We start from the raw sequence: 144,179 nt of genomic DNA, 5'->3' as shown, positions 1-144,179 counted from the left end.
ATTGGGTCAGTGAGTACGTTCTGCCCTAAAAAAAAGCCCAGCGATTGTATTATCTGTCATGAGTACTTTAAAAAGATTTGTGCCTCACATCTCATTACTCAGTGATGGCTTCTGATTTAGTTAACTTTTATCCAGGAGAGAAAGCCCGCATCAACAAACACCATAAGCCACCTTTCCCCATCTTGGTAATTTTATTAAAGCCTCACAAAGAGCGTCACATCACTGAAGATCATTTGTTTTCAACAAAAATGTCACCGCTGCACAGGGAAGAACAATGGGGTCACGAGGCCCTCTTCTCTCTACATTTGGGCTAAAACACTACAAACCAAACATCAGCCAAACCTAATTGAAATGTCTCAAGCTGCCTTTCTACTGAGACTTGTTTAGTTTTGGATTCAGAAGAGTTATAGTCCCACAGAAAGAGAAAAATGGGTTGCTGGGCGATTCTTCCAACAACATATCATAGTGTGAGCAAAAGAAACTGGCTCATGAATGTCAATCTCTTGGAAACCAAACTGAGCATGTGTCACTTTAAAGTGACATATAACTCAATAATCTTATCGTAACAGAACATATTGGTAACTTAGTCCTCTTCAAAGGCTGAATTGGGCAGATGAGTCCATTTGTGTTCTCTCCTTTAAATTTTACAGTCTTTTGTTATGATTGTCATAGTGTTATTTACTGGGGAAAGCTATAGCACTATTCAAAAAAGACACACTATATATTATAACAGTCTAATCCAATTAATTAGATTAATAAGAATGGTTATATTGTGCTGCTGGACTTGAGGTAATTTGCAATCAATAAGATTTCAGCAGTATTCCCTGACAAAGCTACTTTCTAACTATTAGCGGATCTCTTAAATTGCAAGAAATGTGTTTTGATTTATAAGTATCCAGGAGGTCTGGGCATTTAACATTGCACTGTGATAACCCAAGCGGTTAAAATGGTTTACGTAAGGGAGTTTCATGTCACTGTGCTCTGGGTTCATACTGATGGCCGACTGCAGAGAAAATCTGCCATTTTCATTTTGGTGTGCAACAGTGTCCACTGTACAGGAACAATGACAGGGCGGCACGGCAGCTCAGTGGTTAGCACTGCTGCCCACAGCACCAAGGACCAAAATTCAATTCCACCCTCAGGCGACTGTCTGGAGTTTGAACATTCTCCCCCTATCTTTGTGTGTTTCCTCCAGGTGCTCCGGTTTCCTCCCACAGTCCAAAGATGTGCAGGTTAGGTGGATTGGCCATGCTAAATTGCCCATAGTGTTCAGGGATGTGTAGGTTAGGTGGGTTAGCCATGGGAAATGCAGGGTTACAGGGTAGGGGGTGGGGTGCTTTTCAGAGGGTTGGTGGAGACACAGTGGTCTGAATGGCCTGTCCCCACACTGTAGGGATTCTATGAAGTGGCACTGCGGTATAACTGTAATCCTCGGAGATCATTTATACTCTAGAATTCCACTAACCATTTTATAGTTGGATCACTTATATCCAATGCTGAGAAATGTTGAATTGTTGACATGTATAAATGATTCCAATATTCAATTGTTCCTCAACCACTACAGATCGCTGTCCAATGATTGTTTTCTCAAGTGGACATGTGTAGCCATTGGCTGATAGTAGATGGAATGTTCTCTTCAGTTGAATGCCTGTTGGCAGGTGTTATCCAGTCTTATATACAAACAATGATCGCTCAGTTTATTGACTTCTGAACTATATCTTTTATATGAAGCAAAGGAGAGTTGGGGAAATCAAGAGCAAAGGGAAAAGCTATTTTAAAAACAAAGACATATAATAATATTAACTGGAAATAAACTTACTTTTAGAATGCAACTTCCTACAAGCTCTCAAACAAATTGTACTAATTTTGTTGCATAAGCAGATTCACTGAAGCTGTTAATTTGAAACAACCTTTTTCAGAACTTGACGCTGAGGACTCAAGTTACTGTGATATGCAGACACAAGTCAGTCCCTAACTTTTCCTTATTAAAGAGCAGACTACAATGCCTTGATTCTCTTCAAATGCAGCAAGATGTTACAAGGCACTTCATCGAGCTACAAGGCATACCTGGAAAAACAGACAAATTTTGCAAAGGATGTTTGTTCAAAGAGGAGAGATTTATGGGGGGTCTCAAAGAGGAAAATTTGGTGGACATGTTAAGGAATATAGGGAAAGATTTCAGAGTATGGTGCCCACGTGACAACAGGTACTGCTGTGTTAGAAAGGCCAGAATCTATCTTTGAATCTGATATGGTTTCTGGTTAAAACACCACTGCCAGAATGATTTGGTCTGAGTGTTCCCTTTTTGTTAGCCCTTGTAACATATATCATGAAGACTGAGTTCTTGTTATGACAGATATCTTGAAGTTAATTATCAATACTAACTATTTAAACTTCTGTAATATGTTTGACTTAGAGTCTGGGTTCTGCGCTTACAGATTACAGGCTACCACCATTACAATTATTATTCTTGCTATTTTTAAAAGATGTAGGTGAGGTGGTTACCTTCATCCAAAACATCACATGTCATCACATAATGCACCCGCCTTAAAGGGAAACTGCCTGTCTGGTCTGGGATGTATGCAATAATACAACACCATCAACATATATTTCACGAATGAGTGATCATTATCTTCCATGCACTAACATAAGTTCCATTGAACATAATGCAGAGAAAATTGCTTTCCAACTCTCACAGAGTTTTTCATTAGTATTAGCAAATGAAGAAAAATATATCCGTTGCTGTTTCACTGATGTGTGCTTCTCCCTGATGTGACTTGGATCTCAACAACTTGTGTGATGAGAAATGAGGATGACTCCTAAAGACCCAAAATAAGTGAATTGATCTGTGGTAGAGATTGCTGAACTTCCAAAGCTAGCTATTGGAGAGATGCATGATCAACAGTAGAAATATGAAACGCAGAAAAAATTAATTCAGTACCAACTGTAGAAAATGAGAACACAGTGGGGAAACCAATGAATAAAATACTGTGTATAATGGAAATCTGAAATAAAAAGAAAAAATACAGGGAATATTCAGCTGGTTCCCAGAATAGGCAATCTGATGAAGACTCACTGAGCTGAAACATTGACTGGTATTTTCAATTGCCTGTGGGCACCAGAACAAGAGTGTTAGAGATCTGTTGCCTCTAGGAGGTGCTGAAATTTTCAACGTAAGGTCAGAGGGAGGGAGTTAAGAATTCACTCACCTCCAATTAATGCCCATTACACTCCATAAGTTGTTCATTAAAGGGCCAAAGAGGGTGAGATGACAATGTTTAATTTGTAAACTGCCCAACATGACTGGTCGGGTGCTCAATTAAGTTCACTTTAATATGCTGAAAACCTTTCGTGACCTGGGGGTATCTTGCTCTGGATCAAGTGCTGTAGCTTTCAGTTTGCCATTTGTCCATTTGTGTGTGCAGTGAGGCTGCATTCCAATGTGCTGCCTCGTCTCTCTTGCAAGACAGCATGTTTGTGTCTGCCATTCATTCTTGTGTTCTGCAGGTAGTTCCCTGGCCACACCTAGCACCGCTAATTGGCATCAAAGCTATGTCTGGCCCAATTAGGGATTTTAGGTTTGGCATTTGAGGAGTACATGAAATGCAGTTGCTGTGAAAGGTCAGGACACAAATTATTCCTAACCCTAAGCTGGAAATCAAGCCAGTTGACTCTATTTCCTTCTAAAAACATGCTGCCGTGCCTGTTGAGTATTTCCCAGAACTTTCTGTCCTTTTGTTTTAATTCAAGTAGCATCTTCATACCCACTGGACATTCCAAAGCACTTTACAGCCAATGAAGTACCTTGGAAGTGCAGTTGCTGTTGTAGAGTAGATAAACAACAATAAAATGCTCTTCAGAGGTTTGGTGTGGACTCTTTGGGCCAAATGACCTGCTTCCACACTGTAGGGATTCAATGATTCTAAGTTGCACACAGGTTGATCCTGCAAGCAGCAATACATTAATAGTTAGGTATCCTGGTTTTGTGACACAGGATAAATAGTGACCATAGCCGTGATGGTCTTGTGGTATTATCACTGGACTATTAATCCAGATACCTATTCTGGGAACACAGGCTCAAATCCTGCCACAGCAGATGGTAGAGTTTGAATTCAATTTTTAAAGAAGTTTGGAACTATGAATTTAATGATGACCACGAAACTATTGTCGATTGTTGGAAAAAGCCACCTGGTTCACTAATGTCCTTTAGGGAAAGAAACTGCCATCCTTACCTGATCTGGCCTACATGTGACTCCAGACCCACAGCAATGTGGTTGACTCTGAGCTGCTTTCTGGGCAATTAGGGATGGACAATAAATGTTGCCTAGCCAGCGATGCCCACATACTGTTAACAAATTTTTAAAAATGCTGCTGTGGGATCTTTTATGTGCGTCTCAAAATGCAAATAGGGCCTTAGTTCAATCCCTCAATGGAAGCGTGTACTATTGCCTAGTTTCTCCACGTGTGTTAGCTTAGATTGCTATGCTGTGGTCCTTGAGTGGGATTTTAACTCACAGCCTTCTTACTCAGAGGCAAGAGCACTGTCGGTTGAGGCACAGCTGAAGTACATTTTAAAGAGAAATCAGTATTCTTTAAATATTTAGAAAAAATCCAGGTAGATGGGTTCCACATGCAGTCAAAAATCTGTTTGAACCAGTCTCAACTTATCCCACCTGGAATCAAGTTAGACACAATTAAAGTCACTTCACCCCAACATTAAATCACACCCAAATTCTACACTTTTTAGGTAGAATCCTTGAGTCATTGTGGGTTACATTACAGACAGGCAGGTGAAAATCACTTCAGCTGCTGACTTAATTAACTTACCACGACTTTCCTTAATTTTAATGAACCAAGTTAGGATTTGCCATTTGTTCTTCCCTTTTCAGTACATTTTGAATGGGGCTTAACTCTGATTCTCCTCAGAACAATCATTTTGGTCCTCATGGCACCCAACTATAATGGAAAAGCAATCAATTAGAAATTCAAAACCTTAGGATGGATAAAGAGTAATGCCAGCCAATAACTTAGTTATAAATGTTCTCATACAGAAAAGTCTACAGAGAATGGATTTTTTTGTTATGCAGAAACACGGCAGCCTGCTGGGTGTAATTGTTTGTTACATTCTAATTTCACTTAATTCCTATCTCTTGGGTTATATGCTCTGCCCTCATAATTCATTCACTTCTGATGGACAGCGTCCTTTTGGTCAATGAATATCCTCAACACTGGCATCAACTTGGCAGCGTGGAAAGTTGCCCAGGTATGTCCTGTACACAAAAAGCAGGACAAATCCAACCTGGCTAATTACCATCCTATCAGTCTACTCTTGATCATCAGTAAGGTGATGGAAGACAACAGGGACAATGCTATCAAGCAGCATCTGCTCAGCAGTAGCCTGGTCAGTGACGCCCAGTTTGGGTTTTGCCAGGACCACTCAGCTCCTGACCTCATTACAGCTTTGGTTCAAACATGGACAAAACAGCTTGAATTCTAGAGGTGAGGTTAGAGTGACAGCCCTTAACATCAGGCCTACGTTCGACTAAGTGTGACATCGAGGAGCACTAGCAAAACTGAAATGAATGGGTATCAGGGGGCAAACTCTCCGCTGACTGGAGTCATACCTGACATTTAGGAAGATGGTTGTTTTTTTTAATTAACTTGTGAGCCGCAGCATTGCTAGCTGGCCAGCATTTATTGCTTGTCCCTAGTTGCCCTTGAGAAGGTGGCAGTGAGCTGCCGAATTGGATAGCTGCAGTGCGTGTGCTGTAGGTAAATCCACAATAACCTTCGGAAGGGAATTTCAGGATTGTGACCCAGCTATGTTGAAAGAATGGTAATATATGGGAATGGCTTGGAGAGGAACTTGTAACCCACAATGACACAAGGATTCTATCAAAAACTGCAGAATTTGAGTGTGATTTAATGTTGGGGTGAAGTGACTTTAATTGTGTCTAACCTGATTCCAGGCGAGATAGATTGAGACGGGTTTAAACAGATTTTTGGCTGTATGTAGAGCGCATCTACCTGGCCTCATTCTAGATATTTAAAGAATACTGATTTCTCTCTAAAATGTGGTGCTGTTCCTATGTATCTGCTGCCCTTGTCCTTTTAGATGAAAGCTGTCATGGGTTTGGAAGGTGTTGTGTAAGAGTCTTTGGTGAATTTCTGCAGTGCACCTTATAGATAATTAACACTGCAGCTACAGAGCGTTGGTGGTGAAGGGAATGGATGTGGTGCCAAATCAAGCGGGCTGCTTTGTCCAGGATGGTGTCAAACTTTTCGCGTGTTGCTAGAGCTGCACCCATCCAGGTAAGTGGGGAGTATTCCATCACACTCCTCACTTGTGCCTTGTAGATGGTGAACAGGTTTTGAGGAGTCAGGAGGTGAGTTATTCAATACAGTATTCCTAGTCTCTGACCTGCTGTTGTAGCCACTGTGTTTATATAGTGAGTTTCTGGTTAGTTGTAATGCTCAGAATGTTGACAGTTAGGTTTCAGTGATGTAGATTGTGTTCTTTTGGAGATGTTAATTGCCTGACACTTGTGTGGCATGTGTGTTCTTGTCACTTGTCAACTCAGTCTGTATATTGTCCAGATCTTGTTGCATTTGAACATGGACTACTTCAGTATTGGAGGATTCGCAAATAGTGCTGCACGTTGTGCAATTATTGGTGAACGTCTCTACTTCTGGTCTTATGATGGACGAAAGGTCATTGATGAATTAGCTGAAGGTGTTTGGGCCTAGGAAGCTACCCTGAGGAATTCCTGCAGAGTTGTCCTGGAGCTGAGATGACTGACCTCCAAAAACCACGACCATCTTCCTTGTGTGCCAGGTATGACTCCAATCAGTGGAGAGTTTGACCCCAGATTCCCATTAATTCCAGGTTTGCTAGGGCTTCTTGATGACACACTTTGTCAAATGCAACCTTGATATCAAGGGCTGTCACTCTCACCTCAAGGGCAACCAGCAAAAGGCAATAAATGCTGGCCAGCCGGTGTCACCCATGTCCCACGTGTGAATAAATAAAACACCAGAGGCTAAGAATTGACTGGCGAGTAATTTTCATCCTGTCTCGCTAATGCTCATCCATCATCTACAAGGCACAAGTTAGGAGTGTGATGAAATGCTCTTCACTGTTTGCATGCATGAGGTTAAAAAAAAGTCAATAAACTTCTTCCATTTGTATTGCACCCGATCTGCCACATTCAACATTCACTCCCTCCACCAGGGTTTCTGAGAGGCAGCATTGTGTACCATCTACAAGAAGTACTACAACAACTCATCCAAAATCCTTTGACAAGACTGTCCAAACTCATGACCTCTACTGACAAGAAGGACAAGGGCAACAGATGCATGAGAACGCTATTGTCTGCAAGGTTTCCTCCAAGTCATGTAACATCCTGACTTTGAATTTATCACTGTTCCCATACCACTGTACATTGTCCATCAGAAGCATAGATTGACTCCAAGGGGACCTTCAAGGCAATCAACAGGCCACTGGATAATTTTGCAGAAGTGCTTTCTTGATTTTTTAACTGTGTACTTTAGGTCACAGGAACATCTCAGCCCAGCATCTTCAAAGATAGTGACGCTACCTTGTTTCTTGCTGGAGCTCACCGATGAACTAATATGGGCTAAACTACTTATGGTGGGATGCTTGAAGTCACCTTGGAAAAATGAAGAGTGGCAAAGATAGGTAATTGTACAACACGTCAAGCATGATCTTATGATGGTCATTAGGGATATGAACCAAAATAAGACAAGCATGTTGTCTTCATCCAAAATGGTGTGAAATTACATAAATTGATCGTATAGTATTTTGAATAAAATCTGCCATCAGTCATGATCGAACAAGTCTTTGTGCGCTTGGGCCAACAACTGATGAGTTTAATGCACTCCAATAAATCCTTGGAGTCTCAAGGGAGAATTGCACCAAGTTGGCATCCAGTCCCCTATATCCAGCTGCATGGTGATTGGAAAGAGTCATGCATAATAAAAATTCTTAATGAACCAACTTGACGAGAGACGAACTGGACTCTGCACGACATCACCAGTCGAATAGTAGAGGAGCCGACATGTACTGCATTTGCGATTAATTCCTAAAAGGATTTCAATTGAATGGCAAGATTCTTGGTGAGTACTGCCAGAGTACTCACAGTTTGTAGCTGCCCCGCAAATGCTGGTGAATGAATTCTGGTTTAAGATATGTACGTAGTTGTTATTCGAGAATGTGTTTGTAGAATGTAGAAATTCGAGTGGCCTTAACAAAGCATAGGAAGATCTCACTGTTCTCGGTTTGTACTTAAAGTTGGTATTTGGGTTCATTATCACTGTGCATATAAAAGGAGGACTAAGAGAGCAATGGGAATCTTTGCCTGTGAGGAATTTATATGACAAGTAGCGATATAGAGTGAGGCAAAGTTTTCAAAAACTTTTGACCTAGTAAATCTTGGAGTTCATTTGGTAATGCAAATCAACTTGAAATAACATCTAAAAGTAGGTGAGTGACTCACTAAATTGATAGGTCTCAAATTTGTTCACTGTTACACACATTCTGTTTTTTTCTCCCCAATCTTTTGATCAATAAAGTACTGGGTTTCATTATATAGGGTAGGTGTGGAATGACAGTATTTCTAAGAGTATTTTAAAGTATTTTTATTATATTTCTAAGTTGTTTCTTTTCAACTAGTACAGCTTCCTTGGCAGGCACAAGCTACTTGTATTACCTGCAGGAAAAAGCACATAATTCAATTTTCTACTTTTATTTCCAAGTATTTTTAATTGTGCTGGTGATATGTTCACCTGGATATTTATTGTGCTCTGTTGAACATCTTGAATAATGATTTAACCAGTTAATTGAGATGATGTCACTTTCAGTTACACAGCCAAAGAGTGGATATTGAAAACTGAAAGATAACAGGGCCATTTGCTGCAATATAAGTGCCTGGGGAATCCAGTGGATAATTTTATCACATTGACGACAGGTTCATACTGAGTAGCTGGCTTGCAGAAAGACAACAGATAAAACTCAATGACAGATAAGAGAACAGGCCGTCACGAATCCAAGGCTTGGTACCTGTTATTATTGTGTTTCAAACCGATCTGCAGAAAATGGTGGACCTACCATACATCTGAAAGCACAATATGTGTCTGTCTTTGTTCAAGAGGATGATAACATTGGATTGGGGGCCAGTTTAGCTCAATTGGCTGGATGGTTGCTTTGTAAAGCAGTATGATACTAACAGTGTGGGTTTGATTCCTGCATGAGCTGAAGTTACTATGAAGGCTATCCAAAACTGGACACCATAGGTTTAAGGTGAGAGGGGAAACTTTTTCATGCAGAGGGTGCTGCATGCATGGAATGAGCTGCCAGAGGAAGTATTGGAGGCAGGTACAATCACAATATTTAAAATGCATCTGGATGGGGATATGAATAGGAAAGGGTTAGATGGATATGGGCCAAATGCTGGCAAATGGGACTAGATTAATTTGGGATAACTGGTCGGCATGGATGAGTTAGACCAAAAGGGTCTGTTTCCATGCTGTACAGCTCTATGACTCTAGTACTCTCCTTCACATCTTCTCCCCTCACCTGAGGTATGATGGCCCTCAAGTTAAATCACCACCAGTCATCTCTCTCTAGTAAGAGAGCAGCCCTATGGTCTGGTAAGACTATGGTGACTTGATCTACATTACAATGAACTCTGCTGCTGACTTGAACACTCTTAGAGAATTCCTGACCCCTGCTATCCACTTAACAGGAGATCAAAATCACAATTGTTCCCTAATGCCAACTAATGAAAGGCCTACTGAAAAGAAACTGTGAGTTTGAGGAGTGCCAGAATGATAGATTTGCTGATAACATTTTGGAAACAAGTTAGCACTGTATGCTTGACTAGGTATTCTAGTAATTCAACCAAGTAAATCACCATTATTTCAAAGTAGTTTTGAGAATTGGACAGCTAAATTGGTTGAGGAATGTGTTCTGGAAGGACTACCTGATACTTGGGGGTAGGGAATCTTCTAGCCTCACCCCACATTGTGAGCTGTGATACAGTAGATTACAATGAAAGAGTTACAAGTAAAACTCTGACTCACCTGGAGATATGTTTGGAAGATATGCTCATAATGGTGTCTCCTTTAAATTGGTGCGACAGCTTTGCAGAACACTTCCACTTTGTCCTTTGGAATGATTTTAACCTTCCAGTTGCTTGCCATTGCAATAAACCACTGCTCTCCCGTGCAAACATTTTCAACCTAGGCCTGCTAATGTGTTCCAATGAAGCACAATGCAAGCTAGAGAAACAGCACCTCATTTTACACTGAGGCACTTTAAACCTCTAGATCTCAATATTGAATTCCACAATTTCAAAGCCTGACCTCTGTTTCCTCCGTTTTTCTTCCACTTTACATACACATGGACCTTGTTTTTGTCTTGATAACTTTGTTCTTAGAGGAGTGGGTCTATTTTCTCAATTCACACCTACATTTACAGCTTTCTTATATCTCTCTCTCCTTCACCACTATTAGAGTCTTTGACTCTGAGTACCCTTGCAATCTGTTCCACTTGCTCACTTTGCCTATCACAACTTTCCAGCTCTTTTCAGTTCTGAAGAAGAGTTACATCTGACTCAAAATGTTAACTCTGTTTCTCTTTCCACAGATGCTGTCAGACCTGCTGAGTTTCTCCAGCGCGTCTTGTGTTTTTTTTTTCATATTTCCAGAATTTGCAGGATTTAGCTTTAACTTCAAAGATACCACACTGGCTGTGAAGTGCTCTGGGATGAACGAAGATGTGAAAAGAATTGCGTAAATGCAAATTCCTTAAATGGAGCAGAGATTAGACCATGCTAACTCCTTAAAGAAGAAAAATAACAAGTTTTTCACTGTTTATGTATTAGTTTGTTTCAAAAGGACTTTTCATTTGTATAACATTTTTCATGGCCTCATGATCTCCCAAAGTGCTTTATAACTAATTGAGTATATTTAAATTAGTGTCACTGTTGTGAAATATGGAGAAAACAACTGGTCTTCTGTTCGAACTGAAGACTGTGTTTGAGTAATCCCAACAAATATCCCTGACAGTAGCTACTGAGCTGTGTGAATTTTGACAAAGTTAAATTCAAACAGAACTGCCAGGCACATGACTGAGAAAATCAAGAGTATGTTTGACTTAGAATTGTACAGTTTAGCTCCTCCCATAAGTCATCTGCCACAAAGCAACTGAACAATACCCCTTGCAACATTTGTGTTGAGTTTAGCTGGGATTTGATTTCCAGTTTATAATTCCTTACATACTGTTACTGCATCAAAGGAGCCATTACCAAGTTGAAAATACTGACTTTTTTTTAATCATCGGACCATTCTGAAGGCTTCTTCTGGCAAGTGCATTGGAATACTACAGCACTAAGGCCATGATCATATTGTCTTCATATTTTCATGACTCTTTATGTGGTAGCTTTCAGTTCTTCAGAGTTTTCGGGGGAAGGAGAGATGATAAAAAGAGTGCACAAAATTGGCAGCAAAAGGCATCCCAGAATTCAGAATACCTTCAACAAGTATGTAGAGTCTCAGGAGTAGGATGTGTAGAATCATAGAATAGACCATAGAATCCCTACAGTGTGGAAGCAGGCCATTTGGCCCATCAAGTCCATGCCAATCCTCCAAAGAGTACCCCTCCTGCCACCCTATCCCTGTAACTATGGCTAACTCACCTAGCCTTCACATCCCTGGACAGTATGGACAATTTAGCATGGCCAATTCACCCTAACCTGCACATCTTTGCATTGTGGGAGGAAATCGGAGCACCCAGAGGAAACCCATGCAGACACAGGGAGAATATGCAAATTCCACACAGTGGAGGCTGGAATTGAACTGGTTCCCTGGTGCTGTGAGGTAACGGTGCTAACCACTGTGCCTTATCACAGTAAAAAGTCATCAGTGCTTATTTCTCAAAGAAGTCTATCATGATCTTTGAAGATCACCTTCAATTTCTTCATCACACATGAATAGCTTGACAGTAGTTACTAGTTACCCTGACTTTTCTGAATATTCTATAAATTGAAATCCAAAATATTATTTTCTACAACATTGAGTTATCATAGTCAGATCCAACAAATACCTCCAGTCATGGTCTAGTGCTCCCTGGAGCTTACATAGGATGTTCACTTTATCACCTGTCAATTCACATGCACTGCTAGAATACATTGTACAAGCTAAACTATGAGGTATGATGATTTGAAATAAAAGATATTCTTACAGCAAAGATGTATTAAGCAGAAAAATAAACTTAAACCCATATAAGAAAAATTAATCACCCATAGTAAGTAGAGGTGTATTCCCACGAATACAAAAAAAATGGTGATCTAATTGAATTGTTGTAAAATGGGTAAAGAAATTGTTTGGGTATTTAGGGAGAAACTATTTCATCTGGTGGTGTTGTCCAGAAAAGAAAAAGAGAAGTCACCATATCATTAGAGTGAATATATTCAATGGCAATGTCAGGAGGCAATTCTTAATGCAAAGGGTGGTGGAAATTTGACATTTTCTCCTCCAAAAAGCCTCTTATATAATCTCAATTGAAAATTTCAGAAGTAACATTGATAGATTTTTGATAGGTTGTTAGGATCTTCATGGATGCAGAACAATGTGATAATTGGTGTCAAGATGCAGGTCAACAATAAAGTAATTAAATGAATTTGAAGGGCTGAATGGCCAACTTGTGTTCTTTTATTGCTTCTAAAATTACTGTATCACCTGTTTAGAATTGAATCTTCATCCCTATTTAGAATCCTTCCATTAGTTCTTCTTGCATTTTCTTGAACCTGGCTACTTTCTTCAGATGAATTAGATTAGTATTTTTTTTCATTGGTAACCAATGTGATAGCATAGATGAACATGTAGGTTTCTGAACACGTGCAATTCAGTTATCTTTACAAGATCAAAGACCAGTTAGATAATTTGGAACAATTGTCAATTTGATCACCAATGATCGACAGTGGTTGGCTGGTTATTCAAATAAATCTTTAGCATAGAATTTTAATGTTTACTGGCACTTTGAGAATTGCATTCTCCTCGCTTTACATAAATCAATTTCGTTGTCCACATATAAAAAACATGTATTTGAAAATGTAATTGGTAAGTGTTCACACCTTCGAAAACAATGGGAAAATGGTCAATAATTTAGAGCCATAGAGCCTTAGAGTCATAGAGTAATACAGCATGTAAACAGGCCCTTTGGCCCAAACTGGTCCATGCTGACCATGGTATCCACACAGTTAGTTCCAATTGCCTGCATTTGGGCCATATCCCTCTAAACCCTTCTCATCCATGTATTTATCCAAATGTTTTTTAAATGTTACTATTGTACCTGCCTCAACCACTTTCTCCGGCAGCCCATTCCATACACGCACCACTCTCTGTGTGAAAAGTTGCCCCTCAGATCTTTCTTAAATCTTTCCCCTCTCACCTTAAACCTATGCCCTCTAGTTTTCAATTCCCCATCTCTGGGAAAAAGACAATATGCATTCAGCCTATCTATACCCCTCATGATTTTATATACCTCCATAAGGTCACACCTCATTCTCCTACAATCCAAGAAATAAAGTCCTATCCTGGCCAACCTCTCCCTGTAACTCAGGCCTACTAGTCCTGGCAACATCCTCATAAATCTTCTTTGCACACTTTCCAGTTTAATTATGTCTTTCTTGTAACTGAATGACTAAAACTGTACATAATACTCAAGTGCAGCCTCACCAACGACTTATACAACAGTAACATAACATCCCAACTCCTAATCTCAATGCCTTGAACAATGAAGGCCAGCATGCTAAATGCCTTCTTCACCACACTGTCTACCTGTTGCCTTTATTCCAACTCAAACCAAAACTCAATCACCCATCATTTATTTTCTTCCAGTCTGGCAACACTTCAAGTTTGAAATTCTCATCTTATTTTTCAAAACCTTCACTGGCATCACCTTTCCCGAATGCAGTAATCTCTTCCATCAGCCCTGCAACCCTCCAAAAATATGTTCCTCTAATTCTGGCCAAATAAGCCTCACTGATTTTCAGCTTCCAGCACAAATGTCCCTGTCTCCTGTTACTGAGGCACTAAACTCCAGAATCCCGTCCTTGGTCTGTCTCACTAATTTGCTTCTCTCCTTAAAACACTCCTTAAAATTTAAACCAGCTTTTAATCACCAATCCTAATTTCTCATTACTTGACTTAGTGTAAAGTGTTGCTTGATTATACTGTTGGGAAGTTTTAATGGACATTATGCTGGATAAATGGAAGTTGTTGTTGCAAACCCTACATTTCCTTTCCATCCTTTTCCAAATTCACCTTCATCTTTGATAAATTATTTGCACCATTCTAAGGAAGAACATGGTCCTACCCCTGAAGTCCTGACTAATATTTGTCCCTACATTAACGTTGCAGAAATAGATTATTTGGCCATTAGCATGCTGTTGTTGGTAGGAGTTTGCTGTGCACATAACAGTTGCCATGTTTCCTGCATTGTAACACTGATGACCCTTCAAAAAGTACGTAATCGGCTCTACAATGCTGTGAGATGTCCAGTGGTTATGAAAAGTGCTGTTTAAATGTGGACTTTTAGCTTTGATTTAAATCAACACATTCTCTCATCTTGACCATTCTTCAAATATGGTCCTCATCACCTTTCCCTTGAAGTATGAGGGATACATGAGACAGTTGGTTTGGTCATTCATGTGTTGCATCATTGGGTCTTGCACTCATCTGCAAACACTGATCGCAAACACAAAGATACGCCCTGCCTTCTTTTACAGACAGCAAAAGCATCTCCTTAAATCCATCTTCACTACCTCCTCCAGCCCTCCCTTCAATAATAACAAGCTCATGGATTTATTTATCGCTAAGATTGAGACTGTTGAAACAGCAGTCTCTTCTCTCCATACATGTCCCTTCTCGAGCTCACTGAGCTAAACATCCTCTGAGGTGTTCCCCTGAATCTGCATTGTTTTCTAGCTTCTTTCCTAGTTCTCGACATACATACCATGGAATCATAGAATCAGTGTGGAAGCAGGCCATTCGGCCCATCAAGTCCACACCGACCGTCCATAAAGCACCCCACCCTATCCCTGTATCCCTACATTTCCCTTGGCTAATCCACCTAGACTTCACAACCCTGAACACCATGGGGAAATTTAGCATGGCTGATCCACCTAACCTGCACATGTTTGGATTCTGGGAGGAAACCGGAACGTCTGGAAGAAATCACACAGACATGGGGAGAATGTGCAAACTCCATACATACAGTCACCTGAGGGTGGAATAAGACCCAGGTCCCTGGTGCTCTGAGGCCACAGTGCTAACCACTGAGCCAAAGTGTGCCTAAGACCCATTTCCTGCTCTCATCAAACTGCTGACCACTGACCTTTCCTTCTTGGCTCAAATGTTACTGGATATTGATGACTTTATTATAGAATTATAGAATAGGATCCCTACAGTGTGGAAACAGGCACTTCGGCCCAACAAGTCCACACTGACCCTTGGAGCACCCACCCAAACCCACCCCCTATAACCCCCCTAATCTACACATCCCTGAACACGTCGCGCAATTTAACATGGCCAATCCACCTAGCCTGTACATCTTTGGTCTGTGGGAGGAAACCGGAGCACCTGGAGGAAACCCATGCAGACATGGGGAGAATGTGGAAACTCCATACAGACAGTCACCCAAGGGTGGAATCAAATCCAGGTCCCTGGTGCTGTGAGGCTGCAGTGCTAACCACTGAGGAGCCACCGTGATTTTATTGATCTCTTCATGCACTGTAGCTCAGTGGTTAGCACTGCTGCCTCACAGTGCCAGGGACCCGGGTTTGATTCCAGCCTCGGGTGACTGTCTGTGTGGAGTTTGCACATTCTCCCTTTTTCTGTGTGAATTTCCTTCGGATGTTCCAGTTTCCTCCCACAGTCCAAAGATGTGCAGGTTAGGTGGATTAGCCATGATAAATTGTCCATTGTGTTCAGGGAGGCTTAGGTTAGATGGGTTAGTCAAAGTGAATGTGGGGTTACAAGGATAGGATAAGGGGACTGGGTCTGGGAGGGATACTCTTCAGAAGATGGACTGAATGGCCTGTTTTCACACTGTAGTGATTCTGTGATTCATTGTTTGGTATGATCACCTGTCTCCTCGTATTAAAAAACAAACCTTGACCAGGTTCTTGCAAACCTATACAAAATCCTGTCTCCAAACAGACCTTCCTCTTCAGGTGTGTTCTCCTCTGTAAGTCCATCTTTCCCATGCTCCATGTTTGAATCAAGTTTCCATTGCTGTCTGACATTCTTGAACTGCCTTGGGATGTTTTATTACTTTAAAATTACTAGAAGCATTAAGGTTGTTGTTGTGATTGATGAAAACCATAGTTCAGACTTTGCTTCAGAGAGTGTTGATGCTTTGCTGTTCTACCAATTGGTATGCGATGTAATTGCTTTGGAAGACCAGCAGATAAGAGGAGATATGTAAACTCATCCGAAATAGCCGTAGAATGCCAACTGTGAAGTCAATAAGCGAAAGGCAACTGGGCTATCTAATCCAGCTTGTAATTTCTCAGTTACACTGTGGAAAAGGCAAGAAAAGCAGGTAAGCAACAGAAATTAGGGTTAGGGTTCATTTGATGCAAGTGGGGAGGAAATCTGATGGAACAGTAGGATCTGAAACATGGAGCTACTGAAAAGGCATGAGCAGCACTGACTAACAGGCAAATTGAGGGGAAAGTATGACAGTAAAGACTCAGCAATGTGGGATCAAGGCTGATGATTTTAACTTACATGTGCTTCTAATATCGATACAGAGCAGGAGGGTCATTTGTGAGCAATGGCCTGCCAGAGAACTATGAAAGTTGTACTTAATGTTTTGAGAAGGCATATGGTTAATGCACTGAAGGCTGTCTCCTTGAACATCATGCCTCCTGAGTGCAGAAAGGGTCCCAACCCAAAATGTCAACTTTCCTGCTCCTCTGATGCTGCCTGGCCCGCTGTGTTCCTTCAGCTCCACACTGTATTATCTCTGACTCCAGCATCAGCAGTTTGTGCTATCCCTCTCTGATTTACTGATTGATTGATTTATTGTCACATATACCAAAGTACAGTGAAAAGCTTTGTTTACGAGCAGTACAGTCAGATCATAGTAAGTAAGGATGTACGGATCAAAAAGACTAAGACAGAGGCGTACAGGTTACACTACACAGGACGTGCGCTAGGCGAGATCAATGTTAGTGAGATCAGCATTATTTGATGCGAAAGATTCATTCATCAGTCTAATAACAGCCAGGAAGAAACTGTTCCTGAGCCTGCTGGTGCGTGTGTTCAGGCTTATGAATCTTCTGCCTGACTGAAGAGGTTGTAGGAGGTCATTACTGGGGTGCGATGGGTCTTTGATGATGTTGACCGCCTTTCCGCGGCAGCGAGCCGTGTGGAGTCCATGGATGGAAGGTTGGCTTCCATGATGGTCTGGGCTGTGCACACCACCTTCTGTAGTTTCTTACGGTCCTGGGAAGAGCAGTTGCCGTACCAGGCCATTATGCACCCGGACAGTATGTTTTCAGTGGTGCATCTGTAGAAGTTGGTGAGGAATGTTATGGACATGCCAAATTTCCCAAGCTGCCTGAGGAACAAGAGGTATTGTTGTGCCTTCTTAACTGCCACATCTATGCGGGAAGTCCAGGACACGTTGTCAGTTATCGTCACTCCATGGAACTTGAAGATCTCCACCCTCTTAACCTCAATTCCGTTGTTGTAGATGGGGGCATGTACTCCTCCTCCCTTCTTCCTGAAGTCAATGATCAGTTCTTTAGTTTTGCCAACATTGAGAAAGATGTTGTTCTCATTGGGCCATGTCGCCAAGTCCCCTACCTCCCTTCTGTAGTTTGACTCGTCATTGTTAGATGTCCATCCCACTACAGTGGTGTCGTCAGTGAATTTGTAGATGGTGTTCACTTGGAATTTGGCAACATAGTCATGGTGCACAGGGAGTACAGTAGGGGGCTGAGGACACATCCTTGGGGGGCCTCAGTGTTGAATATCATTGTGTTCTGTCTCTTTAAATGTTTGGCATTGCTTCATTCAGTACTCTAAAAGTACCCCAGAGGACTTTGATTTAGAAGTTGGATCTGATGGTGGGAAACAGAAGCTCTACAAAAGCCAACTCTAATTCCCAAGCCTATAGAGTCAGACTGTTGAACCCATCTCTAAGCAGGTTTCAAGGTGAGCATCAGAAATAGATGTTGGAGGTACTGAACACAACTTTGAGGATACATGATGGATCAGAGCAGAATTCAGTTAGGGAAGGTGAGCAATCCAGAATCCCATGCTAATGTTCTAGGAGCATAGGTTCAAATTACACCATGGCAGATGGTGAAATGTGAATTCAATAAAAAAGAAAAAAAACAGAACTTAGAAAGAAAAGCTAGTCTAATGGTGTCCATGTGATCACTGTCAGTTGCTGTGAAAATCTATCTGGTTCACTCATGTGGGAAGGAAATCTATTGCCCTTAACTGACCTGGTCTATGACTTCAGACACACAGTGAAATGGTTGACTCTGAACTGCTCTCTGGGCTATCAGGGATGGGCAATAAATATGCCTCCCATAGGCTTTGACTAAATTTTTTAAGAATCCTGTCTTTAAATTTAACATCTGAATAGAATCCACCACAACACGGTGCACCAATACCATTTGCACTATTCTCCTCAAACACAAGGGCTTCCAGATTAGTCAACCGAGATGACTGGGAACAGTGGAAACCTGGTTCAATGTTTTGGAATGCCATCCCTCAGAATTTGGATACATAGATAAAAAGCATCAGCTCCGTCCATAAGACCATAATAAATAGGAACAGGAGCAGCCATTCAGCTCCTCAGTCCTGCTCCCACATTCCTCATTCCACAATTGATCAAGAATCTATCTATCTCAGCCCCAAATATACACCCACGGCTCTGTCTCTCTGTAGCATGGAGTTCCAAAGATATTCTTCCTTATTTCAGTCTTAAATTGGCACCCCTTAATACTGAAACTATGCTCTCTGTTCCTGGACCCTCTCATGAGGGGAAACATCCTCTCAGCATTTGCCCTGTCAAGCCCTTTAAGAATCCTTTACGTTTCAATGTGATCACCTATCATTCTTCTAAATGGCACTGGGTAGAGTCCCAACCTGTTTAGTGTTGTTTTCTTAAGACAATCCCTCAATACCAGGGAACCAGAAAAAGTACTCATCTATCCCCATTCTTTGCTTCCTTTCAGTTAGCCAATCCTCTATCCATGCTAATACATTGCCACGCACCTTTATCTTATCCAGCAGCCTTTTGTGCAGCACCTTGTCGAATGAATGCAATCACAGTTAATTCAGCAGCATTGTGTACCCTTCCCACACATAGTTACGTAACCCTGGGAAGTGTTGTGCTGGGCATCACAGAAGTAACCAAAATGAGATTGAAATGTTTGGAAGCAGTGAACAGAATTGAATTCTGAACATTTACAACAAATCTCATTGTCAAAGGGATAGAGGGCTTTGTGTGGTAAAACGCTGCCTGCAGCCTACAGAGGAAAACTTGCCCTGAAACTGTAGAGGCTGGCATTAGTCTCTCAGCATTTGGGTCTTGCTTCTATTACTGTCATCATAAATGTACACCATTTATAATTAATTATAAGCTCTGTAGGAGAGGCAAACATATTTATTATGTTATACAGATCGTAGCCAATAAGAAAATTAATGGAATCAATAAAGCAACCGGCAGCATACCAGTATTTGCCAACCTTGAAATGCAACCTGAAAGAAGCCATTCATATCAAACAAGAAAGTCCATTTGTCAACATCTTTTGTGTGACACTTGATTTTCCCCAAGCACCATATAATAAATTATTAGAATTTTACAAGCTTTTTGGGTAGTAGTGTTTGCAGTTTCTGATATGCTGTGCTTGTATAAGAATGAGTGCACATGTATTTCCTGCCAAGTAACACTTTTTTTTCTGCAAGCCATCCAAGATCTTTATCTATTATAAGTCACAACTGCTGTGTGTACAAACACTGCCTTTTTTGTTGGATTTCTTCAGATAATTCTGGCAATTACAAGGAACCAGCAAGACTGATCCGGTTATGTTAAACTGAGCAACTGATCCAGATCCAAATGAATAAAAGAAAGAGAGAGGCACAACTGACTTCAATTCAGTCATGGTCAAGAACACATTAACCCTTTATAATTCTTCCACAAACCCTACTTAGTCATTTGAATTTAATCTGAAAATTTAGCAAACCTTGACCAGCAGCTCTGACGAAGCTGACAACTAAAGTCATCCTGTATATGAGCCTAAAAGTGTAATGAACTATACTCAACTGTTTATCAATTGTGTAAAAGAAACTATATGGCAAAACCTATTGAGGATTTGCCTTGTGTCTTACCCACTATCATAGAGATGTGCTGTTACTGTCCACGGCTAAAATAATTATCCAAAATAGTTTCTGTAGTTGTCACTGTGGTACAGAGGAACTCTTTTCCCATTTTGCACCATTTTTACAAGTAGACTCTGGTTCTTTTTTCACATTCTTGCCTTGGTTTAACTTGGCAGACATCTTTCTCATTACCAGTTCACTTTGGAGTTCTGCTTCCCATGAACTTCCAGTTCCTACTATCACAGTGAACACTTAACTTGCACACCCCCATCTCTACCAACAGTTCACCCTGGCATTCTTCTTCTCAATCATCCTGTTTCATATTGGCCCTCTTCATTTCCCCTCTGATTGCAATTTTTTATATCTCTTCTCTCCTCCAGTTCACTCTGGCATTCGTTCTCTTTTGGTTTGCCAGTTTGCCAGCATTCATATTTCTTCATGAAGCTGGTTAACTCTTCTTCCATGCTCTTATCTCTCTACCTCCATCTCTGTCTTGCTCACACTCTTCTCCACACTCTAGCTCAATTAGCCGGATGGCTAGTTTGCAACACAGAGTGATGCCAACAGCACAGGTTTAATTCCTGTACTGCCTGAGGTCACCAAGAAAGTCCCGCCTTCTTGACCTCTCCCCTCACCTGAGGCATGGTCACCCTTAGGTTAAACCACGATCAGGTGCCTCTACCTTTTGAGAGAGCAGCCCTATGGACCTCTGGGACTTTATTTACTTTTACTTTATTAAATGAGGCCATGGCCTAGTGGTATTATTGCTGGACTGTTAATCCAGTAACCCAGATAACGTTCTGGGGACCTGGGTTTGAATCCCGCCAAGGCAGATGGTGGAATTTGAATTCAACAAATATCTGGAATTAAGAGTCTAATGATGACCATGAATCCATTGCCGATTGTTGGGAAAAACCCATCTGGCTCACTAATGTCCTTTAGGGAGGGAAATGCCATCCTTACCTGGTCTGGCCAACCTGTGACTCCAGACCCACAGCAATGTGGTTGACTCTTAACTGCACACTGGACAATTAGGGATGGGCAATAAATGCTGCCCAGCCTGCGACGCCCTCATCCTATGAATGAATAAAACAAAACCTGAAATAATATCTCTGGTGTAAAGTGTGATAGTTGCTGTCCTTCTCATTTATTTACGATCAAAAGAAGTTGGATGAAAAGAATTTAGTTGATGTAGCAAGTTACGATCTGGAATGCACAGTCTGTAGGGGTGATGGAAGCTTCTGCTCGTATTCCTGACGGTTTTTAAGGAAACATTTGAGAGGCTGTTGGGAAAGGTCATGGGCTGAATGACTTCTTCTGGAAAATGGTTTCTGTGGGATAAAGGGTTAGCTATACCAATGTTTTGACAATAGCTATCAATGTGCTTAAAGAGCTATGTCATGACGATATCAGGTCACATGATATGTGGAAGTTGCTTGTGAAGCCCAGTTCTGCCACGCTTATAGTTTGTGGGCAGTACTTGCTCCGGCCTTGTGTTTGACCCTTGCACTTCCAGAAGTTTGTAAAAATAATCTCTCTGGTAGAAAGTGGTGGCCAGACCCAGAAAAACATCAATAAGTTACAAGGGAAAGCCTGAAGAGAAACCCAGCAGCAACAGACAGCACCATCTGAAGGACTTCGAGGCCATTCCAATAATCAAACCATAGCGGAGATAGATAGATAGATAGAATAGATAGAATCCCTACAGTGTGGAAACTGGCCTTTCGGCCCAACAAGTCCACACCAACCCTTGGAGCATCCCACCCAGACCCATCCCCTTATAACCCACCTAAGCTACACATCCCTGAACACTACGGGCAATTTAGCTCGGCCAATCCACCTAGACTGCACATCTTTGGATTGTCGGAGGAAACCGGAGCACCTGGATGAAACCCATGCAGACATGGGGAGAATGTGCAAACTCCACACAGATAGCTGCCAGGACGGTCGAGATACCAGCAGAGACGATACTGCAAGAGTCACGGACTTCAACACAGGCGAGCAATGACCTTCCCCCAAACATATTTGCCAGGATCTCCCAGGAATTTAGGGGACCACAGAAAAACCATGTGAGGGCAGAGCAAGTGTTAGTTACTTCAAGCTAGTCAGCTTAGAGGGTGTGACATGGAAAGTGTGCCACAGCAGGCACAGGGGAAGCAGGCGGAAAAGATGCCAATCACTTTTTTTTTGGGTGGGGAAGGAAAAACCTTCTCTGGTGCCAAAGCTACCCAGCTATCAAGAAGGTGTACTGTGACTGTCCCTAAGAGAAGCCTAAACCACACAGCTTCTAGGGCCAAAAAGTACCTTAGAAAAGTCTAAAGCCGAAAATGAAATAGAGCTTGGAGATATTAAAACTATACAGCAGTTGGAGATGTTTAAATACCAGAAGGCACTGCTGAACTTTAAGTCTAGCTATTAGCAGTCACATAACATTATTAAGCCACAGATAAAGAGATTCAAACATTAGAAATGATACAATAAAACAAATTGAGCATATTGCAGTACGAGAGTGTACAAATTTTATCAGGTACATAACAGAGATTACATGAACACAAGTCCAAAGATGTTCAGGTTTGGTGGTTTGGCCATGAGGAATGCAAGGTTACTGGGATGGAGTAGGGGCTGGGTCTGGATGAGATGCTCTTCAGAGGGTCGGTGTGGAGTCGATGGGCTGAATGGCCTGCTTCCGTACTGTAGGGATTCTATGATTCTACAAGATGGGAGCATTGGCTACAAAGCAACTATCTAAAGCAGAACCATTACCCGTTGTCCTCCCTATTACTAATGAAGTTCTTGTGACAAAATAGCCCAATGATGATGTGGCACTACCAAAGAATTCTGCAGACAATAGTATTACGTAGAGTTACTACAGTTCCTGCTCCCAGAATTTGTTCAATTGTATGTAATGCGACAATCCTACTTCCTCTTGGAGATCCTGAGATCTCATTGCCTGCAGAGAAACAACCTCAATCCGAAGTCAGTGTGGCAGTCATATCGTAAGCAATGGAATAATAAATCTGTTGTAATAAATTGGCAACAAGGAGCTGGATTTTATGTCCATCACCTTTAAAATTCTTTTCTTTGTGTTAAACCACCTATATGATCTCTTCCTACCTCTCTCAAGAACCTTTTCCAGCTTACAATCCCTCACCTGAACTCTCTATTCCTCTGACCTGAATATCCCCTCTTGCATCTCCTGATGTTGAATACCATGTATTCAGTTGCTTCAGTGAGTTTTGTACTTCCTTTCTTAATCCCTCTGTATCTTCATCTCCCTCTCCTCCTAATGGTTTTTCTATTCAAAACACACTCCAAGCTTTCAATATCGCCTTCAATTTCAGCATCCATTTTCTTTAGAGACAGTAACGACTGCAGATGCTGGAAGCTAGAATCAATAAATGTGGAGCTGGAAAACCACAACAGGGCTTCGGCCTGAAACGTTGACTTTCCTGCTCTTCGGATGCTGTCTGACCTGCTGTGCTTTTCCGGCTCCACATTTATTGACTCCATTTTCTTTGGGTTCTCTGAGAATCACATGAGGATACTTTCCACATTTAAAGGAATTATATCAATGTAATGAAACTTGCCGGTTTCAGTCAGGCCACTTTGTTATGGGAAGGACCAGACAAACTGGGAAATCCATCAAAAAGAAACACTGATAGAGGATAAAGGATAGATGTTTGAATTCCCAGCTGTGTGGCAAAGGAGAAAAGCAGGATGTTAATTTACAGATGAAGAAAATAAACAAGGGGTTCCCTTGAAGATCTGGGAATAGATGTTTAACATTGTATGGTCTTGTGTCATATAGGTGAGGAAAGATGATAAGTTTGATCAATATTATATGCTGATCTCAGCAGTGAGGCATTGAACTGAATTTAAAATTACAGAGGGGACAGAGGGTGGTAAAAGTGAGTGTATAGCCCTAATTGTGATTCAGTGACATATGGATATACAGTGAGGAAAGGCTCAGCTGTGATGCCCCAGGGTCACCTAATCCAACAAGATTCAGTGACTGTGTTTACAAATGAAAAATAACCACTCCAGCAAAAGACTGGAAGGTTTGATGGTACCCATGGGACTGAATCCCCACTACGAGATGGACTATCATCACATCAGGAGGGGACAAAATTAACCAATTAACAGAGAAAAGGGAACGGCAGTGATCAGAAGGAATTGTAAATCACTCAGCAGGAGCTGATCAGATTATCATTCTGAAGGACAGTGGATGATGTCACGGTTGAAACTATTTCAATACCAGGAAGGCACTAAACCATGCCAATTCAAAACATGGTCTGAGCAGAAGGATCTGGAGTTGAGGGTAATTGAAGTCATAATGGTGTGACAAAAGGATTTTGAAATTGATTATCGGGAGCAATGAGCCTGGAAAAGACTAAGTGTGAAGTTTTATGTGGGCGAGAGAATGAATGGTGGCATTCTGGATGAGTTGTGATTTTTAGTACATAGGAGAAAGAGGCTAGGCATTTTGGTCATGAAGAGACAAATAACAACAGCAACAATTTTCATTCACATAGTGCTTTTAATGCAGAACAATATTCCGAGACACTTAGCAGAGGCGCGAAAGGGACAGAGTATTTGTACAAGGGATGGGAAAGTTGATTAAGAAGTGAATTGAAAAGGTGGGTTTTGAGAAGACTTGTAAAGTGGAAATGAATTGGGAGATGAGAATATTATTACAAAATGTTGTATTTTGGAAAGGAATATCCAAACTTATTGATTAAAGGGAATTTAAAAATGATGGGATTTAAAAATGGAATAAAATAAAGATGGTTATGGACAATGTTATGAAGATAGAAGACAGCCGCATTGGAAACAAAATGTTTGCAAGGTCCCAGCAAGATGCTGAGATTCAGCACCAGCAGACTTAAACTAAGGCAACAACCAGGAACATTAGTAGTGTTAGAGATAGATGCTCCTGAAAATATAAGGGGATCATAAAGAATGGCTTTGGTTTTCCATCATTTTTCTGGGCAAGGCTTTGAGTCAATGACAGCGGCAGGCCTCAGTTATAGTCTAACTCACCTAATGGGACCAGTGTGGTTTCAAATTGAACATCCATTTTACAATCCTACAAATTTTGCATTGCCTTTGATCGGACAGAGTGCAAAAAGGGTGCTAAAATAGAATCTGCTCTATCCCTACTGAATGGCTTAGTTTAAAATCAGGTTTCAGCGTCAGAGTGGCAGTTAAAGAGTTATCTAACTACCCAGGAAGGAAAACAGAGTTTCAAAGGTGCAACACAGTTTTCCATGGAGTCTGGTCCAAATGCTGCAATTAAGGTGATTTGCAGAAATGCAATTGTACATTGTGTACTGGCTGGCTAGCTGTAGTCATGTGACCTCTACCGATGCTGTCTGTTGTTTTTACTTTAGTTTTGAGCAGCCGTTAGACCTATTATTTGAAACACAAGGGAAAACCCATCAGCACAGCAGAGAAAAGGATGGCTGGAGATCCAAAGTACCTCGTATTCTAGTGCATCAGTGGTGCTGGGACCATCATTGTGCCAGAATGGAGAGGTTTAAAAGCACACCCAATGGGCCTCAAACCTTATCATTATGGAGATATGAATACCTGACGTGCAGCTCCAGACAGCTCGCTGGAGAAGAGGCCTCAAAGATTGAGACATTCTAACACCAAATCAGCCCGCAGCGATCTTATCATTCGTTCATTTGGTGTCAGAACCGAGAACTTGAGAGGACCCATGCCTATAAAGAAAAAAGCTAAGAACTCAAATTGGCTCCATACAAAACATTTATATATAGTGAATATAGTGATTGGAACCAGGTTGACATTGTTGACTACAAGGTCGTTGATTGGGGTTGTTAACCTGGGCCAATCAGGAAATCCCTGGCTGATCAACTTAGAGTCTCCTCAATTCAGGGGACTGACTCCGAGCTAGCTGACCACAGCCAGTATACTGTGCACAGATAAATAAAGGGTGACATGGTGATGGGATACTGGCCTCTGTGCAATTATTTCAGTTATTTAGTGTCTAGAATATTTTGCCAATACATCCGTGTTACGTGTGGATAGTGCAAACACAGTCCAATGTCACGCAGTTTTCTGAAAGTAATTACCCATTTTCTGTGGCTAGCTTCGGCTTTGTTGATCTAAAGAATAATCCTCCCAAGAAGCAACCATGTTGTCAGCATCAGTGCAGGCATTTCACAGACAGTCATTCAGGAAATGAGTTGTGAGACTTTGCAATATGTGTTCTTGCCTCATCTGTATGTTTTACCAGCTGACTTGCAGCCACAGGTCCCAAGAAGTCCATTTTGTTCCGCACAGTGTTGAGTGGTGATGACCATCCTATTTTCTCTTTGCTGTGCTTGGAAACTAAGTATTCTCCAGACACAACGAAGTGGAGAGTCTACTCTTAACCATCTGCTGGCTGCTCATCTACCACAGAAATGAATATTCCATTCCCAGCATACTGTACTGTGACCCCTTGCTTTTGTGACCCTTGACCTTTGCATTATTCACTGCTAGATCTCTGCCCAACTTCTAGGAGGCACAGCAAGAAGGTCCAGTAGGGTAGTCAAATGTACAGAATTGTCCAGGACTAAAGTTTCATTTCCTGGGCATTGTTATACACAACCCAAGAAAATAACTCATGAGGGTGTTAAAATAATTGTTCTTTTTTCCCACTTTCTCAGAACTCTTTCTTTAGATAAGACAGAAAAATAATATTGGGAAATTGGAAAAAAGATAGGTGAATAAAAGACAGAGATTATGTGGAAATGGCTTCAGGAATACATCCAAATTTAGCTTTCAGTTCACGGGGTCTCTGCTCCTCCATCCTCCATCCCTGTGCAAATACAAGATTTGGCTAAACTCTACGAACTTTTTGCATTGGGAGCAGCATTGGTGCTAACTAATGCTCTCTCACTGGAAGGCACTATCATTCTGGTGTTCATGCTTTCTCTGATGGCTTGAAAATACCTGTCAAGCCCCGGGCAACGGCCCTCCGAAGTGGTCTAATCCGACTCCTTCTTTGCCCACTCCTCCCATGGATCTCTATGTCGACTGATCCGGTTCCTCGGTTGCCTCATTGGGCTCGCTGCTGACATCTTGGAAGAATTCCTGGAGTCTCATTTGTCCAACTAATTCCCCTGTGTCTGCTGCAAGACCAATGGGGTCCATTTTGGCGGTGGGGCAGAAAGTAAGTCCTCGGCCATGAACTTTGATCTCATCTCGCTGAAGGGTGTGGTCAGACAAGTTGACGATTGATTTTCCCGTGTTGGTACCGCTGTCAACTGTGGTACCCGGGGAGACTTGGCTATTGCTGTTGGTGATGCCAAGTTTCTCCAGTTTCTTGTTCTTTGGTGTTCATGTAGGTGGTGTAGTTCCATTGCCTCGTCTGTTTGGCAGTGTCTCCTAACTATACTAGTGTATCTTGAGTACAAGCTGAGAATATGGGCTCTATCTCAATTTCAAGGTCACAGTGCTTGCTGTAGAGTTGGTGAATGAGATGATTGAGGAATTTGTGAGAGGTGCAATGGCAAAGTCCCACAGCGTAGTCAGTGCTGTAGGTCGACTTGAGTGGGCTCATTGTCTGTAGTCCTTTTGGGATTTTCTCTGCTTTCTTACATTGCTAAAAAAACTTGATGTCTGTGTTGATATGCGTGATCTTCACTTTGAGCTAGCAGTTGGTGGTGTCGATGGTAGCCGTGATGTGGAGGTGCCGGTGTTGGACTGGGGTGGACAAAGTCAGAAGTCACACAGCACCAGGTTATAGTCCAACAGGTTTATTTGAAATCACAAGCTTTTAGAGTCTTATTCTTTCTTCAGGTGTTAGTGGAATTTGTTCTTTTATTTCTAAATAAAATTTAAAAGCTTTCAAGAGCACTTGGAACATTTATCTGCTTTGGCTCTCAATAGAATTAAATGCCTACTTTTTGGGTCTGCTAGCAGAAATCTAAGAGGTTTTCCACCAGGAGCGAGCATTTGATGTTTTGGTATCAAGGTTAGTGACAGTATTCTATTCAATTCCGAACTTGCATTGATCCAGTAGGTTTCATACTTCAGTTATTTAGCTGTTGAGAGTAGTATTAGACCAGCAGTCAGTTGCATCATAGGATGACGTACAGACACATCTCCATTTTAGTATTATTCCATCCTAAAGAAGAAAGGACGCCCTTTTTTTGGATCAGGGAATTAGCCTTGGGTCTGTTGGTAGCACACTCATGAGTCAGAAAATTGTAGATTTATACCACACTCTAGGGACTTAAATGCAAAATCTAGTCAAAGTTGTTCCGATGGGAGGTTAAATTGAAGTCTTTTCCACCCTTTCAGATGGATGTAAAAAATCTCATGGCAAAGCTTTGAATAAAATCGAGGAATTAATCTCAAAATTAATCTCTTAATCGCCTAAAAACAGATCATCTGGTGATTATCTCCTTGCTGTTTGTGGGAACTGGTTCTGCGTAAATTGCCTGCCATGTCTTCCATGTTACAGCAATGTCTACACTTTAAAAGAACTTTGTTGATTGTAAAGCACTTTGAGGAGCCCTGAGGTTGTGATAGTTACAATCTGTTATAAAACCAAGTGTGTCTCTTTAACCAACAGGCAGGTACGTACAAGCCTAAGAGGAGCTTGCCAACTCAGTGAACACTGTGGGTAGAATGCTTAGGGTGGGAGAGCAGGGGAACTTTCTTAGATGGGAAGAAAAATTTCCTGGCGGAGGGTTAAACTTTTAGTATAAATTTCTCAGAATCTTTCAGGCAGCTTGATATTCCCAATCTTGGGGCCAGTTTTGCACTCATTAGCATGTCATGAATACTCATTAACACCCGAGGCTGCTGGAATTATGTTCATGGCTGTAAGTTTTGGCAAATTATCCGAAAACAGGAAACCTGACTGTTAATAAAATCAATACTGATGAAATGTGTACCTGGGCTGGTCAGACTTCTTTCTTCAAACACTGGAGTACAAACGTCTTCAGTTGCTTGCGTTGCTTTATGACCAAAGTATTTATTTGCACAACACTCATAGCATTAGGGGGTAAATTCTGACTGCGTCAAAAACTGTGAGCAAGTGAGGCGTTGACACACATGAGACGTTCCAAAGGTCTGGAGGACAGATAATGTGGTACCATTCTTCAAAAAGGGTGGTAGGGTACATCAGTGGTAGGAAAATTCCTGGGAAAGAAAATCTGAAGGACAGAATTTATCACCACTTGGAGGGACAATAATTTATCAAGGATAGTCAGCAGGGTTTTGTCAGGGGGTGATCTATTTTTCAAGGCAGTGACTGGACGCGTGGATGGTGGTAATGTAGTGGATGCAGTCTATGTTGACTTCAGCAAGGTACTTGTCAAGGTCTTGTGTGGGAGACTGAACAACGAGGTAAGAGCCCTTGGGATTCAGGGAAATTTGGCAAATCAGATTTTAAAAATGAGTTTGTGTCAGGAGGTGGAGATAATGGTCAAAGGTTGTTTTCTGACTGAAAGCCTGTATCCAGTGAGATACTGAGCATTCAATATTGGGTCCCTGTTGTTTATTGTGTACATTAATGATTTAGATATGAATGGAGGAAAGCTGTTTATTTGGTATGTTCTTGTCATCACGTGGTGTAGGAAGGAGCAATAGTTGAAATGAATATTTAAATAGGATACAAATCGTACAGACCACACTTACAGAAAATTGTAACCTTGCAATTTGTTAAGGAAATAGAATTGTCCAGTTAAGACAATGGAATTGTCCAGAAATGAAGAAAACGACATTATCCAGGGAAGAAATCTGTATACCCACTTGTATCTTTGTGTGAAAAGAAGTGAAAGAATTGTTGTGCCACATTCATGATTGGGCACAGCAGGGCATGAATGGCAAATGTCTTTACATTCACTCATGCAAATAAAAGCTACATGTATGCACTTCCCTTGAACTTTTGCTCCTTGTGGGCCACTTTTCTTATCGACATCAAAGCTGGCCAGCAATGCCGGCATTAGAATTGTTACCTGAAGTGGATACTTATGATAGCCTACAGGATCTACTTTACATTTGGGGGCTTCAAGGAGCAAGTACCCCTAGGTTCGCAACCCCATAACGATAACTCTTAAAAAAATGTGCCACATGCAGAGCACCACAGGCAGGACTTTATTGTCATTCCTTTGCCAGTTTTGTAGTAGTGCTGTCACGAGTGGGGAATAGAAAATTGGGCGGGGTAACATAGTGACAGAATATTTTTGCACTCTTTTCTGCCTCAGTGGGACTAACACCAACAGCCAGATGGCAGGTCTAGGGGAGCTGGGCAAGTGGAAATACCTAACATTAGTGGTATCTGACTGTAGCTTTACCCTGGCCACTCCTGATCCTTTTTTTTTGGGCAGAAACTCTGCCCCTTCTGTTGCACAAAATTAAGGTACCCAATGTTTTACCTAACTTCTGGATTGTTAGCACACTTTAGCTAGAACTACACTTCCCCTTCCCCTCTCCCATATTTAGACTTGGTCTATCAGTGGAATAGAAATTAAAAGCTGCCCTTACTGTAGCTTGGTATCCCCAGATTATTCCTGCCATTGGTGTGTGTGTGTTTCACAGGCTGATGTGGGATAGAATGAATGAGGATAGCCACCTTTTCTGGTCTAACTAGAAGAGTGTTTTTTAATAAACCAGAGGAAGTTTATTGTATTCCTGCAACCATTTACAGATCTCATTAGTATGAGCCAAATTAGTACGTGCAGACTGTTAGGTTCACAATAGGTTCAGATCCTACTTTACTTTTCCTCACGTCCCTGTGGTAAGTGCATTCTCCAGTCAGAATCACAGAATTGTTACAGTTGAGAAGAAGGCCATTTGGCCCATTGTTTCTGCACTAACTTTCCAGGAGAACATGTCATTTCTCTCATCTGCCTGCCTTCTCTCCCTCATCCTGCATGCTTTTCCTTTTCAGATAACAATTAAGTGACAGTTCTGTCTCCAAGGGGCTAAAGTTCTATCAAACTGATACAAACTGGAAGGTTTGCAATGACCTTCTCAGGAAGATTCTGAATTTAATCCCTGTTCTATACTGGCTTCATTGATTATTTTTTAACCTCTGATGTTACAGTGATAGTGAAAGCAGCTGAGTAGGGGCAAAATGAAAAATAACTAACCAGGGTTCCTGCTGCTAATTCTCAGCTAAGATGATAAGAAATAGGAGCTGGAGTAAGTCAATTGTGTTAATTATTATTAACCATTACATTTTAATCGTAAAACACATTAATAATATTAGTTACTAATAACTCAAACAAGTATTAACTCTTTCAGACTCTTTTGGATCCATTTATATCCTTGCTCCCACTGATAATCTTTTACCCTCATGCTGTTATGGTTAGATATTTGTTCACATGTTTACATTTACCATTACCCCATCCTCCACCCACCGAAGTCTTTGACTTTACAAATTCAGACAACCAAGAAGCTCTACTATCTCCCCCTCGCTCTGAATGTGTTCTGTTCATACCTGGAAGAATATTAGTTTGTTAGGCAGAAGGTAGTTGACTTGGACTATCTTCTTGATGGCCTGAGGGCTGACTCTCTCTCTTTGATTGAGAGGTCGTCAAACTTTTGTATTGTTTTCACAGAGTTTGTTGATGATGTACATGTATTCTTTATAGCTGTCATTGTGCTCCCTGATATACCAGGTGATTTTCTTTCCTTTGCAGCATCTTGGATCTTTGTGTGTCATTTGTCTGTTCTTCTGTGAAATTGCATGCACTACATCTACAATTTGTGTTCATGGAATTTGGTTCTCATTCAGCCTGTGGATCTGTGCTGAAGTGGATAGTCTTAATAAACATCTCGAGTATTTTGGGCTTTCTGTTTTCCTCTTAGCAAGTCAATCCAACACGTCCACTGCCTCAATTGTATTACCTGGAGATTTATTCTCATTTGATGTGGCAGCCTACAGTTTTTGGGAATTCTTGTTTCGATCGTGAAGAAGTCAGAGAAATTGCTCAAACCTCTCTCTTCCTAATCACATCAGCCTTTCACGGCAGACTTAAATTTAGAGTTGGTGGTTATTCGCTGTCTTGCAGATTCTTCCATTGTCTATCACTTCATATATGTGTTTCTTTTTGTGTATTGTAGAAGGTTCGGTCACTATCTCATTGTTTGCATGTTTTTTTTAAATCAATTGTCACTTGAAATCTGAAATCTCCAGCTTTGATAGTGCTGGGAAAACAATAGAGTCACATCTTTCCATCTCATAGAATGGCATGAAGCAATTCTTTTATTGCAATGTAACTAACCTCATACATCCTGCTCCTTTTTTTAGGTTTCTCCAATCATTTACGGACCTCAGCAAAATTATCAACCATCAATTCCTTAGCCTTTTGTTGTTTAACCTTTTCCACATTTTCAAAGAGAATGGGCTCAATGTAGTACGTTTTACTGAGAAGAGAAAATTATTAGTTGTGAAGTGCATAAAGATTTTCTAGTGTTTTCTGTCCCCCAGGTTGAAGATTAACTTGAAGAGTTACTTTAAAGCTAAGTGTGATGCCTCCTTGACAAAATGGTTGGACTTCTTTTGACTATGTTTTGTCAAACAAAGCTCTCTATCTGACAATACTGTGTCACTAGCTCCCATGTCTAACATGAAATTTCTGATTTATAAGTACCGGTATTAGACTCGGATGGACAAGGTCATAAGTTACACGACACCAGGTTATAGTGCAACATCACCTGATGAAGGAGCAACGGTCCAAAATCTTGTGATTTCAAATAAACCTGTTGGACTATAACCTGGTGGCATGGGACTTCTGTCCTTGAAATTTCTGAGATGCCCATGAACTTAAACGTCAAAATCTTTGATTTACTTCACTTAGTTCCCTTAGGAAATCAATGCATTTATTTTCTACTGGAGACTGTTTTTCCATAGTTATCTCCTTGTATGGTAGTTCTTTTTTCTTTTCAAATGGTTGTGTCCGGTGATGACACCATTTCTGAAAGTTACCTATTGTTTTACAATGGAAGTTTTTGGTTTTAAAAGTAGAACACCCTACCTCTTACAGCAGTGCTGGGCAATAAATATTAATCAAGAGGTATGCAGAACCAGTCATCTAAGTAAAATTGTGCAGTTACTTTGCTCCACAGTGTAGACAAGAAATTTTAGTACCTGTTCTCTGTCCTACCTACTGGACTGACTTATATAATATATCTTTGGGTTTAAGATTCTGTAGATTTCCTATGCAAAGTCTTTTCTCTTCTTTTAGGATTGTTTAGTTTTGTTTCCAAACCTCTCCTTCACTCACCTGCTGAATGGTTTTCTCTAAAATTAGCACTCCTTTGGGCTGTAATAAATCTGACAAAGATGCATCAGTGTTGACTAAAACATTATAGTCTTTTATGAATTCAGACTTTAAGTCTCCAGAGTGCTATCCACAAGATCGTAGACATCATTAATAAATGCATCAATGGATTCACCAGAATGCTGCATTCTTTTATTGAATCCTATCTTTTTCAGGAATTTTATTAGTCCTGAGGTTGAAATAGTTGCCAAATCTTTTAGCATCTCTATGAAGTTGTTTGATGTTTCAGTTATTCCTTGGTAAATAATAACATCGTCTGCTAGATTGCCTTTAGTGCAACATAAGTGTATTTGCTTGTTCGGCTTCTGTCTCAGTATTCGGTTCAGAAGCTATTCTGTCAAAAATTACCTTCTCCAGGATTGGGAAATTTTGTGGCCTATTTGGCCCATCTCATAAGTTATGTCTGTACTATTAGGCATTGCCAATACCATTTCTGATGCTGGGCTAAAGTGATTTGGTATTTAACTTCTTTAAAGACTTGTATTCCGTAGTAATGTCAGCTCTTTCACACTTGGCTGGACCAAAGGGTTTTCCCATGATTCATGGGTGTAATGGTTGGGAGTGGGGGGAGTGGGCGTGGGCGTGGATTCTACCTTTCACAGCTGCAATCTTCACTTTAGTGCCTTGTCTCAACTCCAGCTGCATTCTCCTTATGTCTGAAACAAAATTCTACATTCGGCCAGAATCACATACTTTCTTAAACTGCCCAATGCTAATCTACTTTAAGTAATTTTGTTCACCATTTACCTGACTCTCTGCTCCAGGAACACATGAGTTTGCTTCCGTTGCCCTGTTAATTCTATTTTCGTAGATCTACCTTGTGATACTCTCATGCTAGGGCGATGATTCGCAACCAGAGCTGCAGCTTGTGTCTTAAGTTACTGGCCTTTCAGCCTGAAATGCTGCCTCCATAAGCTTTCTCCTTTAGTCTGAGGGATTTTAACACAATCATCAATGTCCTGGTCACTTACCGCCTCAAATTAGATTCTGGACCAGTTCCCAGGCAGATAGTTCATGATACAGCCTGTACCTCAGCCTGGAAGTTGCAGATTTTTTTTCTGCTCCTGCATGATTTCCATCAGATCTGTGTCACTCTGTGAAGGATTCTTCTGTGTTGAGCATTGCCATGAGTTTTGTGGGGTTTGCCATCGCCTTCAATCAGCAGGATTGCTTTCCTTTGAAGTCTTCTTGGTCATCAAGGTGTTTTCTTTCTTCTTTTTTTCAGGAAGGCCTGAACTGTAGCTTCTCTTCCTTGGCACTTTTTGGAATGATGCTGGTTCATGTTGTCATTAAGTTGTCTAAGTTCACCATTTGGTGAATGGAGTTCCTTCAAGCCCAAAGGGATAGACAATGGGAGCGGATATCCACTTTCTGATTGAGCTAGAAGGGCCTTTTTGAATGATTATATGAAATTTATTGCACTACTCCAACTATTCCAACAGATTACATGGTTACGACCTTCATTATTAGAGAAATTGCTAGGAGCACATTAACCCCAGGTCTCTTCCTTTGTTATTTTCCCTTCTCCCCCCAAATACTTATGACACTATCACAGTGGACAGGCAGCCCTTACTGCTCTCAGCATTATGTTTTTCAGATCCATATACAATACTGGGCGTTTGGGAAGAAATGCCCTACGCAGGAAAATTGAGACTGCACCAGCTTTACTGTAGATGTCTTTCCATGGGGCTCAGGGAGCTACTTTTCAATATGTACATATAGCCCCTTCAGTTGGTATCACAGTCCTATTATTCTTCTCTCCCACTCTACCTCCTACAACGGTGCTGGCCAGTAAATAATAATCAAGTGTTGTATAGAATCAGTCACCTAGGTAAAAAGTTTCTGGTTCAAGTAGGGAGCATTGGCAAATGTATTACACCTAAAGAAAAACAGTACCAATTAGCCCTGTGGTGATTGTACATAGTGTTGCAATAAAATAATTAGAGTATTGGGGCTGATAAAGTCCCTTCACAGAAAAAAGCCCCATTGACCTAGCGGATGTTACCAGTCCATTTCTCCCAGGTCTTTCAACTATTTAAGCAGCAGACTGTATAGAGACAAGCTACAGAAACATGTTCAACTAGCAATTCAGAGAGGCTGCTGACACTGGAATTCATAGTTCTAAACTTGCCCCTGTGCTATACTACTCATTGTAAAACACTGTGTAACTCCCAGAGGATGTAAATATTTCCGATTTATTATCTGAGTCATTTTGCAGTCCCAATTCCACCTTCACTTCCAGCTTCATGCAGTTGCTAAAAGCCAAAAGCCAGCAGTAGTAGTCAGTGTCACTGTGTTTGCTGTTAGTGATAAGACAGATGAAAGCTGGTGCGTTTTTCACGTTGAGTCAAGCATGTGCAGATGTGTGGGATGTGGGCAAGGAAGAAGGAACAGCAAAGGCAGGGAACAGATTGAGAAACAAAACCTGTTCATTTGCCTGCGGTTTTGTATGAAAAAGTTAAATAAACACAAAACACGTAAGGAAATCAGGACTGCTCTGTAACAGCTTGTCTGTAGCTAGGGAAAATGGAGAAAACCTCCCAACTGCTGTCTGGCCTTGAGAGCTTGGATCCAGTTCACAGCTATATCATTTTAGTAGTTTATGACTGTTGACATAAAAAAAACTGCTGAGATTGCTTGAAGTAAAACATTCATGGTTTGTCGTGTGTAAAGCATGTGTCATTATTAACTTGGTGATTTATAATACTTTGTGAAGCCTTTGCTTTATTCTTTTGGCCTCATGCCTGTGTTAAATTTATCAAACACCTTTCTCTTCCCTGTCCTAGTTTCTTTCTCCCCCAGTATTCTCCCTTTCTGTCCTCATAACTTGTGTCAGGATATATTTCCACACGAGTGACAGTACTCCTACACCTTGCCTAAATAGATGCTTTTCAAGTTTGAATCCAGATAAGCTGGCAGCAGGTTAACCTGGTATGAGATGCATCATGGCTCAGTAAATCCTTTTCTGAGTGAATGCGTACTTTTATCGTCAAAGGATGGTGATCGAGAGGTGGAATCATTGGCTGACTTGCCTCCTTTGCCCATAGGTGTTGCAGTCAGTTTTAAGGTTTCCTGACTAAAATCAGCTAACTCAACATAGTTTGGAAGCTGGAAACTTCCTGTTTTCTACAGGAAAAAATCCTGCTTTTATTGTATTGCCGACAGTAATACCTCACAGTATTTCTTCTGCCAGGCCATCCTAGTCAATTTGTGACTTTAGACAGCAGCACTACAAGCCATGTCCACTGATCTGAAATTGTGCAAGATACAATGTTACAGAAATTTGGAGTTGTTTACTCAGTTCTGTATTGTCGGTGACTGGGTCTGACATTGTAAATATCCCGCGTACAAGCCTGGAAACATTTATGTTGCCAGTCTTTCTCATCCAATTTAGTCGTTGTCTGCAGGCCTTGCTAGCAACAGACAGAACAACTCTGTACTTCTTCCCTCCATTCCCACCATCCCCAGAAGTCAAACCTGTCGTGTTAATTCCACTCCATCATGACTAGGAAGTGGTGCCTTGGCCTGCACCTGCATTTGCTTAAATATTGGCAAAAGTGGATTGTTCACCTCAGATAGCCTTGGCATGCAGCCTGTGTCAGTTTCTGTTCTACAATCTTATGCAGGGAATATCAAAGGTATGATAACCTGGCAAAAGGAAAAGAGGATCACTTGATCATTATTTAAGAAGTATGGGCATATGTATGTCACAAAAGAACAAGATTGGATGCAATTGTGATGCTTTCAAATCTTACCTTGAAGGACTGCAGCTCTGTGCATGGATCCAGGAAGGTGGGACCATCAAGGGTTAATATACGCAGTGTAAAATTGAAAAGGAGTAAAGTGAGGAGGTAGGGTAGTCATTCCGTATAGTTATTTTATTTTTAAAGCATTTTATCTTGATATTGGCCGGTATTCCACAGTAATCTTATATCTTAAATGGTAAAAAAAAGACACAAACTTCTTGAAAGGGAGGATTAAAAGCTTCACCGACTTCACAATAAATTTCACAAGAAGGCCATAATGATGCGTTTTAATATGGTTTATAGCTCATACTAAGAAACGGACTAATAAATGTTTGGAAAATTCTTTCTCTCAGACATATGCTGCCCCTTTAATACACTGTATAGGTTCCAAATGGACTTGCCCCTTTGAACTTCCCATACGGACTGTACAATTAACTTCTCCAGATTGAATCAAAAACAGGGCTCTGTGGAGTTGACAGTCATCATCACCTTAGTCTGACATGAAGTCAGAACTGATTTAAAATTGAATGTAATTTTTCCAGATTATGAGAAAAAGTGTCAATCTAAGCATGCTGATTCGTTGCCAATCCATGTCATTTTACAGTTTAGGATGGGTTCAATGAGGTAATATGGAACAATTTATTTTATGATCAGTTTTTTTTATCCAAAAGCTAATGAAATATGCTCTTCTGTTACATCTGGTAATCCAATCTCATGAATTTTTTTTTAAATGTCCACATCCAGCTACTGAAAGACATCCAGCCCTCCTTTTGTGTCTTTTTTTATGTTTATTATACAAATGTCAACAACTAGAAAAGGGAACAGTAGCATAGTATAACCAAAGAATTGTAATCCAAAGATTTGGGGAGATGAATTCAAATTATACCATGTTAGCTCAGAAATTTAAATTTAATTAATTGTTAAAGTTGAAATAAAAAGCTGGTCTCATTCATAACAATTATTAAAACAAACACGATGTGGTAATAACCCGACTTGATTCACTAATGTCCTTCAGGAGAAGAAATATACTGTCTTTACCAGTCAAGCTGTTGTTGTAGGCAGCTCATCTCCACCTTCTTGAGAGCAATTAGGGATGGGCAGTAAATGTTCATGATCACAGCCCAAAGACCATGTTAAAAGTAGAACTGGTTTTAACTTGTGGGTGTCGTATGGGCTCTGCTGCAGAGATCAGTATAAAGAAGTGAGGGAACCCAACCATGGCTCAGAGTGCAGCAGTTTCTCCACTAAGTCAGGAAGGCATGAGCACAAAATCTAAGCTGGTATTTCAGTAAAGTACTGGGAGAAAGACTATAGTGTCAGATGTGTCATTTCTGCTTTTTTATCTGGAAGTAAAAAATCCCACTGTACTATTTGAAGAAGGGCAGGAGTGATCTCAAACGTTTAAGAAAAATTTGTTAATATTCTTTGTGTTGGCCCCTCAACAAGCACTAAAATAGAGGACAGGGTCGTTGCCACTTTGTGACTTGTGTCAGAGCTTGCTGTGGTCAAATTGACTGCCTTTTTTTGTGCATTATAACAAAGGCAGCACTTCAAAAGTATTCATTGTCTGTAAAAACACATTGTGATGCCCACCAGTTGTGTAAGGTGTTAGATCAGTCTTGCCTTCCGACTTTTAAGCTAGAATCTGCTACCTCTGAATGGAACAAATCTACCTGCATCCTCACAGCTTCATACTAGGTCTTGAATTTTAATACGTGAAGCTATTGGGAGAGTCAATTGAAGCTTATTAATAAAATGTTGCTCTCAGACATTTATTTTACAAAATTTACTGAATCACCTTTTGCAGACAGCAGGTGGGCCTCAATGAATGTAACTCAGTTTCCTTCTAGGTGTGGGTTATATGGTCTCTAGTGCAGGAATTAAGGTAAGTTAGGGAAAATGACTTTCAAAACACAATGATGCTTGAGAGTTTCAGAAACTGATATTTAGAATCTGTTTGCCATAATACCAGGGAGAATTTGGTGAATGCATTTTGCAGTGTGGTACTGAGGAAAGAAGCAGGTAGAGATTTCTATGAGCCAAACAGGAGCAAACTGGTGAATTGGAGACACAAAACAGAAAGTTAAGGAACTGACCAACAGCAGTCTATTTTACACAATTTTCACATCTAACTCTGTCAGAACACAAACTGAGAGTCAGTGAGCAGGTTATTTCTTTGCAAGTGTTGCTTGTTAGCACTGTCTATGACTCCTTCCATCATTTCTGATGATCAGTGGACCACAAGATGTACCTACACAATTTGTCATATTGTCAGGTATTGCAGCTATATAGTTATAGCTTAGCTAGGAGAACAGCTATTTGTGGAGCACAAGTTTTCAGTAGTATTGCCGGAATGTTGTCAGGGCTCATAACCTTTGCAGTATCCAGTACCTTCAGCCATTTTTTCACATCACTTGAGAGAGAATTGAATTGGTTGAATACTGGCATCAGTGATGCTGGGGACCTCAGGAGGGGGGATGGATGCCTGCCTCATTGTCCTGGACGACAAGAAGGTCTTTGACAGGATATCGCACACCTACATCTGGGATGTGCTCTCCAAAACAGATGTTGGAGAGGGAACCACAATTGGATCCAACTGATCGATACCAACAAAAGTAGTTGCAGTCTCAATCAATGAACAGGAATCAGAAAGTTTCCCAGACAGATATGGAATCAGGCAGGGCTGCCCACTCTCTCCTGCCTTTTTTGTACGTTTTACAGAGCCTTTTGCTGAACCCATCAGGAAGGATGTGAGCCTGAGAGGGGTGACTATTCCAGGCAGCGGAGGCCTGCAGGTCAAAGCCTCCCTGTACGTGGATAACATCGCCGTTTTCCGCTCAGATCCACTGTCAGCACGCAGATCCATGACGATCTGCAACCAGTTCAAACTGGCATAAAGGCAGAGTGTCAGAGTGTTGTACAGCATGGAAACAGACACTTCAGTCCAACCTGCCCATACCAATCAGGTATCCTAAACTAATCTAGTCCCATCTGCCAGCATTTGGCCCTTAATCCCTCTAATCCATGCCTATTCATGTACCTCCAGATGCCTGCAAAATGTTGAACGTGTACCAGCATCCACCACTTCTTCTGGCAGCACATTCCATACAAGCACCAGAGCAAGGAGTTTGACCTGAACCAAGTGTTGCAAACTGGCACATTCCAAAGTTCAGGACTACGTGCGGAGGGACACACTAAAGCTCGGGGCAGCTGCTGCCAAGGCACACTTGGGAAAGACCACCATTTAAGCTCTTTCTGCTGAAGTTAACTGGGGGCCCATTCAGTTATTGGACCCCCGATGTGTCAAATGCACGTAAATGTAGTCTTGTGCGAGTAAGAAATGCCTTTGGGTTGTTTGCAGGACAAAGTCCAACTCCAATATATCTTTGTCTCTTCATATGCTACTGTACAGAATCAAACTGCTCTAGTGACTATGTGTACACACATACGCAAATATAAAAAATATATTTTCAAGAATAAAGTATATTTTTGAAATTAAAACAAACTTCCAAATTTGGACCTATACAAACCTTCAGCACAGGACAACTCACCACCAAACTACAAATGATTTAGTCTTTGTCCATTGACCATGAGAAAACTGGCCTGGAATGACCAAACTAATTTTGCATACAGCTTACGGCTGTCAAGAGAGTAAACTTTCATTCCATCAAACTACGTTCAATTTAAAGCCAAATTTCAAAGGTGAAAAGACTGCTCTAAGCAATCATAAACTTACATATTATTTGCTTTTTGAATGGATTGATTAAAATAATAATGAATGTTTAATAACCAGCATATTAAAAATGCACAATATATCTGGTCAGCAGTGTGAACCAATGTTTATTTTTAACATTTTGGTCTACATGAAATGTGATTTACATGTTGCATCTGCACATGGACTGTTATGGCTGCCCCTCATGAATTCAATTCTATTTTCTTGTGTCTGAATGTAAATCAAAAATGGAACTATTGCACTGGTTTGGCTAATGCACTAACCACATCTAAATATGGGAGAAGGACAGGCCATAAATTTTACAAATGCCAGCTTTCTTAAACGAGTATTGTTTCACGAACAGATTAACCTTGGTCAAAGACATATTGCTGTACTATTAGGTTGCTTTCATATCTTTTATGATTGATGATTAACCAATGTAAGAAATGCAGGCACGCTTAATCTTTCAGTTATCTTTCAGTTAAGGTGCTATAAATGTACTTATCTTTGGGATTTCCAATCTGATAAGAGCAGCCGTTTTTCTTGAGTATTTTAAGAACCATTTAGATATATTGCTAAGCTGGTTTTACAATTTCGGTTGAACTATATGACAATTCCAATATTTGTGTTCTAAGATTGGCTGGTGACCCAAAAAAGATGGAATGAATAAAGTGAATGGGAAAATATTCAAATAAAAGCTATTGTTACCTGGTTACCTACCTTTAAACGCCCACGCTCCCTTACTGTTTAGTTATTTGTCTCCACCCTATATCCTCTAGCTGGGTGTGAGTAATCAGGCCATAATCTGATTTGAACTTGATTGTAACTATAAACTCAGTCATGACACTACAACAGGATTTATATCAAATGGGTAATCTTGGCTTCCAGTGTGGGTTCAGTAAATTGCCAAAAATGCGACTCATTTCCCAGGTTATATTAATCTGATGGACAATGGAGATCAGTGGGCAAGGTGAGAGTCCATGTCAGTGCTAATTACTGGGGACTATTTTACGTTAATTGCAAGAAGGATCTGGAAGCAGATCCGGTAAAGGCTTTCAAAATGGAAGAAGAAATCCTCAGGGTAATGGGACTATTGGATTGTTCAAACGAGCTGCAACAGATTTGATGGGCCATAAGTCCTCCCATGTGCTGAATGACCCTAGTACTATAGAGCAATGTGATATCAACACACTGTAATGTCATGACTGTATCAAAGTAAAGCACCCCATTAAAGAGATTTAAGAAGAAAGCAACCTTTGTTTTCTCACCTAATTCACCATTGTTTCCAGGATTTTGCTGTGTGTGTTATGGGCAAACCACAAACCACAGAGACATGATTAACTCGGTATGTCAAGTGGTCCAGCTACAAAAGTGGTGAAATCCCTGGTCAATTGCTTATCCGTGAAAATCTAACTGGGATTAGTTATGCTGCAAATGAAACATGGGCGTTCAGATAAATTCATTTATTGGATGGTATTGTTGGCATAAGGACAGCTCTTGATTGAAGTCCAACAGCTAACAGTGTCTTGTGGAGAGTATGTTTGTTTGTGGCTATAGCCTGTTTTGAGTGTGACCTCTCTGAAGTATTTTGGAAGTGATATGTCCATGTCAGAGATCAACTCATTGGTCCATTTCTCTCTTCCTCTCCAAATCCCTTGATACTGCATTTGACATCCCGATCTCTTAGCACTAATGCAATCTGCTAAGGACAGGATGTACTGTAAAGATTACACTGTTGCCATCTCCCACATTTGTAACTTCTAACAATGAGAAGGAATAGATTTATGAGGCCATGTGCGAACCATCAGCCCAAGTTTCCTTGTTAAGTCGCATAATATCCTGCCTCATGCATGTCATTGGCATTGGGTTAATATCCTAGAATTCTGTACCTAACACCACCATGACACAAGGGCTGCATTGTTACAACTGAGATTTAGAGTCTAAGAAAAGATCTTACCATGCCAGTTTTACCTACATCCTAAGAATAAAACCAAAAATTCTCTGCGCATTCCCCTTCAACTCACCTCTTCTGATTCCAATTTTGCCACAGTAATAAGGTAGCACAAAATTCAAGGGGATAGCTCCCCACTAGAGAAAAGATTCAGTTTCAGGGCATTTTTGATGTGATTCAAAAACATCCGAAGTATCTCCTTGCTAGCCCTGAACACAAGTTTGGAGTTTTCTGGAAGATCCTGCACAGCGGTGAGGTTGGGTACAATCTCCAAGACTTGCCTTTCATGGCGCTGAATTGATTTGAATTGACTTTATCAACCCTTAGGTCACCACTCTGCAGCTGTGAGCCACATGCTTGTTTCCAAGTGTTTGCCAAGTTAGTTGAGATAATAAACACTGGAGAGAATGAAAAGAGATGATAATAATTGAAGAGTTGTGCAGAATAAAGCAAGGAGGTTGCTTGCTGCTGGTGGAATGGTACCAGGAATAGTGAACACGGAATGAGATGTACACCACCATACTGGGTTAAAACTCTCATCCTGACCTCTTAGGTTCGTGATAATGTAGCTTTAAATGCTGGGCCGCTCAAAACCAGAGGAGGATCCAATTTAGTTACAAACTGAAGTGGGAGAGGGATGTGCTGGATGCCGAGAAACTGGGGGAATGGGAGCAGACTTCTGACAAGAACGAGGACACTGGGGAGGAGAAAGCTGCCATTGTCCATGACCAAGTTTATCTGCATTGGGTACTCCAAACCAGGGAGAATTGATTCCCCCCTTGTTCCAATAGAAGAGAACAGACCACCATGGACTGCAAATATTGATTTGTCATGATGCTGAATTCTGCTTTGCACTGTGGGACCAAGCTTCATCCTCTATTGGTTTTGTGTTGTATTCACTTTTGCTGGCTCTAAATAAAAAACCCATATTTGGATTTGACCAACTGTACACATGCACATAATGTTCTGCTCCTGGCCAATGGCAAGCTGCAAGTCTTCATTGGTGACGAGGTCTCATTGACATACGGGGTGTTCAAGATGTGATGTAGCTGCAGGCAAGTAAACTGTGTGGCTCTGGTGGTTGGACAGCAACCAGGGTGGGAGAATGGGGCTGTTTGTATGAAGGACTTCCAACCATGTCAGCGTTGTGGCATAGCCAACATGGATTTCTTGGCTTTTATGCCATGACATTGCTGGTGAGGGTTAATGCCAGATTGCCAATGCTTGCCTAGGTGCACTGCAACCTTTTAAACGTGTTTCAGGCTCAAGGGATGCCAGTTTTTTTTTGTGGATCTCGCTGAGTGTGACTTGTTTTGCTTATCGAGCGTGGCAAGATGGGGCTGGATTTGGACTGAGAGATGAAATAGTGTGGGTAGTTAATGAGACAAACTTAGTAAGATACAATGAGGCCTCATGGCAGAAATCCTTCCAAAAATATCAAAGCAGCTCAGGCTTAGCCAAAAATAGACCCGTTTCAACCCAGGGTCAAACAGAAAAAAATCAGATTGACGGACAGAGGGAGCAAGAGAGAGGGACAGAGTGACCAAAAGACAGAAGGGAGAAGAGAGAGAGAGAGGAAGAGATACAGATAGACTATGAGTGAGAGATGCTCTGAAAGTGAGAGAGAGAGAGAAACTGGAGTAATGATAAAAAGAGAGCAAGAGAGGAATTTACAGACAGTTGCAGAGAGTGAAAGACAGAAGTAGGGTGGAAATAGAGTATGAGAAAGATTTACAGATAGTCCCAGAGAATGCAAGACAGCAGGATAGAGAGAGAGAGAGAAACAGACAGTGGGAGAGAGATGGAGAGAGACAGAAGGAGGAGAGAGAAAGGCAAACAGACAAACGCAGAGAGGGTGAAAGGGGAAAAGGGAGTCAGATTCATCAAAAGATAGATTGAAGGGACTACAGAGGCAGGGAGAGAGAGAGGGACACTGTCAGATAAAGATAGAATTGATGGTATCACACTAATGTTAATACTATTCCCTCAGGATATGCAAGTAGGAAGGAAACTTTCTTGACATGAAACAAACCATTTTGACATTTCATTCATATTTCTTTCCACTGTCCATCACCTGAAACCAATAGGACTGACTGTATTAACTGATAAGCAAATTGGGGAATTGGAGTGGAGGTTGACACTGGAAAGGAGTGGTCACCAGAAATGAAGAGTTGGGTGGAATGATTGAAATCGGGAAAGTAAACACTTGCACAAAAGCAACTTGTATTTATCGAGTACCATTAAAGCAATAAAATGCCCAAGGCACGTCACAGAAGAATTATAAAATCAAATGGGACACCAGCCACATGAGGCATCATGGTGGATGACTATTAGCTTAGCTGTAGAATGTGGGAGTTAAGGGTCACCACTAGTGCCCCCACTGACTTCATCTGCGGGAAGTGCACCCAACTCCAGCTCCTCGGAAACCGCGTTAGGGAACTGGAGCTGGAGCTGGATGAACTTTGGATCATTCGGGAGGCTGAGGGGGTAATTGAGAGGAGTTACAGGGAGGTAGTCGCACCTCAGGTACAGGAAAAAGGTAGATGGGTTACAGTCAGGGGACGGAAAGGGAACAGGCAGACAGTGCAGGGAGCCCCTGTGGCTGTTCCCCTCAAAAACAAGTATACCGTTTTGGATACTGTTGAGGGGGGGGACTTACCGGGGTAAGCCATGGGGTACAGGTCTCTGGCACAGAGTCTGTCCCTGCTGCTCAGAAGCGAAGTGGGGAGAGGAGGAGAGCATTAGTCACTGGGGACTCCATAGTTAGGGGGACAGATAGGAGATTCTGTGGGAACGAGAGAGACTCACGGTTGGTGTGTTGCCTCCCAGGTGCCAGGGTCCGTGATGTCTCGGATCGTGTTTTCAGGATCCTTAAGCGGGAGGGAGAGCAGCCCCAAGTCGTGGTCCACATAGGCACCAACGACATAGGTAGGAAAAGGGATGGGGATGTAAGGCAGAAATTCAAGGAGCTAGGGTGGAAGCTTAGGGCTAGAACAAACAGAGTTGTTATCTCTGGTTTGTTACCCGTGCCACATGCTAGCGAGGCGAGGAATTGGGAGAGAGAGCAGTTGAACATATGGCTACAGGGATGGTGCAGGAGGGAGGGATTCAGATACCTGGATAATTGGGGCTCATTCTGGGGTAGGTGGGACCTCTACAAACGGGATGGTCTACACCTGAACCAGAGGGGTACCAATATCCTGTGGGGGAAATTTGCTAATGCTCTTCAGGAGGGTTTAAACTAGTTCAGCAGGGGGATGGGAACCTGAATTGTAGCTCCACTGTACAGGAGGTTGAGAGTAGTGAGGTCATGAATAAGGTTTCAAGGTTGCAGGAGTGTACCAGCAGGCAGGAAGGTGGTTTGAAGTGTGTCTACTTCAATGCCAGGAGCATCCGGAATAAGGTGGATGAACTTGCAGCATGGGTTGGTACCTGGGACTTCGATGTTGTGGCCATTTCGGAGACATGGATAGAGCAGGGACAGGAATGGTTATTGCAGGTTCCGGGGTTTAGATGTTTCAGTAAGATCAGGAAAGGTGGTAAAAGAGGGGGAGGTGTGGCATTGTTAGTCAAGGACAGTATTACGGTGGCAGAAAGGACGTTTGATGAGGACTCGTCTACTGAGGTAGTATGGGCTGAGGTTAGAAACAGGAAAGGAGAGGTCACCCTGTTGGGAGTTTTATATAGGCCTCCGAAAAGTTCCAGATATGTGGAGGAAAAGATTGCAAATATTCACTGGAAACGCTATAGTTCGAGTACTTTAGATGGGTCAGTTTTTGTCCAATGTGTGCAGGAGGGTTTCCTGACACAGTATGTAAATAGGCCAAAAAGAGGCGAAGCCACATTGGATTTGGTACTGGGTAATGAACCAGGCCAGGTGTTAGATTTGGAGGTAGGTGAGCACTTTGGTGATAGTGACCACAATTCGGTTACGTTTACTTTAGCGATGGAAAGGGATAGGTATATACAGCAGGGCAAGAGTTATAGCTGGGGGAAAGGCAATTATGAGGCGATGAGGCAAGATTTAGGATGCATAGGATGGAGAAGGAAACTGCAGGGGCTGGGCACAATTGAAATGTGGAGCTTGTTCAAGGAACAGCTACTGCGTGTCCTTGAGAAGTATATACCTGTCAGGCAGGGAGGAAATGGTCGAGCGAGGGAACCGTGGTTTACTAAAGAAGTTGAATCTCTTGTCAAGAGGAAGAAGGAGGCTTATGTAGAGATGAGGCGTGAAGGCTCAGTTAGGGCACTTGAGAATTACAAGTTAGCGAGGAAGGACCTAAAGAGAGAACTAAGAAGAGCCAGGAGAGGACATAAGAAGTCTTTAGGATCAAGGAAAACCCTAAAGCTTTCTATAGGTATGTCAGGAATAAAAGAATGACTAGAGTAAGATTGGGGCCGGTCAAGGACAGTAGTGGGAAGTTGTGCGTGGAGTCCGAAGAGATAGGAGAGGCGCTAAATGAATATTTTTCGTCAGTATTCACACAGGAAAAAGACAATGTTGTCGAGGAGAATACTGAGATACAGGCTATTAGACTAGACGGGATTGAGGTTCATAAGGAGGAGGTGTTAGCAATTCTGGAAAGTGTGAAAATAGATAAGTCCCCTGGGCCGGATGGGATTTATCCTAGGATTCTCTGGGAAGCTAGAGAGGAGATTGCAGAGTCTTTGGCTTTGATCTTTATGTCGTCATTGTCTACAGGAATAATGCCAGAAGACTGGAGACTAGCAAATGTTGTCCCTTGTTCAAGAAGGGGAGTAGAGACAACCCTGGTAATTATAGACCAGTGAGCCTTACTTCGGTTGTGGGTAAAGTGTTGGAAAGGATTATAAGAGATAGGATTTATAATCATCTAGAAAGGAATAATTTGATTAGGGATAGTCAACACGGTTTTGTGAAGGGTAGGTCGTGCCTCACAAACCTTATTGAGTTCTTCGAGAAGGTGACCAAACAGGTGGATGAGGGTAAAGCGGTTGATGTGGTGTATATGGCTTTCAGTAAAGCGTTTGATAAGGTTCCCCATAGTAGGCTATTGCAGAAAATACGGAGGCATGGGATTGAGGGTGATTTAGCGGTTTGGATCAGAAATTGGCTAGCTGTAAGAAGACAGAGGGTGGTGGTTGATGGGAAATGTTCATCCTGGAGTTCAGTTACTAGTGGTGTACCTCAAGGATCTGTTTTGGGGCCACTGCTGTTTGTCATGTTTATAAATGACCTGGATGAGGGCGTAGAAGGATGGGTTAGTAAATTTGCGGATGACACCAAAGTCGGTGGAGTTGTGGATAGTGCGGAAGGATGTTGCAGGTTACAGAGGGACATAGATAAGCTGCAGAGCTGGGCTGAGAGGTCGCAAATGGAGTTTAATGCGGAAAAGTGTGAGGTGATTCACTTTGGAAGGAGTAACAGGAATACAGGAATACAGGATAATGGTAAGATTCTTGGTAGTGTGGATGAACAGAGAGATCTCGGTGTCCATGTGCATAGATCACTGAAAGTTGCCACTCAGGTTGATAGGGTTGTTAAGAAGGCGTACGGTGTGTTAGGTTTTATTGGTAGAGGGATTGAGTTTCGGAGCCATGAGGTCATGTTGCAGCTGTACAAAACTCTGGTGCGGCCGCACTTGGAGTATTGCGTACAGTTCTGGTCACCGCATTATAGGGAGGATGTGGAAGCATTGGAAAGGGTGCAGAGGAGATTTACCAGGATGTTGCCTGGTATGGAGGGAAGGTCTTATGAGGAAAGGCTGAGGGACTTGAGGCTGTTTTCGTTAGAGAGAAGAAGGTTAAGAGGTGACTTAATAGAGACATACAAGATGATCAGAGGATTAGATACGGTGGACAGTGGGAGCCTTTTTCCTTGGATGGTGATGGCTAGCACGAGGGGACATAACTAATTGAAGGGTGATAGATATAGGACAGATGTCAGAGGTAGGTTCTTTACTCAGAGAGTAGTAAGGGCGTGGAATGCCCTGCCTGCAAAAATAGTAGACTCGCCAACTTTAAGGGCATTTAAATGGTCATTGGATAAACATATGGATGATAATGGAATAGTGTAGGTTAGATGGGCTTCAGATTGGTTTCACAGGTCGGCGCAACATCGAGGGCCGAAGGGCCTGTACTGCGCTGTAATGTTCTATGTTCTATGCTCTATGTTCTAAGAGATTGATTTGCAGATGCATCTTGAATGAGGAAAGGTAGACAGAGAGGTGGAGAGATTCTTGAAAGACGTGTCTCAGCCTAGGGGCTAGACAGTTGAAGGAGCCTATTTTTGACAGTTGCCATGAATTCCTCCCAATCCCAGAAGGTAAAATAGCATACATCTGCATAAGACCATCAGGATTCTCCGTTATTAAAATTCTGGTCTCCATCTTTGCCGGAGTATGTAGCCTTCTGGACCTGGTAAGAGAAGATAATGGGAAATGCATTGGGAACACTTCACAACCATGTCTCTGCCATATTCATGCCATTTCTGCTGCATGGGAGGCTCATAGTGCCCCAAGAGACAACGGGCTGAAAGAAAGACTAAACAAGACAAAGAGAGAAACAGCCTCTCAATAACACCAACAATTTCCTTTGTCTTCGAAGCAATATAACTACCTCACAACATTAGCAGAAAAATAAAGAGACAAAAGGAAGGTCAGGGCCTTAATATTTAAGCAGTGCTTCTAAGACATTGCACATGGCAAATGCCATGATGTAACCTGGCATCACTCACAGTTAATGTCTCACTACCTTTAATGCATGCTGGCATAATGAAGACACATATCCTCAGCCCTTCCACTTACTTACCATCCAGTTTGTGATCCTTGTCACTAAGTCTTACCCATGTATGCAAGTGTTGACTTTCACCTTCCCTCAACAGAAAACTGGCACAGCCAGAGAGACTGAAATAAGAGGCCAGAGAAAGTCAGAGAGACATCGAGACAAACTGAGCTTGAGTGGGAGAGACAGACAGAAAGAAGGCTGACAGAGACTGAGAGAGGGATTGATTTTCTATTCAGTGTACAGGCTTGAGAAAAAGGCACCAGTTACAAATCTGAGTTTAAACTTCCTCCCATTACTCACAGGTTCAAATTCTAATTGTGAAGCAAATAAGACAAAGCAATTAATATAGAACCCAAATATCGATGCCTATGTTAACAGTGGCACGTGGAAACAAACCTGCCCATATTCAAACACAAATACCTATTTCCAGTTAAATAATCAGATCCATTAATGGACCAGATTGAAGGTTTTCAAACCGAGAGCAAAACATTCGGCTTCCTGTGCTAACCCTGCAGACCAGGGTCAGATTCAGAGAAATTGCAGGCAATATGGTTGCATCCCACACAGTAACTGTATTCATTTGTCAGTGACAAAGTGGAGCCAGTGTCTGAAGTAAAGGAAGGGCTAGGCTGACAGCGAGGGACATGCACCAAGACTGGCTCAATTCTCAATGCTCTCTGCAGGCAAGAGTGTTGCTATTTACGTCTCTTCACAGATACTGTTAAGAACCGACAGAAAGGACTGAGAGCAGTTCCTTCCCAACACTGCTTGCTATGGGCTGTCAGATGCCTCTAGTCTTTTGGCTTATTTTGGACACATGTAACAGGCTCCATTTGCAAATAAGCTCTTGTATCTTGGATACCATGATACATTTATTTTGACTGAATCTAAAAAGACTCCAAAATGTTGAGGATGCATACCCACAACACCAAAAAGTCATGTCAAAATCTAGTGAGGAGCCATGCCACGGGTATCCCATCCTCAATAAAAATCTATCCTAGCTTCATATTTGACTCGCGAAAACTCGAAATCCATCTTTGCTATAAGGTGCACCTCTGTGTCCTTTAGACACTTGTGGCTTCCTCTCAATAGAAATTGCGTTCACCTGCTGTCTTAACTTAGGACAATGACCAGTCCATTATTTTGCACATCCTACACAAATCCACAATTTGAGACTTGAGTTTTCTGTTTTATTGTCCAACATTTTGATTAGCTTTTGCCTGTTTTCAATATTAGTAAATGGTGTTTGAATAATTGTTCTAGTAAGTATCTTTTTAATGGAACTTTTCTACTCTCTCTCAATATCCATCACTTACACTTTGTGCTATTAGTGTATCTTATGCACCTCAGTACACCTGTAGCATGTCTGTAAGGACTATCCATGCAGTTGGCTCCGTAGAGTTAAGTGTGGTATTGAACAATTCAGGGAAGACATTGCTGAGAATTCTAAAAGTTTTTTTTTTCTCATTTGGCTCAAAATATGCTTTAATAATAAAGCTTGAAAGCAAATTAAGTAATAAGACATAAGAGAAATAAAGTTATTCCATCTGTGCAACATTTCCCATGTCCCACTACAAGGTCATAGGGCTGGTAAAGGGTTGTGTCATAACCTTTCTTCAAATCTATTGTAATCACCTTGACGGTTCACTGGGCCTATGCACTGGAGAAATGAAGATTCCACATTCAATCTCCAGAATGTTCTGAGTGAATTAGTCTCAGCTGGAGTGGCACCAGGGATGTTCCATTTGGTCTCAGTGGTGTTCTGCCACAGGTTAGCAAGGAGGAAATTTACCGTGCTTCCTGCTCCTGATTGTTATCTAGTGAATTTAGGAAACAATGCAATGAGGTCTGTTTTCAATGTAGAGGGGGAGGGGGGTGGGGGAGGGGACATGCAGGAGGTTAGAAGAAACAGCCCAGAGTAGCATCAATAAAGTAAAGGTTGTGACCAAGGGCACAGTTGGATCTTAAAATGATCAATATTCTCGTCACATTTATCAGAAGAGAAACAAATTTGTGGAAGTTCATCAGTAATGCTTGTAAACAGAAGAGTCTTTCAGCTTTTCAGGAAGACATCAATGCTGAAGAATTAGCATTCATTTGGATGTTCTTTAATTGTCATCTGCCTTAGCCACCTTTGGACTTGTACCTTCCTGATCACTGACAGATGGCTAAAATTGCTTGTTTGATGAAGAACAGCGATTGCCATTACAATTTCACTTATTGTGGCAATTCTCCCTGACTCTTTTTAGTGATAATCTGTACTGTTAAGAACTGAGGTCTAATTTCAGGTCATTTACTGAAATACTTAACTAAAACACAAAACCAATCTCTGGTCCCAAATGGGCACTGAAATCCAGCCTATGGCTTGCTTGATAGTCGAAAGTGATTTACAGCTGAATGCCCCTGTTCGATTGAGACCCTGTGTGTCAGTGTGGTGGATCAATTTTGTTCTTTTAACTGGGCTTCCCACTGTGCCTCAATATGGACACAGTCAAGGATCAACAGAACCTAACAAAAGGCCTTTCCCAGTGAGTGGCTGAGAGGTTGGAAGTGTTAAAGTAACTAGACGTCACGGTCCCTACTTGCTATTCAAACAACAAAATACAACCCAATGCCTGTTTGAAGAAGAAAACAAACTAAATGAAAAAATAAACATCGAACATTCATTTCTGGATATATTGATGTTATACCTTGATTTGTATTATGACTAATAAACTGTAGATGATCTCTTTGTAACGTTGTTGTGATTGTATTTGAATTATTAACCACTGAGAAGGTTACAGCTGCTTGTGGAGCCCTGGCTAATTATGCTGTCTCTCATGCTCCCAGCTACTTTTTTTTTACAGTTTAATGTTAGGGGAACACAGATCTTGCCCAATGTTGTAAATGGGAAAGGGGACGACAGAATCTGCATTTGTGCAGTGCCTTTTTACAGTGTCAGGACATGCCAAAGTGTTTACAGCTAATGAAGTGTTTTTGAAGTGCGGTCACTATTGTAATGCGCGGAATTGCAAATCCAGTTCGGAAGGCAAGTCTCTATTGTCGAGATATGCGCAGCAGCACCTTGCTGACCCATATACAAGAGCTGAGAGTTCAAACTAAAGCAAAGTCCTGACCCACCACTGGAGGAGCATCCAATTATCTTTTGCCAACTGTGATGTGTCGCCAATGAAGGCACCATTACAAGTCCACCTTTTAAAATAAGCCTTGGTGTGTTGGAATTTACCACTGCTACTTTGCTGATTCTGAATGTAAGGCACCAAATAAATATAGATTGTTTCATACTGCATCCTCCAAAGTCCTGAGAGCAACTGAAAATGTGTATCCTGAAAAGAGCCCTCAATACTAAAATTCCGGCAACAAATGAAATAAACTTGCATTTATGTGGTAGCTTTCATAACCTCAGGACATCCTAATCTGCTTTATGTCCAACTGAGTACTTTAGAAGTGTAGTTACTGTCATAATATAGGAAACATGGCTGCCAATTAATGCACAGCTAGATCTCACAAATAGCAATGTGATAATCTGCTTTCAGTGTTGTTGCTTGGGGAGTAATTACTTTCAATGTTGTTGCTCGAGGGCTGGACAACGGGATTAATTCCCCTGCTCTTGTTTGAATAATACCATGGGATCTTTCACCTCCACTTATGAGAGCAAGGTCTTAGCTTGGCAGTATCCAAAAGAGGGCATCTCTAACAGTGCAGCGTAGATGAAGTTGCCCTCCAGCTTGAGGAACAGACTGTAGAAAAAGAAGGAGAATATCTGGGGAAGGAAATGTCTTTGGTTTTCTTGGTTGTTATGCCTGCTGAAGCCTGCCACCATCACTGTCAGGGCTTCTCTTGAGTAATGGCCACTTCATTATACAGCAATAAGCCACTCATTTCAGGGAAGGAGGCAAGGTAGAAAATTGGAAAGAGCATGAGACAGAAGAATGCTTATCACACATGGAGCAGCTCAGAGTATGGTGAATCAGAACTACTTTTATGTGATTCAGTTTATGACTTGACAATTAGACAAGATCAGGAAAGAGTCAGCATAGCATTAAAACAATCAGTGTCATGCAATCAGCCAGCTTTGCTGGGCCGCGGTGTAAAGTGATCGAGGATTTGGTAGTGGAACAGGTCACAGGTCACCAAAACGTCCTCTGCTCAGAGCGTCAGGAACACCACTGCATCTGAGAATCTGACAGATGGCTTTCTCCCTGGTCCAGCCTTCATCCATTTTTTGACAGGATGTGATTTCTCTGCGATATTGAATGGACACAAAGGGCTAAGATTGGCCCCTTTGTTTCAGTGATTGCTGCGTGAATAGCAACGGAGGAGGTGGGGGAGTGGGGAAGCGATGGAGAGAGGTAAGCTAAAATGTAAACTGAGCTGCGGGCCATGCTTATGCTAACCTATTCTTTTTTTTAGGTCAGCATATTTTAAAACTCATTCTTTGCAGAAGCTAGACGCGAGGAATTTTCAAAAAGATATGCTGGAAGCCTGCACATGATTTAACTCAATAACCAGCCGCTCAGCCTTGCTTACAACCACATGCCTGAATAGGGAGCATGGCAACAGGTGGTCCCCTTACTAGCAAGGGGCACACCATCTGCCAGGGCAGACTAAAGGTATGAGGAAAAGCAAAGGTATTCCAGCCTTCAAGACTGTGGATAAATGTATTTAATCTAAGAATAGATCTGTACTTAACATTACTAACTGGAAGCACAATAATTGTAAGTGGAACTGAATAGATTTCTTCATGCCTTTAAGATACCTTGAGAAAACAATTCCTTGCCTACACAAAGCCATACATACCCTCTTCGTAAATGCATTTACATTTTTGTTTGGTTTCTTTCTTTCTTTCAGCAAATCAGTAGCCTAGGCAGGATATTTTTCGCGAAAGGACGATTGGGGTTAGCAGTTGGTGGAGGGAGGGGGTGGTGTTGTTGCTGAGGGCCGAGGGTGTGATGGAGGGCCGGGGGCTTTTAGATGTGGGTTTACCAGACCGAAAAAGATCACTTCTAAAGGCCTATTTTCTCAAACAGGGATTTCGCAAAAAAGGGTTCAAGTCGAAGCATTATTATATCCATTAATCTAACACACCAAATACAACAAATGAAAAGATTAAAAGCAGCCTTGGCGGACAAAAAACTCTAAAGCACTAATTCCAGGCGCCTGTGTGTCACTAGTCTATCAATAACTTTGCCGCTGCTCACTAGAATATCCAAATGAATATTTAAAAGTGCAAGTCCAACTAATCGGTTTTCTCGGACTGAAATGTGGAATTGATGGGCTCTGGGAGGACATCCATTGTCTCTGTGTTCAATAAAGTGAACTGAGGCACATTCTGCCAAAAGAAAGTCTGGTCTGCTTCCAGAAAAATACAGAAATCTCAGGGGGTTGAACGACCCCATCCCCCTTCCCATCTCAACTCCTAGGCTCATGCCTGAAACCACTGTCTGCTACTTTGACAAAAGGCTACTCCCATTGGGAGCCCCGTGGATGTGTTGACTAAGTCACTGCCCTATACGCATTAACCTAGTCAATGGAATGGCCATTCGGCTGTGGAAGGCATCACCTTATTTGGAGCCTTATTTGGCTCCCTGCTCAATATCAGCACAGGCAGGCATTCCAGCAGGCTGTGACTGGGTATAAGCAATGGTCTTACAATTATATAACGTCTTTCAAGATGTCTGAAGTACTTTACAATCAATGAAGAACTTTTGAAGTGTGATGTCTGTTTATAATGTAGCGAGCATGGCGGTCAAGGATGAAGCCCTTCGGCTGTTCTCAAATTCTGTTGGATCACTATTCTTTTTTCTCTGAGCAGGTAGACAGGGCTTGAAACAAACATCTCATCTTAAAGATGTCACCTACAACAGAGCAGCATTTCTTCAGTACGGCAGTGAAGTGCTGCTCTAGATTATGCGCTCATATCTCCTGATCGGATCTTTAAGTGACCTCCTTTGACTCAGAGGTGAATCTAGAGTCATAGAGTAATACAGCACGGAAACAGACCCTTTGGTCCAACTCGTCCATGCCAACCAGAGATCCTAAATTAATCTAGCCCCTTTTGCCAGAATTTGGCCCATATCCCTCTAAACCCTTCCTATTCGTATACCCATCCAGAGGCCTTTTAAATGTTATAATTGTACCAGCCTCCACCACTTCCTCTGGCAGCTCATTCCATACATGCATCACCCTCTGCATGAAAAAGTTGCCCCTTAGGTCCCCTTTCGCCTAATGCCCTCTAGTTTTGGACTCCCCTATCCTGGGAAGGATGCCTCGGCTATTCACTCTATCCATGCTCTTTGTGATTTTATAGACTTCTATAAGGTCACCCCTCAACCTCCGACGCTCCAGGGAAAACAGCCCCATCCCTATTCAGCCTCTCCCTATAGCTCAAACCCTCCAACCCTAGCAACATCCTTGTAAATCTTTTCTGAATCCTTTCAAGTTTCACAACATCCTTCCTATAGCAGGGAGACCACAATTGAACACTATATTCCAAAAGTGGCTGAACCAATGTCCTGTACAGTTGCAACATGACCTCCCAACTCCTCTACTCAATCCATTGACCAATAAAGGCAAGCATACCAAACTCTTTCTTCACTACCCTGTGTACTGCAACTCCACCTTCAAGGAACTACGAACCTGAACTCCAAGGTGCCCTTGTTTGGCAACACTCCCACTTTGGTTTCCAGAAAGGTGCTGCAAATCTGAAATGGGAGTAGAAATGGTGGGAACCCTCAGCAAGGAGACAGCGTCTGTGGCGAGAGAAAGGTACAGATAACATTCCACACTGGTTACCTTTCATCAGAACTGGTTAGACCTGAAAGGTAAAAGCCTCCCTTCCTTTCTCCACAAGCACTGTCTGACCCTTGTGTGCTTCTGACAATTTCGGTGTTTCCTACCTCTCACTGGGCCACGATTCAAGAGGCCCCTCACCCTTCAATCACCTCCACTCCCTACCCCTGCCAGTTCCCATCACCACCCTCCTGGTTGCAGCAGAGATCAGCTCACTTAGTATAAACCAAAAAGTGGACACTTCATGCCATCTTACTGCCCACGAGAAAAGGCCATTTTCTACATTGCTTTTGCCCACGGTGAAATGAAGAAGGTCCAGTCATAGCAAAGTGCTTCCCTAATGAACCACTCAATTCGATTCACATCGCGCCAAAAAAAATCTGCTCAAGTCTCCTGAAATTCATGCTCCACTGGTTTCATCTTACACCAACTGCTGCCACTCCTTCCCAGCATGAACCTCCAGCATGTGACACTATCTATTCAGTGCCCCTGTAGACTGTTCAGAGTTCAGGCTTAATTTGTGCTTGCTAAATGGTGAGAAATGATCCACTTTCTGCACAACGTTCCAAATGGTAAAGGATTTTTTTGTTTTGATTTTTGACAATATGTCACTGTTTATGGAGGATGTTCATTTGTCAATGACAAAATATAGCAGCATGTGTACAAAACATATAAAACAGCTTTGTAAATGAAAGAAAAGAGTATTTTGTATATTGTTAGGAATTAACTATATATTATGTTCAAAGGATTAATGTCAGATCAATTATAGATTCTTACAGCACAGAGGATGGTCATTCAGTCCACCATATCTAGCCAGATTTTTGAAGTAGCTTCGTTAATATTTCTCCTGTGGATTTTTTTTTATGTTGGTTGTAGTATATAAGCATAAGTTATTGTTTTTATAATTCCACCTCATTTATTTGTCCTTATTTAGGCTTCCCCTTTTCACCTATACATCCAATTCTTATTTCAAACTTGCAATTGAATCCACATTCACAATCCTTGCCAACAATGCGTTCTGGATTGTTACATGTTTCCCACCAAACAAACACTGGATGCTCTGAGCAATTTAACATGACTGATCCACCTAAATTGGACACTATGGGCAATTTAGCATAAGTCATCTACCTAACCTGCACATCTTTTGTAGGAGGAAACCAGAGCAGCCAGAAGGAACACAGACAGACATTGGGACAATGTGCAAACTCCACCCAGACTGTCTTCCAAGGGTAGAATTGAACCTGTGTCCCTCACATTGTGAGGCAGCCATGCTAACCTCTGAGCTACCATGCTGCTCACATGGTACTCTTGTATATGACTCATAATTCAGCATACTATCGCAACAGGTAGGTAAGAAATCAAATGAAATGTTGCCCCTTAATGGAAGGTGCATAGATTATAAATATAGGGAATTCTTGCCAGAAGTATACAGAGCATTCTTACAATGATAACTGGAATATTGTGTACTATTTTGGCCTTTTAACTGCAGGAGTGATATAGATGCATTGGAAGAAGTTGAGAGAAGGTTCACTAGGTTGATTTATTGGATGAAGATGTTGTTTTATGAGGAAAGGCTGAACATTGAAGAGCACATTCATTCGTTCAGAAGAATGAATACTGATCTTATCAAAATGTATGAGGTCCTAAGGGGGTGTGTCAGGATAAACGTTGAGAAGATGTTTCCATCCCTGCAGGAACCTAGAACTAGACAGTACCAGATAAAAATAAGGGTTCCCCCAATTTAAACAGAGATGAGGAATTCCTTCTCTCAGAGGTTGCTTGTCTTTGGAAACGTTTTCCACAGAAAACGGTGGACACTGGGTCACTGAATATATACAAGGCTGTGTTGGACAGATTTTTGATCAACCAAGGAGTCAAGGGTAATGGATATCCAACAGGAAAATCAAATTAAGGTCGGCCAAGATCTGATTGACATTTGGAGCAAGCTCACTGGGCCTATCTCTCTCCTGTTCCTAAATTTCTTATGATCTTATCATCCTGAAAACTCTGCTAAAGTAGTAAGTATGTCAGCTCCCTTTTTAAAGCTTTAACAGCATTGAAACCAATCATGAGTCAATAGTTTCAAGCCTGAAAAAATATCCCTGAAGTTAAATTTAGTTTTTACTCCGACACTTCCAGCTGCGATATAAACAAGACAGGCATCATGTGAAATGAGTACCAAGATAAACAGAATATTGACCTAAAGATAAAATACCAGCTACTTTATCGATTGGGCGAAACAATCCAGAGAGTATTTGTTTGAATACCATTATGCCAGTTTAAGTACAGTTGTTGTTGAAGAAGGGGAGTTGGAAATAAATGTTTGGTCATGTTAACAAATCTGATCTAAACAACAGAAAAACATAACTGAGCAACGAGAATGCAGATATAAATAAGATTAAAGTGTTCCAAAGACATGCTGCATGAATAATTATGGGAGAGAAAGCAGTGCTCATGTTTGGAGTGGAAATCACTACAGCAAAAAGAGGGAGGAAAATACATTGACAAATATGGAACGTACTGGCTGAAATCAGCAGCAAGAAATACCTGTTCCTCCTGGAACAATCTGTTTCTAAAACAGCACGTCAGTAAGGTTTCTTCCCAAGGAAAATCCCACAGTGGGGCACGCTGATAAAGGAAATTATTATAGCCCCAGCGCTTCAAATCCTCAAGAGCAAATTTCAATTATTTTGATTTAAAAGCTTTCCTTATCAGGACTGCTGTCTCAGCAGGTCATGTCTGGTTAGTTTGCTAGTGCTACCCATAAGGATGTCGGCAGAATGCAGATATTAATCTATGATGTTGACACACTTGAGGGAGAAGCAGAAGAAGATAAAGCGATATAAAAGCAAAAAAAAACAGTTTGAACTTTCCAACCAACAGCTAAGTCACCATGACAGACCAAACATCTTGATCTCATTTTATATGTACAGGTGATAATGTGCCTGCCTCTTTTGAACCATGAGATATGTAAGGGACCACTGACTATGCATTTATATGGTGCTTGCAGATATATGGAAACAGCACTGGATGGCAATGTGGCCTCGTAAATCCTTATTCCCCCACAAAACTGGGAGCACCATTTTTTGGGAATGGGAAGTTCTGAGACTAATTCATAAAAAATAATTTTGGGAGGGAAGAGGGAGGGGAAAGACACCGACTTCAATCCCACCACACGCTAGTTTCTGTGAGCCAGAGTGTGTTCAGTAACTCTGTTGGGGTGTGGTTGCATCCAAATATGACAAATTGCTTCAAGCGAGAGAAGTGACTCTCACTTTACTTTATCTACTGGAAAGACAGGTTCCAGAGCTGCTACCCATAGCCAGGAGGCATGGGTATAACACTCAGGAAAAACAGACAAAATAATTGCATGACTCACTTTCAAGTGTGGAATGCATACAAAAATCAGTCAAGCTTTACCTGAACACTTTACAGCTTCCACACCTTATTTTGTTAAAAACACATACACAGGCATACACACACACAAACCACTGGCTGGTATTAGCTTGTTCAAGTCCACACTAAACTTTTCAGAAGTGAAGCAGCGCAGTAGGGAAATTTAAAGGAAACAACCAACAGAAAAGCAATTTTATTAAACACTTTTCATGAAACTAGTGACAGGGACAATGTTTTGACTGCATATGTCCTGGATTTATTCTACAGTTATGATTTAATCTGATGGTTGTAGCCATGGTACCAAATAAACTTATGGCAGTATTTCTTATAAAATTAACTGGGTGTGTAAAAGTGCAGCATTGGGTGTATCATAGTCAGACAAAAAAGGCTGAATTTAAAAATGAGATGGAACCATCTGTTAGACAGACCCAGCCACGTGAAAGAGTGTTGGAAAAATGACAAACAATGAAACGTTTTGTAAATCTTTATGACCCATTTGGACTGTGGAAATGCCTCTAGTGGCACACATGTAGTTTGCTGCATTTCCTCACTATAAAGTGGAGCAATGCACACGGTGACAGAAATTGAGGTGGTTTTGCTTCCTAATCAGAGGGAAGTGCTGTCAGCAGTGAATGTAAATAGGTGCTGTTCTGGGAGGCTTCCATTTGTTCAGGTTCACAATGGGCTTAGCGCTCTCCCTGATTCGTGTTGCCTTGGACATAGAATCCCTACAGTGTGGAAACAGGCCATTCGGCCCAACAAGTCCACACTGATTCTCCAATGAGCATTCCACTGAGACTCTCCACCTCCCCCCCTTCCCTATAAACCTACATTTCCAATGGCAAATCCATCTAATCCACTACAAGCAATTTACCATGGCCAGTCCACCTAACCTGCACATTTTTTTTGGACTGTGGGAGGAAACTGGAGCACTCACAAGAAACCGGAGCACCCAGAGGAAACCTGCGCAGACACGGAGAGAATGTGCAAATGCTACATACAGTCACTCGAGGCTGGATTTGAACCCAGGTCCCAGGGTGCTCCAAAAATGAAACCTTATTTCCCTAGTGAAGCTTTTTCCGTTTCCATACTAGATATCTTGCAATTCTGAGTCACCTTTTTTTAAAACAAAATGTACACTTCTTGTGGGTTCAGGATTATTTTTTAGCCTGGAATAGCCACCATCATCCACATTCAAAACAACTCCCTAAACCTCAAACTCCATTCACTACTTGTGGGGTTCACATTCAAGCCAACGGAGCTATCTGTGGCTCATCTCTCTCGGGGTGCAGTTCAATGCTGAATTCTACATGAGCCAGAGAAGTAGGAGCTCCTCATGACAGGAACTCCTTATCCATCTATCATCTACCCTGTTTCTCGTTCACCTGACAAGAATTATCTCAAGAGCTTGTCCCAGAGTGTGACGGTGGCATAGTGAGAATATCGCTGGACTACGAATCCAGCAGCTTAGGCTAATGTTCTCAGGACATGGCTTCAAGTCCTACATGGCAGAACACAAAATTGGCTTGAAGGTAGGAGACAGAAGGTGATGTTGGAGTCTTGCTTTTCAAACTGGAGGCCTGTGACTCTGCTCCTATGATGCTGCTTGGCCTGCTGTGTTCATCCAGCCCTGCACCTTGTTGTCTCGGATTCTCCAGCATCTGCAGTTCCTACTATCTCTGCTGCAAGGGTCTGCTTTTTGGCATTTATGTAAATTGATTTGGATGTGAATATAGGCGGAATGGTTAGTAAGTTTTCAAATGACACTAAATTTGGTGGTGTAGTGAAAGGTTATCTCAGAGAACAATTGGACCTTGATCAGATCAATCGGCTGAGGAGGGCAGATGGAGTTTAATTTAGATAAATGTGAGATGTTGCATTTTGATAAGGCAAATCAAGGCAGGACTCATACACTTAATGCTAGGGTCCAGGGGAGTGTTGCCAAACAAAGAGATCTTGGGGTGCAGGTTCATAGTTCCTTGAATGCGGAGTCACAGGTAGATAGGATAGTGAAGAAGGCGTTTGGTATGCTTGTCTTTATTGGTCAGTGCATTGAGTATAGGAGCTGGGAAATCATGTTGCAGCTGCACAGGACATTGGTTAGGCCACTTTTGGAACACTGCACTCAATTCTGTTCTCCCTGCTATAGGAAAGATGTGGTTAAACTTGAAAGGGTGTGGAAAAGATGAAAAGAAAAGATTTACAAGGCTGTTGCCAGTTTTGGAGGGTTTGAGCTATAGGGAGAGGCAGAATAGGCTGGGGCTATTTTTCCTCTTTCTCCACATTGGATGAGGCGTATGGATCCTGCAAGTCAGTAGTCAGAATGCCACCCCCTACCCTGACCACTGCTTGTGTCCTGCGCAAGGTTGTGTACTGTCCAACAGATGACGATAATCTTCAAAACCCTCTCAATAGTATGGTGTAGAGGCAGCAGAACTACATTCACAACAAACTGAAGCTCACTGTTGTACTTCCTCGAGGCTCACGTCGGAGGCGTAGAATGTATGGCATCGTGGAAACTCCCTGGACCCCAAACTAGTCTCCAGTGATCACGCATCATTTGCACGTTAATGGAGGAGACTGTTTTCAGTTGATAAATGATGCGGGCTATTCCACAACAGCAAAGGGAAACCTGTGATGACCCTGAGACCAAAGACCCCTCAGCTTACATCTTGAGACCGTTCAGTCGTGCAGAAAAAGAGGCCTGTTTAAACAGGATGTTTGTGAGTTCTCTAATTCAGCGATGGATGTCTGCCTGAGAGATGTTTTGCATGTCTTCCATGCAGCCCTGGAAGGAGCCAAGGTGCTGTCTAAGGAATCTTGGTGAATTTCTGCAGTGCAATCTCAAGGCATCATCAAGTTGAAATATTGGGTTGTTTTTTTTTCACATTGAAGCTTAATTCTAATCTTATGGTGAAAGTGAAGTTGACCCCTCTTTGAACAAAGGTGGAACCCTGCGTCACATAATTCTGGTGGTGGTCAATGAAAAGACTAATTACCCGAATGTTGACTGTAACTTTGCTCATAATTTGTATTCACATGCATAAGAGAATGGTAATATCCTGCTATACTTCCATATGTTTAACATCAGGCAGTTGGCCTTGAGAATTTTGCAGTGTACCATCTTTAACTGCTCCGGTCAACACTGGCCCTGACAACTAGGCTTGTCCTTTTCTACTTTAATGCACTGTTTCCCCTCACTATCGATATTGTTTTGCCTGTTACCAGTCTGTTGCAGTTCATGTTTAACTGGTGCAATGCCATTTGGTCCAGGTTCAGAAAAACAACTTACTGCTCTTCTTTTTTTGATAGACTCTTCAGTCCCTTTGTTACTATCCCATGGTGGGGGCTCTGCAGACTGACTGAGATCTCCTGTCATAGCAGTCAAACAACAATGGAGAGAGAGTGCAACTCTTCAACAATCACCAGCAGATTCTGGAAGATGACAACAAAAAATTGCAACAAAAAAAAACTCCAGAAAACAAACTTGTTCAAATCATTACATTGAGACATCGAACATCTTAAATCCCAATTCTTGTACATGACAATTCATGTATCCCTTACACTAGCAATTTCCTTCAATTTCCCTTTATCATGATACTTTGCTGTTCCTCATTAAACTTGGATTCATTCAGTGTTCCATGTCCAAACTCACTATTTCTTGGGTGAATGTATCTGTGCTGCTCCTTTTACCCGGTGTAAGGAAAGATGCTGCACATTGTGGTGGGCTGACCTTTTTGCATTTCATTAGGTCCTCTAGCATCTAACTTAATTTACATAACATCCCTCACCTCCATTATTACTGCCACCAAAGTGTCACTGAAACGCTTATCCTTCCCATCGTCACATTGACCACTCCAAAACTCTAACAGCCATGCTGTCAGGCCCCAATATCTAACTCATCCAAAACTTTGCAGCTTGTATTAAACCCTCTAAAACAGTCTTGTTCACTCATCAATGCTCCACCACCACCGGCACCTCCCTTCCCATCTCCACACACTGTCGGCTTCCGCTTGTCCTGCAACTCATGATGAAAGATGGATAAGTTACTACGGGACAAACAGAGTTAAATATCATCAAGTGTGAGGTCATCCATTCCGAATCCAAGAAAGAACGTTTTACATGATTTTGTACGAGATGCTACAAAAGGAGGAGTAAAGAGCTTTGAGATATCCCTTTCCACAAGTCACTGAAAGCAAATGCAAGCAAAACTCACCAAAATGGCTCATGTTTTCTTTTAATTTATTCATTCATTATTGTGGGGATCAGTGAAAGGCAAGCATTTATCACCCACTGTGTATTTCACATTGGAAGATGGCGATGGTGAGCCATTTTGAACCGCTGCAGTGTGGTGTAATGGAAATGCACATATTATTTATAACAGGGACAGACAGGGAAGAGAGGATCCAGTGTTGCCCCTTTAGTTTCACTAACATTGGTCTATCTGACTCACACTTCGCTTTGCTCAGTTTACTAACTTGGCCTAGAATGTGTGGGCTGTCTAATGAGAGTAGGTTGGAAAGGTTGGGCGTAGTCCAGGACTAGGGGGCACTGTTTTAAAAATAGGAACTGCCCTTTTAAAACATACATATGGAGACTTTCTTTCTATCTCGGAGGGTTGTGTAACTTTGGAACTCTCTGCCTTTGTAGATAGGGTTGGGGGGGTGGTTATTGTGCATTTTTAACAGTGAGGCAGGTGGATTTTTTGTCAGACAGGGGAATTAAAGGTTACCATGGAGATGGGAACGTGGGATTCAAAACATAAACACATCAGCCATGATTCTATTGAATGGCAGAGTAGGTTTGATGGGTTCAACAACCTACTTTTGCACCTAATTTGTACTATCTTATGCATGCTCCTTGTCTAAGACCATTGCTTCCCTGTGTTCCTTTTCTTCTCCTCCTGAGTATGTTAGAACATGGGCCAGATGTTTATTTTTATTCACTTGTGGGACATGGTCATCGTTAGCTGTGCCCAGCATTTATTGCCCATTCCTCGTTGCCCTTGAGAAGGTGGTGGTGAGCTGCCTTCTTGAACCACTGCAGTCCACTTGCTGTGGGTTGACCCACAATGCCCTTAGGGAGGGAATTCCAGGATTTTGACCCAGCGACAGTGAAAGAACAGGGAAATATTTCCAAGTCAGGATGGTGAGTGGCTCGGAGGAGAATTTGCAGATTGTACTGTTCCCATGTATCTGCTGCCCTTATCCTTCTAGAAGGAGGTGGTTATGGGTTTGGAAGGTATTGTCTGAGGATCTTTGGTGAAGTTCTGCAGTGTAGTCTGTGCCACGTATAGCCACACCAAGAGCACCTCGCATCTGATGATCAAGTTCATTCTCACAATGCCTGAGGAACATTGCCCTGAAGTGCTCAGTTTCCACCAGCTTTTTGTGCTTGCTCAAGTCCCTCCAAATCATATCCCTGGTATCTGCTGGTAATCTGCCCTGATGGTGAAGAAGACGAAAGGTCTGATCAGCCCATTTCCCAAACAAGATCACCTCACTCTTGCCTCGATTCACCCTGGTCCCAGAGGTCAGTTTGAACTGGTCACTAATGCTCCTGAGTCTGCACATGAAATTGAATATAAGCAGAAGATTTTGCTGTCATCCACACATGAGGAAGCTTTGAGATACAGGCATCCGCTGTCTGGGATAGTTATCCCTCCTAATCCCGAATCCCTCCTGATGAACTCAAAAAAAATCTCTGTGCAAAACATAAATAAGGCAAAAGAAAGAGAGAATGCAACTCAGCCTGACTTCAGATTTGATTGGGAAGCTTTCCAATTCCCACCAGATTATTTAACATTTTAGCCCTTTTGGCTTGTCCTAATGAAGAATCTAAATCTGAGACAGAACGATTGCTGTCATTGTTCTTTTTAAGGTGTGTAACCCACCACCCTCTATAATGTACAGCTCAACAGCTTAGTAGTTAAATATGGTTGTCGTTGTGAAACTCAGTGCAAATGCATTTTAGGTTCAATCCCAGTTTTCATCTGGATCATCTAATCCCAGTTGTTTACTGTGCCCAATTAGCATCAGTCTCTCCAAGTGAAGAATGTGAAAACAATTAGCCTGTTCTGACCTAGTAAATCCTTCAATAAAAATGTGATTTCAAACACTAGATGAAGACAAAAATTGATATCACAGTGTTGTATGCTCTGAATATCTCCACAATATTCTCTGAGCTGAATAATGGGCTTCTGGGCAGACTGCTTTGCACACTTTGGGTAAGCGTCAGTGTTTCCAGAGAAAAAAACACTGGGGTAAAAAAATGTTTAACAACGATTGATAGGCACAATCACAATGAACATGAATTGGCCCGGAATGTGAAAATGCACAGCAACAACATCAACTCTGGATATTATATGCAGTGCATGACTTGATACAGCTGCAGTTGCAAAGACAAGCAATTTATTTTAATGATGAGCCTAAATCTGAAGGACAAAGAAATGCATTAACTGGTAATATTTAGTTAGATTTTCTTTAAAAAAAATCTTTGCTAAAATGGTTTCCATCTGTAAACTTGCTCCTTCTTTTTTTCCATCAATGAAGGAGGTGGCACAGAATAAAACTACTGGCAACCATTAAGGAACATTCATGTTAATTTTTATTAAAAGTGGTCCGCACGCACTTTTCAAAAACTCTTGAATGAAAATGCTGCCCTCTGACACTGATTGACACATTAGCACTTCAACAAATAAAGAAAATGAAGAAGCATGTAGACTTCCCGATGACTGTCAAAGGCACAGTATGAACTGCGATTGGAGGCCTGCTAAAGATTGCAGTAACAAATGGTAATGCTAATTGAAATGATGTGTGTTATTTAGCACAGTAATGCAAATTACTCATAAAGGGCGAAGAAAATGGCACCATTGTTCCCATCTGAGGAGCACGAATGGGCGTTATGTGTGCCGTAGAACCCAAACATTTCTTTCAACTCCGAACTTTGAAAAAAAAGGGAGCTCTACAATCACAGAGCGAACAGCGAAGGAGAAAAGAACAGAATAGAAGCAGAACATAGGCACTGTGTGGAATTAGAATGAGATGGTACTTGCTTACAAATGTACAAAAATTTACTTTCCTTAATTGTTGGTTTTGCATAGCCAAAGAAATGTGAAAGACTGCATTATCTGTCCTTTTGGACTAATGTACCATTAGCAGCAAATTATTGAATTTTGAGTCTTTGTATAAAAACTTAGACACACCACTGTCTTACTGTAGCAGCAGGCTTTCAACCCAGGCTAAACTGTCATCAAAACCATTTAAATAAATTTACCTTCACCATTTCTAATCATCAACAATGCAATAACTAATCTTAAATTAGAAAATTCAAGGCAAACTTTTTGCATGATCTCAATGTTAACTAGGCTTTCTGAAGAAAAAAAAACTCCATTTCCATCCTTAACCCTCCCCCTCCCCTCCACATTATTCACTGCGTTTTATCCTTCATTCTGATCAGCCTGTCACAGATTATTCTATTGTTCGAATCACTGCTTTACCATTGGCTAATCAGGTAAAGAGGGAGGCAGTTGGCAGATGAGGGTGCAGTTCTGCTGAGCAGAACTAATCCTAACAGTTTTAACCCCTACTGTGACATATTGGATAAAATTGCACCTTTTCATATTGCTAAGACCAGTAGCTGGATATGGAGAATGCTTTTCGAAAGTGAGATAGAGAACCACAAATGGTTTTGGAAAGAAAATTCCAGAGTGCAGAGGTGTACCTGCAGATAGCTCAGTCATCATTGCTGAGGGGAGGCAGACTAGGTGTGAATCAGAAGTCTGAGGTCCAAATACTAGGTCAGAGGTTGAGTAAATATTTGAAAATAAGGTGGGGATTCTAAGCCTAATTGACTGAGGATTGGGGAATATTTGGGACATGAAAGAGGATGATACGTGTTTTGCGCTTAGCACCACATAGAATTTAAGTGGAAGACATCAGCGTAGATCTGGGAGTTCAAGTGAAACTCAGCAGAAAGGTGGACAAACCATGCCTCGAGGGATTGAGGCTAAATGACTGTTTTGAAATTTGAACAAATGAGGTGAGTGAATAACTCCACAGAGGCCATCATCACATCACCAAGTCACCCTTTAGTTACAAGTGGAGAGTCCTTGACGTTGATCCAGTTCCCTCAGAGCCAGCTCTCAGAGTGAACAGAACCTCTGAGACTTCTGTTTATATCTGTCAGCCAGGGCTCCCTGATTGGACCCGATTAACAGTCCCAATCAGGGAACTCATATTCTATGAGGTCCATGTGGCTGACCTCATTACAATCACTCTATTCCTCCCCATCAGAGTCTTTTGTAGCTCCTCCTGGGGCATTTTAGCACCGGATCAGGTTCCTCTAACTCTGCCTCTGATACGGGTGGCATGTAGTACTCAGTAGCTTGTCTCACGCTCCCAGAGCATCTGGGAAAAAATTCATTCTCTTCTTCAGGCAGCAAAGGCATCAAGGCAGTGACATCTGCTCTGTCCGTCCGAGGTATCTTCAATGTTTGACAGACAGGGAGAACCCACCTCTTCCAAAACAGTTGGAAAGGCAGTCAAGGAGCTGGATACATTTTGCTCCCACACCATTTGCGAGTTTGCTGTTCTCATACGGTGCATGTGCTTGTTCAGGACCATCGCACCTACCCGAACTTCATACATCATTGGACCTGACCCCGCGTTGACCATGCCTCTTACCCCTGCAGGGCCATTCCTGCGGTTCCTACACCAAAAGTTTGCCCTCTGAAGTAAACTGTCTCTTTTGCTTAACAGAGTCTTGTGTCCGGCATGGGCATTTCTGATGCTGTTTCACTTTTCCCCCAGGTCTGGGAAGATCAGATTTAACCTGGTGCAGAGTCCTCTCCCCTTTAGCAACTCTGCTGGAGCTCTCCCTGTAGTTGCAAACGGAGTATTCTTATAATCAAATAGGAACTGAGGCAGTTTGGTATCCAGTGAAGCTGTAGGCTGTTTCAAAGTTTGGACCGCTCTTTCTGCCAGACCATTGGATGATGGATGATATGGATCTGACCTTATATGATGATCTCCATTCTACTTCAGGAAATACTCAAATTCCCTACTGGTAAACAAAGACCTTTTTCTGTGACCAATATTTCCAGGATTCCATGTATTGCAAAAGATGAACAAAGTTTTACTATCATTGTTCCTGTGTTAGATGAATGAACTCTATGCACCTCTAACCACCTTGAGTGGCATCTACAATGACTAAGAACATTAAGCCCATAAAAGGCCTTGTATAGTCAATGTATAACCAAGTCCAGGGTTTACCCAGCCATTCCCACGAATGTGAGGGAGCTGCTGGCGGTAATTTTCTTCCTTGTTGGAACCCTGAGCACTGCCCCACCAATGCAGCTATGTCTGCATCCAATCCTGGCCACCAGACATAACCCCTCACCAGCATCTTCATATTGGAAAGCCCTGATGTCCCTGGTGGAGTTCAGCCAGTATCTGTTGGCGACCTTTGCTCAGGACAATCATTCTTGCTCCCCATGATATTATGCCAACCTCTGGTCTGGTGAACCGGTCTCTCCAGGTCTGAAAAGATTTCAATTCTGGCTGTGATGGCCCTTTGGTCTCCTCCATCACCACCAGTTGTTTCAGTGTTGCCAGGACCGGATCTTTCCGTGTCCAAAGTCTGATATTGTCAGCTGTGACTGAAAACGTGCCCAGAAAATTCAAAACCATTATGGACTCTTCCAGTGGTTGTACCACCAGTGGTGTATCTGCCAGCAGGAGGTGGCTCAATGCATCTACATTTGCTACTTGGCTTCCTGGACGGTGTTCCAACTTATAATTATATGCACTTAGTATTTGAGCTCACCATCAAATTTGGCCTGAAGCTATAGGCAGCACTGTCTTGTTCTCTTCCAGTTGACCTAGCTGAGGTTTGTGGCCTGCTTTCATTACAAATTTACATCCATAAAGGTATTGGTGGAACTTCTTGACTCCAAAAATGACCACTGAACCTTCCTTCTCTATTGTGGTGTATTTAAGCTCTGCATTAGCCAAAGTCCTGGATGCAGATGTTATTGGTCCACCTCTGAGCTAATCATACCTTGATGCAGTAGGGGAAGACATCGCATGTCAATACCAGATCTCGCTCGGGATCATAGTGTGCCAATACGTTAGAGGATGATAGCTGTTTCTTCACTTCCCTGAAAGCTATGGCTTGACTACATGGCCATTTCCAAGGCTGATCCTTTTTTTAAGTGTTGATGCAAAGGCACCAGGATGGAGGCCAGGTTATGTATGAACTTTCCATAATGATTCACCAGCCCAAGGAAAGACCTAAGCTCTGGTACAGATGTGGGAGCTGGAGCACCTTTGATCACCCTCAGTTCATCTTCCAATGAGTGTAATCTGGTCTTGTCGACTCTGTAGCCCAAGTAGGTCACTTGGGGTGCCTGGAACACATATTTGTTTTCTCTTCTAAGGCGTTTGCCTGCCTGGGAGTAATGCCTAAGGACTATGTCCAAGTTCTCTAACTGCTCCTTATTGGACTTCCCAGTTATGAGCATGTCATTTCGATAAATGGCAACCTGGGGTACACCTTGTAAAATGTTCTCTGTTGTCCACTGAAAAATTGCACAGGCTGACCATGCCTCAGATGGCAGTCTCTTATATTGGTACAAACCCTTATGGGTATTAATTGTGGTATACTTTTGGGACTCTTCATCTAGTCACAACTGCAGGGAGGTGTGGCTCATGCCTAGCTTCGTGAAGGACAGCACCCCCGCCAGCTTTACGTATAAATCCTCTATGCAAGGGAGTAGGTATTCATCCAGCTGCGAAAAGTGGTTTACTGTTTGTTTAAAATCCCCACAAAGGTGAACTGGGCCATCAGGCTTTACAATCGGTACGAGCAGTGCTGCCCATTCTGCAAACTGCACCGGTTTGATGATTCCTTCACTTTCCAGCCTCCTGATTTCTGCCTCTACTTTTACCCATAAGGCAAATGGCACTGAGTGGGCCTTGCAGAATCGTGGAAATGCTTCCTGGTCAACATGCAAGATGGCCTTGGTTCCTTTGATTGTGCCTAGACATTCCGGAAATCTTCCAGGTATTTAGTTAGGACATCACTCAGGCAGCCATTTTCTAATCAAAAAATTTTCAGCCAATCAGGTGAATCTTTCTCAATCATTTTTGCCCCATCAGGCTTGGGTCCAAACCTTTTACTACAATCCAGGGTAACTGAACCAGCTGCTTCTCATAAGAGACCAAAACTGAAGTTATACATTAATCTGTAAAGATTTCCTGGTATAGATTCTCAGACTAGCTGAGGTCTTGTGCAGACTTAAGGGTTGGAGTCCAGAGTTAATTTTGTTGAAGACTGGTTCTGAAACTGCCACACTGGTAACGACCTCCATTCGAACTGAGTGACCATTTAACCAGATGTTTATTTTGATTGGTTCTGGTTTGGATGTTGCTAAGCAATTTAACTGTTCCAAAATAGCTGTAGGTGGACTTTCCAGGGTGTGTACTGTCCTGGAAACCGGCCTATGAGTTCTCTTACTCAATCCAGGCCTAGCGGGACTCCTTTGCTGTCTCGAGTCTGCATACCTGCAGCAACTACCATGGTTTGCCGGCCCAGATCTTGAAGAAAATTTTAACAGTTTGGCTGAGGCATGGCTTTGTTTTTGGGTTTTGCTGTGGGCAGACCTAAAGTCCTTCTGTTCAGGTTATGTCCTGGGTGAGGCTATGCAATTGCCTTCACTCAAGTGGTATTCCCCAAGCTCAGTCAGACTGGCAAGGGTGTCCACTTCCATCAGAATGCCCTGTTACTCATATGCCTCATTTTCCATTGATAAAGCCAGTTACAGTACCTGTTTGAAGTCTAGTTGGGCTTCAGATAGTAAGCACTTTTGTGTGGTTACATCATTAATCCCACATATCAAACAGTCGCTCAGCATCTCATTAAGGGTTAAACCAAAGTCACATGCCTCTGCCAGTTGTCTTAATCTTGTTAAAAATCCCATTACAGACTCCTCTGGTTCTTGAACTGCTGAGTAAAACTGAGAGCATCTCAGAATTAGAAGAGGCTTTGGGTCATAATATTCTTTAACTATATCTGTCAACTCTTGAAAGGGTTTATTTTCTGGTGCCTCAGGGAAAGTCAAGCTCCTAATAACCAAAGATGTTGCGGGTCCACAAGCTGTCAGGAGAATTGCTTGTTGCTTTTCATTTGCCCCAGTGTCATTTGCCTGGGAAAAATAATGCATTCTTTCCACATACAAGGCCCAGTCTTCGATGACAGGATTGAACGAATCAAGCTTCCCAAATAATGGCATGATGCCAGAAATGCTTACCTAAACTCAAAGACGACTGTTGCAAGCAAATTTCATTAGGAACATGCTTTTGTCTCATCACCACTGAAATAATTCCACAGATGCCTGTATCCCATCACCAACTCTACCTTTATTTACACGTGGAGAGTCTTTGGCAATGATCCAAGTTCTTCAGAGTGAATAGAACCTCTGACATTCTTGTTTATATCTGTCAGCCAGGGCTCCATCCCTGATTGGACCAGATTAATAGCCCCACTCAGGGAACGCCTATTCTATGATGTCCACATGGCCGACCTTGTTATAATCACTACGCCTTATGCAGCCATGCCATGAAGGTGGAAGCAAGTGATGAGCAAGTGATGGTCACTTAAAGGTCAAGTTGGATCATAGAATCATAGAATCCCTACAATTTGGAAGCAGGCCATTCAGCCCATTGTGTCCACACTGCCCCTCCAAAGAGCATTCCACCCAGATCCACCCTCCTACTCTATCTCTGTAACCCCGCATTTCCCATGGTTAATCCACCTAACCTGCACATCTTTGGACTGCCGGAGGAAACCTGGAGGAAACCAAACCAGACACGGGGGAGGGGGTAATCTGCAAACTCCTCACAGACACTTGCACGAGGGTGGAATCGTATGGTGCCATGAGGCAGCGGTGCTAACCACCAAGCTACCTTGTCACCCATGACAAGTCTCTACACGTTCAACTTGGCACATTGGTACAGAACAAACTAATTTACTATTGAGGATGAAACTCTTCAGAGTGAAGACAAAGCTTCAGAGACAGTAGAGCTGCCCTACGCGTCTGCTGTAATGTCGAACAAGAGCCATGCGACCTCTGACAAACATTGCGTTTTTTTATTTTTCTGGGGATGTTATTACCCTTCTACTGAAGATACATTGAAGGAACAGGAGAAACCTCACATTCTCTTATTTCTGTCAGAAACATAGCTAAAGTATGGTGAGCACTGATAAGTTGAAAATCAGGCCCTGCTGAGGGATTAGTACATAGGCTTGTGAAAGAATTCCATCCCAATAATAATATTTAATGCTAGCAACGAGAGATGGCTTTCTCTAAAAGTTAAGCAAGCATTTAAAACATCTTGAAACCTAAATTTAAAAAGTCAATTACAAGTCTGTCTGCTCACAATTGTTAAAGGCCTATTTAACGAACAGCAGCTAGATATTTATATTCAATTTCCCTTCCTTAGCATGAGAATAGCTTCTGTAAATTTAGCATTTCAATAATTTGCATTAATTTCTCTCTTTATGGCGTCTTTAACATAGTAATGCATTCCAAGTGTAATCAGACAAAATGAAAGGCATCACACTGAAGAAAGAGAAATTAGAATAAGTGATCAAATGCTTTGTCAAAGAAATAAGGTTTTAATTAATAATTTAAAGGAGGAAAGAGGTGCAGAGGAACAAATTCCAGAGCTTAAAGGCTGGACAATGGAAAGCATACTCACCAATGAGTCACAGTAAGTGCAGGATGCTCATAAGGTCAGGCTTGGCGTTTTTGTAGAACTGGAGGAAAAAGAGCATAGGTTCGGAGAAGGGCAGGGCCACAGACAGATTTCAACACAGGACATTAAGAAGTTAAATATCTACTTGGCTTCCATGTATCATGCTGCAGCTTATCTCAATACAATTGTTGCATAATTTACTGGTTCTCTGCGCTTCATGTCCAAAGGTGAGGCCAAGTCATTTAATTCAAATGCACTATCTTGTGGAATTTGTGAATAACACATTTGATTATCAGGTTTTTGAGACTGGAAATTTGCTTGGTGCCAGTATTTTTGAAGCTTGCCTTGTTCTTAAAGGCAATAGCCTTTAAAGAGCTTCTATACATGGAAACGAAAATAGATAAATTACTGTATATGATTAATATCAGAATTAATAATGTCATAGCCTGTTCTTGCTCCTTGTCTGTATATTAATACTCATTTTCAGTGACAAAGGGTTACTAAAGAGTAATTATTAGAAGTAAAGTGTTTGTTAGTGACACATTTTTTTGTAAAAGAAATATGTTTGTTTGTTAAAATCCTTGATAAAATCTAGAAACATTATAAATTAGTCGGTGAAATAAACTGAAGTGGGACTACAGTTCTGTGTTAAGGTATTTCTGTGGGATATGGGGAACTAGAGCCCCCGGAACACTCGCCTCAAGCATGGTTTGCCTTTACCTGAAACATTCCATCTACATTCTCCATTAGCAATTCAGTGGGCTTGGACTCCAATGTATAACCATGTAAGTCTGTCCAAAGCTCACTGTCTTTGCAGATACACAGGTACCTGAATGACATGAGTAAATTATGCCAGTTGCTGAGAACTAGCCTGCAGACAGTGTTCACCATAGGACAGCGCTGGAAATTGCAGCCAATTGTAAGCATCATCATTAATGTTAAAACCTCCTGATCATCCCAGACCGCCACAGAGAACAAAGGCAACATCACCGATGCTTGGTCTCACCAAAAGCTTTGTTTCAAAGGACAGTTATAAAGGAGGGGAGAATTGAAGAGGCAGTAGCTTTTAGGAAGAGCTTAGGCACCAGTCAGTAATGGCAATGTTGTGTAGAATGAAGTCAAGAAAGGACTAGAGACCAGAGTTCATGCAAGACAGAGATTTTGGCAACTTGTCATGCAAGAATGCAGAGATAAGGCAGAGCAAGGTGTCAGAGGCATTAGGATGAGATAAGAGGTTGTTCGAAGATCAAGACTCCAGGTAAGTGGAGGTGAATAAGCATATTTGTGATGAGTCAACAGCATGTGGTACAAGTTAAGACATCAGGAGCAGAGTTTTGGATGAGTTTAAATTTATGGAGGCTGGAAGATGGAATGTTGGCCAGAAGAGCCAAGTCTGGAGGTACCAAGTGCATGAATGAGAGGCTTAACAACAGATCGGCTGAGTGTTGCACAGCTACAAGTGATGCTGATGAGGTGGAAAGAGGCAGCCTGCATGATAGAGTGACTAGGGCATCGGAAGCTCAGTGCAAGTTGGATAATAAGGTTGCAAGCAACCTTGCTTGGCCAGTGACAGTGATCAGGGAAGCATGAAATTGGTGGATTGGGACAAAAGCTTCCTTCTTTCAAAGTTTAATTAGAAGAATCGAAGTTAGGTTAGATTATAAATTTCAATGGGATGAAATCATATGGCAGATTGACACTCACGAGAAACCAGTACTTGAAGAGTAAAACCCAGCTCTTTCACTCCTCATTAACTAATGTATGGCCTTCTTTTATTATGCCCTTTCCCGTCATGCCTTGTACAGGGACAGCAGCCAAGATGAAAGTGTTCTCTATTACTCTATTTATAGCTATTCTGTAGTGAGATGCCATCAGGATGAAGCTGAGCAAATTGATTTGGTTTCCCTCCATCAATGTTCATAGAATCATACAGTACAGAAGGAGTCCTGCAACCCATCGAATCTGCACTAACAAAAAAAATTACTCTAAATTTACACTAATCCCACTTTCCACCACTTTGCCTTGAATGTAATGACATTTCATTTGCTTGTCCAAGGACTTTTTCAAGGTTGTGAAGTTTCTTCTCTCAACAACCCTTCCCAGGCAATGCATTCCAGATCCCCATTACCCTCTGGATGAATAGAATTTCTCAAATCCCGTTTAAACCTTCTGCCTTTCACCTTAACATTTTGGGCCCTTGTTTTTTAACCCTTCAACTAAGGGGTCCAGCTTCTTCCTATCCACCCTATCCATGCCCCTTATAGTCTTATACACCTCAATCATGTCTCCTCTCAGCCTTCTTTTCTTCAAAGAAAACTAACTGGTCTTATCTAACCTCTTTTTAGAGCTAAACTGCTATATCCCAGCCAATTTCCTGGTTAGTCTCCTTTGCACTCTCTCCAGTGCAATTACATCCTTCCTTTAGTGTAGTCACCAAAACTGCACACAATATTCCAGATGTGGCTTGACCAAAGTTCTTTACAGTTCCAGAATGACCTCCCTGCTCTTATAATCTATGCTACAATTTCTAAAGGCAAGTGTCCCAAATACCTTCTTAACTATCCTATTAACCTGTCCTGTCACCTTCAAGGATCTGTGGACAGGCACCCCAAGATCCCTCTGCTGCTCTGAGCTCCCTAGTGTCTGGCCATTCATGGAGTGTTTCCTTGTCTTGCTACTTTTTCCAAATTGTATCACCACACACTTATAGGGTTAAAATTCATTGGCCACTGATCAGCCCATCTGACCAAATTGTCTATATCCTAATGTAACCCAAGATCTTCCTTCTCACTGTCAACCACCCAGCCAAGCTTTGCGTCATCTGCAAAGTTACTTATCATCTCTGAGATAGTAAGAACTGCTGATGCTGGAGTCAGAGATAACATAGTGTGAAGCTGGAGGAACACAGCAGGCCAGGCAGCGTCAGAGGAACAGAAAAGTTGACATTTCAGGTCGGGACCCTCCTTCAGAAATAGGGAGGGGGGAAGGGAGCTCAGAAATAAATAGAGAGAGGAGTGGTGGGGCTGGGGAAGGTAGGTGGGATGGTGATAGGTGAGTGCAGGTTGGGAGTGGTGGGGATTGGCCAGTGAAGTGGGAGGGGTGCATAGGTGGGAGAGAAGATGGACAGGTTATGTCAGGTCAAGGAGGCAGAGATGAGAGGGAGGGTTGGTCATGGGAGGTGTGTACGTGAGGATCCAGTAAAGAAAACTGTTTTTGGAGGCCCTGACTGCAACAACCTCTACGTACACAACATCCAGAGCCTCCAAAAACAGTTTTCCCTACAGATCTTGAAGTACACATCCGCATTAGATAGGGGTTCACCTGCACATCCATCAACGTGGTCTGCTGCATCCACTGCTTCCGATGTGGCCTCCTCTACATCGTTCAGACCAAGCATAGACTCAGCGACCGCTTTGTAGAGCATCTATGCTCTGTTCACGACAAACGACAACACCTTCTGGTCACGAGCTATTTTAACTCCCCGTCCCACTCCCTGGGTGACATGTCCGTCCTGGGCCTCCTCCAGTGTCACAATGACACCACCTGGAAACTGGAGGAGTAGCACCTCATATTCCACCTCGGGAGCCTACAGCCTAATGGCTTAAATGTGGATTTTACCAGTGTCAAAATCTCCCCACCCCTGGCCTCATCCCATGACCAACCCTCCCTCTCATTCCCACCTCTTTGACCTGACACAACCTGTCCATCTTCTCTCCACCTATCTGCCCCCACCCCCCACTTCACTGGCCAATACCCACCACTCCCAACCTGCACTCACCTATCACCATCCCACCTACCTTCCGCAGACCCACCCCTCCTCTCTCTATTTATTTCCCAGCTCCCTTTCCCCTGCCCATTTCTGAAGAAGGGTCCTGACCCGAAACGTCAACGTTCCTGTTCCTCTGATGCTGCCTGGCCTGCCGTGATGCTCCAGCTCCACACTGTGTTATCTTTACTTATCATCGCCTCCACATTTTTAACGACAAAGCTGTCCTTATCACAAAATCTGGTGGAGCAATCTTTACCAAATGTGTAACCTCAGAATTTTGGCCTGAAGCTAATGTGTGGCACTTGCAAAGCATAATTCAGAACCACACATTTCATTGCAACCATTCACGTTGTGACTGTGTCTTTAACTGCTTTCTGTATATACTAAAAGCATTGTTTCCACTCTATCACTTTTTATCTGATCTTAGAATCCTACTGCTGGGTAATCGGTTAAAGCTGGCAGCAATGAATAAACTGAAAGGACAATGATGCTTTTACAGCAAGGTTTCTTGTTTTGACATGAACTACAATATGGGAAATAGAGTTTGCTAATATCTTGTTTACACTGAATGCCACGGGCCCTAACCTGGGTGCAGCAGTCAACGGATGATGCTGTATTGAGTGATGCTGGCCTGTTTACATTGGCTGGCTCTCAGCCTGGTACCTCCATGGCTGTAAGTTGTTGAAGGAGTGTTGGGGTGGCACAGAGTGGGGGAAGGGCGGGGAAGAAGAAAGCACATCATGTGTCACAAATTGATTAAAACATGAAAGATACAGTGGGAGTTAATTTGTTCAGCGCGCCCACCAAGGAGAGCATATACAGTGCTGCTTTCAAATTGGTTTGGCTGGAGACCATTTGGAAAACAGCATTTGCTGTATTTGCATTGTTGGCCGGGGAGATTGGGGTCAGGCAGGCAGTTGGTTTGCCGAGACGTCAGCCTGCTGGTGTAGCAAGGTCAGAATTCAGCCGTTCTCTACTAAAACATCTAATTTCAGAGACAACTCTTTTTACCATTTTGCCTTTTGATTCCAAACCCAATATTGAAGCGAATTGAAGTCCAAATGAGAAGAATGGTTTCATGTACAGAACTCATTTCGTTATACCTTCTTAATAAAGTCAGTGCAGGAAATCATCCGAAAAGAATTGTAATTGTGTGAAGACTTACATTATTGTGATGATTTTACTGGCATGTTCTGTATTTCTAATATTTCCATGTTTTGGTTGAAATGCTCCTTTATACCTCCCAATTCCAGTTCAAGGTTATTTTTGGGTGAAGTGCAATAGTTCATTTGCAAACCTGAAAGCTTCAGGATAACACACGGTAACAGTATTGTCATGCTAGAAGGTACAACAGTAACTCACTCTGAAAAGCATGCCCATATGCATGCATTTACTTGTATGTATCATTGCCTCCTTTAATTGCACTAGGCACAACAACTAATCACAGCTTATGGCTGTTCAAATTTGAGACAAGGTTGTGGCCACCAAGTTGGATTGAGGTTTGGTAATAAGTTGTTAACTTCAATGATAAATTAGATGAAAATGGATCTATGCTTGTGGGCTTGCTCAAAGCAATAGAAAACATTACAGTATGACCCTTTCACCCAAACTAAAACATATAAAAGGTCACTTTCAGAATGCATAGAAACTTTCCAACAGACTTTCAAACCTGATCATTCTAAACAGATACTGTCATTTTGACTCTTGCCCGTGGGATAAACTGATGAAATGTACAACACCCTGCCAACTCTCTGGGGCATGTTTGGGCCTTGTACTCCACTGGCTGAACTCCAATTCCTGCTGTAGAAATGTCATTGTGTTACTGATTGTGGTTTTGAGTCACTTCAGCTAGGAATTTTCTAATCAGAAGATGCATCTGAGTTCCTCAGGGCTCTATTGAGACAAAGAATGCTCTCCTGTGCGCCCCCCTAAACTTGTACATTGGTGCGCCAAGGTCATATATCTTTATATGAGCAAAATTTGCAAATGGCCAAATGGCGCATGTCACCAAGGACATGGTGAAAAGGTACAAGTTAACCAGAAAAGCATTTGACATTACAATTTTAAAATAGTGTGGCTATTTTTAAAGTATTCGTTATTGCATTATCTTCAGGTTAAAGGACATAATTGCACTTGCCAGAGATTAATAAATGGCTCTCATTAAATGTCAGTAAAAATACACTGCTGAACAAGTGAAAAAGATCTGCATTCCTTCAGTGCACCAGCATGATAGGTGGAACAATGCATAGCACAGGTGATTGCTGGTTATCCACTGCCTGAAGACAAGTAACAACAAGTTAGTAACACATAATCATCTGCAGAACAAGCCATCCTTCACTGTTTTCTCTGTCACTTTCTATAAGGTAAATGGTAAAGCCACAAGCAGACGGTATTGAGAAGAATTCAAAAACCTTGCAATAATTAATAGAGGCAAAGAAGCATTAATTTGGAATCTAGATTTCTTCTTACGTTTAGCATGTGTCTTTTTTTGTAATTTGATTCTTATCTGACATTCCCTGAGCCCATCAGCATCGCCTTTCCCTTTCAGTGCCATTCATTGTCCTACAATTAATTGCAGGAGTGTATGCTATTTAATATTCAGGCTACTTCCTTCTGTCATAATGTGCATGCAAGATAATTGGTATTTTAAGGCATTATTGCCGTAAGCTTGAAATAACAAACGTGCCTTTAGAGTTGGTTCAGTGTCAAAAGGAATTAAGTCCATTTACGAGACTGAAAGGGTTCACAGTGATTCATTTGATCATTTAATTGCAACATCCATCTGCAGTCAAAACCACTACTTTTGTGGTATTCACCTGGCCTGTTTCTTTTGTGTCTTGAGATATTTATTTCTCAACCAGCTTACAGTTAGTATTTTTCTTAACCCTGCGTTTCAGGGTTTTATTCCTAATCCAAACCAGCCAGAGCAGAGTGTCCTCCTGCAGAAAACAATGCACTCCTGCTGAAGAAACCATTCCAAATTAATAAGCTCAAGACCTTGAGTTCAGTATGATGATGTTGTCAACAATTATTAAAGCTGCAGCGACCGTGATTATTGCAAAGTTGCATCTTTCTTGATGTAGAAGCTAAGTGACCCCAACTGCCAAGGTCCTATCCAGATCTGTCTCTAAAGGTACAGTTGGGACTGCTTTGCTTGATATAGCATTGAGCCATTCATTACCAGAAAAGCCCTAGGTTCAGTCCCTCTTTGAGCTAACCAGTTAGGGTGACAATCTAGATAAGGTTTTATCAGCTTGGCTGTAGCTTTGTTAATTGTTTGCATTTATGTTGAATCCTTTACGAGAATCAGATTGTAAAAAAGACACAGGCCAAATGTAACAGGACATTTAGATTCCAAATGAATGTTTATTGCCTCTATTAATTATTGCAAGGTTTTAAAATGCTTCTCAATACTGTCTCCTTTTGCTTTACCATTTACCTACAGAAAGTGACATGGAAACAGTGTCGGACAGCTTGTCCCACTAACTTGCAGTAGCCTTGGGCCAAGATGGAATAAAAATCCCCATTCATTGACCTTTGCTGAAACGTGTGTGTGCGTGTGTGTGTTTGTGTGTGTCTGTGTGTGTGTGTCTGTGTGTGTGCGCCTGTATGTGTGTGTGTGTGTGTGTGTGTGTGTGTGCATGCATGCATGTGTGCGTGAGTGATACAGAATGAGACCATTCAGCCCACCATTCTCATGTCAGCTCTTTGAAATTTTCCAGTTAGTGTAACTCCCTGGATTTATCCAGTTCCCTTTTCTACTAGTGAATCCAATTCCACTACCTTTTCAGGCAGAGCCTTCCATGTCCTTCCTCACTTGCCAAAATATATTACCAGTTGCAAACAAAAACCTTGCTCATGTCAGAACATAAGCAGCTTTATATAAGCAGAATTGTGGCAGCTAGAGAGAATTGGGGAAAAGAGACTGGGTCGAGTGAACCATAAGCAGTCCCTGACTGGGAACAGATGAACTCGAGGCATACTCACGACTGAGTGTCAGACTTCATTTCCATAGTTTGGGCCTTCCCTGCCATAGTTTTTCACCCTTTTCCCATTGCAGATATTCGCAAACCCTCTTCTATTCATTACTAAGCTGTTTGGTCGCTGGATTAATGTATCACTGCAGTGGTGGTCCAATCCCTATCCATTTGCTTTAGCCAAGAATCAGGTGAGCAAAGACTAATAAGGATCAGGAGTTAAAATTTCCTGGGCCTCTATTCCAAAGGACGACTTGCAGGTGCACACAACCACTACCCCTTCCCAATGAAAAAACAAGATTTAAGGTGATAACCTCGGACCAGTTTATTTCCTACTCTTCTGCACTCTTGCAAGGCTTTACCATATTTGGTCTTTCCTCAATTGCTATCACTATTAAACACCTCCTGTTTTTGGTATTTATGCTAATTCTCCTTTTCTTTATTTCCATTCAATCCTGATAGATTCCTCCAAGAGTAAGAAACAAAAGATGTGTATTTGCTTAGTGTCCTTCACAACCTCAGGACATTATAAAGCACTTTACTGAGAAGCCAGATATGGTCTATGTTGAAAATCTCATTGCTGTACTGCAGTGTCAGTTTAAAGTGAATTCTGAAGGCACTGGCCGGAGACTTGACTGTGCAATATTTGAACTCAGAGACAAGTGCATTACTGTAAAGCTATGGCTAGCTTATTACCTTCCCCAACCTTTCTAGAGCTCATTCCAATTGATGACCCAAGTAGGACTAGGAAAACCACAACATCTCCCTAAATGCTCTCCTTTAGAGCAACAAAGTTCGAGCTGCCATCACGTTGTCAACCATTGAAATGTATGTCACCAGGTCTGAGCCTTTAGCATCCCTTTAGCAGTTATCCAAACTTTGCCAGATATTCCAATGCGCAATGATTGACCAGTTGACTAATGAAGTGACAGATCCTGTCTGTACTCTATATTCCAGAGATAAATTACTTGAAAGATATATCTGCATAGGCTATAAAATGTTAAGGACTACCTTGGAGTACAGGTTCATGGTTCCTTGAAACTGAAGTCCAAAGTAGACAGGATAGTGAAGAAGGTGTTTGATACACTTGTCTTTATTGGTCAGTGCATTGTGTATAGGAGTTGGGAGGTCATGTTGCAGCTGAATAGAACATTGGTTAGGCCACTTTTGGAATACTGCATGCAATTCCAGTCTCTTTGCTTTAGGGAGGATATTGTGAAACTTGAAAGGTTCAGAAAAGATTTACAAGGATACTGTTAGGGTTGGAGGATTTGAGCTATAGGGAGAGGCTGAATAGGCTGGGGCTATTTTCCCTGGAGCATCAGATGCTGAGGGGTGACCTTTTAAGAGGTTTATAAAATCCTAATGGGCATGGATAGGGTGAATAGCTAAGGTCTTTTCCTGGGACAAGGGAGTCCAAAATTAGAGAGCGTAGGTTTAAGATGAGAGGAAAAAGATTTAAAAGGGACCTAAGGAGCAACTTTTTCCACGCAGAGGGTGGCGCATGAATGGAATGAGCTGCCAGAGCACATAGTGGAGGCTGGTACAATTACAACATTTAAGAGGCATCTGGATGGGTATATGAATAGGAAGGGTTTAGAGGGATATGGGCCAAATGCCGGCAACTGGGACTAGATTAATGTAGGATATCAGGTTGGCATGGATGAATTGGACTGAACGGTTTGTTTCCACGCCCTACATCTCTATGACTCTATGGCTCTATGACTTAGCTACATTGTAAATAATATACAATGAGTTACCAGCCTGACTTGTTTCGCTTCTTGGCTTCACTTTAAGCAGTCTAGTGGACACAGTGCTGATGACCACCATGCATTCTCACTCCTAAATGTCAACCTGCTGGAGGGTGAACACCCTCAGCTGTCATTTTCCTTCATCATCCATAGTTTTACTGGGATGAATGGATCTATCATACAGCAGAGAATGTCACAAGCAATAGCACACATACACTGAAAGTTGTAATGAGTGCTTCTGACACATACTCTTTGCATATGTACTGAAACATTTTGCACACTGACCAGCGAGGGACTAAAACAAAGCTTCAGATTCCAAATTCAACATAAAGACAACTCACCTGCAAAACCTGAAACTTATGATGGACTGAGGATTTTTATTCTCTTGCCTATACAGAAAGCATAAGGGCTGTAGCATTTCTTTTAAAAAAAGCTTAAGGAAAACTGCAATCTCTGGAAGATGTGGATGGAAAATATGAACGGAGGATGAAGATGGAAAATAAATGATACCGACCTGTTCCTGGGTACCTGCCTCCAAAAGGATAAAGTGCACACCCCATCAGGACAGGAAACTGGAGGCCTTCCTGTAAATTCTAATCAATCTTCTTTCAAGGCCAAAATTTAGTGATTCCAGTTAGCTATCCACAGTGTGGGGGAAGAGTGACCTGTTGGCCTAAACTTTCCATGGCTAAAATGGCCAGCAACAAGAATAGCATTGGGAAACAAGCAGCCCCATTGGCTCCAATATTTTTGGGCCTAATCCAAATCCATCCCAGTGAGGCCTGAAGATTTAACCCTTTGTGTTTCTTTTTTGCCCAACTCCAATAAAACTGCTGACAAGTTAAACTTCCCTTCCTAATGCCCAAGTTAGCTGAAAATTCACCTCCTTGTGGATTATGCTCCTTCTCCTTCAAATCTGCTTTCTTCACAAAGCCCATCCTTGATCCTTCTTTCCTTGCAAACTACCAAGCCACATCCCTTTCCCTTTCTCAGCTGTTGCAGTCCAAATCTATGAGCAGCATTTCCTCAGCTCCACATTTGAATCTCTTTAATCAGGGTGCAGCAAAAAAGTATTAATTTTTGATCAGAGATAGTAGGAACTGCCAATGCTGGAGTCTGAGATAACAAAGTGTAGAGCTGGATGAACACAACAGGCCAGGCAGCATCAGAGGAGCAAGAAAGCTGACGTTTCGGGTCTGCCTGGCTACTGTGTTCATCCAGCTCTACACCTTGTTATCTCTTAATTTTTGATCAACTTTCTTCACCTTAGAGTTGAAGCTACACCCAATGTGATGATGCCATCTAGTCATGGGGTGGAAAAGGAGCAATCTGACAAAGTCCTCCTGATTAAGACAGATATGAAATCAATGGCTCTTGACAGTTTTTAGTCAATTAGCTTATTCTTAATACAATTATGCAACAGAATATACCTTACTGTTAAGGCTAGCGTGTCTTTTTGTTAAGAATCAATCATGGTTTATCCTCTACCACGGCCATTTAGATACACTTATAGACTCAGCATTGAAAAAAAAAAATTGGTGGCAGAAATCTGCTCCAACTACAAGCCCCCAGTAGTTGGTACCACAACATAGTACAGTAATTATTGCATATTTTTTCTGCCTTGGAAACTGGGGTCTTTACTGCATTGTTCTATGTATACAGTATTCACAGTTGTTTATAATGGCGCCTCCATGCTAATGGAAATTTCTGCAGTTTGTTTAATAGACCAACGTTAACTCCTACACATTACACATGGTCAGAAACTTTTGAGTGGCTTTGATGGTGTCCTTTTGTCATGACAATAGATTAGAGCACTGAAATGTTATGGACGGTTGCTTAACTTTTCATTCCAAGTAGTGTTTTTAAAAGAGAATTGCTAAAGAGAGAGAGAAAGAAGACAGCAGATGTAAATTCAGTGCTGTCTGGCTAAGTCCTCTGTGAGCTCCATGGAATGTTGCACCTGTAGATTGTCAGAGAAGTTTCATTCAAAAAGGGAAAGATGGAACAAGAAGAGATAATGAGAGGGTTGACTATCTTCCCCCTTTCTACAGAAATTCAGCTCTTGCAGATATTTTTTGTGCTTCTCCCACACAGGAAAATGGGCTAAAAGTTGACTATGTGTGTGCGGTCATGAAGAAGGTGTGCTTGTAGAATGAGGTTATATGCAACAGTTCTAGTTGGAGTGCTAGGCTGCTGTGAAAATTGAAGAAGCAACCAATAGCCACCCTTGCATTGCAAGTGAAAGGACTCTCTCACTCTGAGAGCTGGTCACCAACTTATCAGCAAGTCAATCAGAAGGAAGCATGACAACCAAAGAAAGACTCTCTCACTCCCGAATGCTGCCAGCCAACTACTGTCGAAAGCTGATGGGACATTATAAACTCTTTATAAAGTAACCTTGGTGAAACTGGTCAAGGGGGTAGGTGAATAAGGAAGTGGGGCCAGCTCATCTCAAGGCACCCAGGAGCTTAACAATTGGAATCATTACCCCTTGGGTACCTCCCATGGGGACTATTCAAAACACTCTGTAAGCTTGACTCTAGATACTGTCACTCCATTCACTAGGATTTCAATCTCAGATGTCATGAATGCGTATTTGTCTATACTTGGCGTGTGTTGAATGAGCATCACTGATAAATGGTGATCATGTTCTGCTTTTCCCTTTCCATGGGCGATGGCAATGTCAAGGAGTGAGAGCCTCCTCAGTGCCCAATAGCACTGAAGAAATAAGTAATCTTTTGGACTGAGCTAGGCGCTAGAGTTCAAAGGTCATTCTGCCACACTGAAACACATTCATGGGTAACAACAACTGCAAGATGCCCAGTTTGCACCAAAAGTGGTATCTGGGGATAGCTCCATCACTTCACAAAGACTGAAGTCACAGAATACTGCTGATTGCACTTGGATTGTGGAAAGTGAGTATTTGCAATTATAGTTTTGCTGACGGCCTTAATGTTCGCATAAACTCCAAGTTTAGCTTTCCATATTGCATGGTGCAATGGCTTGGTTCAAATCCATTGTGGTGAGTCGATTACCTCCATAATGCCATCTATTTCAAGCTGTTTCAGATCCAGTAGTACTTTGTCACAATTGCAAGGGGCAACTGTCTCAAATTTTTCAAAAACAGTGGAATTGATGTGTCGACACAAGGAACCCAATAGTACTCCTTAGTCTCCCTAAATCTTTTAAATAAAGAAGGATACTGGTAAGTAAATCTGCATCAACGTGTACTTCAGTGAATCTATGCTTATCAAGATGATTCATCCCACCCAAATCCTCTCCTCTCCTCCACCAACCATTTTCCTTCAGCTACATACAACATGTAAACATCTGGGCTGGCATTTTTGTAGTGTGCTGGAACTGTGCTCGTCGCTATAAATGAATTGCTGTAAACTTGAAGATTGTCTGAAGAGAGACGAAAAGTTGTGAAAAGTACCACTGTGCAGGGCTCGAAATAAATACTTTTCCACCAACATTGATGAAAAGGGGCATAGAAATGTCTGACTGTACCTTAAAATTAACTGGTGCTTTACTATTTGCGACGGCATACTTGAAAGTCCAAGGGAAAAAATGATGATGGAGCTGAAAAATGAAAACTTTTCTCCATCAATCTTGTTACCACTGTTGCATTTTTTTAATCTATCATAACCACGCACAAGACATTTCCTCAGAGTGGTCCCTGGCCTTAGAGTTTGTATATGCATGTTAGTAGACCCCCTTTAATTGGAGTGTTTCCATTTAAAAATAACCAGCAAGCACAGCTTTCTATTTTAAAACTAGCCTTTTTTTAAAATCATGTTTATTACACAGTTATTGCTATAAATTACTTAGGTAAAAGTGATAAAGTTAGTTGTTAAATTACAAGTGCAAAGATTGAAACTTGAAGTTAGATTCAGAAATTGCAATGGCTTATGTAGTTGAGTAGTTAAAATTTGCTCCTGGACTAGTAACCTGCAGGCTCAGTCTAATGCCCTGAAGAGCACAGGTTCAAATCCTACTATGATGGCTGGTTGAATTTAAATTAACTTTATAAACTCTGGAATTGGGAAAAGGCAAACTAGTCCCAATAATAAAATCATGAAGTTACCATCAATTGTTATGAAAACCTGATTGGTTCACTCATGTCCTTCTGGGAATGAAATCTGCTGTCCTAACCTGGTCTGGTCTCCATGTGACTCCAGATCCACAACAATGTGGTTGCCTCTTAACTGCCCTCTGAAACGAGAATTAGCTTTGCCAATGACATCCACATGCTGTGAAAAGATAAAGGGAAAGAAAAGAAAGTAGATATTGAATTAGCTCAAGACAGGATGATAGTTCCATCCATTGTCTCTCATCCTCGGAAATTAACTTCTTAACTGCCTCAGGCATCAGCTACCCTTTCAGCTTTGGTGAGATATAACGGCCACCCATATCTACCCTTTGTGGAAATGTTAATTGAATTTCTAAAAGATCTCTTGTGATCTTTCTTTAAATAAGTACAATCTTGATTCCAGGCACAGTTGAATCAAAAAGGAAAGGCAGGGAGCTTCTTGGATCTACGTGTATTAGCTCCTTTGAGTCCATTTTTAAATGAAGATTACAGTTTTTTACTGAATCTGTTGTAACTATACAGTTGTGATAGTGTGCCTCCAAACAACGTAGAGATGACACACTGTTACAACCAATCTCTGGATGAGGTCCTCACTTCATCTGATGAGGGGGCTACACTCCAAAAGCTTGTGATTTCAAATAAACCTGTTGGACTATAACCTGGTGTTGTGTGACTTCTTATTTTGTCCCCCCCAGTCCAACACCGGCACCTCCGCATCATAATACAGTTCCAGACAGGATACAAAAGTTGTAAAACTCCAGAGTGAGAAAGGAAAAACCTTTATTTATTCACCCCAACACCTTGCTTAATAGCAACAAGGATAATTTAAAAAACAATCCCTTCCCTTGTGGATGCCTTCCTCCCAAACCAAGTGAACTTATGTTTTAAAAGTAACCAATTTAACCAAGTTTTCTTGAAATAATGAAACGTGAGAAGAAGTAATAATGAAACATGCATACACCCAGCTTAGCAATAAAAGGTGAGGTGAGTCCAAAAAAGATAAAAGCTCACAAAGGTATACCAATCAGTCTCTGAGTTCAAAAAGAATAGATAGTGGGACATTGTGGCAGTTATGTTGAGTTATACCAATAACATTGAACTTGAGTCAGCTGTTGAGGAAATCAATGAAAGGAAACAAGTGAAAACCCACATGAGCTCATCTTCACCAATCTAACTGTGGCAGATCCCTCTGTCATGAGAATATTGATGGGAATGATTGCCGCAGTCTTTATGGAGACAAAGTCACCCTTCAGCAAGCTAATTGGGATAGATTCAGAATGGATCTACCGCCTCAAAACCTAACAGCCATACAGCACTGTGGGTTATCATCATGAGCAGCAGAATTTGATCACAATGTACAACCACATAGTCCACTGTATTGTCCACTTTACCATTAACGTCAAGCACAGGGATTAACCCTGGTTAAATCCATGAGTGAAGGATGGTGTTCTTATATTGGCACCATCCCTATGTAGTTAATCATAATCTGCAAAGACCCACTATACCAGACAAAGCATTGCTGAGCAGAAATTCTCCTGCTCTTATCACCTGCTATGGTTATGTTGGAAAGATTAGCAAGTTGATCAACAACATGTTTGTCTTCCTTATAAACACTCCTTCTGTGGCCAATAAGTCCTACAGTGTTACTTGAACCCACTGTTTCTGACTTAGCCGCAGGGGTGCTACCAATTGCAACATAAAAGTTTCCCACAGCAGAACTAGGCATAGTTAAAAATGAAGTACCAACATGAACGGAAAAGAATTTCAAGCAACCCAAATAATAATTCACTCCAGCCGTTCTCCCACATCCCATTATCCATTAAGTCAAAATCATCCAAAAACTCAGTTGCCTATGACTCAATTTACAATGAATCTCATTCAGTCATCATCCTTGCACTTGTTCTAGAATTAGGGGCATAGTCTGAGATTTAGGGTCGGAGAAATGTTAGGAAGCACTTCTACATAGAAAGAGTGGTAGAGGTTTGGAACTCTCTTCTAAAAATGGCAAAGGATGCAGGATCAGTTGTTAAGTTTAAATCTAAGATTTCCTTTGTTAAGTAAATGTGTTAAGGGATATTGGCCAAAGGCAAATATATGGAGTTAGGCCACAGATCAGCCATGATCTTATTGAACGACAAAACAGGCTCGAGGGGCTGAATGAGCAACTCCCTCTTCATACTTTCTTATTGTTCCTGTGTTGTTGATCTATACCAGCTCCATATTAGACAGTTTCTCTATTTTCAAATTCTTCTCATCCTCTCAAACGTATCTCCAATATTTGTAATGATCTCCAGTTTGACAAGATATCTGTAACCCTTCAATTTTGGCCTCTTGGCAACATTGAATTTAATCATACTATCAGTGGCCATGCCTTCACTGCCTATGTCCTAATCTCAGGCATTTCCTTCCTACTCTTCACCTCCGTCTTTCAAACACTGTTTAAAACTGAGCTGTTTTATCAAGTTTTTGATACTCTGTCTAAAGATCTCCTAGAATGGCTACTGCACAGAATGAAGCCAACTAGCCCCTTGTCATCAGGCTGTCTGGAAGAGCAATGCATGTATTCCCATTTCCCTGCTTCTTCTAAGTAGTCCTGCAAGTACTTTCTCTTCAGATTAATTATTCAATGTTCATTTGAAAGTCTCAATTGAATCTGTCTCCACCACTCTCTCAGGTACTGCATTCCAGATCCTAGCCTTTCACTGTGTTAAAAGACATTTTTCCCCAAATCATCATCAGATCCGTATTTAGTCTGTGCAGACCCCTCATGATTTTAAGCATCTTTATCAATTCTCCTCTTTATCGTCTTATTTCCAGGGTCAATTGCCCCAGCATTTCCAAATTATTTACATAACTGAATTTGTTTATCCTTATGTGATTTGATACTAAAATTCGAGAACACTTTATTGGAGATATTATTGTTGTTCACACAAGCACTCCTTTCCTCCCATTTTGTACTGACACTCATCCCCTTAGTTCATGTTTGTATTGTCTGCTCCCCTCTGTCCATGTGAATACCTTCACCATCCATTCTCAACGTGTCCTGACAATTTATAAACCTCACTTCCTCAATGGACCCCCTACATCCTTCATAACCTGGAAACAATTTTCTTAACATTTCCCAAGTTCACAGGTTAGGGGGAAGAAAATTGGGTGAAAATTCCATGCTATCAGTTTTTTTTTCTCTCTTTGCTCATGTACCTGCCCCTTCCTGCTGACCCCAAGTTCCCAGGATTTGCTCCATAAGGTTTGTGTCTGAGATTATAGCAAGTACAGTGCAGGAACGCAACTGAGAAGCCGGGGCTACTACCAGCGATCCACCTCACTGATCTGAGAGCTCACACTGTATTACAGGGATGCCCTAAGAAGCTTTCAGTTGACTTGTTTTAGGAACTTAGCCGCAAACTGGCATCACACTGATGAAGAGCTCAAGAGTAAGCAGCAAAATCTACCCAGCTACAACCAGGAACCCAGCTGCCAATCATTCAGCTTTGTTGCTTCACTTGACATTCTTCCACCCATTGAGAAGAAGAAGTCAACGTTTCGGGTATTACCCTTCTTCAGGATTGAGGGGAAGAAAACACAATACAGTCCTGAAGAAGGGTGATACCCAAAACTTTGACTGCTCCTTTCCTCCAGATGCTGCCTGCCTTGTTGTGTTTTTCCAGGGTCCTGTTCATCTACCTTGGATTCCAGCATCTGCAGTTTTTTTTTGTCTCTCATCTTCCACTCATCACTGGTATTATCCCTGCCAAGGGCAAGGTGCCTTGAATTGGTAGACCGTTTGGGCCATTTTAAAGATCCGAAATATTGGAGCTGGTTGAAATTTAGACTAGATATGTATAGTGAATTCGGGATGCGTGGCACTTCTTCAGCTCCTTGTGAAAAGGGACGAGAAAATCAGCCCCGGTTCTAGACATTTTTAACCAACCTGTTCGGACATGTTATGACCTCCTTCAGGCAGAATCCAGAGGGATTCCGGCCCAGAGGAACCACATGACCTCATCCCTCTACTACTATGTATTACTCCTGATAATGCACTATGCTCAATTTTATTTGAAAAAACCATATAAGCGTAGGACTTCCAAACCACAAAGTTATTTATTTCTTTCAGTCTTTTCTTCTTCCTAGGCTTTTGAATCTCAAGCTAATAATCACCTAATTGCACACCAAAGGGTTTACCTGATCTCATTGCCTTTAGATTATTTTTTCTTCTTACCGGTTCACTTCAATATAGGTGAGATCCTGCAAAATAAGCCCTGACCTCAATGAGAAATAAAGTTTGCCAGCATTGTTAGGTGAGCTAAATAGAATACATCTTGTGGCACCATTTGGTCTTAATTAGTCTCAAGCCACTGTAACACCTTAAGTATATTGTGATTGTTGTGGCTTGCCTCAACCAGCCTACAGCGGAGAGTTCAGTACTTCCTGTATAACCCAAGCTTATATTACGGTGAAATAAAGGATGTTGGCGATGCGCCTTCAACATGAGTAAGTGAAGGTCTAACAGAGTTTCATTGTTGCATTATACATGGTTACACCAAGGTATTTTAACCGATCCATTGTGATTGTGAGTGAGGTTATGTAATGGGAATGTTCTTTTTTTTTCAGATGCGATTTGTTTAATTAGTCTAACAGCTTGAAGGAAACCTCAATGGCATAATTCAAATGAGAAGTGTTTCTGCATTTCGATTCAATTCCTTGCATTTTGATGATATGAGACATTTCTGGAGGAAAAACTAACATGTACATAGTCAGAGAGTACTAGTGAACCCAAAATGACTTATGTCTGCCAACATCACATTGTCCTCGATGTATACAGTCTCAGTTCAGGACATGTGCATTAAAACATTGTGCTAATTCAGGGTGTCAGGTCATGTCATAATCCATAAAGTCAAAGTTCAAGTCATTTATGACTATTATCTCTGCACAGATTATGTATTTGCACTTGTTCCTAGTGGGATATTTCATTTGGTAAACTGCTCACATAGTATAAATGGAATGCTTCCATTCCCCAAGTAGGAGAGCTCCCAGTCAATCAACACTACATTATTTTACATTCAGAAATAGTTGTTGGCTTCACTTATGATGGGTTGTTATTGTAACACCATCATTGAATCATTTATCCCGATTAAAGAGAAATTCTACACACGCTATCCACAGTGCCACTTACTTAATACTAACCATGTAATCCAATAGTAAATATAATTTTGCTCTTCTTGGCAGATTACACTGTCTTGTTTTTTTTAATAACCTTGAGCTACATATATTTAGGGATAGCTTTACCTGAAGGTGTGGCTCGTTAGGTTGCAGGCTTGTCAGATTGCTCATAATGTGTAGCTCTATTGTTTCCTCTGAAACCTACAAAACGTCATGTTTCATTTTAGTCCATTACAAAGACAAATTGCTGCCCTTTGGTTGGCTTCACCTGAGCCCAGACTAACTTGTCTTTGCATGATTAGAACTCTTGTAACCTGCATTATACCTTTATCAACAGGCAATTCGCAGTTGAGCAACGGTGGAATATATTATGTATTAGGCAATAGGTTTCTGGTTCAAGTCTCAGTCTAGGACCTGAAGACAAAGCTAACAATCCAAAGTGCCATTTTTCAGATGAGATCTTAAACCAAAACATCATGTGCTGTCTCAATTGGACATAAATGATCTCTGTGGCAGTGTTTTAAAGAATGAGGGGGTTATCCCTTATCCCTTAATCAACATCACACAAAATGCATATCCTAGTAATCATCACATCACATGGTTTGAACAGATTCACCACCATCCTTCCCACAGTACAACAGTGATGGACTTCAAAATTATTTCACTGCTTCCAAAGCACTTTGAAATGTTCAGAGCTCATGAAAGGCGTTATTTAAATGCAGACCTTTCTTTATGTATTAGTCCATACTGCTTCTTTCCAATCACATGATATCATACACTTCCGTATTTACATTCTATGCCATTGTGTCACTTTAGTCTGGGTCACACACTATACAATTCAGCCTTATTACCATCTATGTCTCATGCCTTGCTTAGTTCCAAATTCCGTCTTCCAGCAAATTTTTACTCTAAAGAGCTTGGATAGTATTAATAAATCCATTGACCACTACTGTTCTAGTTTATTATGCTATCTTAGCTTTTTAAAATGTTATCAGTGGGAGGGTCTTACACAATTACTTCCCCAACCAAGAATATAGTTACACCCAATAAGTTCTACTTTTAAAATGTGTTTTACTTACATATTATACATAAGATATGCCAGTAATCTACAAATTGTTGTGAAATCGATATCTTTTGTCATATCAGTTTTAATTACATGGTACGTGAGCAAATCGGTTCATATTAACATATTTGATTGAGGAAATGTTGTAATTAATTGTTCACCACCATGGAATGTCATCAAAAACAATAGCAATTGCATTTATGTGGCTTCGTTTATGCTCTCATGACATTCCAAAATGCAATTGCAATCAATGTAGTACTTTTGTGGTGTTGTCACTATTGTACTGCAAGATACACAGATACCAATTTGCGCGATTCCACAAACTGTGATGAAATAATGGCTAGATAATCCTACTTCAATGATATTGATGCAACAATAAATATTACACGGATATTGGGCTGAAACCCTTTTTACGTCTTCATGACTGTGCTATAGGTTATTTTACATCTACCACTGGAGCAGAGTGGGCCTCATATTAATGTCTATTCCAAAGATTGGCACCTCTGTCAGTGCAGCACTGCCTCAGAACTGCACTGAAGTGTCTGCCTTAATTATCTGGTCAAGTATTAGGCATGGTATCACAGTAGATGTATCAAAAAAGCCATAAGTAAATTCCCACCAAACTACATTGCTAACATTATAAACAATATCTCATGTTAGAGCCTATTTCAAGGATGTAATACTTTTCAAAGCTTAATGAGCACTTAATAATTAGTGTGCCACTCGGATCATGGTGAAGGTTTAGTGCTGGGGTTGCGCCCATAAATAAACATTCAGACCTTTTGTGCAACATTTCTTTGAGTGAAGGGGATCAAGCCAAGTCTTTAAATTTTATACAGTTCTTAAAGGGGCATCTTCATAGACCTGTTGTCCTCCTCCCCTCCACTTGTTTCAATGTTTGTAAAATGTGCTCCCAACATTCATGGCTTTGGTTTATACTATCATCACAAATCTTCAGCATGCTACCATTAACGTATTTCAATTGATATGCTAATCTTACATCTAGATATAAATATATTGAAACAACATTTATATGGTTGTAAAGGGACTATAGTTCTATAAATCTCAGCATGTTTTCCACTCACATTATAAATACTAATTATTTGGAATTCTCTTTGATGAAATGCAGTGTAATGGTTGAATGCAATGTGAGTACATTTTTAATCATCAGTTTAAAGGCACAACCCAAGGGTGTAGTACTAAAATCTGTCATTTCCAGTCATGCTTTAACTGCTTTTGTTTTTACAGCTTTATCTTAATGTGGGCATTGACCAGGGTGACTTACATCCTAAAGCTCTAACCTAAAACTCTTGATTTGTGTTCTTTGCTTTTATTTATAAAACAAATGATCCTGCATGATTTTTTTAAACTTTCCAATCCATCCTGCTACCTGCAAAGTTTTGTGTATGCACACCCTTTGCTGTCTCTATTCCTATGCTCTGTTTTGAAAAGCATAATTTAATTGATATTGCAGGAATTTGAGATTACAGAAATGGAGAGTAGGAACATTTGGTGGTCTCACATAATTCTGCCAGTCAACCAAGTGATCCCACAATTATCAGGTCAGATCTAAGCTCTGAACTGCTGCCATATCTAGCTATGACAGGTAATGGACAATTAAACAACAAACTGGAGAAGCAGGCTCCACAAATAATCCCATTCTCAATAAGGTTGGAGCCTAACCTATCAGTGCAAAAGGCAAAGCTAAAATATTTGTACAAATCATCAGTTCGCAGCACCGAATGATTCATTTCAACCTCCTCCTGAAGTCCTCAGCAGATGCCAGTCTTCGGCTAATCCATTTTTTTCCCATACAATGTTAAGGAACAGTTGAAGGCATTGATATTGCAAAGGCTTTAGGATCTGACAACATTTCAGCGTTCATACCGAAGACTGGCGCTCCAAAACTAGCCATACCCATAGCTAAGCTGTTCCAGTATTGCTAAGAGATAGGCATTAGCCCGGCAAAGTTGAAAATTGTCTTATCCTCAAAAATTAAGACAAATCCAACCTTGTCAATTACTAACGTCTCGGTCTACTCTTGATCATCACAGTGATGGAAGGTATTGACAACAATGTTATCAAGTGGTACTTTACACAGCAATAACCTACTTGCCAGTTTGGGTTCCTCCAGGATCATTCAACTCCTGGCTTCATGAGGCCTCAGAAAGCAAATCACAGCAGGACTTTAGAGATCGTTGCTGAACAAAGAGGCCTTGGAGTGCAGGTTCATAGTTCCTTGAAAGTGGAGTCGCAGGTAGACAGGGTAGTTAAGGAGGTGTTTGGCATGCTTGCCTTTATTGGTCAGTGTGTTGAGTATAGGAGTTGGAAGGTCATGTTGTGGCTCTACAGGACATTAGTTAGGCCACTTTTGGAATACTGAGTTCAGTTCTGGTCTCCCTGCTGTAGGAAAGAAGTTGTGAAACTTGAAAAGGTGCATAAAAGATTTATGAGGATGTTGCTAGAGTTGGAGGGTTTGGGCTGTAGGCTCAATAGGCTGAGGATTTTTTTCCCTGAACTATAGGAGGCTGAGGGGTGACCTTATAGAAGTTAATAAAATCATGAAGGGCATGGATAGGGTGAATAGTCAAGATCTTTTCTCCAGGGTAGAGGAGTCTAAAACTAAAGGTCATAGGTTTAAGGTGAGAGGGGAAAGATTTAAAAGAGACCTAAGGGGCAATGTTTTCATGCAGAGGGTCATACGTGTATGGAAATAACTGCCAGAGCACGTGGTGGAGGTGGGTATAATCACAACATTTAAACAGCATCTGGATGGGTACATGAATAGAATAGGATTAGAGACATATGGACCAAATACTGACAAAGATGGGGTAAGATTAATTTAGGTTATCTGGTCGGCATGGATGTGTTGGACTGAAGGGTCTGTTTCCGTGCTGTACATCTCTATGACTCTATGTCTGTACATACAAAACAGAGCTAAACTCGAAGTTCAGGTAAAAATGACTGCTCTTGATATTGACCAAGTATGACATTGAAGAGCCCTAACAAATCCATGGGGGAAGAAAAATGGCTTTTCACTACATGGTTTCATACCCAACACAAAAGAAGATGTTTATGTTTGTTAATGATCAATCATCTAAGTCTCCAGACATTCCTACCGGAATTCTCAGGGAAGATATTTTCTTAAGTTCAGTGACGTTATGACCCATCTTTGGAGCAAATGGGCCTCCAGATTCTAGAAGAGCTAGGCACACTACCACGCACTACAAGAGCCCTAATTCCTCAGTGTAATGGAAAAGGCACAACAATCTTCAGCTGCTTTTTTAACGACCTTCACTCCACCATAATGTCAGAAATGGGAATCAATACTTAATTTTCAGCACCCATTCATGACTCCAAAGATACTGAAATTAACTATGTCCAAATGCAGTAATACCAGGACAACTTCCAGACTTGGTCTAACAAGTGACTTGTAACATCCATAGTACAAGTGTGTCTGCTAAAGACCATCTCCAGGAGAGAACCTAATCCTTTCCCCTTGACATTCAATGGCATTGTCATCACTGAATCCACCACTATCAACATCCTGCGGGTTAGCATTGACCAAAATTGAACTAGACTAGCCATATATATATTATGGCTACAAGACCAGTTCCAAGGCTGGGAATTTAAATGTGAATTTAATTTTAATTTTAACTTCCCAAAGCCCATCCACCATCTACAAGGCACAAATCAGGAATGTGTTGGAATACTCCCCACCTGCCTGGATGAGTGCAATTCTAACAATGCTCGAGAAGATTGACATGTCCAGGCCCAAATAACCTGCTTGAATAGTACGCTATCCATCACCTCCAACATTCACTCCCTCCATCCCTGACAGAGTTCCCACAGTGTGTACCATCTGCAAGTCACACTGCAGCAAATCACTAAGGTTTCTTCGACAGCACTTTCCAAACCCAAGATCTTGAAGGACAAGGGTAGCATATTCATGGAAACAGGATTCATGGAACCTGCCAGATCCCCTCCAACCCACACACCAGCGTCCCTAACAGTAGCACTCCTGAGTCAAGAGACCTCAATTGAAGTCCCACCTGCTCCAGAGATGTGTACATAGAACATAGAACAATACAGCACAGGAACAGGCCCTTCGGCCCAAGACATTGTGCCACACATGATGCCAAATTAAACTAATCCCTTCTGCCTGCCCTTGGTCCATACCTCTCCATTCCTTGCATATTCATGTGCTTATCTAGAGTCCCATAAATGCCCTTATCATAACTGCCTCCACCATCACCCCTGGCAGTGCATTCCAGACTCCTACCACTCTCTGTGTAAAACACCTGCCCCTTGCATCTCCTTTGAACTTTGCCTGCCTCACCTTAAATGCATACCCCCTAGTATTCGACATTTCAACTCTGGGAAAAAGATTCTGACCGTCAAAACTATCAATGCATCTCACAATTTTATAGACTTCTAACAAGTCTCCCCTCAGCCTCCACTGCTCCAGAGAAAACAACCCAAGTTTTCTAGCTTCTCCTTATAGCTCAAACCCTCTAATCCAGGCAGTATCCTGGTGAACTTCTTCTGCATCCTTTCCAAAGCTGCCACATCCTTCCTGTAATGCGGTGACCAAAATTGTACTCATTATTCTAAGCGTGGCCTAACCAAAGTCTTATAAAGCTACAAAATTACATCCTGACTCTTGTACTCAATTCTCCAGCCAATAAAGGCAAGCATGTCATACACCTTCTTTACCACCCTATCTACTTGCGTGTCCACGTTCAGAGAGCTGTGGTCTTAAAACCCAAGATCCTCCTGCACATCAATGCTGTTCAGAGCCCTGCCATTAACTATATACTTTTTCTTGACATTTGATCTCCCAAAATGCAGCACCTCACACTTACCTGGATCAAACTCCATTTGCCATATCTGCAACTGCTCTATATCCCACTGTATCCCTTGACAACCTTCTACACTATCCACAACTCCACCGATCTTTATGTCATCTGCAAACTTACTAACATACCCATCTACATTTTCATCCAACTCATTGATATTTATCACATATATCACAAGTCCCAGTAAGGATCTCTGTGGAGTACCACTAATCACAGACCTCCAGCCTGAAAAACACCCTTCCACCACTACCTTCTATCTTCAATGGGCAAGCCAATTCTGAATCCATGTGGCCAAATCACATGAATCCGACGCATCTTAACATTCTGAATGAGTCTACCATGAGGGACATTGTCAAAAGTCTTACTAAAATCCATGTAAACAACATCCACTGTTCTACTCTCATCAATCACCTTCATCACCTCCTCAAAAAATTCAATCAAGTTAGTAAGACATGACCTGCCCCACACAAAGCCATGCTGACTGTCCCTAATTAGGCCATGATTTTCCAAAGGTGTGTAAATCCTATCCCTAAAAATTTTCTCCAATAGCTTCTCAACCAATGATGTAAGACTCACCGGTCTGCAGTTTCCTGGATTATCCCTATTTCCCTTCTTCAACAGAGCAACAACATTAGCTACTTGCCAATCCTCCAGGATCTCTCCAGTGGCTAGTGAGGATACAAAGATCGATGTCAAGTCCCCAGCAATCTCCTCTCTTGCCTTTCTCAAAAAATTGGGGTAGATACCATCAGGCCCTGGGGACTTATCCTCCTTAAAGCTCTTCAAGAAATCCAACACTGCTTCTTTCTTGATCTGAATAGGGCCTAGAATATTTGCATGTTCCACACAAATCTCAGTATCCTCCACATCCTTTTCCTGAATGGATACTGATGTAAAATATTCATTTCAGATCTTACCCACATTCTCTGCCTCCAATCAAAAGTTACCTCCGTTACCCTTGAGTAGTCATACCTTCTCCCGAGTTATCCTCTTGTTTTTAATATATCTACAGAATGCCTTGGAATTCTATTTAACCCTACCTGCCAAGGTAATTTCATGGCCCCTTCTTGGTCTCCTAATTCCCTGTTTGAGTACTTTCCTGCCTTCCTTATAATCCACATGGGCCCAGTCTGATTTTAGCTTCCTAAACCTTACAGATGCTTCTTTTGCCCTTTTGACTGAATTCACAACCTCTCTCATTATTTAAGGGTCCCTTACCTTGCTGTCCTTGTCCTTCCTCCTTACTGGAACATGCCAATCCTGAACTCTCCTCGGCACGTCTTTAATCAATTCCCATATGTCAAATGTGGACTTGCCTGATAACAGCTTCTCCCAATTAACACGCCCTAGCTCCTGCCTAATACTGATGTAATTTGCCCTCCCCCAGTTCAGTACCTCGTCAAAAGGCCCCGACTTATAGCTATCTTAAAACCTGAAGACTTATGATCACTGTTTCCAAAATGCTCTCCCACTGAAAGATCAGTCACCTGGCCAGGCTTATTAGCCAATACAAGTTCCGGTATGGTGCCTCCTCTCATTTGATTATCCACATACTGTTTCAAGGAACCCTTTTGCATGCACTTAACAAATTCTGCCCCGTGTAAGCCTCTTGCTCCAAGGGAATCCCAGTCAATGTTAGGGAAGTTAAAGACACTCACTATGACAATTCTGTTTTTATTGCACCTTTCCATAATCTGCCTACATATTTGTTCCTCAATGGCTGTTGGTGGGTCTATCATACAATCCTATCAGAGTGATTGCACCTATCTTGATTTTGTGCTCTACCCATTTTGCTTCAGTCAATGAGCCCTCTAGTATTTCCTCTCTGAGTGCAGATGTAACATTCTTCCTGGTTAGTAACGCAACACTTCCACCTCTTTTACCTTCCTCTCAATCTTTTCAAGACAACAAAACCCTGGAAAATTGAGCAGCCAGTCCTGTCCCTCTCTCAATCAAGTCTCTGCAACGGCCAAAACATCATAGTCCCATGTACTGATCCAGGCTCCAAGCTCATCTGTGAACTGAGGAAGGGTCACCAGACCCGAAACGTTAACTTTGTTTTTTCCTTCACAGATGCTGCCAGACTTGCTGAGCTTTTTCAGCAACATTGTTTTTGTTCCCAAACTCATCTGCCTTACCTATAATACTCATTGCATTGAAGTAAGCACACTTCAGCCCATTAATACCATCATGTTCATTTAGCTGCCTCTCCCTGTGTTTTCTTTCTAATTTACAGGTCTTAACATCTATCTTCCCCTCAATCTCTCCACCTGCTGATCTTCTGCTCTGGTTCCCAACCCCTTGCCACTGTAGTTTAAACCCTCTTGAGTAGCACTAGCAAACCTCCTTGTGAGCATATTGGTTCCCCTCCAGTTTAGGTGCAACCCATCCTTCTTGTAGAGGTTACCCCTGTCCCAGAAGAGGTCCCAAAGATCCAAGAACCTGTGTAATAACATCCCTAAACAGGTTAATCAAAGGGGGTTGTGTTCCATGGAGTAGAGAAGACATGACTGAGATGTATGAAATTCTGAGGGGTAGGCTGGACTGAACATTTCCCCTTGGTGGAAGGATCAATGACCAGGGGCAGAGATCTAAGTTAAGGGGCAGGATGTTTAGAGAGTATGAGAGGAAAAATATTTTCACCCAGAAGGTAGAAGGAATCTGAAACTCACTGCCTATAAGGGTGGTAGAGGCAGAAACCCTCATAGCATTTAAGAAGTATTTAGATGTGCACTTGCAAAGCCAAGGTATACAAAGCTATGGGCCAAGTGCTGGAAAATGGGATTAGAATAGTTAGGTGTTGTTTTTGACTCCAAGGGCCGTTTTCTGTGCTGTGGATCACATTGACTCTATGACAACATTGACTTGAAACAATATTGATGTTCCTCCATTTGTCACCGGGTCAAAATTCTGGGTCTCCCTCCATGACAATAGTGTGGGCGTGCCTACACCAAATGGATTTCAATGGGTTAAGAAAGCAGCACACCATCAACTTCTCAAGTGTAATTAGTGATGGGCAGTAACTGCTGGCCTTGTTGATGATGCCCACATCAGGGAAGTTTAAAAAGAGCTGCACCTTATTACAAGTGACTTTTCAGAATACGATTGGGAGTGCCACAATACTGCAATTACTCAGTGCATGGTAACTCCATGTTCCCTTGGTTTATATCTCTGGGCCATCTATCACCCACACATTGGTTTCCTCTTTCCCTCTACCTTCCCTTATGCTGCACTCATTGTTTCTTCAGTGATCCCTTTTAATATTTCCTTTCTGGTGTACTCCTTGGCAAAAAGGTTTAGAATCACTGATCTCTGTCTTTCCTTCTCTAGTTTTACCTGCTTTTCGGTAACCTCACCTTAGCTCTCCTGGAGCTAAAATTTTTCTACATTACAATTTTCATTGAGAAGCTTCCCAGTGGAATGTGTGGGCCCTTTGATAGACTTCTGTTTGGGTTTCTTGGTGCATCTGTGCCATAAATTTTACCAAAGACTTTAGAAATGTTGTAGAAGCCTTTTAGAGTAGTTGCTGTGCTAGTTTTAAAGTCCCTGTAATGAATCTGTTTTTCCTGGACTTATCAGTTGCAAATGGTTCAACAGTTCATCGTTCTCACAATTAAAAATGCTTACTGCTGCTATACATGATGCCTGAAGCACTGTTGTTTTCCTTGTGCAATCATTGGATCCACCTTAGCTTTAGAAGAGTGATTTAAACAGCAGCCAAAATAAAAATCCCCTGGGGATACCATGGACTGAGTAACCGCAGCATTGTGGCACTCCCAATAGTGTTCTGAAAAATCACACTTATTAAGGTGCAGCTCTCTCCAAACTTCTCTGATGTTTGACAGCTCAGAAGCAATTGTATCCAATGGCTTTGCTATTGACTGTTCAAGCAAAAGTCTGCAGAACTATGTGAAAAGATAAATCACACACCCTATCCCTAGCCTTCAAAGAGCTGCTGTGAACAGGATGGCCCAAATGGTTTTCCATCTCTAGTAGAGTTCTATAATTCGCCTTGGATGGTAAAATAGTTTTCAACTATCAGAGTTTTGGAAGAAGCCAGATGAACTACAAAAGGTAACTTTTAATCCTCCACAATTCTGTAATAATTTTTTCTAACTTGTAAAACTTGCTTCGATAGATACAAGACTTATCTTTAACAACATGGAATAAAGGTAAAGTCACCATAGTCCTACCGGACCATCAGGCTGTTCTCTCATTAGAGCGAGATGATTGGTGGTGATGGTTTATCCTGACGGTCACCACGCCATAGGTGAGGGGAGAGGATGACAAGGAGAGTCCTTCACGGTAACCTTAGCTAGTGCAGGAATAGAACCCACTCTGTCAATGTCACTGCATCGCCAACCAGCACTCCAGCTGCCCGATCTCCTTATTGAGAATAGTGTACATTTACAATATAGGAACAGGCTATTCAGTCCAACAAGCATATGCAGGTCTTTATGTCCTTCCTCACACCTGATTAAATCTATCTTATCGATATTATTACATTCCCCTCCATGCACTTATCTAACTTCCCCCTTAAATCCACCTCCTGAATATGTCCACATAGCAGTGATCTCCACATTCTCACCACTCCCTTGGTAAAGAATCTCCTGTATTCCTATTCATATTTTTCACAGTTCATTCCTGAGGTGTGGGCATTGTTGGCTGAGCCGACCTGCAGTGACTGTGATCTGCTTCTTGAACTACTGCGGTCCTTATAGTATCGGGTCACCCACAGAGCTGTTACGAAGCAAGTTTCAGGATTTTGACCCAGCGACAGTAAAAGAATAGTGATATAGGGTCAAGTCAGGATGGTGTGAGGCTTAGTGTTCCCAAGAATCTGTTGCCCTTTTCCTTCCAAGCAATGAGGTCACGGGTTTGGAAGGTGTTCTCAAAACAAGATTATTTGAGAGACTGAGGAGTATAACCATGTTTATATAGTAGTCATCTTTGCAACTATGAGCTCAAATGAAATGTTGTGGTTAAATAAGCCAGTCCTTTTCAAAGAAGTGACCAGATGTGTAGATGAGGGCAATACATTTGACATAGTCTACTTAGACTCCAGCAAAGCTTTTGATAAGGCTCTGCACAGGAGACTGATAGCAGTGGCAAGAACCATGAGATCCAAGGAAATTTGATTAATTCGATGTAGAATTGGTTGAATGGTAGGAAGCACAGGGTGATGGTCAAGGGCCTTTTTGGTGTTTGGAAATCTAGTGGGGTTCCGCAGGGATCAATGCTAGAGACCTTGCTGTTTGCGGTTTATAGAAATACTTTAGTCTTGAATGTAGGAAGGTTGATCAGTTAAGTTTGCAGAGGATGCGAAAATTGATGTGAAAATAACGAGGAGGATAGCCTTCGCTTAGAGGATGATGTGGATGGGCAGGTCAGATGCACTGATTAGTGGCAAGTAAGATTCAATCTGGATAAATGTGAGGTAATGTAGTTGGGCTGGACAAACAAGGCAAGGAAACACATGATAAATAGTAGGACCCTGGGAAGCACCTTGGGTCAAAGGGAGGTGGTGTGCAGGTCCATGGGTCACTTAAGGGAGTGGGATGGGTAGATAAAGTAGTTAAGAAGGCAGATGGGATACTTGCCTTTATTAGCTGAAACATAGAATTTAAGAGCAGGGAAGTTATACTGGAATTGTATAAAACATTAGTTAAGCCATGGCTAGATATCTTTATTCAATTGTTGGATGTAGGCGTTACTGGCTGGTCTCTATTTATTACCCAGTTTATTTGTTGCCCTTGAGAAGGTGGTGGTGAGCTGCCTTCTTGAACCGTTGCAGATCACCTGCTGTTGGTTGGCCCACAATGCCATTAAGGAGGGAATTCCAGGATTTTGACCCAGCGACAGTGAAGGAACGGTAATATATTTCCAAGTCAGGATGGTGAGTGCTTGGTGGGGAACTTGCAGGGAGTGGTGTTCCCATGTATCTGCTGCCCTTGTCCTTCTAGACAGAAGTGGTTGTGGGCTTGGAAGATGCTGCCTAAGGATGTTTGGCAAATTTCTGCAGTGCATCTTGTAGATAGTACACACTGCTGCTACTGAGCGTCGGTGGTGGCGGGAGGGGGTGCTTATGGGTGTAGTGCCTGTCAAGGGGGCTGTTTTGTCCTGAATGGTGTCAAGCTTCTGTGTGTTGTTGATGCTGCAGTCATCCAGGTAAGTGGGAAGTATGCCATTATACACCTGACTTGTGCCTTGTAGATGGCAGTCAGGTTTTGGGGAGTCAGGAGGTAAGTTACTCGCCACTGTATTCCTAGCCTCTTACTTGCTCTTGTAGCTACTGCATGTTTATCGTGAGTTCAGTTGAGTTTCTGGTCAATTGCAACCACCTGGATGTTGATAGTGGAGGATTCAGCGAAGGTAAAATGTCATTGACTCTATGGCTCATGGCTCAAATAGTGATTACGCATGTTATAATGTTATTTCATATTAGCCAGGGAGTTCAGAGGTGCAGTTCTGAGATGTCTGGAATTAGATAATCTCTATTAGCAACTTACCAACTGGCCTCCTGATCAGTTGGACTGGAGGGGGAAAACCTCAGCTGCTGCTTTTAAACCTAGCTGATACTAAATTACTCCCCATTGAAGGTACTAACAGGTGGGCTTTAGGTCAGGATACAAATGAACTAGCCTGTGATCCCCATTCACAGACACTGTCTGAGCCCACAATGTGAAAAAGAATGCAACAGCCAGTGAAAGCACGAAACCAAAGATTAGTCACTCTCCTCAGGTGAGCTGAGGAGATGTTGGGAGGAATGAAAATCAAACAAAGCCTTCAAAAACAAATATGTAAAGGAATGTTCCAACACCCTCCCATCCTTCAATTTATCACTAAGATGGCATGATGAAAACACTGAGGGAAGTCACAAACGATTGGTTAGTGCAGTGGACGAGCAAGTCTGGATCTGCATATCTGCAAACCTCTCTTGTTGACAAGTAGGAACATGAGAAAACCTGCTTCAGGAATTTCAGTACTACCTTTAAGGTACCCAATATTAAAAGCTCATTTATATGTCTGATTCTTGGTCTAAAAGGTCAGGAGTTGAATGCTAATTGCAATTTAATTCAATGGTTTTGTGATGTGAGTTCCAAAAAGCAAACAAAAGACACATTAAGTATCAAAAAAGATTACAATACAAAAGAAGAACTCATATCGTAAGATATAAAATATTAGCATGGATGAAGATTGGTTAACTAGCAGGAATCAAAAAGTAAGGGCCCATGACTCTTTATTGGATTGTAGTTGGTGGAGGCATCACTGTTGGGACCCCCAACTATTTCTAATTTATATCAATGGATGACTATACTGTGTGTTTCATGACTGCATTTGTCAATGACACCAAGATAGATAGGAAAGTAAGATGACAAGAAGAGGTAAAGAATTTACAACCCAATAGAGATGGGATACATTAGTGTGTGAGAAATTTAGCAAATGGAAGTATGATGTAGGTAAATGTGTGTTTGTCCATTTTAGCAGAAAGGATGTAAAAGCAGCATATTATTTACATGAAGTGATATTGCAAGACCCAATAACACAGAGGGATCTGGATGGCCTGGTATATGAATCAGAACTGGTTACTCTGCAGGTGCAGTGAGAGATTAGGAAAGCAAATGGAATGTTGGCCTTTATTGCATGGGGGATAGATATATACATAGCAAAGTTTTACAGCAGCTTTACATGGCCTAGCGAGATCAAATCTGAAATATTGAGTCAGAGATAGCAAGAACTGCAAATACTGGAGTCAGGGATAACACAGTGTGGAGCTGGAGGAACATCACAGCAGCATCAGAGGAGCAGGAAAGTTAATGTTTCAGGTCAGGACCCTTCTTCAGAAATGGCTGAGTACTGAGTATCATTTTGGTCTCCTTGTTTGATAAATAATATAATTACATTCGAAGCAGTTCATAGAATGCTTGCTTGACTCATCCTGGAATGAAGGGCTTAGCTTATGAAGAAACCGTAGAATAGGTTAGATCTGTCTACATTAGAGTTCAGAGAATTACAGGCAGTCTTGTTGAAACAAAGTGCTAATTTTTACAGCCACTGAATAGTGGGCATTGGTGAGAACATTTGGAAAATCATTGGAGATTGACAGTAAGAAGATTCCCGATGTTGAGAGCAAAATATCTCATTTTCTATCTCCTCTACATCGGGGAAACCAAGTGGAGGCTTGGAGGCCGCTTTGTGGAACACCTACGCTCGGTTCATGACAAACGACTGCACCTCCTAGTCACGAAACACTTCAACTCCCCCTCCCACTCCCTGGACGACATGTCCATTCTGGGCCTCATCCAGTGCCACAACGATGCCACCCGAAGGTTGCAGGAACAGCACCTCATATTTCGCTTGGGAACCCTGCAGCCCAATGGTATCAATGTGGACTTCACAAGATTCAAAATCTCCCCACCCCCAACCTCATCCCAAAACAAGCCCAGCTCGTCCCCGCCTCCCTGACCTGTCCGTCTTTTCTCCCACCTATCCGGTCCTCCCACCTCATGGACCAAACCCCACCCCCACCTCCTACCTACCACCCTCATCCCCGCCTCCTTGATCTGTCCATCTTCCCTCAATTGACCAACCCCCATCCCAGCTCCCTACCTACACTCACCTTTACTAGCTCCATCCCTGCCTCCTTGACCTGTCCATCTTCCCTCAATTGACCAACCCCCATCCCAGCTCCCTACCTACACTCACCTTTACCAGCTCCATCCCCGCCTCCTTGACCTGTCCGTCTTCTCTCCATCTATCTGTTTCTTTACCCACCTTCCATCATCGCCTCCCCCTCTCTCTATTTATTCCAGAGTCCCCTTCCCATTCCCCATTTCTGAAGAAGGGTCCAGACCTGAAACATCAGCTTTCCTGCTCCTCTGATGCTGCGTGGCCTGCTGTGTTCATCCAGCTCTACACCTTGTTATCTCATTTTCTAACCAAGTTTTGAAAAATAAGATTCTGACTCATGAGTGGCAAGAGGTTGTATTAACATGTACTAGTACACCATTGTTACCTCATCTCATCCCATTGATATGCCAGTTCCCGTTCTCTCACCCACTGGTTAGAAACTAGACAGATAATTGCCAAAATGAATGTCCGGTTCATCTGCAAAAACCTCGCAACCCCAGCCATCCCCCCCACCCCCACCCCACACCCCTCCAGCCCCTATTCATCAGGACGTGTAGCTTTCTGTTGGCAAAGCTAAATGTCAGTTTCTTACTGCCTGACAAGCACCAGGAATCCTGGGAGATTCCAGCAGTACTTTGGCCCATGGCAAGGGGGTGCGCACCATAACTGGGATGTCATACGAGTGTGATCTATTGGTAATGAGGCGTATTTGGGAAGATGGAGTGAGAAATCTTGTTAGGTCTCATAGAGAGCAATCCTTTGAATGAACTTGCCAGTTGATTTCTATTAAATTTCTCCCCATTAATTCCAGAGGGGACTAGATAGAATGGATACCAGATAGATGTTTCCTCTTGTGTGAGAGCCTAGAATGAGAGGCACTCAGGTTAAAAATATTATTATAGATCGCCCTTTCAATACAAAGGTATGGGATTGTTTCTCCCTCTCAAGGAGTCACTAGTCTTTGCATTTGTCTTCTTCCTGTTCCTTTTCATTTTCAATTAATTCAAAGGATGTGAGAGTACCTAATTCATTGCACTTCTAGATGAGATACCTCCATATGGTTATGCTCCTAGGTAATTAAGACTGGACTAGCTCCCCCACTTTACTCAATCCCTATCTTGGTTTTAAAAAGATTCTTGTAGTAGTTGGTCCCTTTAAGAATGAGCTCTGGGAGTTGAGCATTTAAGTTGCTAATAAACGCACTCTTTCATTCAAGGAAGTCAGGTTATAATTGTTCTTTTAAAACATAAATATATTTTGGTTGGGAAAAGGTATCACAAGGGAAGGGATCTGTAACAACTTCAAAACTTGGCTCTGCTGGTTAACGTCTAAAACATAATGGTTTATTCCAACTAATAACACTTGTTTATGGAGTACGTTACATCATCCCTACATGCCTTCCTCCCAGCTTCAACTGCCAGGCAAATTCCCAAACACCTCATGCAGATTCTCCACTCCCTTCTTGACTGGACTAGCAGCTCATAGTGGGAAAGGAAAGAGTCTAAGAAGACTGTTGCCACCATAGTATACCACGGGAATGGAAACTGTGCAAAATCCCTAGAACTTGGGCAGAAAACTATCAGTAGTGGGCTGCACACTTATACGCCTGCTCAAATACCCTATTCTGTGGACTTCAGTGGCCGCTGATCTGTTAGGTTGACATTAATGCCTGTAGCTTATCTTCACAATGGTTGAAAAAGTTCAAGGAGATGCAAAATTATCTTACCAAAACCAAAATGGTTGGACAGTAAATGCAAACTTGCGAGTACCAAAGTCATCCCATGAACAAATAACAAATCAACCTCCATCAAGCTGCCATTCTCAATAAAAACCACCATTAAGCTACCAATAGCATTCACAATGTGACAACAAAGTATCTTTAAAAAAGATGACAGTAATTATCTAAAAGGAAGTGCATTAGCAACCAATGTTGAGACTTGCTCTACAAGCTTAGTCATTTTCCAATTGAGAAATCTGGGTGAAAGGTCAAGGTTTATGAGGGAGAAAACCACTAAGATTCAAAAGAATTGGAGCAAAGGCTTCAATGAAATGAAATTTTCACGGTTAGATACCATCAGGTATGCCCTTTAGATAATATGAGGAATGAAAGTTTGAAGGAGGTAAGCTTCTGAGAAAGAAAAAGTAGAAGATGTCAACACTGCAAGAATCTAAGAAATCCTGAAATCCGACTTCACACAATTTGCTGTGCTAACTGTAACAGTCTCTAATCCATTTAGCAGACTAAGGGCACAACTAATACAAAAATGTTGAGCCTGCACAAGGGAAGTGGAATCCTGGCATTACCTAATATCTTGTCATTCAGAGGGCTACACCCACTTATTAATCAAATGGAGAGGAATCTTCGGTCAGGTTGCCTTTACATGCTCTAGAAAATATATTATTGGCTGTAGTCCACAAAGGGCAATAGACTAGTGTCACGCAAATGCTGTACTGTGCTGTACTGATGCTACCAGTTTCTAACACATATCAGTATAGCATTAAAGTGGAGGCCATTGGTATGCTAAAGTTGGTGGTTCGGAAACTTGATTTCACAGGATTGCAGCTACCTGGATAAATTAATGCAACGAGGTTGTCTGGAGAAACATACAAATCCAGATCTATTTCCATTTCAGCAGGAAAGGCTGGGGAGTTTTAATGGAAGCTTTTAAAATTGGCATTCCCCAAAAAAATCTCTCTCACCTGCTTGGGGAGGCAGTGGTAAAGGGATTTGAATTTAAAACAATCATCTATAAAAGAGTGGCAGATGGAAGGGGCCGAATCTCATCTGTGGATAATTTTAACCAATCAGTTTGGAGTGAGAATGAATAAAATAAATTTTCCTGCGTTGCTTTCATACCAGGTCTTCAGTAAAATTGAGACAAGTTTAATTCAATCACCCAAAAGTAAATGGAGCATTCAGGAATCTGTTCTAGTTTACAGGGTGGTCAGAAATTATTGTACAATACGGTAAGTGTGGAATTAATCTGGCTATTAATAGGGCTGAAAACTTTGTGAGGCTTTTATTTCTCGGTAACCACTTTAAACCCATTGCAAAGTCTGCCTTTCTCAAACACTGGCATCGAGTGAAGCCTCCACACCTTCATCCTACTGCTGAGGACTGTGTCTCCAGCCATTTCTCCTCAGAGCATGTGCATTTCGCTCCCTAAATCTCTCAACTTCCTCATCTGAATCTCCAACGTCCTTTAGAACTCTCCTTTTACCTACATTCCTGACCGTGTTTTTGTCTTAATGTCTCCTTCTCTGACTCAATGTCAGTTTCAGTTTGACTTCATCCTGTGAAGCATTTTGAGACACGTTGTCATGATGAAGGCACTCTATGAATAAAGGTCTTTCTTACTATATGTTACAAAGGGACAGTAACAGAGCCATCTGCATGACCTCTTAACCAAGGAACAGTAAGACAGTAAAGAGAGAACTGAAATGTGTGGAGGAGTGGACAGGGGTATCAGGTCAAAAATATTGCAATGAAAAGCAGAAGCCAATACAAAATAGAGCTTCCTTAAAACTGAAATTTTATCACGGAGCAGAATGATCTTCACCCCTGAATGATGTGGGCATTGGCAAGAAAGTTGGAAAGATTCAGTGAGATCAGCAGTAATAAGGTTCAACATGTTGTGAGCAAAAAGTCCCATTCTCCAACAAAATGTTGAAAAATGAGATGAGAATCTCACTAGTGAACACTGAGAGGATTATTTACGTCCATCTGCATGTATTAACCTCACATTGTTACCTAGCTTCACCTAATTTATATTCAGTTTCCCATTCTCCTACCTGTTAGATAGAAACTAGATGGCAACAATGCCCAATATGAAACAGCAAATACCCGGTGACCCTAGTTCACTGCTTTCTCCTCCAACTTGGACAGCGGTTGGCAATCTCTCAGGGCACACTCCATGGGCAGCGACAGGATGTATCCCATGACTGTGAATCTTGGCATCCAACATGTACAAAACTGACCACATCATCATGGTATATCTCCGATCCACATACAACACAGTTCTGCACCTCCATGCTGTACTTTGAAGTACTTCAGCACTTTGTGCCGCAGTGCTGCTGCCAGGACACTTTGCCCACAGATACAGCCACCCAGTTCATGGATTAGACTACCTCAGCGTTCCTCACTCATTCTCTCAGCACTTACTCATCATCTTGACCTTGTCTTGCCAGTTTGCACTTTGGTACTCAGCCATAGTTTAAAGATTCACAGTGCTTCTGTCTTGACTTGCCTTTTGGCGCAGACACAAAATCACTCTTCAGTTGGGGATGGCCATCCAAGTCAATCAAGGTCACAGTCAGCCTTGGGGCTCTGCCCACTAAGTGAAGGGAAAGTTATCAGAGCCACTGCAGTGGGACTGGGGGACTTAATTGTCAGAATTGGAGGCAGCATGCTGGCATGTACAGTGGATTAAGATTGGGAAGGGAGCAACTTAGCATATAAGAGGGGGATAAACAATAGAGTGTGGGAGGGAAATGCAGGAGTGGGAGGGGATCATTGACAGTTGGCACCACTCAAACTTCAATGGGAACATTACAATGTGACATGTATGGCACTCAGAGAGTGAAGGGTCGTAATAAATGTGTTGTGTGGGAACATAGGAAAGGTCAGAGCTGATAGGGTTGACAGGGAGGGCAACCAGGAAGGGAACTGAACGATTTGGGGTGTCAGCTAGACAGAGATACTAACAGTGTGACACTCTATGTGAAATGCAACCCCTGGTTCTTTCCATCATGATTCAAATAGTGAGAGCACAATGGAGATGAAAATGTTACACCAAACCCAGAGTGGTCACTCTCTGAAGGGAAGGTTCCACCTTCATGCAATGTCAGGCACTTCACAGGGCAATAACATTAAAGAGCCACCCAAACAGTACAAAATGCTGTATGTGAACTACAGACTTTGACTCATGATGTGGATTACACGTCCAGTAATGTTGATCACATCGTGCAGCATTAAAACTCAATGTCACCAATGGCTATGATATGCCAATGTCCCATAGCATGCACATAGTGCAGGATCTGCTCATTTTACACCTGGGACGATTACACTATGTGACACTAAGTGTGGCTAGGCTTCAAGATCACATATACCTTCAAGATCACAACCACAGACAGAATGATCATCATTCAGGCAATTGAGGATGAAAAATAAACATGCACTTATAAGTGATTATGCATTTCCAGTGAACTGTCACCTGTACCCTCCAAGGTCCTTTTACTTTTCCTGTCGTTATGTCTAAACGCAATCGGGACTCTGCAGCTTGTGTGGAGGGGGCCTTGGAGGTTTGGTTAGGTGACCCTTGTGGCTAAATAGCCCGGACGTGGTGATTATGTCCTGTCCAGAGCCAAGTGCACCCTCCTCAGCTCGAACTCCCAAAGGACTGGGGCTAGCAGGCAGGTCAAAGTCCTGAGCATCTCTGTATCATCCTGAGGGGAAACCTCTGAGGGGGCCTGTACATTGTTCCTCCTTCAGCTGACTGCCCACTGGCACCGCCCTGTCTTCTTGTGAGGAAGGGGCACGAGGAGTGAGGTCAAGGTGCCCATTCCCCTGTTGCTTCATCATTGGTGCCCAGTACCAATGGTTAGAGTGAGGGATTGCCAGTCTGTATATCAAGCAGGCACTGTTCATGGTGACTGCCAACTTGTACATAGAGGCAGCCAAATACGTGCATCCTAGAGGCAGCATGGTGTAACCAGCATTGTCTCAGTTTGCACAGTGCCTCCGACAAACCTGTTGGCTGCTTCTGTGCCTGTTTGTACATTTCAGTTGCCAAAAATTGCCGATAATTAGTGATAATTGTCGCAACTGCAGCATCCTCTCTTGTCTAGGGCTGAGCAGATGCCTGTTCTCTGGCTGTCCTCTGAATGCCAGCTGCAGAGACATGCACACCAGCGTGTGCTCCTGACTCTAATCTAGCAAACGCACCCACCAAGGCGTCAGTGTCTGATCTGGTGGAGGGTGGAGGCACAGTCTTGCTATTGCTTCCTCTGAGGGATCCATGGCTTCTTCCGCAAAGCTGGAGGAGGAGGTATCTTGCAGGGTCAAACTCTTGACAGTGGAGACTGGGCCGATTCCACTTGTATCTGGAGGAGACAAAAAAGAGACAATATGTCACAAACAAAAGGTAGCAGTAATAGAATGTTAAGAATTCTTTCGCAGTGGTGGTAATGGGACAGCGGCTCATTTATGGACAATTAGTTGCTGAGACATAAGAGTTTCAGGTTCACTGAATGGCCACAGTCCTCACTGGCCTGGGCCAGGATCTTATCCTCATAGGGCATTAAGCCAAATGTTAGGCTGCCCACCACCCACCTTAGTTCTCTCTGTCCTAGTGTGGGGTGTTTTCCCCTGGAATGAGACAAAGGGAGGGATTGAGTGAGATGAAAGTTCATGGCACAGCTGTTGGTGCTGGCGTAGGTGGAGGGAAAGGTGTCCTGACGTAGTGAACAGGCAAAGCAAAACAAATTCAGGGTTAGTAGCTTGGGCGGGGGTGTTGGGTGAGAGAGAGTGAGGGACAATGCTGTATCAAATGGTGAGAATGGCAGACCCTGAGTCTTGCTGGGTATTGTGTGCACTCAAAAATGGTCTAGCACCTCCTAAACGCTTCATTGCTAGACAAGAGGATTCAACTCTCTAGTTTCCCATGTGCACTTATTCCATGAATATAATCTAAGGATTTGGACAAAGAGAGGGAGAAAGAGGACGGACATATGAGAAATTACACAAGCCCCAGTGAACATAGGAACAAGAGTAGGCTACTCGGCCCTTTGAGCCTGCTCCACCATTTAATAAGATCATGGCTGATCTGATTTAAATCTCAACTCTACATTCATGCATGTTCCCAACTAGAAAAATATCTACCCTTAGGAGTGCCTATAGACGTGTCCAGGAGCTGAAATGACTGTCCTCTGAACACCAAAATCATCTTCCTTTCGTAAACTTCATTTTTGTATGGTCTAATCTACTCGCTTACTTAATGGGACTCATTTTACACTAACAATGAGACGTGGTTTACCATGTGGCATGGTTTATTATTGTTGAAAAACAAGATAAATATATATGCAACTTTACAAAACCAGTCTTTCCCTCTAATGTACCAAATAACGTTACAGCTCTTAAATGTCTGTGGCCACACATTAGTTTAAAATCTGCTTTGGGAGCGCAGGATGTTAAAAAGTGTACACTACCCCGCTTGCAGCTGGTCGACATGGAGTTGAGGGTGTTTTTCCTCTTCCCAAGGTTCCTGCATCTTGGTCCTGATGTTCTCTGGAGTGTGTGTGAGACCTCTCTGATTTGAGTGGCTTCTTTTAACTAGTTATCTGGGTCATTTCCGAGTACACTGGTTTGGAAGTAATTTGACATAACGATGTAATTAGCATAATTTAAATTGAGCTGACCCTAGGAACTGGGCTGTCTGAAAACAGTTCTACTGGAACTCAGGTCTACTGTTCCACACAAAACCTAGCAGCATTGTCTCATCAACGACACATTCAATAATCAATCAAGGTGAATGGCTTGTATATCTGTCTGGCTTGATTCAATTCGACAGTGAATGCTGCAAGCTTCCTGCCTTCATATCAGAGTTCTACTGTCTCATTGACACAATATTCAAAATAATCAATCAAGGTAAGTGGTTTGCTTACTATTTGTCTGGCCTGATCCAATTCCCAGCATGCTGTTCAGTTGGCCAGTTTTCCTAGCATGCCATTCAGTTGGTCAATGTTGCTTTCAGTGCCCCAAAAAAGCTGTTATTTTATATAAAAGGGATATACCATTATCCACACTTATAGCCAGGTATGACTTCATTCCCACATATGATAATTTCACATTTTTAATGCCAACTTTCAACAGGCAAACTGGGAGGGATCATATGCTACAAGTTGGCAAATAGAGAGCTGAACACCAACATTTTTATTTAAATATTTAATATATGCATACATAATGAAGTGCTGTGTAACAATGATAAACACTAACTGGTTAGGAATGGGCATGACACACACAGATGAACAGACAAGTTTGCAAAGAAACAATTTTCTATTGACCACTGACCAACTTTCCACCGATTGGAGTGTTCTCACATATTGCCGTTTACAGCCTATTGAAACCTAATAGGCTGAAGCACATGCAAATAAGTTATTCAGTTATGAGGTGCCAAAGTAATGCAAAACTACCTATGTTTTCGGCAATCAATCTACCCACTAGATACACTGGAGCATTTAGAGAAGAATGGGTTAACTTGAATCTGGACAGATGATATTTCTGGAAAGCTGAAGCTGGTGTTTGTGACGGCAACTGTAATAATATTCATTGTCGTAGTTCTTGTCCTACTGTATGTAATAATCTCTTCTAGCTAACATTATGATGATTAGCCCAATATTATGGCTTCTAACCAACCTGTCCTGTGCTGTTCGTGAGGCAGCAAGAGGTTTTGGTTTTTGTCTTTATTTGAACCTGCAAAGCGAGATTAAATTTTTGACATTATTTGCCAGGAATTATCTATAAGCAAAGGGCAGGTTGTCCAACTCAAGATGTCTATCCACGTTCAATTAAAGCTTTAAATGAAATGGCACCGACTGTTCCAAGTTTGCCAACTCTTTTGTCACCTGTGAAAGCCATGTATTGAATTTCTTTCAGAACTTTGCAAGACAAGGTAAGTGGCTTCAGATTTTAAAAAAAGTGGCTAAAACCAGGCCTAATTAACTGTATCAGATGCTGTTTGACAAGAGGCCACTTCTTTCTTCCTCCCTGCTCCTTATTTTTACTTCACCTCAGCACATGCTACACAAAAGATGCTGTTGGAGAGCATGAAACTGAAAACCAACATTTCGTTATACCACTGCCTGCGCTCTCTTTCAACCTGCGAACAAATAGATCAAACATACCATGGGTTTTGTAGATTGCTGTGTAAAGGTTTTGAACTTCTAAACAATTAATGTCTTCTTTACTTGATTCTTACTAGCACTGGAGGAAAGCTAACACTTCAGCAAACTAAGGGCACACGCTCAAATCGTTGGAAGATTTTCTGTTTAAGTGAAAATTGCAAGCAAATCACCCTCCATTTTCCACTTTCTGTCTTTATATTTTCCAAGCACAGGAATAAAACATTAGCAAACAAAACTGCAATATTCAGATATTAATTAATATGACCTGAGCAGTAGAAGCCCATCCTTCAAGGAAGTCGATGAATGTTAACCTTGAACAAAAACAACTCAATCTCAAATAGCAGCACTTTATTTTTTGGTGAAAGTTGGGAACTTTTGTCATCCTCACTGTTCTCTCTCCTTTTCAATTGGCTATTTTCAACATTTAAAATATATCATATTGGACAAAATCTGGTAGTGAAAATAAATTCTCTGGAATGAAGTTCCTCATTTGCCCATATCTAGCTGTAAGAAGAAGCTTTAATACATTGTTAATGTAAAATACTCAATAAAACAAGCAAAATATTGCCACTCCTCTATAAGGTAATTTTTTGAGCCGAATCGTAGGTTTCTTGGCTAATAGCGCAGAATTTTTTGAGGGGTTTATCGCCGTGAGACCTTGTGAATTTTCTTGCTAGATTTTACCAAACTCACTGCATTGATCTCACTTTTATGGCATCCATTACATCCATTTTCCAACCTATCCTATCACACAACGTTCCTGGAAGAACTCACCACTCAGCAGATATCAGCCTGGTACACTTGGCACACATGCCATCTTTAAAAGGGCTCTGTGCAGCCAGGCAACCACTACCATTCTGAAGCTCTTCTGCACCTCACAGACTCAAAAGCAGCCCTCCTCTTCAAATTGAAGGGTAATTAAAAGCCAATAGGAGAAACCTCTTTGAGAATAAAAACTTCAGCATGATCTTAATATAGGTAACATACATGGAATACTGCATACCAAACATCAAACTACCTGTGATAAATGCCACTGCAAATGATCTGCCTGTTTACCTACAAATACTGAGTCTCCATTTGCCAACCTCCAATGTGAAAGGGAATATTATTGTACCAGGAATAAAAGCACAACCTGAACAGTCATGCTTTGTAAATGTATATTTGGGGAAGGGCAGGGTGAGGGAGGTGACTGTTTTGGTTGAACATTAATATACTTGACAACTTTTCTGTCCTGTAGGAAATAATTTCACAGTTAGTAATGCAGGTCTAAAATATCTCGCCCGAACTTTGGGCTGACAGGGCAGCCTCAGGTGATACAATAATCATTTGTGCCATCTTCCTGGATGTGTTGAAATTGCTGCATTGCATCCAAATAATAAGTAAGTTCCATGCGTTCAAAACATTGTCATCTCTCTTATTAGCTTTGACAAAATAATTAAGTTGAACAGTATTCTTTAGCCCAGAAGCAATGAACTGGGTTTCACCTCCCTCATCAGATACAGGATTCAATCATTCATTCACACCAAGTGATAAAAATGATTCAGTGAACGAATGTCCTGACTTCCCTTCAGCAGTTAAGAGTCTGTGTTCCTTGTGTTCCTGAAAGTGATAGAGAGTTCATCCATTTACCCATTGAATGTTCATAATTGCACTGGTTAGAGTTCTTCTTGTTTTGTTCAGAGGATAAGGATGAAACAGCAAGGTTGTGACAAAGAGAGACATGGCACTACAGCTCTCTTCCTGTTCACACATGGTTGCTGCAGCCTGGCTTTTATCCAGGCGTGTCTATGTTTTGGTGAAATGTCAAGCAGGAAATCCCCTGGAGGTTTCTAATACAACTGACCTCAGAAAGGTGCCAGCAACATTTTTTAATTCATGTTTTTAATTCGCAGGAGTAGTTTAGCAAGTCATAAATGATAAATAAAAACTGAAATTGCTGGAAAAGCTCAGCAGATCTGGCAGAATCTGTGGAGAGAAATTGGAGTTAATGTTTCGGGTTGAGTGACACTTCTTCAGAACCGATTGAGTCTTGTTTTGAAGAGTGCATAAAAGGTTAAAATGGGGCACAATGAGGCTGATTTTCCAGTAAGAGGTCTCCAAGTGTCAAATTCCAGGCTGGGAAAATGACACAATGCCATGTTTCATTGGCCTCTTTGCTCTGCCCAGCCACTGTGCCTCTGTCTAGCATGGCCTTGAGGTTGGTATAAGGCACTTCCATGCAAAGTATATGATTTAACAACAATAAGTGTCTATAGTTTCTGCTTCTTCCACATCGTATATTCAGGCCACCTGCGCAAGATGGGTTAGCTAAATGTCAGCAATGATCTGACCTTTCAAGCTTGAATTTGTGATGGACACTTTCAGGATCATGAAAATTGTCACGGCATTCAATACTTTTCAATCGCTGTGGATTTTGGAGGCACAAGAAAAGAACAGAGTGATATCTCCACTGTCACTTATCCACTGATAGGATAGCTACCTTTTTTTATATTTCTATTCTTGTGATAAGAGCATTGCTAGCAAGGCCTGTACTTACTGTTCATTTCTAATTGACCTTGAAAAGTGAAACATGTACAACTTAATGTCTTTCCAGCCCATTCAGCTGGCAGGTAAGAGTATAGTCACATTTTGGTCAGACCTGGCAGGGTTAATAAATTTCCTCAGTTTTACAATGATCCAGTATGATCATAATTAATGAGATTGACATTTTATTCCAGGGATATTAATTAACTGAGTTTGAACTCCCACAGCTGCATGTTAATGTCTTGATAACCCCATTTCAAATTGTTAATGCCTTTATTTATGATTAAGAATAAACTTGTGGTGGCCATTAATTGCTGAAATATTTATATGTAACACTGGGCAGTGGAAGGAGCTGTAAGACTGAGAAGTCAATAAACTCGATTCACAATGAAAGTTGTCTTGAATTTCTGAGATAACAAAATGTGGAGCTGGAGAAACACAACGGGCCAGGCAGCATCAGAAGAACAAGAAAGGTGATGTTTTAGGTCGGGACCCTTCTTCAGAAATGGGGAGGGGGAGGGGAGTTCAGAAATAAATAGAGAGAGGTGGGGTGGGGCTGGGGAAGGTAGGTGGAATGGTGATAGGTGAGTGCAGGTAGGGGGGGGTAGGGATTGGTCATTGAGGTGGGAGAAGCGGATTGGTGGGAGAGAAAATGGACAAGTTGTGTCAGGTCAAGGAGGCAGGGATGAGAGGGAGGGTTGGACATGGGATGAGGCTGGGGGTGGGGAGATTTTAAAACTGGTGAATTCTACGTTTAGGCCATCGGGCTGTAGGCTCCCGAGGCAGAATATGAGGAGTTGCTCTTCCAGTTTACGGGTGGCGTCATTGTGACACTGGAGGAGGCCCAGGATGGACATGTTACGCCAGGTAGTGGGAGGGGGAGTTCAAATGTTTTGAGACCGGAAAGTGTTGTTGTTTGTTGTGTACAGAGTGCAGATGCTCTACAAAACAGTCTCCGAGTCGCCAGTTGGTCTCACCGATGTCGAGGAGGCCACATCGGGTGCACGTCCGTCAACTTGGTCTACTGCGTCTCCTGCACCTGATGTGGCCAGCTCTATATCGGTGAGACCAAGCGGAGACTCGGAGACTGTTTTGTAGAGCATCTGCACTCTGTACACAACAAACAACAACACTTTCCGGTCTCAAAACATTTTAACTCCTGCTCTCATTCCCTGGGTGACATGTCCATCCTGGGCCTCCTCCAGTGTCACAATGACGCCACCCGCAAACTGAAGGAGCAGCACCTCATATTCCGCCTTGGGGGCCTACAGCCCGATGGCCTAAACATGGATTTTACCAGTTTCAAAATCTTCCCACCCCTGACCTCATCCCATGACCAACCCTCCCTCTCATCCCCGCCTCTTTTACCTGGCACAATCTGTCCATCTTCTCTCCCACCTATCCTCCACTTCCACTTCACTGACCAATCCCGAAAACGGCCTACATGCACTCACCTATCGCATCCCACCTAGCTTCCCCAGACCCACCCTCCCCTCTCTATTTCTGAGCTCCCCTCCCCCTCCCCATTTCTGAAGTAGGGTCCCAACCTGAAATGTCAACTTTCTTGTTCCTCTGATGCTGCCTGACCTGCTGTGTTCCTTCAACACCACACTGTGTTATCTCTGACTCCAGCATCTGCTGTTCTTGCTTTGCCTTGAATTTCTGTCTTGTCTTGAATCCAAATTGACACTGCCATGGTTGCATTTATGCTCATGTCTCTAGAATGTTAGTCTAACTGTTTGCATTGCCAGTCCAGCTACATGCCATTACACTACCGTTGTCCTGAAACAGTTAAAAAAGAATAATTTCGCAGACTGTGCATGGTCACAGAGTAAATAATGAAATCGTGCCAGCCGCTGCAAGCTGATTATAACCCAGTTATGTAGAAGACGCTACTATTAACAATCCAGGGCTTCAACATCCTCAACTTTGATTCATCCATCTCCCATCCACATTAATAAAGGAATGTAACATTGAGCAAGTCAAAGAGCAGAGATATATCAAACAGATCTTTGAACTTTTATTGCAATCATCATTTTTATGGAACAATTTCCCATGGAAAAGTGGAATTCAATATTTCCAAACATTTGGCAATATTACACTGTTGTGCAATTTGCTCAATTATCTCTTCTGTTAAGTGAACATAAAGGAAATTATTGGTAGGATACATAACAGGCAGGCATTTTGCCATTCCCTATGTTGTTATTTTAATCAACCTCTTTGGGCATGGGGTGACACACTTCCAGGGCAAGTGGGACTTGAACCCAAATCTTCTAATTTAGCAGCAGGGACCACTTTTCCCTATCTTGTTGAGAGTGAATTTCTCCCCAGTCGGATAATTAGACGTGGAAATGTTGTTTTCTTAAACGCATCATTTCTTTAAATTGCTTGTCATTTTTGTTTCAGCTATTTATTGATGATATTTGGATAACTATTTAAAGCCTTTGCCACCAAACTAAATAATCTCAGTGGGAGAGTGAAAATTACATCCCGGTTCAAACAAAAGCAATTAAGCCTGGAGGAATGAGAATATATAGAAATAAAATCTTCTATTCCCAGTGGAATCAGCCACATTTCAATCATGGAGATTTATTATAGCCATTTGGTTGAAAATTGTTCCGCATCGATGAATCCCATTTGCACAGACAAAAGTTGTATTGCTTTATTTTTTTTTTCAATTTATTCCCCCTTTCTTCTCCAGGCCCCAGCTTGAGCAGGGGTTCTGATTCCAGGGGCTTGAGAGGCTCATTAGTATTTCAGCCAACAACTATTGATCACACTCAGGCCCAGACAAAATTCAGTAGGCTGTTTAGCTGACCTAAAGCTTCATACCCAAGTCTGACCCTGTACATCTTGATGTCACACATGTACCTTCCACCAACGGTACCAAGAAGCAGCAATCTTGATTAATCTTCTCTGTCCTATTCGAGAAACATGTTGCACCCTTCCTTCTATCCAATTAAAAATCAGCTTATCCAACATAGATCAGTGTTGGAGCATGGAATCTTCAGTTATTTAAGAATCTGTACCATTCGAAGCTATGTACTTACTGTCAGGAAAGATTAAACAAAGCTCTTTTCTCAGAAGGTAAAAAGCTACTGAAGATCTTATGGTGTGACGGGTAGTATCCATGCTTCTGAAACATGCAGTTGACGTCCTTTTCCAGGACTTTGTGGCCAAGAAGTTGGTTTTTAATATGGCATAACAGGCTGAGTATTAATTCGTACATCCACTGGACCTAGGTCTGTGAGATGTGATAACAGCAGGATGGGTCAGTCATGCGATGAAAAAGGAATTGGAAGAAATTCTACGATCATTACCTATCGCTCCAGACGTGTCAAAATGGATGTTACACAGCGTTTCAGTCTCCTTGGAAAGGCTGGTTGGCTGAATGGCCATTGCAGTTCAGATCAATATCAAAAGCATGGGTCCCTGTTCTGGCTCTGGTGGTTTCAGGACCTGCCTGCATGTCCAGAACAAGGGAGTCATGGTCTCAGGATATGGAGTCGGCCATTTCAGACAGAGTTGAAGAAAAATTACTTCACTCAGAGGGTGGTGAATCTGTGGAACTCTCTGCCACAGAAGGTTTGGAGGGCAAGTCACTGGATATATTTAAGAAAGAAATAGATTGATTTCCACAAGCTAAAAATGTCAAGGAGGAGAGAGCATGGCTTTAAGATAGAGGATCAGCTATGATTCTGTTGAATGATGGAGCAGGTTCTATTGGCTAAATGATGTTCTCCTACTCCTATTTTCTACGTTTCAATGAAGGTTGTGGTACTGTGGGTTAGTAGAGCGAGCAGAGATCTTCAGAAGAAGGAGGAGGAATGCTAAGGGGTAACCTATCGGAAGTCTTTATCATGACAAAGTATAGAAGAAGAGATAGTTCCTCTTGTGAGAAGTTCGAAACTATCAACTGTATGTGTACATTATATGTGTGTATGTGTACTAATCAGAAATAGATCCCAGAGGGACATAAGGAGAAACCTCTTTATCCAGAAAGTGGATTTAACAATTTATGTCAGTGACTTTTTATCAGAACGATTCTGATGAAAGAAAATCAGACTGAATCATTAATTCTGTTCCTCCTTCCACAGAAGCTGTTAGGCCTGCTGAATATTCCCAGCAGTTTCTATTTTTATTTCATATTTCCCACATCCACTGTACTTGGTATTTGCTTTTTTTAACCCAAAACTGTTTAGAAGGTGAAATTTGCTACTACATGAGAGAATTTTGAGGTGAATAATCTGGACACAATTTGGGAAAACTAAGATGAAGGAGAAAGGAATGGATGGGTGTATTGGCAGGGCGGTATGAAGACGAAGATGGAGAAATGTATGTGAAGCAGTTCAGGCCAAGTAGCAAATTTCAGTTCTGTAAATTCAATGGAACTCCATGTGACGCACAGTAAGCCAGAATTAACTGACTGATCCAGCCAGCAGCTTTGTACATCATTTTTTTTACAGATGTTCAATGACAAAAAGGAAAACAGCATCCAAAGCCTTAAAGCATATTGCAGAGGATATCAAGTAACCCAACCTGAGCACTCGGAGCAAGTCACAATAGCACAGTGGCTCGAGAAAGCCACCTGCGCATCACCAAACCTTCAAAGACTCATGCAGAAGGCCGTGGGTATTTGTCAGATTAAAAACACATGCGTGCGCGCGCGCACACACACACACACACACACAAAACCTCCTTGAACATGCCTCACACAAGTCACCCACAAGAAAAGCAACCAGCAAAGTGTTGAGCTGTGGTAATTGGGAGCATTTCCCGAAAACAAAAGTGACCCTTGCCGGATCCAGACTGAATGCTGTGGGCCTTTCCTTTCCACTTGGCAAGGCTGTCCAGGATTCTGAATAATAACACAACAAAAAAAAAATTGCAAGAAAAAAAAACTCTGTTTTAATGAGGCAGGTGCAACCCCAGGTGTAATCTGGCTGAACCTGCCACAAGGATGTGACAATTAAGCAGCACTTTCTTTCCCCCAGCAAACAAAAAAAAGCTTGAAGGGAAAAAGAAAGAGAAGAATCAAGGTGCCTCTTACATTATGGGTTCATTATAGAGCAAAAAATCTGAGAAAGCTAAAGGGTAGTGAAAGTTTTGTTTCTCCCAGCAGCTATTCAGAGGTAATCTTTAGCACTTGCTCTGTCAAGGGAACAGGTTTCATCTGTTCTGCTTAAGAAATCAGATGGTGTGGTAAGCCAACAAATTAGAAACAGTTAAAAAGGAGATTCGAACACTGTCATAAGAACAGTCGAGAAATAATGCGTTTGCAAAGCTGATGTCTCCCCATGCATTACACTTTGAAAGGTTGTGTTCTGAAAAAGAAAGGATGGACAGCAAGCAGTTAATATGTGGCGTGATTACACCTTTGTTTCAAACTGCAATTTGCTAAAGCACATAAAGTAACCTTTGTTGGGTCTCTATGGCCTTACCTCTGACCGGAGAACATGGCGTATTTTCTCAGATAGTCCTTGCGAGAGTGGAGGTCAGAGCTACAGTCAGGATACTTGTATCTTGAAGGTGTGGGTAGACATCCCTTAAATTCTGATTGTGGAGACCCATAAGATTTTCCTGCCATATAGAACTAACCACACGATCAGCTGAAATAAAGATGGCTAAGATCATAGTAAGCTTGATCAATTTGTGGTCCATCCGTTTTTAATTACTTGTGAATATTCCCTCAACCCTTCTTCCTCATCTCAGTCTCCCACACCACTAACCCTGTATGGCCGGCATCTACACTGTCTCCTCAGTCCTTTGGAACACCTCACCACATTTCCCCGACATGGCACCAGGGTAGTGCCACCCACTATCATCTCATTCATCCACCCTTCTTCTCTCGTCACAGGGAAAGACAGCCCCTAAAAGGGCAGAGAGAAGCTGTGGGTGTGGAGAATGGCCTGACAACTGTGTCCTCACCCTCTTTCCAGGGGTGAAACCTGAACCACACAGGAGAGAACAGAACTGCTCCTGCGAGGATGCAGAGGTATCTATTGCCCCACCAAACATGTAAGTACCAGCCTGCGTACCACTGTCACTCTCCCACTATCCCTGCTATCACTCACTACCATTGCACACTATTGTTAGCCGCTGGCTGCAATACCTTCTCTCTCTGTTGTCTTGTAGTCACCTCAAGCATCCCCAGGACATCTGCGGAGAAGTGGCCAGTTGAAGAAGAACCATCCTCTTGGATCTCTGAGGATGAGAGCATTGAGGTGTCGGAGGAAGCATCTGCAAGGCTGCCTCCTGCACTCCTACCAGCCCAAATGCAGTAACCTCAGAGGGAACTGTTAGTCCCCTGGAATTGTGGTTTCCAGAGCACTCCTCCTCCTAACCTCAGGCTGACCGTGAGGGTGAACTATCCACAACCCCATCCTTGTAGCTCATCCCATTAACCCAGAGACTTCACAGTTCCCCAAGTCCCCAGCCTCCCCTTCCCCAGCCAGCTCTGCTATCTGAGGTGACCATTCCTGGTGCTTTCACATACTAGCCCTCACCCCTTTGCACCCCCTTCCCACCCAAGGCCAGGGTGTGCCTGACTGTCGATGGCACCACCACCAACATGTTAAACCCTCAGCAAAGCAGTAAATACCACCCCCAACATTTGCAGATCCGTCACAATTGTACTGAGCCTTCCCCAGAGCCCACAGCCCCGAGTGCAGATGAATAAACTGTTGTGGCTCATTGCAGCCACACTTGAGTCCACTTCCTCTCCTTCCCTTATCCTCTGCTGATGGAACCAATGGACAGACTGTGTCCCACTCCCCAAATGAAATGATCAGGCTGCCCTGCACAAGACATGCCCAGAGCCCTGACTAGTGCCTAAAAATCTCCCCAAAGATGTTAACCCCCTCACCTCTCAGATATGCCACTACACAGCCAATGGACTGACTGTGGTCCACCCTCTGGACTGCAGAGATAAGCATAAGGGCCACCCGCCGGGCTAGGTTGAGAGGCTGCCCTTTTTTTTACTGCACCGGGACCTCTTAACTGATGGATAGCTCCACTGACTTCAGTGAGGATTACCCCCCGAAGAGTTGAATACGTGACTTGACTGTTTGTTGCACATGCAGCTGTTTGCCAGGTGTGCTGCGGGCATGAGGAGGAGATGGGAGATTGACTTGGCACCCTGCCATGCTGCAGAACGTTAGCTCCCTGCACTGAGGACCGCGGCCCAGCAACTGGCATGGCAAGGCAAGGCAGGGGTGCTGTGTACATGCAGGTGGGAGCTAAGTGACCAAGCGCTAAGAGAGCAACTGAGAATTGTTAAAATGCAGCCTGGTCCAGTCTGTGAGCTGGGTACCTGTCCCCATGTGCAAAGTATCCTGGCAACAGTCTTTCAGTGCCAGTTGCTGCTGCACCCAGCAATGCCAGTCTGGGCTTCCCAAGCACACTGCCAGTGCATGGTAGGAGTAGCAGGATGGTTCTGATGGGTTGGTTGGTTCCAGATGCCAACATCCATGGAGAGGGAATACATTTGGCTGGTGCACATGGATGATGCCTTGAGATGTTATTGCCCACTGTCCAACACGGAGGTCATTTGGATTCAGCTGGCTGCTTACTCCAGCAGGTACCCACTTTGGTTTCCTTGTTGAGTTTTCCCAATGTCTAGTCAGTCCTTCGCCTTCTGAGCACTTTCAGCATCTTGGCATTAGAGTGGTGAATTGCATGGATCCCTGTTTGACTTCGCTTGCCTGCCAAATTTGAATGTGTCTGGGGTCTTAAGATCCTAGCAGCCCCTATGCCTTCCAGAATGTTCAAAAGCACCTTACTCCAGCAAGATACAAAACTGGATTCGAATTGAAAGTAAATTGTGTGATTTAAGTGACAACTGTGCCAATATGGAATTCGTCAATCAGCTAATCTTATATTGGCTTGAATCCATCTATTGTATTCAGGCAATGTCTTTGAACAGCAGTTAGAAGGGTGGCCTATGAGTACATTAGCTGTTGCAATATCAACGGGAGTTTTTCTTTCTACTACTGAAATATTGTTGCAGTCATTGAAGAGTTAACATACCAATTCTGGTCATACCTTAGGAAGAACAGGAATTCAGTTAACCCTTCAAGCATGGAAGATGACTTCACCAAGTGGAAGCAATACCTTTAACCCAAGCATAAGCCAAAAGATTCAGCAGAATGTACTAATTGACTCCATTGCAGAGGGTCTCTATATTTCAAACTGTTTACCAATGTTCAGCCATTCTTGAAGTAAATCCTGATTCCCTACTGAAATTAAAATGCTGCCTCCATTGGAAAGATAGTATTCATGGTGTATGTGCACTGGGCACATAGGATTACATTGCATTATTATTGCATTTTTGTGGCCAAGAACAGGTAATGAAAGAAGGGCCTTCTCCTACCTAATTTCAATTTAACTCTAAATGCTTTGAAAAATTAATTTTCCTGAATATTAAGCAGTGGAAAAATTTTAAAAAGGGGAAGAAAGCTCCTTCTGTAGGTGGTGACAAAGTGTAAGGTGCTGAGATGTAGCTTGGCTGGGCAGTTTAAGTGTCAGCTGTCAGGGATAGCGTAAATGCACAATACAACAGAAATGAGATTATCCAACAAAGGCTCACCAAAAAGCAATAAATGGATAATTGATTAATCATAAAGCCATGGTCACCATTAGCACTTTTAGCTCCTGCTGACTGGGGTCATGAATGCCCAGTGATTATTGATTGATGGAATACCATCTGCTCCCGGCTACAATCTACTAGGGCCTGACTTAAACAGGTTTTGCTGGTGACTCAGTGCTGATTTAGGACCTGGTCTGAAGGTATAATCAATATGAATGAGTAGTGACACAATAAACCAGGCCTGACTATAAAGAAACAATCCTTCAGAAGCAGCTCTTTTACATGATGTATTCCATTTTGATGAACGTTCAGCAAATTTAAAGAAATTTAAATGTTGCAAAACTTGTATACTTACCTAACTTAAATCACTCTATTGATTCACTTGTGTGAAGACATTGTTAGCCTGTATTATATATTTGATAACCGGTTTCTCAAAGACAACTGTACTGTGGTTTCTGCTATTGTTACTGCACAAAAGTAACAGGAGTTATCTTGACTGGGATGGGCAATTTGATATCAGTATCTTGGAGCTAGTGGCTGTAGGATGTGTGAGTTCGATGTTCCACTCAAACAGGGTTAAATTCTGCTGTGGTAGTTTCTATAGTGGAAGGGTGTGACAATGTTGCTTGCTTGAACTCCTAAGTGAAGAATAACCACTTGACACAGCACCAGAGCACTGTCCACAGCTGTGGAAACCCATACCCTTTCAATGCATGGGAAAGGGAATTAACTAATCAACAGCAAGAAAATTTACCATTTTAGGAGAACTAATGCCATCATAACATTTCAGTGTGCCCTAAGAAAATTAATTCTGAGGAAGGGTCACCGGACCCGAAATGTTAACTCTGATTTTTTTCTTCACAAATGCTGCCGGACCTGCTGAGCTTTTCCAGCAACTTCTGTTTTTGTTCCAAAGAATATTAGAAACTGGTTACACATAAATAGAATTCCACCGTCAGTAGACTTCAACACAATTTTCTGTAAGATTGAACACATGATTCACCTTCAAGGCTTTTATATTGCTGCCCATGCCATGTCCTGGCTTTGCATAAGGGGAGATGGTGGTGTCATGGTAAAATGGGTCACTGGGTTAGTAATCCCGATCTTAAGATGTTGATCTGGGGATGTGAGCTTGAATTATACTGTGGCAGATTATGAGATTTGAATTTAGTAAAAATCTGGAATGAAAGCTATCCTCATGGTGAACATGTCACTATTGTTGATTGTTGTAAAAACTACCTGGTTCACTATTGTCCTTTAGGTAAAGAAATCTGGTCTTCATATGAAACCTGACCCAGAATGATGTAGTTGACCTTTAGCTGTTCTCTGGGAAATTAGACATGGGTCTAGCCTAGCTGACTATGCACATATCCCATGAATGTATTTTTAAAAAGTATGATTCCACTCCCACTTCCCCAAGCAGTGTAAGAATATCTGCAGGAATCGCTTTTCTATCCTACACTATGCCCCTAGAAGTTCCCCAAAAAATCCATTCTTGGTCCATTGTCTTATTAATGTAAATGCTATCCCTGTTGGAACCATCAACTGTAAATATAGGAACACTTTTCACAACTACATTGACAGCACTACCTCCTGAAACCATTGACAGTGTTGACAAACTGCTCATCCAGCATCCAACATTAGATGCAGCTTCACTGCTCCAGCTCAACAGTGCAAAAGGCAAAACTCTCAGTTTTAGCTCCTGCCTACAGCTCCTCTCAACCAGGTGTGGCATCCAGGAGCCCAAGCCAAATTGGAGTCCACAGGAATCTGAGGGAAAACTCTTGCTGTAGCATCTAAAGATTGTTGGGCCTACGACATTACCCTAAGCAACGCCATCAGTGACATTCTAGGACTGAGTTAATTAACTCAGCTCAGCAATAAAAATCAGGAGCTCAGTGAACTCTCCTAAGAAACGGTTAGGTAGGGATATTAATAGCCACAGACAGCTTTGGCACATTTTAGATCAAAGAACAAAGAACAAACAATACATCACAGGAGCAGGTCCTTTGGCCCTCCAAGCCTGCGCTGACACATTTTGCCTTTCCATGCTAAAGCTGTCTTCACTTACAGGATCCATGTCCCTCTATTCCCTTCCTATACATATATTCATCCAGGTGATTCTTGAACACTGCTATTGTGTCTGCTTCCACCAATTCCTCTGACAGTGCATTCCAGGCACTCACCAACCTTTGTATGAAAACTTGCCCCGCACATCTCTTTTGCACATCCTCCCACCCCCAGCACCTTGAACCTGTGTCCCCTAGTAATTGACTCCTCCACTCTGTGAAAAAGCCTCATCCATTCCACTCTATCCATGCCATTCACGATCTTGTAAACTTCTGTCAGGTCACCAAATAGGTCCTTCCAATTTTCTAACCTTATAATGTTTGTGCACAGCTTGGAACCATTCCTAAAACTAACATTTCAGTAATGGGAAGCCTTCCCAGTAATTCAGAGACATTGGTCAATCTTGATACATTTACTGCATCTAGAGCCTTGTTCTGTAAAACTCAATGAATTCATGACTGATACTAGCCTCATTCATACACTTTCTCCACCTACAAAATGGGCACCACAGTTTTGGAGTCAGATCACTGAGATCTAGAATCATAAGCAGTGTGGTTCCAAATAACTCTGTTTATATGTGTAAACTGTTAACAGTTTAATTTCTACAATCTTTCAGTTTGTGCATGCATAGTTGAATTAAAGCAGTACCTATATACTGGACTAACATATACTGAAGTAAATATGTAAGTCATAAATACTCAAACAAGAGGGATCTATTTTGCTATAAACTTCTATGGCTTTAATAACAGGGCTATTCGAATAGATAAAGGAGCAATCTGCTGTTTCTATCTATAATACCCATTTTAAAAACATTGTCATTATTTGTTCTGCAGCTGGATTTATTATGTATGCCGCAAACAAAATTCAAACACAATAACTTTGTGAAAGACAATTTTCGAAAGCGCACGATTTCTTCTTTAGGGGATTATTGTTTGCAAACCTACTCAACTTACTTACTATGTCAACCTTGAATTCAAAAACAGTTTCAATCATCTCTTGTGTTTGGCAGTAGAATGAAGTTTCAAAAACTTTGTTGCATCTTGGGGGAAGCATCGTGGCACATTTGTTCACAAATAGCTGAAAATTCCACCACTTCAAAATCCTCTGATGCTGATCTAACTTGGAGGAGCTTACCTTATCTTTTGCGTGATCATTTACCATTGGTTCAACCTTGAAATGGAGTGTTTTCTTCACACTGGGATCTGTCACTCTTTTCATCTTACAATTAGCTCAAAAACTGACAAACTGATGAATCTAAACCAAGCAGAATCAGGTGAAAGGAAAGATAAAGGGGACAATCCTTAACATGCTTGTGGGAGGGGTCAAAAAAGTGTTCACATTGATAAATGCAACCAAATGTACAATATATTTAAGAAGGCCGTCTGTCCCTAAAAAATACGGAGCTGTGATTTTGGGATCTTGTCCACTAGGAGTCCATGACTTTCAAAAAAGTTCTTCCCGCATTTGTGTCTCCCAACAGACCCCACATCTACCCTTTTGGTGATTGGAGAACACTGGCCGTATTGGCTTCCAGCATTTTGTGAACTCCTTTCTGGTGTAGGCACTTGTAGTATAGGAAATTCTTCCCTATATGAGTATCCTTACAAAGGGAGGCAAAGTGAGAATTCCAAACTCAAGTCATAATCTGGAGTTTTTGTGTTTTATTTTGCTAGCTGTCCTGTCACATCCCAGATGATGTGATAACAACACACAAACAGATTGGCTCCATATTCGGGGAGGTTACTTACTTTCCTGCTCTGCAGGAAGTCTCTAGACTTGCTTTACCTGAATGCCTCTCTGAGGCACTTCCGTTGGATGATGGAAGGGAAATAGAGATGAAAGGCTGAATATGGGAGGACAAGCAAGAAAGGAAAGTAGGTGGCACTCATGTTTGAGAATTGGCTACAAGTTCTTTAAAATGCTTAGAGAGATGTTCTATCTTGGTAAAGTTACAATAAGCAGCTTAAAGAGTTTACAGTCAATCCTGGATCATGCAATGTTTGTTGCTGGGTTCAGTCACCTGCAGCAACACTGAGGGAAAACATGAATGCTTGTGGTTGGAGCATACTCACAAAAGATGACAGGACACACAGCCACGTGGAGCACAGGGGAAGGATCTTGGTGTGTAGGAAGCTCACAGATGGCAAAGAGAGGCGTGGTTGTTCAGGAATTGATAAGAAGCAGTGGGCGAGACAAATGCATTTGCAGCTTGTGAGTGTTACACAGACTTGAAAAAGACTATAAACCTTCAGTATCTCTTGGTAGAATGATCAAACACTTAAATAAGAGCAAAACAGTACAGATGCTGGAGATCTGAATTTAGTACAGAGAATGTGGCATGGTGGATCATCATTAGCACTGCTGCCTCACTGCCCAGGGATCTGGATTCAATTCCACTTTCAGGCAATTGTCTGTGTAGAGTTTGCACATTCTCCTGTATCTGTGTGAGTTTCCCCCCACAGTCCAAGGATGTGCAGGTTAAGTGAATTGGCTGTGGGAAATGCAGAATTACAGGATCGGGACTGGATCTGGGTGGGATGCTCTTTGGAGGGCTGGTGTGGACTTGATTATTCGAATGACCTACTCCCACACTGTAGGGATTCTAAGACAAAGTGCTGGAAAAACTCAGCAAGTCAGGCACCAACTGTTAACATTTTGAGTCAGCATGATTCTCCCTCGGAACTAGTTTCAGTGTTATGATCAAACCCTTGTTATTGAATATATATGCCATGCATATATTGTAGCTGCAACGTAAGCTCAGTTCATTTGGTAGCATTCTTGTTCCTTAATCAGTAGCTTTGGATTTAAGCCCTGCTACACATTTATAATCATGATCTCACTTGCCATTTCAGTGTCGGACTAAGAGAGAAAGATCTTCATTCATAAATTGTCTTTCATGACCTCAGGATATTTCAATGCCCTTTATAGCCAATCAAACACTTTGTGAAATGTAACTACTGTTTCAATGGAGAAAATATGGCCAACATTTGCACAGCAAGCTCCCATAAACTTGAGGTACAAGTGTCGATAAAGTCTTTAGGAATACTCACCTCTTCAAACGGTCCTGGGGATATTTTACATCCTTTTCAAAGGACAGAGAATGCTTTGATTTAACATCTCACCAAAAGGTGGCATCTCTGTAAGCATTGTTCCCTTTAGTCCCAGCCTTGCAGGTTTTCAAGTTTCTGAGGTAAGACTTGAACACACAACCTCGGAGTCAGATAAGACCGCTAGTAGTGAGCCAAGACTGATGCCTCCACACTTCATGTCGGCTCGGATGAAGAGTCATTTAGACTTGACCAACCAGCTGTGATCTCCAGCATTTTTGGTTTTCAGTTCAGATCCCAGCATCTGCAGTAACTTGCTCCTGACATTTAGGGTCCCATCCATTGGTGGAGCTGCTGCCTCTCAGTTGAGATGCTCAGGTGAATTGTAAAGCATTCATGGCACTCATTGGAATGGAATTGGCAGTTCGCTCAGTGTTCTAGCTATCAATCCTCCCTCAATCGACCCAACCAAAATAAGATTAGCTGGCTGTTTGTTAATTTGTTCTTTGGGGAATCATGCTGAGCATTGACGTTTACCTCCAAAATACCACAACTGCACTTCAGCAAGGTGCCAGCACAAATACACATTCTCCTCCCCTCCCTTATCCACCTTCCGCAGAGACCATTCCCTCAGGGACTCCTTGGTCCACTCTTCCTTCATTCCCAATGTCCCCCCACAGCCCCTCAGCACCTTTCTCTGTAACTGTCAAAGGTGTAACACCTGCCTATTTACCTCCTCCCTCCCCAGTATCCAAGGGCCCAACATAACTTCTAGGTGGTGCACCACTTCACCTGTACTTCCCACAATCTAATCTACTCCTTTCACAATGTGGTCTCCTCTACACTGGGGAAACAAAGCGTAGACTGGGTGACCGCTTCACAGAACATTTACATTCTGTTCGCAAAAAAGACCCTGAGCTACCTGTTGCCTGCCATGTTAACACATCACCCTGTTCTCTGGCCAACATCTCTGTCTCAGTCTTGCTGTAGTGTTCCAGTGAAGCTCAGCGCAAGCAGGAAGAACAACACCACGTTTTCCGCTTGGGGACACTGCAGCCCTCCGGACTCAATGTCAAGTTCAATAATTTTAAGGTCTAAACTCCCCTATGTCCTATCTCCAAAATACCATGACTGTCCTTCAGAAGTAACCCATAAATAGTAAAGCACTTTGGGATTTACGTGAACTTGAGGATGTTACACAAATGGAAGCTTTTAGTACATTTTCAATGCTTCCATGCCATGAAAATAAATAAACATAGGCCACAATGGGGTCAGCTTACTTAATGCCAGAGGCTTCTAAACAGCTATTGGCCAGGCTTAAAGCACTACCGGCAAAGGTGAAAGTCAAAAGCTTAACAAATATAATTTGCACATAGGTTTAGGAAATTAGAGCCTTAATGAACTCTGTTTGTTGGTGCTTACAAGGACTTAGTATCCAAAATGTGAGGATCCAAAGATAAATATATGGCTGAGCTACAGACAATCAGGTTTGTACGGTAGGTTTGTAAAAAGCAGTGTTTATGTTTAAAGTAATGATAACTTCCTGAACGTTTCACTCAGAAAACCCTCCAGTGAGCAACAGCCCTTGACGATGACTGAGAAGAAGATTTAAGCTGTTTTTGCATTTTGGTGTTTTTATTATGATACCCAAGACATGGAAAATCCTTCTGCAGTTTAAAGGTTGCTCCTGATTGTGGCTGGAAAAAGGATTTAGTCACTTCAAAGCAAAGAGGAAAGTATTGGGTGGGGTCAAGTAAGGAAGGGCAACGGCAGAGTTATCAACACCAAGCAGAAAGCACAGAAAAGACTACTTCAGCAAGTGGAGAAAGACAGTATAGGATACTGCTGGCAGAACTCATAATTTAATGCTCTGGTGCTCTGTTGTGGAAATCAGACAAAAACTTGCATTAGTAGAGCACCTTTCATTACCTAAGCATGTCACAAAATACCCGTTAGGTGTAGTTGCTGTTGTAACTTAGTGGCCAATTTATGCACAGCAATATATTTCACAAATTACATTGTGGCCAGGCAAACATATTTTAGTGATGTTAATTTAGGGATAAATGTGAACTGTGACACCAAGGAAAACTATACTGTATTATTACAAAATCGGGCCCAAGGATCCTGGAAACCCACCAAAGAGAAAGGGGCTTCACTGAATCTAGTCTACTGCATTCATTATTCACAATGTAGTCTCCTCTACATTGGGGAAACAAAGCGTAGACTGAGTGACTGTTTCAGAGGACACTTGCATTCTGTTCGCAAAAAAGACCCTGAGCTACCTGTTGCCTGCCACTTTACCACACCACCCAGTTCCTTGGCCAACATCTCAGTCTCGGGCTTGCTGCAGTGTTCCAGTGAAGCTCAACACAAGCTGGAAGAACAATACCTCATTTTCTGCTTGGGAACCTTGCAACCTTCTGGACTCAATATCGAGTTCAATAATTTTAGGGCCTCAATAATTTTATGTCCCTACTTCAAACCCCACAACCAGGCCTTGTTATCACATGGTCTGCTATTACACACCACCCATTGTTAGCCACTAACAGTCCCCATTAACACCATTCACCCTTCTAACCAGATCATTATCCACTCCTTTGTCTGTCCAACTGCTCTTCTCTCCCTTTGGGCTCTATCCCAGCTATGGTTTACTCCTTACACCCTCCCCCCACCCTATCTTCTGCATATAAACCAACATTTTCCTAGCTAACATCAGTTCTAAGGAAGGGTCACTCGACCCGAAACGCTAACTCTGTTTTCTCTCCATGGATGCTATCAGACAAAGAACAAGAACAAAGAAAATTACAGCACAGGAACAGGCCTTTCCGCCCTCCAAGCCTACACCGACATGCTGCCCATCACAACTAAAACTGCCTACCCTTCCGGGGACCGTATCCCTCTATTTCCATCCTGATCGTGTATTTTCAAGACGCTCTATAAAAGTCACTATAGTGTCTGCTCCCAATACCTCCCCCAGCAGCGAGTTCCAGGCATCCACCACACTCTGTGTAAAAAACCTGCCTTGTACACCACCTTTAAACCTTGCCCCTCACACCTTAAACCCATGGCCCCTGGTAACTGACTTTTCCACTCTGGGAAAAAGCTTCTGACTGTTCACTCCATCCATGCCCTTCATAATCATGTGGACCTCTATCAGATCCCCCCTCAACCTCTGTCATTCCAGTGAGAACAACCCAAGTTTCTCCAACCTCTCCTCATAGCTAATGCCCTCCATACCAGGCAACATCCTGGTAAATCTTTTCTGTACCCTCTCCAAAGCCACCACATCCTTCTGGTAGTGTGGCAACCAGAATTGAACACAATATTCCAAATGCGGCCTAACTAAGGTTCTATAAAGATGCAAGATTACCTGCTAATTTTTAAACTCAGTGCCCTGGCCAATGAAGGCAAGAATGTCGTATTCCTTGTTGACTACCTTCTCCACCTGTGTTGCCACTTTCAGTGACCTGTGTACCTGTACACCCAGATGCCTCTGCTTATCAGTACTATTAAGGGTTTTGCCATTTACTGTATATTTTCCATCTGGATTAGACTTTCTGAAATGCATCATCTCACATTTTTCCGGATTAAAGTCCATCTGCCATCTCTCTGCCCAAGTCACCAACTGATCTATGTCCTGCTGTATCCTCTGACAGTCTTCACTGCTGTCTGCAATTCCACTAACCTTTGTGTCCCCATCCGCAAACTTACTAACCAGACCAGTTACATTCTCCTCCAAATCATTTATATATATTACAAACAGCAAAGATCCCAACACTGATTCCTGAGGAATGCCACTAGTCACAGCCCTCCATTCAGAAATGCACCCTTCCACTGCTACCCTCTGTCTTCTATGACCAAGCCAGTTTTTTATCCATCTTGCAAGCTCACCTCTGTCCCCATGCGACTTTACCTTCTGTATCAGCCTGCCATGAAGGACCTTGTCAAAGGCCTTACTGAAGTCCATGTAGACAACATCCGCTACCCTACCTCATCGATCATCTTTGTCACTTCCTCAAAAAACTCAATCAAGTTCGTGAGACATGACCTCCCATTCACAAAACCATGTTGCCTCTCACTAATACGCCCACTTATTTCCAGGTGAGAGTAAATCCAGTCTTGAAGAATCCTCTCCAATAATTTCCCTACCACTGACGTAAGGCTCACCGACTGGTAATTAGTTGGATTATCCTTGCCACCCTTCTTAAGCTGAGAAACAATATTGCCTATTCTGTAATCCTCTGGGACCTCCCCTGTAGCCAGTGTCGATACAAAAGTTTCTCTCAAGGCCTCAGCAATTTCCACCCTTGCCTCTCTCAGTATTCTGGGGTATATCCCATCAGGCCCTGGGAACTTGCCTACCTTAATGTTTTTCAAGACCCCCAGTACTTCCTCCCTTTTGATCTCAACATGACCCAAACTATCTACACACCCTTCCCCAGACTCATCATCTACCAAGTCCTTGTCTATGGTGAATGCTAATGCAAAGTATTCATTTAATACTTCACCCATTTCCTCTGGCTCCACATATAAATTCCCTTCCCTGTCCCTGAGTGGGCCAACCTCTCCCTAGCTAACCTCTCGCTCTTTATATATGTATAAAAAGCCTTGGGATTTTCCTTAATCCTGTTGGCTAATGACTTTTCATGACCCCTTTTAGCCCTCTTGACTCTTTGCTTAAGTTTCTTTAGACTTTCCTTGTATTCCACCCTTGCTTTGTGTGTCCCCAGCCTCCTAGCCTTGATAAATGCTTCCTTTTTCTTTTTGACTAGGCTCACAATATCTCTCATTATCCAAGGTTCCCTAAACTTGCCACACTTATCCTTCATGCAGCACGGTGGCACAGTGGTTAGCACTGCTGCCTCACAGCACCAGGGACCTGGGTTTGATTCCACCCTTGGGTGACTGTGTGGAGTTTGCATATTCCCCCTGTGTCTGCATGGGTTTCCTCCAGGTGCTCTGGTTTCCTCCCACAATCCAAAAATGTGCAGGCTAGGTGGATTGGCCATGCTAAATTGCCCATAGTGTCTGGGTGGGATGCTCTGGGGGTTAGTGTGGACTTGTTGGGCCGAAGGGCCTGTTTCCATACTGTAGGGATTCTATGATCTTTACATGCTTACAGGAATGTGCCAGTCCTGCATTCCCAGCAACTTACACTTGAAAGCCTCCCACATACCAGACCACCAATCTACATTCTTCAGTTTCTGCCCAATATTCTTGTAATTAGCCTTCCCCCAATTTAGCACCTTCACCTGACAACTATATTTATCTTTATCCATCAGTACCTTAAAGCTTATTGAATTGTGATCACTATTCCCAAGCTGCTCACCTACTGAGACATCGACCACCTGGCCAGGCTCATTCCCCAATACTAGGTCCAGTATGGCCCCTTCCCTAAAAACTGAAAGAACTGCGAATGCTGTAAATCAGGAACAAAAACCTGCTGGAAAAGCTCAGCAGGTCTGGCAGCATCTGTGAAGGAAAAAACAGAGTTAACGTTTCGGGTCTGGTGACCCTTCCTCAGAACTGGACCTGGACCCGAAACGTTAACTCTGTTTTTTCCTTCACAGATGCTGCCAGACCTGCTGAGCTTTTCCAGCAATTTTGTTTTTGGCCCCTTTCCTAGTTGGACTATTTACATATTGTTTCAAGAAATCCTCCTGGATGCTCCTTACAAACTCTGCCCCATCCATACCCCAAGCACTAAGTGAGTCCCAGTCAATATATGGGAAGTTAAAATCATCCACCACAACAACCCTGTTACTTTTATATCTAGCCAAAATCTGCCTGCATATCTGTTCTTCTATCTCCCATTGGCTGTTGGGAGGCCTATAGTAAACCCCAAACATTGTGATTGCACCCTTCCTGTCCCTGAGCTCTACCCATATTGCCTCACTGTGTGAGCCGTCCGAGGTGTCCTCCCACTGTACAGCTGTGATATTCTCCTTCACAAGTACTTCATTGCCCCCCCCCCCCCCTTGTAGGCTCCTCTATCCCACCTGAAACATCTGTATCCTGGAACATTAAGCTGCCAATCCTGTCCATCCCTTAACCAAGTCTCTGTCATAGCAACAACTTCATAGCTCCTAAGCTCTAATTTCACCTGCCTTACCTGTTACACTTCTTGCATTGAAACAGATGCACTTCAGTCCACCTGACCCGCTTTGATCAGCAACCATACCCTGCCTGCTCTTCCTCTGAGTCTTACTGGTCCTATTCTCTAGTTCTCTTTCAGTCCATTCACCTTTGCTTTGGTTCCCAACCTCCTGCCAAGTTAGTTTAAATCCTCCCGAGTAACACCAGCAAAGCTTCCAGCCAGAATATTTGTGTCCCTCTAGTTTAGATGCAACCCGCCCTTCTTGTACAGACCTTGCAGAGCTTTTCTAGCAATTTCTGTTTGACACCAAACTCCTGAAAAATCTGCAAGGCTATGCATCATGTGTGTTTAGGCCTCACTTGCAGGAGTACTGGGACTGCTGCAGAAAAGCAAGTGCACAGTATATCAACCACATTTAATGGGTCCCTGGGAGGACAGTTGGCAGATTAGGAGACGCTGTCATGCCTGTCAATTATTTCACTCATTGTGAGGATGGCATCTACCATTTTCTTTGCTAACTAATCGCCACCTAGGGGACTGCTGCTATCAATGCTTGGATATTTCCTGCATCACAGGAGGTCCATGTTAAGTTTTGAAGTTATCCAGTAAAAGTTGACAGCTCAGTGCCTGGGTTGGGAAGAGGTTCCCTTCACTTTGGGCACCTTGTGTTCATTGGAGTCCAGCCAATGCTTTCTACTGTCTTCTGTTTCCACTTCCACAACCACCCCTACTCTGTCCACCTCAGCTCCTAAACACATCTCTCACAACTGAAATCAATGCAAGACCCAGTGATCATTAACTCGTTGAGGCTATCCAGGGAAAATCAGGTGGAAACCGAAAGAACTGCAGATGCTGTGAATCAGGAACAGAAACTGAAGTTGCTGGAAAAGGTCAGCAGGTCTGGCAGCATCTGTGAAGAAAAAAATCAGAGTTAACGTTTTGGGTGTGGTGACCCTTCCTCAGAACTTCAGGTGGGCTTTGCCTGACTTTCATGCTGAAGGCCAGAGAACACCACGCCCCTGCCCCTTCTCATCTCCATCAAAACATTGAGCCCTTTGTAAAATCTCTTAATAGTCTACTGGCCACTCCCCCATAGTATCACATTGCTAAATTACGTTTTATATATATGATTTTATGTATTAGATGGGATTATGCACTGGAAGTTAAGAGCTAATGTAGTCTTGATGGGAAGCAGTGTTAACTTCTAGAAGTAATTGGAAAGAGGATGCAGATATTATTCTGGCCCCATCTTCACTTTGTTCTTATCAGTTATACACTTACCTTATTTCATATTACTTAGAGTTAATTAATAAGACTTCCTGCTATTTGCAAGACAGAGAAATACAATGAAATTAAGTTGAACTCAGGGGTATTTGCAATGCAGGAGGCATTGGAAAATGAAAACTAAAGTAGGACAGAGCCAGTGGTGAGACAGTACAATTGCATCTTGACAACAAGGCTGTGACCATTATGAATGGGATAACAACAGCAACAAGCATTTCTGCAATGCCTTCAACATTAATGCAATTCCCAAAGTGGTGAATAGACAGATAGCTGAGGTCATTAGATATTTACAAAAAAACGATACAAATGACACAGAAAATAGAGTTCATAGACAGCAATTGCAATCAGATACAGAATTTGTAAAGAGTGGATGCAAGATTTCTTATTAAAAGTTGGCCTACAATTGTAAAGAAAAAAGTCACCAAAAGCACCATCAATAATTAATGACATCAGACTGTATTTATTAGAAAAGTAACCAAGTTTACCTCTTAATTATTTACTGTTTAATAAATGTATTCTGCTATCTACAGAGACTACAGAATGAACAGCTTTAAGAAATCTAAAGAAAACAGGTTCTTTGAGAGTTTTTTTTTAAGCACATGCCTTTAAACTTATTATAAATTCCATCTTGAATCGCTAACAATGAGCAGGACAACAAAAGTATCGACAGCCTTGCAGACACGCATTGAAAGAGTGAATTTGCTGAAGAAATATAGTCCACCCTCACGGTCTTGAAGAAAGCAGTTAAACTGCAAGGGAGGCCACACTGTGTAAAACAAGCTTAACAACATTTCATGGTGAGTTTATGTCTGAATAAAACCAGCCTGCGTCTGCCTTTTTGCCGCATGCATTTCAAAGTTTCTATTGCCAGCTTGCACAGTGCGAGGAGATTGCCTCACTCCAGCAAAGTCTGGTATTGAATCTCTGCAAGATTTGCATAATTTGGATAGATACACTCGTCGAAGAATGCTTTTTTTTTACACACGCTGTTGAGGAAGCAACAATTGTTTTATTCAAGTCAGAATTAGGTGCTGACTTTTTTTGGAGGCAGACGTACCTTTTTTCTGTACAGAAAATGAATCCTGTAGGTTCAATAACCCAAAGTTTAAAGCCCAGGGTGCTCTATTTGTGGCTGTGACCTTGATACAAGAGTATTATTCAGGCCTTGTACAGTAGCAGTGTTCTAGGTATGCAAATGCTGATAAGAGCTTCTTCCAGTGACACCAGGACAATGCGTGTAAATATTAGCTGTGTGAATAGCAAAGACTAATATAAAGGCCTCTGCAATTTCTTTAAGACAGCTGTACACATACACTGTAAGAATCTTGTGTATTTTAACTGACGTTGCATTTTCATGCAAATGCATAGCAATGATGTCAGTTTTATATCTGGGTCTAATGGAGAGGAGATCATTTGGAACTTTTTCGTCTCAAAGAAATCTTTCAACCCAATTTATACCACGTGTGAGTGTGAAAAGCTTCGCAGTTTATTTGCAATGTTTCTTATTCACTGGGTTGCGTTTTGGTGGCCTTCGAAGACAAAGACGAAGCAATTGGGCTACAATCAAAGTTTGCCACTCGGGGCAGAGATCTGGCTCACGGCCGCAGCTGGGGCTGTAGCAAGATGTACCTCTGAGTCCAGCATTGCTTTGCACCCTGTCTCTGCTGCTCCCTGTTCATTTAACTGCAGCACCGCTGACCCCGAAACCAAGATCAGTTTTCATTGATGAATGTTTCGGTGTTTTCCTGTTACTGTGTCCCCTGGCCGGAAGAGTAAGAGAAATAAGGCCATGAAAGTGATTGTTCAAATAAAATAAAACGAAACACCATGTGAAAAGCAGAGCCAAACAGATTTTTTTCCTTAGAAAACAGAATGTGAGAGTGGTTAGTTGAACTGGTGAGAGAGAGAGATTTATATTAACTGCCTGGGTGCCAACTCAGGCTTTAGGATATCAATGCACTGAGGACAGTGTGTGTTTGGTTTAGAATAGGACAAATTCAAAATACAGAACCGGAAAAGCATACACGACAAACTGATGTTTCCCTATTGGTGCTTGTGAATGCATTAATTGCCAAGGGTGAAGCATAAAAATTCTAAAATGAACTGTGCGTTGGGTGGAAATGTCAGAGTGCAAACTTGTGGATATGCCAACATGAATGGGTAGGAAAGGTTCCATCCTGAGCTGTGTTGGGGAATGGCGTCGGGAGATGTACAATACCAGAATGGACCAAGTTGTAAGAAAGTGGTGGCTTGACTAGGAGAAGATGCTTGAAATGACAGGACGGGGTGAGTGGTAATTTGAATCGAAGGAATAGGAGTACCAGCTCAAACTGAGGTGCAGGCAAACTACATGCCAGCATGAACCGGCATGTTTGTGAGGAGAAAGGTCATTTTGAACCTTAGGTTCCCAAAGGCCTCCATCATGGATGTTTTCCTCATCTCATATTTCAGAATAATTAATGAAGATTAGTTAATGGACTGCAATTAGTCAACTACTCCATTCACATTGCACCATGTACCTATCAGGATGATAAAGAGTGGGTTAGCTGGAAATAGGTCGTTTTATTCATCCAACAATTCCTACATTTCTGGTATAACCACACAGACGCTTCCAAAAGTGACAGATTGCCTCCAGCTACAAAAATGTCACGATTTATAGAGTGAAAGTTAAAAAAACTTTACATAAGGGCGTGGGTTCTTGTTCCACATCACCTCTGGGCAACACTGGAACGAGCTTTAGAAACACACCCACGATATAATCTCCTGTTGAAACTTTTAACCATGCAACACACTGGAGTCATCACTTTCCTAATCACAGGCTTGAAATGTGTGGCAAGCTCGGATTTTCTCAACAACTGATGGTGCATTTAATTCAGCAAAATGTGTTTCAAGCACTTGAATTTGTATAGCACCTCCTCACTTTGAAATGTCCCCAAACATTTCACTTTACTCTCAAAGGGCACTTGCTTCAACCAAGATCTTAAAATGCTGGACAAATTCAACCACAGCAGGAATTTGAACGTGTATGGCACCTCTAACAAAATTAAAGGCAGAAGGTCAAATTTGGCATGGAGCCATATTGGGCCTGATGGTCAAAAACCTGGAAAAAGAAGAGGTTAGAGGAGGAAGGAGAGGTAATGAGGGGAAGGATTTTAGGCAGGGAATGTCAGCACTTCAGATTCATGTACCTCAAAACCAAGCCAACAATGATGAAGTGATTAAAACTGGAGATGCTCAAGAGAGCAGGATTAACAGAATGAGGATATTTTGTAAATTCGTGGGTGAAGAGGAAATTACGTAGATAGTGTGGGCAAGGTAATGATCTGAAGTCAAAAATACTTGCATTGCGTCCCAATATGATCTAGTTGGGTTTGAATGGACACAAAGGCCAAGCGCCAGCAACAACTGGCAAGAAATAAATGTACACTTTTGTAAAATGGCAGAATTAATGTTAATTTGTAACCTCATGCCTAATTCCTGAATTTTACCAATATGCAGATTTACTTCCATTGATGAAATTATGGTAACACAGAACAAAGCCCAGGAATGAAAAGTAAAATGAAGATCCTCGCATCATTGGAATTGATTCATCCGAAGCAAAACTGAAAACTCGACGAGTATTTGCTACTCTGTCACCTTTAAACTGAAGCTTGCTTTTCCGTCATTGATAATAATCCTATCTGGAAATATAGCAATCAAAGCCATTCAGACTCAGCTCCAGGGGTTAACATATCAATGGTCAAATCATATTCAACTGATTTTTGCACTAATTGGTAAGTGAAAGAAACACAGTGAATACAGGAGAAGCACAACAGATCAGGCAGCATCTGTGAAGAGAAAAACAGAGTTAAAGTTGCAACTCCAGTATAACTCTTCTTTAGAAGAAAAATCACATCGTACTCGAAATGTTAACTTTGCTTTTCTCTCTCCACAGATGCTGCTAGGTCTGCTGAGTTTCTCCAACATGCTCTATGCTTGTTTCAGATTTGCAGCATTCACAGTATTTTGGTTTTAATAGGGAAGTGATACTGCCTAGAAAGTGGAAAAGTGCTGGAGACAACAAGGTGTAGAGCAGGATGAACACAGCAGGCCAAGCAGCATCATAGGAGCAGAAAGGCTGACATTTCGGGCCTAGACCCTTGGAGACATCTTCTGCTGAATTGTCTTCTCTTCGCAAAGACCAAAGTGGCCAGAATAAAAAGAAAACACATCAGCAAATGTACAAAATTGGAAGGGAACACAAAGAATGTTGTAAGCACACAACGCTTGCATCTTCAATGAGAAAAGTTGAGTCAGCTCTCCAGTGGAATTGGGTAGCTCCTTTTGGTGTTACATTGGCTCAGATTCCAAAAGAGCAGTAACAATGTTCTAAGTGCCCAGTACGTACTCTTTACACCTCATGACCAAATCAGCATCACAAATTTAAAAAATCAGTTATCCCATGATCATGATCAGAGTGACAAATTTAGAACAACTACCAGCAAGTAATTCAAGGCTAATATAAACAG

This window comes from Rhincodon typus, chromosome 17 (assembly GCF_021869965.1).
Source record: "Rhincodon typus isolate 14 chromosome 17, sRhiTyp1.1, whole genome shotgun sequence".
Classification (NCBI taxonomy): Eukaryota; Metazoa; Chordata; class Chondrichthyes; order Orectolobiformes; family Rhincodontidae; genus Rhincodon; species Rhincodon typus.
Note: the sequence above shows the minus strand (reverse complement) of the source record.